Below are 144,179 nucleotides of genomic sequence, written 5' to 3' on the forward strand. Positions count from 1 at the left end.
ATTGTTTGCACTGTTGTTTTTGCACTGTTTTCGTGATCTTCTTAAATAATTGAGAAGGGAGTGATGTAGGAGGCATGTCCCAGGGATGCAGTGGGACGCACCGAGGGCTGGGTAGCCAAGGGGCATGCACAGAAACAAACAACCCTATTGGTCACAAGGTCACATGGTTTTAGGGGATAAAAGGGATTGCCGAATTTGAAATAAACTTCTTTGATTTTCACCTCATCAGAGAGGGGTCTGCATTTCTTTATCATATAAAGACTCCACGCAACACAGATCTGCGGGGAATTGTCCAAATTCTCCAAATAAATGCCGGCTTTTAGTATTCCTGCAGGATGAAATCTCCTCCAATCCTCCGATCTGAAGAAGTCCAGGTCCAGTCTTTTCCCCATTCGGGCCAAAAGCTTTTGCCTAAATGAGCTGAGGAAAAAAAACTCCAAAGCAATTTCATTGGGGATCAGATAAGAAAAGGATTTAACGAAAAAAGAAGACGCGCGTGTAGTCTCGTGCCTCCGTTGTTACAATTTATAATACTGCCTGTCCAATCTGAAGTTTCCCCACCCTGTGGCTTTTGCCCTGATCCACCCCTATCCCACCCCCTGGGAATTGAGGCTGGGGGTTTTTCAGGACCCCCTCTTCATCAATCTTCATCTTCTTCAGAGCACAAAGGGTATGCGGTCACCCAGTTCTTGACTGTACTCTTGCGGTTCAGGCCAGGATTAGATGTTCTCAAACAGAAGAGGCCTACTGACTCAGCCAGAGGAGACTGGAATGTTTGCTAAAGAGCATTTGATGGGCCATTAGCTAGGAATGCAGCTCGACTGGCTATTCCTTTTGTAAAGCTAATAACCACCCCTTCCCCCTCCCCATTCCAATTCTGTTTTTCTTACAGTGAAGCAGGGAAAGAAAAATTCACCTCTCAGATTTATAACCTATAACATTATCCACCCCTAATTTTTCTTTCCCATGCTTTCACACTTTATCAGATTAAGTTTTTGAACTTTATACATACATGCATTATTCTAACTATGTACACATCTACTAATAGGTAGATACAAATATAGATACAGAGTTTCAGCCAGTTCACCTGAAAATAAGGTCTCCTTGAGGTATTCTCGATCTTTCTGCATCACCCACCAGGTGCAACCGGGCCCTTGGGCAAAAACAATCCCACAAATGGGTTTGCTTTTGCTCAAGGAAGGGCTAATCCAAACCTTTTTACCTAACATACCCTCATGTGAATCACTGGGACCTTGTCTCCATCTACTGTGTGGAGGGACTCTAATCGGGCAGGGCCTGCTCGGTTGATGGAGCCTCTGGTGTTGACTAACAATGTAGCCTTTGCTAGATGCTGATCCCAGTGCTTGCATGTCCCTCCACCTAACGCCTGCAGGGTAGTTTTCAACAGTCCATTATGCCGTTCAACTTTCCCCTCAGCTGCTGCATGGTATAGGATATGGTACACTCACCTGATGCCATGCTCCTCCGCCCAGGTGGCAACTAAGCTGTTCCTGAAATGAGTCCCATTATCTGACTCGATGCACTCGGGGGTGCCATGTTGCCACAGGACTTGCTTTTCAAGTCCTAGGATGGTATTTCTGGCAGTGGCGTGGGGCACCGGATGTGTCTCCAGCCATCTGGTGGTGGCTTCCACTATGGTGAGCACATAGCACTTACCTTGGCAGGTTCGTGACAGTGTGATGTAATCAACCTGCCAGGCCTCCCCATATCTGTACTTACTCCAACGTCCACCATACCATAGGGGCTTCAGTCTCTTAGCCTGTTTAATGGCAGCACAGGTCTCACAGTCATGGATAATCTGGGAAATAATGTCTTTGGGTAAGTCCACCCCTCGGTCTTGTGCCCATCTATAGGTGGCATCTCTGCCCTGATGGCCTGAGGCATTGTGCTGGTTTAGAGTTAACCAGCAGGGGAAATGAACTCAACTCAAAGGAGAGATTATAAGTCAGAATAACAATTTACTAAAATAATACAGTAAGTACAATCATACAAACAAACAATTGGTTTTAACCCACAAAACCCAAACGTATAACCCAGTACCCTGGGGCACGAACAAAGTGGTGTTCCTTGGGCCCCGCTTGAGTCCAAAGTAAAGGGAGAGGGGAAGAACCTGCTGGTGGGAGAGCGGTTGCAGTCTGGTCAAAAGTGGTGATTGCAGTGAGATGCTGGGGAAAAAGCTGTTGCAGTCCAGTTGAGGGTGGTCTAAGTCTGGTTGAGAGCGATGAGCTGCAGTCTTTCTCTGGATCCCACAGAGTGGTTGAAAAATGTTCCAAAACTCCAAGATTATATATCCTCCAGTTCAGGCAGGAATGCTCAGTGCTTCCCTCAGGGCGGGGAGTTCCACAAAAGGTGTGAGGACAAGAGCATCCTCCTATCTCACAGGCCTCTTAACACCTAGTTTGTAGCCTGAGGAGTCAGGCTCTATGGGCAGAGGGTGCGAATAGTCTATTGACAACAATAGTCTAGTTTCTGGGAAATGGCATGGAAGGCTATAGAATACACAGTTTTGGGTTACACCCACCATGATGAACTGGTCTTCAGCTGTCCTAACTAGGACATTATCCACCCCTTATTCTATGCCATCCATGTCATGCCCAGATTAACCCCCTTTAAAAACTATATCCCTTTAAAACTATATACATATATATATATATATATATATATAATGAAACATTACAGACCATTCTCACTCAAAATTAGGTCCCCTTGTGGTACACAACGTGTCTCCCCATCTTTTTGCATTACCCACAAGGTGGAACCAGGTCCTTGCGCAAAAACAATCCCTCGGATGGGTTTGCCTTTGCTTGAGGTGGGACTAATCCAAACAGTCTTCCCTAACATTCCTCTCATATGTACCACGGGGACTTTATCTCCATCTACAGTACGCAAAAGTTCTGATTGGGCAGGGCCAGCTCGATTGATGGAGCCTCGGGTGTTGACCAACCAGGTGGCCTTTGCTAAATGCAGCTCCCAGTGTTTGAAAGTCTCCCCACACAGTGCCTTCAGGGTGGTTTTCAGCAGTCCGTTGCATCGCTCAACTTTTCCAGCAGCTGGTGCATGGTAGGGGATATGATACACCCACTCAATGCCGTGCTCTTTGGCCCAGGTGTCTACGAGGCCATTCTTGAAATGGGTCCCATTATCAGACTCAATTCTCTCCGGGGTGCCGTGTCGCCACAGGACTTGTTTTTCAAGGCCCAGGATGGTATTCCGGGCAGTGGCATGAGGCACGGGGTATGTCTCCAACCATCCAGTACTTCCTTCTACCATGGTCAGTACGTAGTGCTTGCCTTGGCGGGTTTTGGGGAGCGTGATGTAGTCAACTTGCCAGGCTTCCCCATACCTGTACTTTGACCACCGTCCACCATACCATAGAGGCTTCACCCGCTTGGCCTGCTTGATGGCAGCACATGTCTCACAGTCATGGATGACCTGTGAGACAATGTCCTTGGTTAAGTCCACCCCTCGGTCACGAGCCCATCTGTATGTTGCATCTCTTCCCTGGTGACCGGAGGCGTCATGGGCCCATCGAGCCAGAAATAATTCTCCTTTGTGCTGCCAATCCAGATCTACCTGAGACACTTTAATCCTGGCAGCTCGGTCTGCCTGCTCATTGTTACGATGCTCCTCATTAGCCCGTTTCTTGCCTACATGAGCGTCTACGTGACGGACCTTCATGCTCAGCTTCTCTACCCGGCCAGCGATGTCCTGCCACATCTCCACTGCCCAGATGGGTTTCCCTTGGCGTTGCCAGTTGGCCTTTTTCCATCGCTCCAGCCATCCCCACAGAGCATTGGCCACCATCCATGAGTCAGTGTAGAGATAGAGTCTTGGCCACTTCTCTCGTTCAGCTATATCCAAAGCCAACTGAACGGCTTTAAGCTCTGCAAACTGACTTGACCCACCTTGTCCTTCGGTCGCTTCTGCAACTCGCCGTGTGGGACTCCATACAGCTGCCTTCCATTTTCGGTTTGTCCCTACAATGCGGCAGGAGCCATCCGTGAAGAGCACATATCGCCTTTCCTCTGCTGGTAGCTTGTCATATGGTGGGGCCTCCTCAGCCCGTGTCACCTTCTCCTCCTCTTCTTCAGAGGATAGTCCGAAACTCTCACCTTCGGGCCAATTGGTGATAATTTCCAGAATCCCAGGGCGATTAGGATTTCCTATCCGGGTTCGCTGCGTGATCAGAGCTATCCACTTACTCCACGTAGCATCGGTAGCATGATGTGTGGAAGGAACTCTTCCCTTGAACATCCAGCCCAGCACTGGTAGTCGGGGTGCCAGGAGGAGCTGCGCTTCGGTGCCGATTACTTCTGAGGCAGCTCGAACTCCTTCATAGGCAGCCAGGATCTCTTTTTCAGTTGGTGTATAGCTGGCTTCAGATCCTTTGTATCCCCGACTCCAGAATCCCAGCGGTCGTCCTCGGGTCTCCCCAGGCACTTTCTGCCAGAGGCTCCAGGAAGGGCCATTCTCCCCGGCTGCGGTGTAGAGCACGTTCTTCACGTCCTGTCCTGTCCTTACTGGCCCAAGGGCTACCGCATGGGCAATCTCCTGTTTAATTTGTTCAAAGGCTTGTTGTTGTTCGGGCCCCCACTGGAAATCATTTTTCTTCCGTGTCACAAGGTAGAGAGGGCTTACAATCTGACTATACTCGGGGATATGCATCCTCCAAAAGCCCACAGCGCCTAGGAAAGCCTGTGTTTCCTTCTTGCTGGTTGGCGGGGACATGGCTGCTATTTTGTTAATCACCTCCATTGGAATTAGACGGCGTCCATCTTGCCACTTCACTCCTAGGAACTGAATTTCCTGAGCAGGTCCCTTGACCTTACTCCGTTTAATGGCAAAACCAGCTCTTAGGAGAATCTGGATTATCTTCTCTCCTTTCTCGAAGACTTCGCCCGCTGTGTTCCCCCATACAATGATGTCGTCAATGTACTGTAGGTGCTCTGGAGCCTCACCCTTTTCCAGTGCAGTCTGGATCAGTCCATGGCAAATGCTGGGACTGTGTTTCCACCCCTGAGGCAGTCGATTCCAGGTGTACTGCACACCTCTCCAAGTGAAAGCAAATTGTGGCCTGCACTCCGCTGCCAAAGGAATGGAGAAAAAGGCATTGGCAATGTCAATGGTGGCATACCACTTGGCTTCCTTGGACTCCAGCTCATACTGGAGCTCCAGCATGTCCGGCACAGCAGCACTCAGGGGTGGTGTGACTTCATTGAGTCCACGGTAATCCACCGTCAGCCTCCACTCTCCGCTGGACTTACGCACTGGCCATATAGGGCTATTAAAGGGTGAGCGAGTCTTGCTGACCACCCCCTGGGTCTCCAGTTCACGGATCATCTTATGTATAGGGGTCACAGAGTCTCGGTCGGTGCGGTATTGCCGACGGTGCACTGTTGCTGTGGCTATCGGTACCAATTGTTCTTCAACCTTCAGCAGTCCCACAGCAGAGGGGTCCTCTGAGAGACCAGGCAAGGTGTTCAACTGTCTAATTTCCTCCGTCTCCACAGCAGCTATGCCGAAAGCCCAACGAAGTCCTTTTGGGTCTTTGAAATACCCACTCCTCAGGTAATCTATGCCAAGGATGCATGGGGCCTCTGGACCAGTCACGATGGGGTGTCTGTGCCATTCCTTCCCAGTCAGGCTCACTTCAGCTTCCAGTACAGTCAGCTGTTGGGATCCCCCTGTCACCCCAGAAATGGAGATGGATTCTGCCCCTATGTATCTTGATGGCATTAAAGTACATTGTGCGCCGGTGTCCACTAAGGCCTTATATCTTTGTGGCTCTGATGTGCCAGGCCACCGAATCCACACAGTCCAATAGACTCGATTGTCCCTCTCCTCTACCTGGCTAGAGGCAGGGCACCCCTAGTCCTGGTCATGGTACTCATTGTGCTCTTCTTGTGGGTATGACCTGGAGGTCCCTTCAAGAGGATCAGACGTATCATCATTCCTGTATCGTCTGGAGTCTTGCCCACGAGAGACTGGAGCAACGTTTACCCTTGAAGAGTTCTTTATGGTATTTGTTCCTCTTTTCAGTTCACGTACCCGGGCTGCTAAGGAAGGGGTGGGTTTCCCATCCCACTTCCTCATATCTTCTCCGTGCTCACGGAGGTAAAACCATAGATCGCCACGTGGAGTGTACCTTCTCTCCTTAGCTGGGGGACGCTGGCTCCTAATAGCAGAGACTCTTGTTTGTCCTGGCGAGATATGGAAAATCCCTTCCTTAATTTCTTCTCTTAGCTTCTGGTGTCCCTCTTCAATTTTCTCTTCCAGGCTTCGGACGTGTTCAGCCAGTTTGGTTTCCACAGATGAGACGTGGGCTCGTAATGGGGCGGTGACAGTGTCTTCATAAATCCTGAGTTTACTGACCAATGCTCCCACCTTGTCCTCTCCCTCCCTCCATTGCAGCGTTGCTAAGTAGCGGGAATACATTTCTGGCCCGAGTCGTGCAAACTTTAACCACATCTGGGAGGTGCACTGTACACCATCGGGACTCTTAGGGAATCTTTCATCCTCTGAAAAGATTATCTCCAGTACAGCTAACTCCCTTAAGCACCGGATACCTTGTTCCATCGTGTTCCACTGTCCTTGCTGTACGTGGAGGTCCTCCTTGCAAAGGTATCTCTCCCTCACACTGGACAACAGTCGCCGCCAGAGGCTGAGAGTTTCCTGCCTCCTTCCAATCCCCTGATCAATGACTACATCTCGAGACAGGGATCCCAGCTGTCTGGCTTCACTCCCATCTAGAATTGTATCGTTAGCTGCGGCATCCCAGATTCGGAGCAGCCAGGTCAGAATGGACTCGTTTGCCTGTCGTGTGAACTCTCTCCGGAGCTCACGTAGCTCACCCAGGGATAGGGACCGAGTGATTATTTCTGGCTCTGTCTCCTCCGGTGGATGTGAAGGTCCTGCCTCTTCATCATCATTTGCTATACGGACTGATTTAGTCTTTGATTTCCTTTTCTGGACAGGGGCGACTGCTATTGGTTTTGGTTGTTCTTCTGGTTCCTCGATGGTTTGTGTGGACACGGTGACAGTTGATCCATTTCTTTCTCCCTCTGACTCAGCTGTGGTTTGGGTGGACGTGGTGCCTGTGGATTTGGTCCTTCTCTCCTCCCCCTGACAGTGCTGTACCATGTCAAGCAGTGCCCGGTAGGCAGTGGCCAGGGCCCAGCAGGTTGCTGTGAGCTGGCCATCTCTGGAGCTGCCAGAGCATTTTCCCTTCACCAGTCTTATCATGCTAACAGGATCCTGCAGTTGTTCAGGGGTGAATTTCCAGATCATTGGAGGAGAAAACTTCTCCAAATACTGGCTGATGTCCTCCCACTTCCCGTGCCACTCAGCATTATCTGCTCCCAGGGCAGGTGTCCAAACAACCTCCCTAGAAGGCCCTGTTCTGACCCTAAACATGGTGTACACAGTACAGAGCAGACAGAGCAACACTAACAATAACATTATGCTGTCCTTAACATCAAAAGGGAACTCAATATTTTCAAAAACTGTTGTAGCAGGTCTGAAGGGGAAGAAGGAGGTGAGAGGCTGGAAACAACCATCCCCCCCTGTTCCCCCAAAAGGCTGGGTACGATTTTTAATGAGGCCCCAGAGGTAGCAACCCAAACCAGGACAGGCAAACAGGACTGAATACACATTTACAATGAAACTCATTGCTTCTGATGTTAGAGTGACATAAACATAATATACTAATAGAGCAATTTGGATCCCTCTCCCTGGTCTTAAAGAGAGCATCAAAACAGGCAAATAATACCCCATCTGTGGAAATATGAACAGGCTCAAATACAACATCCATGTGAATGCATCAAACAACATGGTGATCAGGGAGTTTCTATATCCAAATAGACAAATGCTTAAAAATGAAATTGTGATTCTGACTTCTCTCTCTCTGCCCCACGTTGGGCGCCAATAATGTGCTGGTTTAGAGTTAACCAGCAGGGGAAATGAACTCAACTCAAAGGAGAGATTATAAGTCAGAATAACAATTTACTAAAATAATACAGTAAGTACAATCATACAAACAAACAATTGGTTTTAACCCACAAAACCCAAACGTATAACCCAGTACCCTGGGGCACGAACAAAGTGGTGTTCCTTGGGCCCCGCTTGAGTCCAAAGTAAAGGGAGAGGGGAAGAACCTGCTGGTGGGAGAGCGGTTGCAGTCTGGTCAAAAGTGGTGATTGCAGTGAGATGCTGGGGAAAAAGCTGTTGCAGTCCAGTTGAGGGTGGTCTAAGTCTGGTTGAGAGCGATGAGCTGCAGTCTTTCTCTGGATCCCACAGAGTGGTTGAAAAATGTTCCAAAACTCCAAGATTATATATCCTCCAGTTCAGGCAGGAATGCTCAGTGCTTCCCTCAGGGCGGGGAGTTCCACAAAAGGTGTGAGGACAAGAGCATCCTCCTATCTCACAGGCCTCTTAACACCTAGTTTGTAGCCTGAGGAGTCAGGCTCTATGGGCAGAGGGTGCGAATAGTCTATTGACAACAATAGTCTAGTTTCTGGGAAATGGCATGGAAGGCTATAGAATACACAGTTTTGGGTTACACCCACCATGATGAACTGGTCTTCAGCTGTCCTAACTAGGACAGGCATCATGGGCCCACTGTGCTAGGAACAACTCTCCTTTGTGCTGCCAGTCCAGATCCACCTGTGACACCTTGACTTGTGCAGCTCAGTCTGCCTGTTCATTTTTGCGATGCTCCTCATTGGCTCTGCCTTTGCTCACATGGGTGTCTACGTGGCGGACTCTCACAATCAACTTCTCTGTCTGGGTAGCAATGTCTTGCCACGTATCAGTGGCCCAGATGGATTTTCCCCTGCTTTTCCAATTGGCCTTCTTCCATCTGTCCAATCATCCCCACAGAGCGTTGGCTACCATCCACGAGTCAGTGTAGATGTAAAGCTTTGGCCACTTCTCCCGTTCAGCAATGTCCAATGCCAACTGGACAGCTTTGAGCTCTGCGAATTGGCTCGATTCACCTTCCCCTTCAGTAGCTTCTGAAACTTGCCGGGTGGGGCTCCATACAACTGCTTTCCATTTACGTTTCATTCCTACAGTGAGACAGGAACCGTCAGTGAAGAGGATGTAGCGTGTTTCTTCTTCTGGTAGTTTATCGTATTCTGGGGCTTCCTCAGCCCGTACCACCTGCTCTTCTTCTTCTTCATCTGCTAGACCAAAACTCTCACCTTCCGGCCAGTTTGTGATGACTTCTAGGATCCCAGGGCGATTCAGATTTCCAAAACGGGCACGCTGCATGAGCAGAGCGATCCACTTACTCCATGTAGCATCAGTGGCATGATGTGTAGAGGGCGCCTTTCCCTACCAGTTCAGCACTGGTAGCTGAGGTGCCAGGATGAGCTGTTCTTCTGTGCCAATCACCTCTGAGGCAGCTTGTACTCTTTCATAAGCTGCTAGGATCTCCTTTTCTGTTGGGGTGTAGTTGGTTTCAGATCCTCTGTAGCTTCGGCTCCAGAACCCAAGGGGGCGGCCTCGGGTCTCGTCAGGCCCCTTTTGCCAGAGGCTCCAGGAGAGACCTTTATTCCCAGCTGCAGAATAGAGTACATTTTTCACATCTGTTCCCATCCTGACTGGCCCAAGGGCTACAGCGTGTGCAATCTCCTGTTTAATCTGTTCGAATGCTTGTTGCTGTTCAGGGCCCCACTGGAAATCATTCTTTTTGAGGGTTACCAGATAGAGAGGACTTAAGATTTGACTGTACTCTGGGATATGCATCCTCCAGAAACCTATGACACGCAGAAAAGCTTGCATTTCCTTCTTGCTGGTTGGTGGGGCCATTGCTGTCATCTTATCGATGACTTCTGTTGGGATCTGATGACACCCATCTTGCCGTTTCACCCCCAGGAACTGGACCTCTCAGGCAGGTCCCTTGACCTTACTCTTCTTTATGGCGAAACCGGCTCCCAGGAGGATCTTGATGATTTTCTTTCCTTTCTCAGAAACCTCCTCTGCTGTGCCCCCCATATGATGATGTCATCAATGTACTGCAGGTGTTCTGGAGCCTCACCCTTCTCTAGTGCGGCCTGGATCAGTCTGTGGCAGATGGTGGGACTGTGTTTCCACCCCTGGGGCAGTCGGTTCCAAGTGTACTGCATGCCCCTGCAGGTGAAAGCGAACTGTGGCCTACACTCTGCTGCTAAGGGAATGGAGAAGAATGCGTCGTGATGTCAGTAGTGGCGTACCACCTCACTATCTTGGACTCCAGCTCATACTGGAGCTCTAACATGTCTGGAACAGCAGCACTCAGCGGTGGGGTGGCTTCATTCAGGTCACGATAGTCCACAGTCAATCTCCATTCTCCGTTAGACTTATGCACAGGCCAGATGGGACTGTTGAAGGGTGAATGGGTCTTGCTGATCACCCCTTGGCTCTCCAGCTCACGGATTATCTTATGGATGGGGATCACAGAGTCGTCCGGTACTGCCGGCGATGCACTATTGTGGTGGCGATTGGCACTTGCTGTTCCTCAACTTTCAACAACCCCACGGTAGAAGGGCTCTCCAAGAGACCAGGTAACGAGTTCAACTGTTTAGGCACCTCTGTGTCCACAGCAGCTATTCCAAAAACCAATCTATGTCTCTTGGGGTCCCTGGAGTACCCGTTCTTGAGATAGTCAATGCCCAAGATACACGGGGCATCTGGACCAGTCACAATGGGGTGTTTCTACCAGTCTTTCCTGATCAAGCTCACCTCAGCTTCCACCATGGTCAACTCTTGAGACCCTCCAGTCACTCCAGAAATGGTCCCACATGTCCTGAGGACATTAACGTACACTGAGCGCCAGTATCAACCAAAGCCTGGTATTTTTGTGGGTCTGACGTGCCAGGCCATCTGATCCACACAGTCCAATAGACATGGTTGTCCCGTGCCTCTACCTGGCTAGAGGCAGGGCCCCTCTAACATTGGTCTTTGTTCTGCCAGTCACTGTTTTCCTCTTGTGAATACCGATGGGAGGTACCCTCTAGCGGGTCAGATCCCTGCCCGCAGGATACTGGTACGGCACTCACTTTCACAGACTTCCCTTTTTCTCTCTCTTTCAGCTCTGGTACTCGGGCTGCTAGGGCACGGGTAGGTTTCCTGTCTCACCGTCTCATGTCTTCTCCATGGTCAGCTAAGAAGTATTACAACTCAGTTTGTGAGGTCTGTCCGCTCTCTCTATCTGGGGGGCGTCTGGTTCTCACTGGAGCGATATGGAAATTGTTTCCCTCAATCCTCTCTTTCAATCCTGTAGTTAATTCCTTGAGCTCCTTAATCATTGTCTCTACAGTGGAGACGCGGGCCTGTAGTGGTCCTTTGATCATACTGTCGTACAACCGAAGTTTATTTATTATAGACATCATTGGCTCCCGCTTCTCCCCAGCCTGCAGTGATGTCAGGTAACCTTTATGTTTGGACGGCCCCATACGTGTGAAGCTCCACCACATCTGTGGTGTACATTTAACCTTGTCAGGATGGTTGGTGGGTTGCCCATCCCCTCCAAACAATACTTCCAGCAGTGCCATTTCCCTCAGACATAGGATCCCCTCCTCTATGGTCTTCCAGCCCGTGGTATAATGATCTGCCTGCAAGGAATCTCTGTAGATGAACCTCTCCCTTACACCATCCAAAAGCCATGCCCAGAGAAACAGGGACTTCGATTCCCTCACAAAGGCCTTTTCAGTACCCACATCCTGGGCAATAGACCTCAAGAACCTCACTTCACCCCCATCAAGGTTTATGGCATCACCTCTAGAGTCCCAAACTGGGATCATCCAGGCCAGAACGGGCTCATTCGGACGACGAGCAACGTCTGTCCGTAAGCTCCAGAGGTTGTTATACAATAAAGACTCAGTGATGATTTCTGGCTCTGGAGCAGCCACCTGTGAGGGTCCTGCCTCCCCATCATCGTCAGCTGGGTGAACTGATTTGGTTTTATATTTCTTCTTTTGGATAGGGGCAACCTCCATTGGCTTGGTCTGCCCCTTTGATTTGGCCTTATCCTGAGTCACCTTGGTATTAGGCATTTTGTTTTCATCTTTTCCTTTTCCCTGGAAGTGCTGCACCATACCGAGCAACTTTTGATAGGCAATGTCCAAAGCCCCACATGCAGCTGCCAACTGCCTCTCCATGGATCTATCACGATCTCTCTCCCTCACGGCTTTCATTATTTTTGTAGGGTTCAAGAGTTTTTCAAGGGTGAGCTTCCATGCTGTGGGAGCTGAGAAACTTTCTAAGAAATTACCCATGTCCTCCCTTAACCCATGCCACTCGAGATTTTCCACCCCTGGGGCAGGCTCCTGGACGCCTTCTCAGTAATTCTTGGCCTTGGCTTCATATATTAGGTATACTATAATGACACAAACTAGGATAGAAAGCCCAACAGGTAAAACGTCTCTGACATCTAAAGAGGATTTAAACTTCCCAGAGGCCATTGTATTTTATCCAAAGGGAAACTGCATAAAGGGTTGGGCAAATACATTCCCCTGTGTTTCTCCATAGGAATGGGTGCTATTATCCTTAAAACCCCAGAGGAAACAGCTTAGGCTAGAACAGTAGTGCATGCTTGAGGACATATTCTGGATGAAAATCACAGGTGCTGAGTTTGCCATATCATAAACCCAACGCACAAACTCAAAGGTACTTATCGCGATGAGAGTACTAGTATCTGAACTGAAACACATTGACAGGTGGGACAGATATCTTGGCATGATTATATGCCCGAGGAAAGCAACCACCCCTAACATCATGGTGCTTACAGGTTCAAAACGTGTGTCAATCACACAAGGGGTTCAAAACACGTGTAACTCACACAAAGGGTAGTTATCCTTTTTCCATCTTTCCTCTTTCCAGGCCCCACATTGGGTGCCAAAAACGTCTCAGTCAGAAGAGACTGGAATGTTAGCTAAAGAGAATGAGTTATGAGATAGACCAAACTTCTCTCTCTCAGCAATTGTAAATTCAAAATTAAGGGGCTTTAATCGAGGAAGTGTGGAAAAACAGAAGAAATAACAACCCTTTATTAAAAGATATATGTATGTTGGCAAAAAGAGTAACAGAACACAAAAAAACTAGACAGTAGTCCTAGAAAACAAAAAACCCAAAAAAAGTCTGAATGAATATTTCTCTGTCCTTTAGCACAGTCCTAATCATGGTCTGCAGGGGGCGCTGTTGGATCACTGGAGGTGTAGGGCCTGCAGTTCTCTGTGGTGACCTGCAGGGGGCGCTGTTGGGCTCTGGCAGTAACAACGCGGGAAGGGGGTCTGAGGGGTGGTCTCGGATCACAGGAGAAGCCGAAAAGAAAATGGGGGACCCTTCCCCCAATGGAAGAAAAGGGGAAAGGAAGCAGTTCACTCCCACAGGACTCACTGTTGTCTCAGATGATGGTGTCTCAAAGCTCCTCCCTTCCCTCTCCATGGGCACACAATTCTCTGATGAAAACACAGCAGATCTGGGCTGGAGACAAGAGACAGCTCACAGGCAAGTTGAGGCCAGTAGTCCGAGCTGACCAGGACGAGAAACCAGAAAGGCAGGCCTCCAGGCCCCCTCTCCAAATGCACTCACGCATCTGTCTCCATCCCAGAGCGAGAACTCCGTGGTCTGACCTCTCCTCTGTCCGGGCGGCCAGCTCCCCCAGTCTCACAAACCTTCCCCCCCTCACTCCAGCATTCGATGGGCCATTAGTTAGGAATGCAGCTCGACTGGCTATACCTTTTGTAAAGCTAATAACCTCCCCTTCCCCCTCCCCATTCCAACTCCGTTTTTCTTACAGTGAAGCAAGGAAAGAAAAATTCACCTCTCAGATTTATAACCTATAACACCTACCTTGACAAGAGACTAAACATTTCTACTGGAATTCAGGGGATATTGATATGAGGAATCGGGGTAAGAGGGTTGAGGAATGTGTGTAGTTACTATGCTAAGGGTAAAGGAATAAATGCTGCTTCTATAACTACTTAGAAAAATTGGAAAAATCAAAAAACTAAAAGGATGTTAAGGCATCACCTCTCAGGTGGCAATTATGCACTGCCGAGGACACCTGAAAGTTAACACTGTCCCAGAAATAGGAAACAGTAAAGCTGATGCAGAAGCTAAGTTAGGTGCTGCAAGAACTACCAGTAGCAACCCTAGTGCCAGAAAAGCTAGACACAGATCAACAGGTAGAACATCAGGAGACAGATTATAAATGGATACATGAAAATGGAGGTAAGTTGTTAGATAATGGGTGGAGTCAACTGAAAACAGGTCAGTTAATATTACCAGAAAAATTGGTGTGGCAATTTGTAAAAGCAGAACATGATAAAACTCATTGGGGCTTGGACTCATTCTATCAACACTTAAGGACCAGAGTGGCAGGATCAAATTTATTTACCACAATAGAGCAAGTCACATCCCAATGTGAACTTTGTCTGAAAAATAACCCAATTACTGGAACAAAAGTCCACCAAGGGGCAATAAGCAAAGGGCATTTCCTGGGTGAAATTTGGCAAATTGATTTCTCTGAACTTCCAAAAAAGGGGGGTATCATTATCTCTTGGTTTTGACTGACACATTTTCTGGATGGCCTGAAGCTTTCCCATGTAGAACAAATAAAACAAGAGAAGTAGTTAAAGTCTTGGTTTGGAATGCCTAAGAGCACCTCTTCAGATAGAGGTTCACACTTCTGTGCACGAATTGTACAAGCAATAAGTAAAGCACTAAAAATCAATTGGCAACTGCATACGCCCTACAGACCCCAAGCAAGTGGGCAAGTAGAAAAGATGAACCATCTCATTAAACAGCAAATTGCTAAAATATGTCAAGAAACAAATTTTCATTGATATCAAGCTTTACCTATTGCTTTAATCAGACTAAGGGTCAAGCCAAGATCAAAAGAAAAGCTGAGTCCATTTGAAGAAGATGAAGATGATGAAGAAGTGGTCTCGAAAAGCTCCCAGCCCCAATTCCAAGGGAGTGGGATGGGGGTGGACCAGGGCAAAAACTACGGGGTGGAAACACTTGGGATTGGACAGACAATATTATAAATTGTAACACCTGTACACGGCCAGAGTGCGCATCTTGTTACTTAATTAAATCCTTTTCTTATCTCATCTCCAATTAAATTGCTTTGGAGTTTTTTTTTCCTCAGCTCCCGCAGGCAAGAGCCTCTTAAATGTTTGACTGTGGTACAGATTGAGTACCATAATCAAAAGGATGCAGATAATGTGGGCAGTGATGAATACCTACCAAAACCGTTTGAAACTTGATGAAAGAATTCGCAAGTCATAAGAAAAGAGGGGACTGAAATGAGAGTCAGACCTAAAAGAGTTAACTGAGATATGTGGGTCTGTTAAGAAAGCCCCCCCAGCACTTGTTCTGCTGCTAAGAGCTGTTCTGTTCTGTTCACTGGACCTAAACCTAGAAGAATACTAGAGACGGTATACAATCAACCTAAGGGTAATAAAGTAGGACAAGGTAGACATTTGAATAGGAGAAAAAGGCCTAGAGCCAAGGCTTTCTGCAAGCTTCAGTAGTTAGGACAAGAACAATGGAAAGGTAGAAAGGTCAGAATGAGGAAGATGAGAAGACGATCCCCGAATTGAGGAGGAAAGTCGGATCTAATCTCGAAATTCAGTGCCAGGAGAAGAATTTGGAAAGCACCGCCCTAAGCTCCGCCTAGACTCTGTCTATTATTAATATGAGTGGGTAGATGTTGAAATCATATGAATATGTATGGAATCACTGTATAAATACCTTAATTTTGTACTGATGCCTTTGAGCAAGTTTTGTGTGGTGAGAACCACCTTGTTCCCACTGTTGCAATAAATACCTTTGCTGCTTAAAGATGCAAAGTCTCTGAGCAGTTCTTCATACCGAGCTTTTTGGCAACAAGGGACCTGCTGACCTGTGGAGAGAGGAGCCCATGCTGGAGCAGGTTTCCTGATAGGACTTGTGGCCCTGTGGGGGACCCATGTTGGAGCAGCCTGTGCCTGAAGGACTGCACCCCATGAAAAGGGATCCACATTGCAGCAGTTTGTGAAGAACTGTTGCCTGTGGAATAGACTCACACTGGAGAAATTTGTGGAGGACTGTCTTCTGTGGGAGGGACCCCACGCTGGAGCAGGGGAAGGACTCCTCTCTCTGAGCAGCAGCAGAAACAATCTGCGATAAACTGACTGTAACCCCCATTCCCTGTCTCCCTGCGTTGCTGGGGGGGAGGAGGTAGAACTTGGGAAGGAGGGAGGGGTGGGGGGGAAGGTGTTTTAAGATTTATTTTGCTTCTCATTTTCCTGCTTTGATTCTGTTAGTAATAAATTTAATTAATATCCCCACTTTGAGTCTGTTTTGCCCATGAAGGTGATCAGTGAAAGATTAACTCATGAACCCTTTGCTATATTTTCTCTCCTCTGTCCAGTTGCAGAGGGGAGTGATAGAGTGGCTTTAGTGGGTACTTAGTGTCCAACCTGGGTGTGCTGGTTTAAAAGTTAACCAGCAGGGGAAATGAACTCAACTCAAAAGAGAGATTATAAGTCAGAATAACAATTTAATAAAATAATACAGTAAGTACGATTATACAGACAAACAATTGGTCTTAACCCACAAAACCCAAATGTATAACCCAGCACCCTGGGGCATGAACAAAGTGGTGTTCCTTGGGCCCCCCATGAGTCCAAAGTAAAGGGAGAGGAGAAAAAACCTGCTGGTGGGAGAGCTGTTGCAGCCTGGTCAAAAGTGGTGATTGCAGTCCAGTTGAGGGTGGTGGTCTCAGTCTGGTTGAGAGCGGTGAGCTGCAGTCTGGTTGAGAGTGGTGAGCTGCAGTCTTCCTCTGGATCATAGAATCATAGAATCGATTGAGTTGGAAAAGACCTCCGAGATCATCGAGTCCAACCCTTGGTCCAAATCCAGTCCATTTACTAGATCATGGCACTCAGTGCCACGTCCAATCTGCGTTTAAAAATCTCCAGGGATGGTGAATCCACCACTTCTCTGGGCAGCCCATTCCAGTGCCTGATCACCCTCTCTGTAAAGAATTTTCTCCTGATATCCAACTTAAATTTCCCCTGGCGGAGCTTAAGCCCGTGCCCCCTTGTCCTATTGCTGAGTGCCTGAGAGAAGAGACCAACCCCCACCTGGCTAGAACTTCCCTTCAGGTAGTTATAGACGGTGATGAGGTCACCTCTGAGCCTCCTCCAGGCTAAACAACCCCAGCTCCCTCAGCCTCTCCCCATAGGACTTATGCTCCAGTCCCTTCACCAGCCTTGTTGCTCTTCTCTGGACCCGCTCCAGCACCTCAATATCCTTTCTGAACTGAGGGGCCCAGAACTGAACACAATACTCAAGGTGTGGCCTCACCAACGCAGAGTACAGGGGAAGGATCACTTCCCTGCTCCTGCTGGCCACACTATTTTTGATACAGGACAAGATCCCATTGGCCTTCTTGGCCACCTGGGCACACTGTTGGCTCATGTTGAGCTTCCTGTCAATTAGTACCCCCAGGTCCCTTTCTGCCTGGCTGCTCTCCAGCCACTCTTTGCCCAGCCTGTAGTGCTGCATGGGGTTGTTGTGGCCAAAGTGCAGGACCCAGCACTTGGCTTTATTGAACTTCATCCCATTGGAATCAGCCCATCTCTCAAGTCTATCCAGATCCCTCTGCAGAGCCCTCCTGCCTTCCAGCAGGTCGACACTCCCTCCCAATTTGGAGTGGTAAAAAGGTCCCAAAACTCCAAGTTTATATATTCTCCAGTTCAGGCAGGAATGCTCAGTCCTTCCCTCAGAGCGGGGAATTCCATAAAAGGGTGTGAGGAAAGGAACATCTTCCTATCTCGCAGGCCTCTTAACAGCTAGTTTATAGCCTGAGGAGTCAGGCTGCTCTGGGCAGAGGGTGTAAATGCTCTATTGATAACAGTTTCTGGGAAATAGCATGGAAGGTTATAGAATACACAGTTTTGTGTTACACCCATCCAGTGATGAATTGGTCCCAGCTCTTCTAACTAGGACACTGGGTCAACCCACTACACCTGTTGAAGAGGGGGAGTGAGTGAGCAGCTGGGTGAGCATCTTGCTGCAGTCCAAGGTCAACCCACCACATATACTCAGGCTGGGTACTTCTATGAATGTGCATTTACTACCATGGGGGATTAATTGCATATCCATTTTTTCCTTCAGAAACTAAGTAACACCTTAACACCATAATAACGTTCCTCATGTAAAGGGAGGAAACAGGTCTTGGGATATTGTGATGGGTTGACTTTAGCTGGATGCCAGATGCCCACCAAGCTGTTCTATCATTCTCCCTTCTTAGTTGAACAGGGGGGGAGAAAAAATTACAATGAAAGGGTCAAGATAAGGCCAAGGAGATCACTCACCGATTACCATCATGGGCAAAACAGACTCGACTTGGGGAAATTAATTTAATTTATTACCAATCCGATCAGAGTAGGGTAATAAGAAATAACCTCCCAAATCTTAAAACACCTTTCCCCCAGCTCTCCCTTCTTCCCAGTCTCAACTTCATTCCCGATTTCTCTAACTCCTCCCTGTGAGTGGAGCAGAGGGACAAGGAATGGGGATTGTGGTCAGTTCATCGCACACTGCCACTCCTTCCTCCTCACACTCTTGCCCCTGCTCCAGCATGAGATCCCTCCCATGGGAGACAGCTTTCCACGAACTTTCTCCAGTGTTAGTCCTTTGCATGTGTCCTCTCCATGGGATGCAGTCCTTCAGGAATAGATTGCTCCAGTGTGGGTCCCCCACAGGGTTACAAGTCCTGCCACAAAACCTGCTCCTCTCTTCACAGGTCCACAGGTCCTGCCAGGACAGACTCTCCACAGGATCACAGCCTCCTTCAGGCACATCCACCTACTCTGTCATGGGGTCCTTCCTGGGCTGCAGGTGGATATCTGTTCCACTGTTAACCTCCACGGGCTACAAGGGAAGAGCCTCCCTCACCACGGTCTTCACCACAGGCTAAAGGGGAATCTCACCTCCAGCACCTGGAGCACCTCTTCCCCTTCCTTCATCACTGATCTTGGTGTCTGCAGAGTTGTTTCTCTCACATATTTTCACTCCTCTCTTCCAGCTGCTGTTGCACAGCATTTTTTTCCCCTTCTTAAATATGTTATCACAGAGGTACTGCCACCATTGCTGATTTGACTCAGCTGTGGCCAGTGGCAAAACAGAGACTACTATCACTGTTATTTAGATTAATTAAATAGCACCACTGTTAGTCTATAATTTTGAAATGGGGGACAGACTGCAGGATTCTGCTTACCTGACCCCCAACAGCTTTTACAAAACTGATAGCCAAGAAGAAAAGTCTGATCAAAACACAGGGCTCTCTTACTTTGCAGGATAGTACAGGCCCAGTCTAAAACATTTGCAGCATTCATATTACTTAAATTAATACTGAGGCACTATAAAGACTCGTGAATGCTGACAGCTTCAAGATGGAACTCAATGTAATCACCAGGATCAAACAGCTGGCATGAATAATCAGAAATATGCTCTATACCCTGAACAAATGTTTCATAAGCTTTGTGTAGTGATACCTGATCTAAATTAACAAATCTGTATTCTTCTACATATTCCCTATCCCCAAAACTCTGGATTTGCCATTCCCAATGCCAAACATGCTCTATAGAAGCCATGGGGTATTCTGTTGCACCCCTGCTGAATTTCAGGGTCGGGGTAAATCTGGGTTTTCAAATGTCCACTCCGGACTTGGGAGTAAAAGTGGTGGCCCTCCCTGGAAAATATCCTCACTGTGTTAAACAGCCTCTCTCTCTGCAGGGGTTCTCTTACTGTCATGGGTTTAACCTGTAGCTGGGTTTTAGTAGCGGGGGGGGGCTATAAGGTGGCTTCTGTTAGAAGCTACTAGAAGCTTTCACTGTCCTATGAGAAGCCAATGGTAGTCAATTCCAGGAGGGATTTCCTGCTGCTGGCCAAGGCTGAGTCAATGACATGCACTTCTGTGATAACATATTTAAGAACCGGGGAAGAGAAGGTTGTGGCGCAGAAGAAATTCCAGTCCGGGAGAACAAGCAGTCACCAAGGTCAGTGCAGCTGGGGGGGGGGGGAGGAGGAAGGGGGGGTCCTTTTCCCCCTCTCCCTAAGAAGCAGGGCAAAGACGTAGAGCTGAAGCCCCTGCAGCCCATAAAGAACCATTGGAGTGCAGAAACCCTCCTGCAGCCTATGGAGTCGTCCATGCTGGAGCAGGAAAATACATGAAGGAGGCTGTGACCCCTGTGGGAGGCCCAAAATGGAGCAAAGTCCTGCTGGAGATCTGTGGCCCGTGGAGAGGGAAGCCCATGCCGAAGCAGTTTTTTCCGGGCAGGACTTGTGGCCCCCATGGGAGACCCACGTCTGTACAGCTCAACCCATGAAGGACTGCACCTTGTGGGGTGAAGTCGCAGCCCCACAATTGAAGCTTGAGGGGTTTGGAACATTACAAAGTGTTGGGCCGTTTTCCATGAGAGCAGTGGAGCTAATTAGATAGTTCCCATGGACACAGCCTTGAGTTATAAAGTGTACAAGGTTAAAGCTGTTTGGCTGAGTGCAGGTGCTGCATTCCTGGGTATTTTTGTAAGAATATGTTTATATTATATGTGTGGGAAAATAGAAGTTAGGGAACTCAATAAAGCTGCCTCCTACACTGAGCAGGCAGACATCTCTCTGTCTCATCATCCTAGTGTGTGTTGTGTGTCTTTCTTCCCCCACGGACCAAGGCCTACCGACAGATACCCAACGACAGCACCCCCTTGGGGAAATCGTCCACAGGGCAACAGATTGAAAAGAACTGTTGCCTGAGGGGTGGATGGACTCATGCTGGAGAGGTTCATCAAGGACTGTCTCCTGTGGGAAGGGACCCCACGGGACAGGGGAAGGACTCAGAGCTTTAGCCCCCCCATAGTCTGTGGTGAAGACCATGGTGGAACAGGCTGCTCCCTGCAGCCCATGGAAGGGTGACACACAGGTGCAGCAGACCTGGAAGACCTGTTGCCCTTGTTTCCCTGTGGATAGACTTCTCTTCCTGCACTGATGCAGGGGGAGGAGGGAGAACATGGAAGGAAGGAGGAGTGGTTGGAAAGTGTGTTTAAGACTGTTTTATTTTTTCACTCTTTAGCTCTTATTCTGTTAGTAATAAATTTAAGTTTTATCCTCACTCTGAGTTTTTTTTGCCTGCTAATACTGCCTTCTCTCAATCCGTATCTCTACTTATAAAATTCCTTTGCTGTTTTTTTTTCTTCCTCTCTCCTCTGCCCAGCTGGAGAAGGGAGGAAGGAGGGTAGTGGAGTAGTTTTAATAGGCCCCTGGCATCTGGCCAAGGTCAAACCAAGATACTTACCCAGAGGCTCTCAACTGTGCCATTGCCAACTGTGAGCTCCATACATTCTAACCCTTCTATTACATACAGTGCTACCCCTCTGGTGGGTGAGAGAGGAGAAGAGATAATGGATGAGACTGAGAGGAGAAAGTAGGGGAGAAACAGTGGATTGTTAGGTGGATTAGGAATTGGTTGGATGGTCTCATCCAGAGGGTAGTGGTCAGCGGCTCAGAGTCCCAGTGGGCATCAGTGACAAGTGGTGTCCCGCAAGGGTCCGTATTGGGACCACTGTTATTTAATATCTTCATTACTGACACAGACAGAGGGATCAAGTGCACCCACAGCAAGTTTGCTTATAACAAGTTGAGTGATGTGGTTGACACACCTGAAGGACGGGATGCCACCCAGAGGGATCTGGACAGGCTCAAGAAGTGGGCCCATGGGAATCTCATGAGGTTTAACAAGACCAAGTGCAAGGTCCTTGCACCTGGGTTGGGGCAACCCCCGGTATCAATACAGGCTGGGGAATGAACAGATGTAGAGCAGCCCTGTCGAGAAGGACTTGGGGGTGCTGGTGGATAAGAGGCTGGACATGAGCCGGCAATGTGTGCTTGCAGCCCAGAAAGCCAACCGTGTCCTGGGCTGCATCAAAAGCAGCATGGCCAGCAAGTCAAGGGAGGGGATTCTGCCCCTCTGCTCTCATGAGACCCCACCTGGAGTGTTGCATCCTGCTCTGGGGTCCCCAGCACAGGAAGGACATCGATCTGTTGGAGCGAGTCCAGAGGAGGCCACCAAGATGACTAGAAGGATGGACCACCTCTCCTATGAGGAAAGGCTGAGAGAATTGGGATTGTTCAGTCTGGAAAAGAGAAGGCTTTGGGGTGACCTAATTGCTGCCTTCTAGTACCTGAAGGGAACTTACAGGAAAGACAAGGTTACTATTTACAAGGGTATGTAGTGACAAGGGAAAATGGATTCAAATTAAAAGAGAGTAGGTTTAGATTAGATATTAGGAAGAAATTCTTTACTGTGAGGGTGGTGAGGCACTGGAACAGTTTACCCAGAGAAGTTGTGGATGCCCCATCCCTGGAGGGGTTCAAGGCCAGGTTGGATGGAGCTCTGAGCAACCTGGTCTAGTTGAAGGAGTCCTTGCCCATGGCAGGGAGGTTGGAACTAGATGATCTTCAGGGTCCCCTTTCAACCCAAAGCATTCTCATCTTCATCATGGATAGGCTTCGCGAACGAAGATTTGGGAAGGGCTCTACCCACGTTTGTTGCAAGCACATTGGTGGCTAAAAAGGCCAATATGAGATAGGCATGACTGGTTGCAAAAGGCACAGCAGAAAGACTCCTTAGATGGTGTATTCTGCAAGGCACGATTCTTTCTGCGTTGTCTTTTCTCCTCAAGGGTGATCCTGTGTGCTTTCTCAAAAGCATCCGCAGCGTTATAAATGGTGTGTCTCCAGGCCTCCCGATTGGAGGCCAGAGTAGACCAGTTATGATGATCAATATGGCCAAGGCCGAGATGTTGTTTCAGGGAGTCCTTCTATCTTCTCTTTGGGGCCCCTCTCATGTGGCAGCCAGTGGCAAGTTCACCATAAAGCAAGATCTTAGGGAGATGGTGGTCCTTCATCCTTGAGACGTGCCCTGCCCAATGCAGCTGTGTTCTCAGTAACATGGCCTCAATACTTGTGACTGCTGCTTGTTCTAGAACAGATGTATTGGTCACATAATCTGACCAGTGGATGTTTAGGATTGAACGGAGACAGTGTTGATGGAAGCGTTCTAGGAGACGCAGGTGGTGGCGGTAGATGACCCATGATTCAGATCCGTATAACAGAGTAGACAGCACTATGGCTCTGTAAACACTGATCTTTGTACTTTTCTTCAGGTGTTTATTTTGCCAAACTCTTTTATGAAGCTTTTCGAAAGCACTATATGCCTTTGCTAACCTGTTGTCTATCTCTCCGTCAATCTTACCATCCGAGGAGATGAGGCTACCTAGGTAATTAAACTGCTGGACTGATTTGAGCTCTGATTCACCAATGGTGATATGGGGATGATGGAAGACTTCCTGAGGTGCAGATTGATAGAGAACTTCTGTCTTCTTTAAGCTGACTTCCAGCCCAAAGAGCTTGGCAGCGTCTGCACAGCAGGATGTTAAACGCTGCAGAGCTGCTTCTGTGTGGGCAACAAGGGCGGTGTCATCAGCATAGAGCAGCTCCCGGACAAGATGTGGCCTTCAGTCGCCTTAGGTTGAATAGGCTTCCATCAGTACAGCATCGGATGTAGATACCGTCCTGATCATCGAGGTCTGCTGTGGCCCTTTGGAGCATCATGCTGAAAAAGATTGTGAATAGGGTTGGTGCTAGCACTCAGCCTTGTTTCACACCATTAGTTATTAGAAAGGGCTCAGAAAGTGCATTGCTATATCTGACATGGCCGTGCTGATCCTCATGGAGGAAGATGGTCATTTTAAGGAACTTGGGGGGACAATCTAAACGTTCCAAAATCTGCCATAGACCTTTTCTGCTCACAGTATCGAAAGCCTTGGTGAGGTCGACAAAGGTTACATAGAGACCTTTGTTCTGTTCCCTACACTTCTCTTGCAGTTGTCTGAGAACAAATACCATGTCTATGATTCTATGATTTTTAAGATTCTATGAAATAGAGGGGAGCAGGAATGTAGATGATGAGACAGAGGTCGAGAGAGCACGGGGCGGTGGGGGGGGGGAGCAAAACACAGTTGTGCAAGAGCAAGACTGAGAAACAGAGAGATTGAGGCAGGGGAGGACAGAGAGGGGGTGAGGACAAAAGAGAGACTGAGAGAGGCAGAGACTGAGATCGAGAGAAAGAGAAGTCCAAAGGCAAGGAGACAGAGACCGGAAAGATGCTGAGAGATATTGAGGCATGCTGAGAGATAGAGCAAGAGGGGCAGGGAAGAGCTGAGAGACAGAGGGTAAAACTGAGTGAGGGACCACAAGAGTCAGAGATTGAAAGAGGGCAAGAGAGACCAAGAGCAAGTGAGAGATTGAAACCTGCTGAGAGAAAGAGAGGAGGTTCAGGAGGCACAGGGGGAGATGATGGAGGGGGCATGGGGGGAGCAGAGAGAGAGAGGTGAAAACAAAGAGAGGCCATGGCCAAGAATGACAGCAAAAGAAAGAGAGGTAGAGCCTCTCTCTTTGCAGGGGGCTGCAGTAACTGGGAAGTCCCTTACAGAGACAACATGTCTTCTACCCTAGTGGGAAACATGTTCAGTGGCCCATCAAGTTCAGAAAAGCAGTTTGCATATGGGGCCCTTCTGGTCCCCATGAACCCTTGCAAACAAGATACTCGCAGCAATGCAAATAATTAGCAGTTCTGTTGTGATTTTTTTTCTGGTTTCCTAGAAACAGGAAAACAGTCCCACCAGCTCTTTTAACAGCCCCATCGGCTCTTTTATCACCCCCATCCTACCTGCTACTCCTTTGTGCCCAGAAATAAATATGGTCTTTCAGCTCTGCAACACCCCCACTGCTCTTACTGATCCACTTCTTTCTGCAGTAGCTGTGATCTTGAAGAGCACAGGGATGCAGTCTCTGTCCCAAAGCCTGGGTCTTGCTGCTTTCACAGTAATCATGAACAGGACACTCTCAGTTGCATATTCAGTCTTCTACTTCTTTGCAGCAGTCCCCTAAGGCAATCAGTGACGTTGGTAGTGCCTCTGCGATAACATGTTTAAGAAAGGGTAAAAAAAGAACAGCAGCTGTGAGAGTGGAGTGAGAGAAAGAAACCTGCAGACACCAAGGTCAGTGAAGGAGGGGGAGGAGGTGCTACAGGCAGTAGAACAGAGATTCCCCTGCAGCCTGTGGAGAAGACCGTGGTGACACAGGTCGTCCCCCTGCAACCCACAGAGCACCACACCAGATCAAATATCCACACTGCAGCCCTTGGAGGACCATGCACAGCAGCAGGTGGATGTGCCTTGAAGGAAGCTGCAGCCCATGGAGAGGAGCCCACACTGGAGCATGTTTGCTGTCAGGACTTGTTACCCCATGGAAAGGACCCATGCTGGAGCAGATCATGAAGGACTGTATCCCATGGGAGGGACTCCACACTGGAGCAGGGGAAGAGTGTGAGGAGGAAGGAGTAGCAGAGACGAACAGTTATGAATGGATCGCAATCCCCATTCACGGTCTCCCTGTGCTGCTCAGGGAGGGAAAAGGAGGTAGAAGAGTTCATATAATCATTGAATCATAGAATATCCTGAGTTGAAAGGGACTCACAGTGATGATCGAGTCAAACTCCTGGCTCTGCACAGGACAACTCCAAAAATCACATGTTGAGCATTGTCCAAACATTTCTTGAACTCAGAGAGGCTTGGTGCCATGACCACCTTTCCTGGGGAGCCTGTTCCAGTCTCTGCTCACCCTCTGGGAGAAGAACCTTTTCCTAATATCCAACCTAAATCTCTCCTGAGAGAGATTCATGCCATTCCCTCAGGTCCTATCACCGATCACCTGTCCAGGGTCCTGGGGGCACCACCAGGGATTTGTGGGGATACCTTTTTATAGATAGCTTTTCCCTGCCCTGGAGATAAGTTTCCTACTTTCTATGAAAATTAGTTATCATGTGCAGTTTGTTCTTTCAGACCTTTCTGGAAATGGGTCAGAGGGCTTCGGGGGTCTTGGGTCATCTTGATCTCCCCCTACATTCCATGCCCACTTCTCAGTCTCATTCCTGTGCTTGCGCTGTACTGTGTTGTGCTTATCTCCAGGAACTAGAACAAGGAGGTTTGTCCTGGAAAAGTGCTGCCCTACCTCCGTATGGCCCCTTCTCCAGCCACATCCTGTTCTTTCTCACGGCATGTTATTACACACAATCCTTGGTTGGCTCCACAGCCATCCAGCTACTGGTGTTTGAGATATACACATTAGCCCCTTATCTTCTGGGCTTCTACAGTTGGGATGGCTATTAGCTACCGGTCTTAGAGCTCTCAACTGTGAGGTTATAGCATTGCAGAGCAAAGTGAGAGAGTTGGAAAAGGAAGTTGGGACTTTACAAGATGCAAAGGCAATCGTGCAAGAAGTAATTACTACTCAATCAGAGCGGCACTATGAGCAGCAATGCACTGTAGAATGGCTGGTGACATGTATTGCTAACAAACAAAGGCACAGAGGTGGGAAAAGTAAGGTTTCAATTTCCCAAGTTCGTGCTTTCACTATGAAATCTTGATGGGATCTCAAGGAGTGGGATGGAAATATCTGGAGTGAGTCCTCGGACTCCGAGATTGAGTTTGAGCCAGATTTAGCAGATAGGGAGGTGGTAGAAGCATGAACCCTCATACAAGTGGAGGGGCAAAGGGATCTGCCAGACAGAGGAGTACAGATCACATGCACTTATAGTCCGAAAGACTTAAGGGAATTTTTAGGTCTACCAGGAGAAGAGTGGGGAAAGCATACTGGCATGGATTTTGCGCGCTTTGCATAGTGGCGCTGCATCTCTCCACTTATTAATGTGTGAAAAAGATCGATTAAGTCCTACAACCAGTGAGGATCAGATACAACAGGGATATGTTCGATTACAAAATATCAGGGGCCCCGATGGGCAGGATGCTGCTGCACCAACGTTATATAAATGGCTGTGTGCAGCATCTTTAACAGCATATGCAGACGCTGCTGAATTAGTGCAGAAGACTGTTGAGGAGGACTGTAAATCACTCAAGTGACCTTGCATCTGGGAATAACCCTTTATAAACCAGTGTCAACAGCAAGCCAGTGATCCTCTAGCATGGACTGAGTGTAATGATGCTTGCGTCTCTGCTTGTGTGCCTCTGCCTGGACGTTTCTTCGGAGATCCCTCAGTTAGCGAGTTAACAGGAAAAAATTACTCTTTGTGTTTTAGTCATGTATTTGTGGTTGTCCCAGCTCCCTTCCTGTGCTGACTCACACATAGGTGCTTCATTCTGAGAGACATGTGGACATGCTGGAGAGATTTCAACCAAGGGCCATGAAAATGATTAAGGGACTAGAGCACCTCTCCTATGAGGAAAGGTTGAGAGAGATGGGACTGTTTATTCTAGAGAAGAGGAGGTTCAGGGGGGATCTCATTAATGTATATAAATACCTGAAGGGAGAGTGAAAACAAGATGGAGACAGGTTCTTTTCAGTGGTGCTCAGTGACAGGAAAAGAGGCAATGGGCACAAGCTGAAACACAGGAGGTTCTGTCTGAGAATCAGGAAACACTTTTTCACTGTGTGGGTGACTGAGCTCTGGAACAAGTTGCTTAGTGGGGTTGTAGAGATGTTCAAAAGCCACCTGGACATGATCCTGGGTAACCAGCACTTGCCATCTTGCAAGACAGTCTAAGGGCACATGGGCACCCTACCTTCGCCTGTAAAATTCAACACAACTTCCATACTCCATAACGCAACATACAAATACTTGGCTGATTAAACAGAGGAAGCAGAAGCAAGCCACGTCTGAGCCCTGAGGTGCAAATTCATAGGAGAGCACACCAAATTCCAGATGTGCTCTTTTCATAGATGTAGTCTCTCTGCAAAGATTGTCACAGGCTTTTCCACATTTTTGGGAAAACAAACTTCTCTCATACAAATGCACAATATTCTACAGTCTTCATGTGAATGTCAGGTAAGCTGAATGCTAGGGACCTCTTTTCTGAGGCGGTGGTCTTAAGGCAAGAAAATATGTAATATCCCCTCTAGGCCTCCCTTGAAAAATGTTCAAAGGCTATTTTCACTATAGCCCACAGCATTATGAAAATAATCATCAGTAATTTAAAACTAACAAAAATATAATTCTGGGAAACATTCTTTTAATGAAGAACACTTCCCTGTAAATACTCATCAGCAGAGTGCTAGAACAACACTGTCCCAGTCACTGTTTGGCATTATTTCTAAGCTAACAAAATCTAACACACACGTGATTCTTAGAGAAGTTAATGCAGTAACTAAATTTAATTTTAAATGCAAGCCAGCAGATACTCAGATTCTGATAATAAACATGGACAATAAGAGTTGGTTGGTTTTCCAAGTAAAAGCACAATGTAGTTTGCAAACCCTGCAATGTAAATGTCCTCAGTAAACCAGCTATATAAAGATTTCAAATAAAAAATTAATATTTATTAAGATACTATTTTTAACTGCATCTTTTCTAGAAATTCAATGCATCAATGCTATGTGCACTGCACAGAATATGCACTTTTAAAAAAGTGTTGTGAAGGACAGTTTAATTCCAGAATTTCTTCTACAGATATCTGGATAATACACCATCACCAAAGAATCAACTGAATAACAGCCCTTAAAATGCTTTATTGAATGGAGTCTTTCTGTAATGTGCAGAAGATATGTCCTAAAAGACTGAAGTCTGTGTTTTTGGTTTTTTTTAATATCCTCAACAATCCATTAAAAATTAATCTTTATTGAGGGTAACTCCTGAGATAAACAGAAGACTAGTGTAAAAATTTCCCCTAAAACATTTTCTGTTGCAGATACTAAAAGAAAAACAATGCTAATATGCTACTAAATGGAAACAATTGGAAGTTGAGAATTGAGAAAATGAGAATGGAACTTAAATATCAACCTATCGGGTAGCTTCTTTTGTTGCTGTTAGATTAACATACATATCACAGTTCTCTTAGGAACATCATCAGGTTTTCAAGCCTAATTTTCAGAAGTTGCATGCTTTTTTATCTTTATAAGCTAACTTTACATTCCAAATAACTAGTCTTGCTGTCCCTTGCTTTGGGACTATTATAGTAATCCATAAAAAACCCCTTATCGGATTAACACTATAGGCAAATAGAATGACTCAATTAAAGAGGCTTTATTTTTTATGTCAGAAATATAACCCAAAACTCCAATAAATAAAGGTTGATAGGAAGCTAGCATTAAGAATCCAAATTGTAACATATGGAGATATCTGGGAGGTCAAATCCTCAAGCTCTCCTAATACTAAGGAGTGTCTGTAAACTATGAATACATAAATAACTCAAAATTATAAGGACTATGAAGTCTTAAAACTAAAACAACACAATCCAGGTTAACACCTCCCCACCATCACTGGATGATTTACATCTAAATAAGGTATATTTAACACAAAAAATAAAGCTTTAAAGAAAGTTGAACAAAATTTGGTGTTAGGGCACACAGAAGCCCTTTGTGATAGATTCCAGTAGTGGCCCTTTTTTTTTGTCTCCTACAGATGACTACAAAGTTCAATTCCCTCTGGATATGATGTCTAACAGGGCAACACAGCGGTCACAATACAGCAAAATGTCGCACTCTGTAAGCAAAAATATATCCCACTGCAGAGTTTTCATTAATACGCAGGGAGAGCACATAAAAAGGTCATTGGTCATGTGTTACTCAAAGGCTACTTCACAGCCGCAAACTGCTAGTGAGCATTAATCTTTTTTTTTGGTCACATTACCTTTGAATAATAGGAAAGCTTTGGTGTTTTATAGTTTTACTCCTTGTACTTACATTTTTTTAAATGACAAGGTCACTAAAAACTCATGCACACTGAAAAAAAATCATGCAGTAGTTAAGGTAAACCATCCAAGCAAGTTTTATTCATTAATATTCATAAATACACACAGCAGCTTCATTAGAGATTTTTTCATTTTTTCCTCTTCAGTTTGAATGTGGAGTATTAGGAGAGCTTTTTTGCACGTCAAGCTACAGGACATAGAGCTTTTTTTCTCTGCACTTCAACCTATATTTACCTGCTAAAAGTAAAAATTGGTTAAGTGGAAATGATTATCGTATATATCTTTTCCCTCTTCCTTTGAATGTACACAATGTAACAAGAGTGACAGACCTGAAATTACAATCACCAAAACAAACCCAAGATAGTTGTTGTCCACTTTCATTGGCAAATACAGCACAGAGGACATTGTCTGCAAAGTGGGATGCCATCAAAGAGGAGGTTCATTTCCTTTATTATTATCTTTTAAATTTAGGTTTTCTAAAGCAACATCTAGAGGCATAATATCTACACAGCCCATAGCACCAAAATCAGCAATCTCTCCCCGTTCATCCTCATCTGAGGAGGAACTTTCTTCCTGCATTAAAGTGGACAGTAGAAGCTCTTGAACAAACAAGCTGCGATCTGCCTGTTCACTTTCTTTTGATTGACGTTCTGCTTCTGACATCTTAGGATCATTCAACCTGCATAGCATCACAGAAAGAGAGAAGACAGGCTTAGAAGTATCATCAATAAAATGGGCTTTCACTAATTGCCTAAACAGCTGGACTGATGCATGCTGAATAACATCTGAAAGCCATTCCTTTGAGAAACAACCTAGGTACTGCTGCACTTCTTTTGACATGTACAGATCTGACAATATCTGACACTCCTGATGCAAGAATACAAACATTTAACAAACTTGTTCCTAGATGCTTAAAAAAACCCCACTTCATAAAAATACATTCTAAGGCTGAAGGGGAAAAATAGCTATTTCTCAAATTTGTTTCCCCTCAGAGGCATTATGTTTTAAGGAGCGTTAAAATTCTCTACTCATCTCTTAAGTGCTCATTTTGTGCCCAGGACAACTTCTAAATGCAAGCATGACACAAAATACATTACAAAACACATAATGCCCAGAGATTCCCAAAGCGCAGTAGACCATTCCCTTCACTTATCAGTGCATGCACCACCACCATAGAAGCAAGAGAATTGCTTGTTTCAGTTCTATCCTAGCTCACAAGATCAGTGGCTGACATTTGCAGATACTTTCCTTAAAGTTATGATTTTCAAAAAGCTTTGGATTGAGATATCACAAGTTTTGATAGAAATCAGCATAACAGCAATAACTTGTCCCAAACCCAGTTTCTAGACACAGAAACTGTTTTAAATGTTTCTGTTCTTTCTCAACATGCAGCTGAAAAACATCCTCCCCCTTGAATCCAGAAAATCAATATTCTAAACCTCTGAAAAGAGCTGGAATGAGAGTGGGCAACCCTTCTATAGTAGAATGGACTAGATGATCATTGTAGGTCCCTTCCAACTGAACTATTCTATTCTATAGATCTTTAGGATGTAACTATACTTTCTGAAACAGATATGCATACTGCTTATTAAGAGCACAATCCTTCTTTGCTTTTTTCATACAAAATACTTTATATATAAACCTCTATTCAACCTTCAGCCTTCATTAAAGATTCATTTCCTATTAAATAAAACTACCTTTTAAGTTCTCTCCCTTCACATTATCAGCATAAAAGTTTGAAACATATTATTGTAAAGGCTCTTATCAGAAGTAGTAGGGTAAACAAGCACAGTTTAACAAGGCAATATCCCTTATGTTTCTCTTCAAATTGAAAAACAGCAAGTAATATTTATTCATTGCCTAGGAACAAACACTCACCAGGGTTGAAAAGGAGATGTTACCAATGCAAACAAAAGCATAGTATCTCAACTACGAACTTAATTTAGTGATCTGGCAGTAGTTTCACTGAACTCTATGATCACAACAGGACCAAGGAAAACAGAAATGGCAGAGGAGTTAAAACCACAAACCAAATTACCTCATAAGAAGAAACTGGGAATTCTGTATAGTCTGATGATTGTTTTCTGTGTTAGATGAATTGGTTGCTGCTATAGATTGTGTAAGAGTGGTGGGGATGCTGCTTGTGTTAGTGCGTCTAGTTGCATTGCGTGCAGTTTCCAGTTGTTGTCTTGCTGCCTGTGCATGCTGTCTCTCCAACTGCAGTTGCATCTGCAGTTGCTGTAACTGAGAAGCAGAAGGGCCAGAAGAATTGAGCTGGCCTGCAGAACGTCTCACGCCTGATAACTGAGATAAAAGCTCTGCCAGAAAAGAGAGAAGTTTCTACAGTGAAATCTGCTTAAATACATATTACACAACAGCATAATTATGTTCTCAATACCAGTATATAAATTCCTTTGCTTTCTAATACCTTTAATCAATGAAATTCATGAACAAATTGTATTGATTTGAAAAGCTTCATGGGCTATCCATTACAAGCACCCCATGTCTCAAAGCCCATGGGAAGATTAGAAATCATCTAAAGAACTATGCATAAAAAAGAGAGTCAAAGCTTAAAGTTTTTTAAACTAATAAGAGTCAACCTATGGGGAATACCATATAAGCAATATCCTGTGCAAGAATTCTCTAAAATTTTATCTTCAACTTAAAATAGCTTTGACCACTTCAATTCTGACTGCAGTTGGTGGCTTTATGCATCTTAAATGCATATTCCAGAGGGAAACTGTGCTGCAGAAAAGACAAATAATTACAGTATAATTTCAGACATTTTTAAAAAATTCAGAAAGGCTTTTAAAATGCTGTATTATATGAAAAATATTTGACCATAGGAGGGGTTTTTTTGTGAGACTTTTGACCTTTGCTGGAAAAAGAAAAATTCTAATGATAAAAAAAGTTAAATAAATCTAGCCAGGATTCCTTTCCTCCAAAGTTCAAGACTGTGACAAATTCTGTCCATGCTAAGCATTTCCCAAAATAAACATTAATAATAAGTTATTGCCTGGTGATTTACTACAGGTTATATTCCACACAAAGTTGTGAGTACTACTTTGTTGTGTATTATGCAAGGAGGGCAGAAGTAGTAGATTAGCTTTTTCCCCTATCCATCCAATCCTCGTTAAAGCTGCAAGTCATTATTATAGGTCATGAAAATTTTCCTTCCATCTTACTTTCATGATATAATTATTTGAAACTAGGTTTTTCTTAGGGGAATAAAGCACAATGTGGTAGCTCTTTGCATCAGGAACACTTGGAATACCAACAGTAAATGCTCAAGTCATTTTTAATCAGCACAGCTAATCATTAGCTACCAAAAATATTTTATTTCACTAATTACTGATAACCACCACAAGGAGAAAAATAAATAAATAATGCTTACATGTCCGTTACAAGCACAAGTTCTAACTTCTGGTAGCATATACTAATTATTACCCCAATACAAAGGAAGACTTATAACACTGCCAGGTAAGACAGATGTATTTTTCCTTCCTATTTGTAAGATCACTTTGAGTACAGTTTAACAGAACCCTGGTAGCAGATGTGAATTCGTAAATTTGAGACACAGGATTGGCATGACACAGACACCCAGCTAGGTTGCACTGCATTCTCTGAATGCAAAAAACATTGACACAAAAAAAAAAACCCAAACCCCCCCAAAAACCCCCAAGACTCAAAGGAATACCATTTTATTACACATGCTTCTAAATGGGAAGGCCTTGTGAGGCTGAAACAAACCAAGGAAGCCACTTCATGTTTAACTCAGCTAAAATAACACCCAGCGCATTGGTAAGAGGAAGTGTTGCATTCCAGGACACACAAACATCCTCCCTTCTTGCAACAACTCTAGTGCTTTCAAGATTCATGACCTAACTTAAGTCATTAAGATGACAGAAAATTTTTCATCCTCTTTTGCTGGGATATTTTTAGTAGCAGGAGTGCATCCAGCAGGTCCCAGGAAGTGATTTTTCCCCCCCTCTATTTGACACTGGCAAAACCACATCCAGAGTTCTGTGTCCAGTTTTAGGCTCCCCAGGACAAGAGACACATGGACATAATGGAGCAAGTCCAGCAGAGGGCCACCAAGATGATCAGGAGGTTGGAACACAGTCCAGGAGGAAAGAGTGGGAGAACTGGTTTTGTTCAGACCGGAAAAGAATACTTTGGAAGATATCTTATTGCTATCTGAATCTACCCACTTGGAAGATACAGGGAAGACTAAGCTAGACGCTTCTCAGAGGCATACAGCAATAGGACAAGAGTCAGGCAAAGAAACATGGGAAATTTCAATTCCATCCAAAAGGTTTTATTTTTTTGTATCCCACTCACTTCCCTCCCCCCCTCCATCCCCTTTTAAAGCATAAAGTTTTTTGAATACTAGAACAGGTTGTCCAGAGATGTTGTAGGATCTCTGTCCTTGGAGGCATTCACAACTCAACTGAATAAGGCCTTGAGCAATCAGATCTAAATAGATCTCCTTTGAGAAAGGGGTTGGTCAATTTCAAACTAATTTTTTCTATCCTTTTTCTGCCATTTCAATGAGTTAAATCAGCTCACAGAGGGCCTGAAAGGCAGACAACACAACAGAGGCAAAGGAACTTTGCCTGTGGGTGGGTGGAGCTGCAGCTTCCTCTTTCAAAAGCAAGACACTTAAGTTGGTTCACTGCCAAAGAATAATATCCGAACAATAAGAAGCTCCAGTTGAAACATTCCCTTCCAGGATCTGAAGCAAATAATAGCAGGAACTTAGATAAGTGTAGGAAGTTCTGAAGTTTCCCTGACACTTATCATTTTTCACTATAAAAGTGTAAAATTGATATCTCTAAGATTTTACATTAGACCATCTAGTCCAACCCCCCTGCCATGGGCAGGGACATCTTTCACTAGATCAGGTTGTTCAAAGCCCCATCCAAGCTGACTTTGAACACTTCCAATGATGGGGCATCCCCAACTTCCCTAGGCAACCTGTCCCAGTTGAGTTACCTCCATCATAAAAAAAATTCTTCATTATATCCAATCTAAACCTATCCTCTTTAGGTTCAAAACTTTTGCCCCTTGTCCAGTCACTATGGACCCTGATAAAACAAACAAACAAACACTTTGTCTTTCTTATAAGCCCCCTTTATATCTTGAAAGGCTGCAATAAGGTGCCCCCAGTCTTCTCTTCTCCAGGATAAACAACCCCAACTCTCTCAGCCTTTCTTCATAGGAGAGGTGTTCCAGCACTCTTATCATTTATGTGACCCTTATCTGGACCCACTCTAACAGGTCTGTGTCTTTTTTGTACTGCTGACCCCAGAGCTGGATGCACACTGGATTCAGGACCTTACACTTGGCCTTGTTGAACTTCATGAGGTTCCCATGGTCTCACCCCTCAAATCTCTCAAGGTCCCTCTGGGTGGCATCCCTTCCCTCTAGGGAATCAACTGCTCTACTCAGCTTGGTGTTGTCTGCAAACTTGCTGAGGATGTACTCAATTCCACTGTCTGCATCATTGATAAAGATATTAAATAGTACTTGTCCCAGTACAGACCCTTGAGGGACACCATTCGTTAATGATTCCCACTTGGACATTTAGCCATTTACTGAAAATTCTTTGGATGCAGCCATCCAGCCAGTTCCTTACCCATCTAACAGTACTTTTGTCAAACCCATCTCTCTCCAATTTAGTGGCAATAATGTGGGGGACTATATCAAAGTCCTTACAGAAGTCCAGATAGATGACATCCGTAGCTCTTCCCCTGTCCCTGATGCATTCCCTCCAAGATAGAAGGCCAGTACATTAGTCAGGCATGATTTGCCCTTGCCTAGGGCATGTTGTCTGTCTCTAATCCCTGCCTTCCATATGCCTTGACATAGAATCATAGAATCAGACAGGTTGGAAAAGACCTCTGAGATCATCAAGTCCAACCCTTAATCCATTACCACCGTGGTTACTAGACCATGGCACTAAGTGCCACATCCAGTCTCATCTTAAAAACCTCCAGGGACAGAGAATCCACCACTTCCCTGGGCAGCCCAGTCCAATGCCTGATTACCCTCTCTGTAAAGAATTTCTTCCTAATATCTAACCTAAACCTCCCCTGGCAGAGTTTAAGACCATGCCTTTTTGTCTTACTGATAAGTTGCCTGGGAGAAGAGACCAACCCCCACCTGGCTACAACCTCCTTTCAGGTAGTTGTAGAGACTGATGAGGTCTCCCCTGAGCCTCCTCTTCTCCAGGTTGAACAACCCCAGCTCCCTCAGCCTCTCCTCATAGGACTTGTGCTCAAGTCCCTTCACCAGCCTTGTTGCTCTTCTCTGGACCTGCTCCAGCACCTCAATATCCTTCCTGAACTGAGGGGCCCAGAACTGGACACAGTACTCCAGGTGTGGCCTCACTAGCACTGAGTACAGGGGAAGAATCACTTCCCTGGACCTGTTGGCCACACTGTTCCTGATACAGGCCTTCTTGGCCACTTGGACAGACTGCTGGCTCATGTTCAGCTTCTTGTCAATCCAAACTCCCAGGTCCCTTTTCTGCCTTTCCAGGAGTATCTGTTCCATGACCTTACCAGGCACAGAGATGAGGCTGACTGGTCAGGAGTTCCCAGGGTCCTCGTTTTTTTTTTAAATTTAATTGGTTGCATATATTAACATACACTATAAGATTTTTCCTAAAGAAGCATTACATAATACATGGGTACTGTAAAAAGATCTGATTAGTTAAAAGTAACAAGCATTAACAGAGATACATATAAAACTCAACCTAGTTGGACTGAGTGCTGAACTTGCAATGAACTATGGGTAATGAGCCTTCACAGGGAAAAACATGAGACAATTAAAATGTATGTAACTTGTTACACAGATTACCTGCAAATAGTTTCTCTCCTTTGGACACCTGGAATTAGATGCAGTTCCAACCATATATGAGTTTCCATTCTAAACTAAGAGAAAGGTCTGTTGCCATGAAGTGTGATGTGGATAGTGTGGGGACGTGAGCTCTGAAGTGCAGACCTCAGATGCTCATGGGAGATGGGTGGATTTTGACAGCTGGAGATGGAATTTTTTTTTTTAATTTCGTTTTAAACACAGAAGAGGGCCTGTGTGTTTGAAGGCCTAAGTGTGATATTTGTGAAGGACTGTGCTCAACCCCTCCCTTTCCCCTCATCAGCTGCAACTCTCCACAGAAGCCTTCATTCAGTCAGTCTTGTCTAGTTTGATGGATTCAGGGAATTCATCGTAAAGCTACACTTTGTTTTCCTGTTTAAGTGCATGCAATTGTCTGTAAAGGGTGTTCCATATTAATGGCCTCCTTGGCACTGTTTTCAAAGTAGGGGATGCTGTTTTTACTGTAGCACTAGGCTTGCACCTGTTTTGTGGTGACTTGTCTGTTTTCTAGATCAATCTTGTTTCCCAGCACAGAAAAAGGAAAGTTCTCAGGATCCCTTCGATTGACCTGAATGAGGAATTCATCCCTTGTGCTGTCTAGGGTTTTGAATGTGTTGGGGGCCGTGACATCAAACACCAGGATGCAGCAGTCTGCTCCCTTGTAGAAGGCAACTCCCAGAGACTGAAATTGTCCATGGCCTGCTGTATCCTATATCTGTATTGTCACTAACCTGTCATCTACCATGATCTCTTTTGTCAGGAAGTCTGCACCTATCATAGTGATGCCTTAAGCCCCTAATGGTTTTTTATTTTTCTAATATTTGTAAGACTTGTAAGTTTTATAAGTAGGTTTTAAAAGCAGCAACCCCTCCCTCCTTTCTCCCTTGTCCCTTTCCCTTTCTCTAGCACCCTTGTTTATACATTCCTTAACCCTCTTACCCCATTCTATGCTCCCTATATCAATCCTACTCCTGAATACAGCAGAGATGTTTAGTCTTTTGTCAAGGCAAGGTCTAGATTGTTGGCAGAACAGCATATCAGGGCCTAAACCACAGAATACGGTCAAGAATTAGGTAACTATGTACCCTTTGTGCTCTGATGAAGAGGAAGGTGGGATGAACATGGGATCCCAAAACCCCCAGACCCATTTCTCAGGGGGTGGACCCTGGGGCTGACCAGAGTAAAGGCCACAGGGTGGACACATCTGGGATTGGATGGATGGTATTATAAAATGTAACATCTCAGGCACGGCCGGCGCGCATCTTGTAACATCTTAGCCTTGGCAAAATAAACCCTTTCTTATCTCACCCCTAATTAACTGCTCTGGAGATTTTTTCAGCACCAAAATTTCACGGCAACAATAGCCTTGTACTGGTTACTGAATTTCTTGTTCACATACTGTTTCATGAGTGATGTCCTTCCCATCCTAGAGTCTCCAAGGATGATGACTTTCAGTAACACTTTCTTCCTAGAAGTCATCTTTTACACCGGTGTGTGTGCTGCAGCATCCAGCCCGAGACTTGCTTTTACCCTTCTAAAAAATGGGTGTGATGTTTCCCTTTTTCCAATCACTGGGGACTTCACCTGACTGCCATGACTTTCCAAATATGATGGAGAGTGCCTTGGCAATTACATCAGCCAATTCCCTCAGAACTCTGCGATGCATCTCATTGGGTCCCATAGACTTATGTACATTCAGGTTCCTCAGGTGGTTATGAACCTGATCTTTACTTACAGTGGGAGGGACTTTTCTCTCCAAGTCCCCATCGTGCTGTCCATCCACTCAAAAATTCAAAAATACATGCATACATATCATATGAGGAGAGGCTAAGAGACCTGTGACTCTTCAGCCTGGAAAAGAAAAGGCTCAAGGGGGAGGAATTTTAACAGTGTATATAAATACCTGATGGGAAAAAAAAAAAAAGGAAAGGGAGCCAGACTGTACTGCCCACTGACAGGGCAAGAGGCAGAAATTAAAACAAATGAAATCCATCTGAATATAAGAAAACACTTTTTACTGTGAGGATGATCAAACACTGTAACAGGTTGCTCAGAGAGGTTGTGGAGTCCATCTGTAGGAATACTCAAAACCTGACTGGACATGGTCCTGAGCAACCTGCTCTAAGTGGCCTTGCTTGGGGGCATGGGGGGGAGGGAAGTTGAATGGGGTTGTACTAGATGATCTTGAAAGGTCCTTTCAAACATCAACCATTCTTTGATACCACCTGTGAACAGGTCAGTCGTGGGAACGAGCCTAGAAGTCTCTAAATTTAAAAGCACAAGCTAAAGGGGCAGTGTTTTTCATTTCAGAAGTTCCAGGTTCGATCCCTGTAGACAATCCAATTAAGGATACTTTTCATCAGTAAATACCCATCAATTAAAACATTAGAAAGCATTTTTTTATTTTTAAAGACAGAAAAACAAGACAACTATTATCATCTTGGATTTTGTTTCAAAGTCTATTTAAGGACTCTGAGCTAAAATCAGTGGTTACAGCTCTTACCAGCTATAGGATCCATGGTTTCTCTATTGCTTGGAGAATATGAACTCTGAGAAGATGAAAGGCCACCACTGGAACTGCTAGTAAAGTGCATGTTTGATCTACGTGCACGGGGGCCTCCCAAACCCCGGCCTGGGTGAAACATTCTACGTACGTGCCGGACACCACTAGATTCATCATAACCAAGCAGTTAAGAAAAGTCTTTTGCTATCAAGTATTAAACAGCAAGAACATTTACTAGATTGAATAATTGGGCAACACACTATTCCTCATTCATAAAACAATGATTCAACTTTATAAGCGCCATGCAATCATAGCTATGGTGCCAGTCAGACCTATAGATGTGAACCCAAGGCTCCTTGCGCTAAATTCATCTTTCCCAGGCTTTTTATCATGTCTAAAAAATGTCAGGATGGATTTTCTGCCTTATGGATTAAAGTTTCTACTAGGTAATGCTACAAATGATGATGCATATTCAACAGAACACATTACTCGATAGACATAAGGATTTTAGCATAAAAATTGGGAAAGAAGGGCATTTAAATACTGAAAATAATCTACAAAGTTTTATTGCTATTCTTACCACACAAACATGTGAGTTTTACTCACTGAGGTCTTGCTGGGAAAACCAGGCCTAGAAAAAACCCAATGTGAGAGAAAATTCTTTCCCATGAATAGTGCTATCTATTTCTCTGCCTGTCTGTTTGAGAAGTTAACTTCCCTTTTGCAAGAAGAGATTAAGTTCTCACAGACATGCCTGAGGCCTCTGCTGGGAGAGAGTGAGACCATAAAGCACAGGGGAGAACACAGCCTTGAAGTTATGCGCACGCGAAAGATGTTATAAAAGCACCAGAATGGGTTTCCTGGGCTGCTCTTTCGCCTGTTGCATGATTTAGCAGTGTATTTAGGGTTTCTGATATTGGAATAAACTTTTCATTAATACCCTAGTCGTGGTTTGGTCATCTGCATATCAATTCTTACGGGGGGGGGGGGGGGGTAATCTCCTTTGAGACAGAATATAGTTGTCTAGCAGAGATTGGTTTGTTTCTCCTTTGTATCTGTTGATACTGGATACTGGAAGTGATAGAACATTTCATTAATATTTTACTGATTGACTACTGCTCTCATGCAGTTTGGGAAGCTTTCTATAGCTACATCTGACAGAAAAATGCCCCCATTCTGAGCCTTTTTTAAAGTAAACTTGGAAAATAAGATAACTAGAACATCCTTAATACAAATCCTTTGAAAAATTCCAGCCTTGGTCTCATTTAGAAAAGTGTCATAGTAGCTTGGTAGCTGCACCTTTCAAAGTGTTTTTAAGAAAAGCAACATTATTTAAATATACTAGTTAAGAGTATATTGATGTCTCACCCAACTATGATGGGGTTAAAAAAGCATTTGGAACTCTTAGCTCATTGTAAACATATACTGAAAACAACCAAGCTAGAACCATTTACAAGGTCAAGGCTAAAGCCATATTTTAAACAGTAAAACAGTTGAAAATTGTTTAAGAAAGAAACAGGAATTCAAAGAGCTGTCCAGAGTCTCCAGGGATAAAGGTGGTATCTTGCAGTGTCTGCACAGGATTCTTCACAAGAAATATGTGCAGCCATTTAAAACAGCTTAAAACACCCTTCTAACTGTTACACACAAGACCATATCCTTTCCTAAACTGATAGCAACTGAGCAGGGGGAAATTCTCTCCCCCATTTCTTCCTTTCAGTCTTAGCTGTCAGAAGACATGAAATAGTACTCAACATGGAAAAACTAGTCCAGAAACTCTATCAAGTTTTGTGGACTTGGCAACACTGATTGCTAAAGTAATGTTGTACAGAGACTTTCACATGCATTTCCTATAACTATTTATAAAGACTCTCCCCATCAGTTTTGTGATGACTGACACTGTGGCCTTACTCAGAAACTGAAAAGATTATTCTGATTTCTCTAGTTCTTATGTAGCTAGTAATAAACAGACATTTTACAATTAAAAGTTATCTGACATCACCGATGTGGGAGGGGAAGGAAAAACTTCAGAAGCATGAATTCTAATCCAACACCTCATCCACTTCAATAGGAAGTCAATTTCACTGTGTAATTCAGACTGACAATTTAAATGCTAACAAATTTAAATACAGACCACAACCAAGGTGAAACCATTTCCTCTCATGTTGCTAGCAGTAGATATAATGAGTTTGAGTTGTTAGGCCTGGTTTTTTTTTTAAGAAGTCCTGAACAAAAAAAGGCACTATTATGTCATAAGTGTATTTTTTTAAACGAGATACAGAAAGATAAATCATTTCAAGATCACTTAATGAGTTTTTCATGATAGCCTGTACTTCCATGAAGAGTATCTTCTGAAATTATGTTGCAAGTATTTGTACAGCAAAAAAAGTGCTACATTACTATTCCTAAGACCAAGTAACAGAAAGAAAATTGTACTTAAAAGTGCAAAGAAACTGACAGTTTGAGCTCTTCAGTCATTGAGAGTAGTTATATCCCTACAATTTGCAGATAACAAAGATAGTCCTAATCCCTAGGAAGTCTCCTGATAGGTCTTCTAGTTATATCTTTAAAAAAGTCAATAAATGACAAGCTGAAACTACCCTATTGAAAAACAGTAATAAAACTAATCAAAGACTTAAGATCCCTCAGTTTCAAAGTTCAAAGCATTCTCTAACAAACATATATGCTTTTGGTGAAATCTGCTTTCAGTCTTGTGATTATCTATAAAACACTATCGTATCTGGATTGCTGCTTTCCCATACACAAAATGGCATCAGAACTAATGACTAAGAAGGGTAAAAACTGCAGAAAGAAGTAGTTGGGTGTCAGAAACATCTTTACAAGGTTTCGCTATCAGGAATAAAACAAAAACACACACCCACATTGTCAAGCAACACCCAAAGCCCATTCACAGTTTGATATATATAAATATATATACATACAAGCAATTCAGACTTATAGTTCCCCTATAACTAAACACCAATTCTAAAAAATAAGCAAAACTGATGTAGCCATTTGACTACAGAAGTCAGAACAAGCAGTTACAGCTATCATAAGGAACAGTCTATCCCTTTTCCCTCAACTTAAGAAAGGATATTAAATCTCTAGGAGCTCTGTGTTCCAGTGTAAGATGAGCTGCAAAGTCATCTGTGACATGATTAGGATCCCCTCCAGGCAATGCTGCACATATTGGACAGATCTGAAACAACAAAGTGAGAAGAAAAAAAACCCACAACCAACTTTACACAAATCACAAAACACAATTCAGAGTTGATCACTTGACATGGATTCTTATACTTACTTATAATTACTTTTCCTTGTAATTATGCTTTTAATAATACCATGGAAACCAAAAAGTAAAATTCCAAATCCTATTTGCAATGTTTCAGTTTTCAAATTTGTCTATGTCAATTCCAACACAGAGAGTAGGTTTAGTTACACAGGATTACTGCTTGAATGTACCTACATATAACATTATCAAGTTCATTGTCATAAGTTTGAAAAGAGATGTTGGAATTTTTTCCCAATGTCTGCCCCCCCATCTGTTTCTTCCGGGATGGGGGGGGGGAACAGAGCAAAGCCGCACGTGCTGAGCAGCGCAGGAGTGGGGGGTGGGGAGGGTGAGCTCTCTCGGGAAAAGGAGGTTGCCAAGGGGAGGGCTGGGAGTCTGTTAGGGGGCTTTTGGGTTTTGTCCGCAGACCAGACAGAGCGGGGAGCCCGGTTTTCGGCCGCCTCCTTTTCTTTTCCTGAGAGGAAGTTTTTTTTTCCCCATGGGACACCTCGCGGAGGACGACTGAGAGAGACCGACCCATCACAGAGCGAGGTATTCTGCTTTCAAGACTGTCTGTGGGAAAAAGGACTTCCTTTTCATTGCTGGCTGCGAGCAACCCCCCCGGGTTGCCACGGGTTTCTCCCCCCCCACACCTGGGGAATTGAAACTTTGTTTTGTTTCTCCTGAAAGTTTTTTATTTGTTGTTTATTCAGATTTTGTTAGTAAAAAGCTGGGTTTTTTTCCTTTTCCACACTTCCACCTGAAGTTTCTTAATTTCTAAATTGTAATCTTGTTAAACTAAGACATTCATTTACTGTTCTTTGAATCCCCAAGTGACTTCTTATTCATCTCACCAGTGAAGTGTAGGGAAGGAGAATGAAACTAGATGTGAATATTCATTCAAGTATCACAACTGAGACCACCCACTGTGGTAACACACAAGTAGAGATTTGGCAAAGAGAAACTCCTTATTCCTAGGAGATGGCATTATGGTTTTCTTTTTTTCTTAAGCCTAAACACATATTTTAAAAAAGTCTAAGGACACTTACTGCCTTAGCAACCTTCATTTATTATTTTGATTTTTCCGGCCAATGACTTTGCAACCACCTGAGAGAAGTGTGCCTTAAAAGTCCTTTGCAACAGTTTTGCAGGCCAGCCTTAAAGCTTGACAGATCACATGTTAAGAAGCCAGAAAGGAGAAACTTCAACACAGTATATGTTGGGTCTTAACTATTCTTCCAGGAATATCAACCTGGACTTTACAACTGATAAGACTGTAAATTAGGGGGGACACCCCAGACTGGGAGGGGTGAGGGAATCAATAGAACCATACAGACCTATGAAGAAAAATGCAAGGGGAAGGGAGAGCAGGGAGGAACAATGGGGAGGGTAGACAGAAATGGGTATAAAGTGGACTGGTCACACTTAAGACAGAGCTGGTCAGTATGTTTGTCTGACTGAGCCTGATCACCACAGTCTGTCCTGTCTTCCTATATCTTCTTATTAAATCTTAACAATCTCTGCATAATCTCACTGTCTATCCCATGTGTATGTATGCTGCAAGGACTAAGTGCCAGCTACTGGTGAGACCTGTGTATGTATGAACAAAATTTGATGCCAGATACTGGAGTCAGACTGGGGCTGTAGGTGTCCCTGTGGCTTGTGGTGTCAGCTACTGGTACAAGTGAGGTTCCTAGCATCAGTAGTTGGAGGGGCCATAGCTCTCTAGACCTAGGGTGGGTACTACAAAGTTTGTGCCTGGAGTGCCCGCTACTGGGGGAACTGTCATATGTGGATTTGGTGCCAGCTATTCCAGTCAGGCCAGGGGTGCAGGCACCCCTGGCCTGTGGTGTTGGCTACTGGACTGAGTGGGGTCTTAACATCAGCTACCAGAGTGAGTCGTGGTCTCTGCCTTCAGCCACTGCAGCAGGAACAGTATGTATCCCCAAACACAGCTAATTGGAGGGAAATCAGCATGAGTGAGGGGTCCAGCACTGGTAGCTGAAGCAGGACCACCAGTCACAGCCCATGTGGTGCCTGGTGCCAGCTGCTGGGGGAAAGGGGGAGTGGTTGTCTGCAACTTCCCCAAACCTGGTGTGCATGCATATTGGCTAGTAAACTTCAATCTGGACTAGCAAATGAGTACAGAGGAGCCTCGAGTCTAGGCAGAAGTATGAAGCAGGCAAGGGTCTGTGCTGGTATGCCCAGGGGAACATGCAAATGTGGAGTGCTTGTGAGATGAGTGCATGAGTGTTTGCTAGTGAGCATCAAGTTGGACTAGCTGGCAAACAGGAGACCAATGAAGCAAGTAAGAGTGCCTGGGATCCAGGCAGGGGTACTGGACAAAGAGGGTCATGCCAGTACTCGAGGAATCACAGTGAACATGCGTGTGCTTGTGAATCTAGAGAGTATCATGTGTACCTTCACTATAGCAGCAACCTTCTCTACCAGGTGAAGAGGAAGGAGGGAACTTGTCTGCCCTATATTTATGTTTTATGCAAGTCCTACATGTAGGTGCTGTTGAAGGCAGCACTATGTCGGTGGTTATCTGTGATGGGCCATGTGTCAGTGTCCTCCGTGTGTGTACAGGTCTCCGAAATATGTGCTCGGCTTCACTACTGGTTGAACCTGCAAACAGGAAAGTGGCAGCTGCATCCCTAGGCAGAGGCCCTGGGTCCCCAGGCTGGGCTTCAGTAGCTGAGCAGAAGGGACTCCTGGTCTGGATAAAGCAACCATGCTCTTAACATCCCTTAAAATTAAAAAAATCACCATATTACTTGGAATGAAATCCAGGATATTACTAAAAAGCCTTAAGCCAGTTAAGCTCCAAACATCACAGTTGACTTAGTTTCTAGATTTGTTCCCTTATTACCATCACCTCCCCATGTATACAAGTATACTGATTTTGGCTGGGATAGAGTTAAATTTCTTCATAGTAGCCCATATAGTGCTATGTTTTGGCTTTGTGACCAAAAGTGTGTTGATAACACACCAATGTTTTAGCTATTGCTGAACAGCTCTCACACATCAAGACCTTTCTGTCTCTCACACTGCCCCAACAGCAGGTAGACTGCGGATGTACAAGTAGTTGTGAGGGGAAGCAGCTGAGACAGCTGATCCCAACTTACCAAAGGGATATTCCATACCATATTCCATCACACTCAGCAATAAAAAACACAGGGAAGAAAGGAGGATGGTTCAGAGTTATGGTGTTTGTCTTCCCAAGAAATCATAACATGTGATGGAGCCCTGCTTTCTTGGAGATGGCTAAACATCTGCCTGACAATGGAAAGGAAGGAATGAATTCCTTATTTTGTTTTGCTTGCATAGGCAGATTTTGCTTTCCCTATTATCTCAACCTGCAAGTTTTTGCACTTTTACCTTTCTTATTCTCCCCTCCATCCTATCCCATCCCATTCCACTAGGGCCAGGGGGCAAGTGAGCAAGCAGCTGTGTGGTGCTTAGTTGCCATGAGCACTGGACCATGACCAGTATTTTTGGCATGCAACCTAGAACTCAAAGGGTTTGAGATAATGACAGATTTGACCAGAGGGAACATATAATTATTACATTTGCTTAACCATTGCTGACCACGATATTAACTTATCTGTTCTCAATATTAGTTTATCCGATCTGTGCCATGCTCCTTCTTTTCTGTACGTTAAAGACTTTTTGGCTTGAAAAGACAACAGAAGCTGTCCCTATAGCCAAGAGAGCCTGTTCCAATCAACTCCAAGACAGACTTGCCCCTGGCTAAAGCTGAGCCAATCAGTAATGGTGGTAGCACCTCTGTGATAATATATTTAAGAAAGTAAAAAAGCTGCACAGCAGCAGCTGTGAGAGGAGTGAGGAAATGCAGAAAAATAACCCTGCAGACACCAAGGTCAATGAAGAAGGAGGGGGAGGAGGTACTCTAGGCAGTAGAGCAGATTCCCCTGCAGCCCGTGGAGAAGACCATGGTGACACAGGTTGTCCCCCCTGCAGTCCTTGAAGGACCCCACACCAGAGCAGGTGGATGTGCTCTGAAGAAAGCTGCAGCCTATGTTGAGGAGCCCAAGCAGAAGAAGATTTTCTGTCAGAACTATGACCCTGTGGGGGACCCATACAAGAGTAGTCTATTCCTGAATAACTGCAGTCTGTGGGAAGGACCCATGCTGGAGTGGATCATTAAGGACTGTATCCCATGGGAGGGACCCCATATTGGAGCAGGGTAAGAGTGTGAGGAGGAAGGAGTGGCAGAGATGAAGCATTGTAAACTGACTGCAAGCCCCATTCCCTATCCCCCTATGCTGCTCAGGGAGGGAAAAGGAGGTAGAAGAGTTGAGAGTGAAGTTGAGCCAGAGAAAAAAGGAGAGAAAGGTGTTTTAAAACTTGTTCTTATTTCTCATTGTCCTACTCTGTTGAATTGGCAATAAATTTAGTTTCCCCAAGTTGAATTACTTTTGTCCATGATAGTAACTGATGAGCAATGCCCCTCCTTATCCTGACCAATGAGCATTTTTCCATATTTTCTACCCATCCTGTTGCTGGGGAGGGAGGTGAGATAGAGCAGCTTGATGGGCACCTGGCAACCAGCAAAGGTTGACCCACCCCACCCGGTCCTTTCACTTCAGTCTAGTTGCTGCATTACTAAATACAAAATTAATTCACTAAGTGTGACTGAGTAGCAGAAAACTGATGTCTTCATTCTGAAACTTGATTCAAAGATGATATCTGATTGCATTTCTTACAATTTTCAGAGCTACAACCCTAAAAAAAACCCCAAACTTCTACCTGAATGCTGTTTTTGAAACCCAATAGCAACAGTAACAATCATCATAATGTCAGCCACATATATCTGTTGCCCAGTATTGCTGACCATTACCCTTGATCATTTGATGGAGAAATAATAATTACTGTGCTTTCAACTCTAAAAATGAAGAAATATACACCAATAGTTCATATGTTTTTAGGAAAAACCAGGACAATTTTGAGTCTTAGAACAGGTTGACCAGTTTTACCTCCTCTGCTACTCCTTGACATAAGGCCCTTAGCAGGCTCTAAGAAGAGAGATTGTCCTTCTCCCACATAATTTCTCAAAAAAATTTTCTTCAAGCATGCACATTTTTATAGGAATCTACAACAAAAATAACTAGACAATATTTCCCTGAATGTCCTTTTGTAATCATACATTCCTCAGGCATGCACAGTATTCACACACAAATATGAATATATTCCTCACTGCTGGAAAGATACCCAAACTTCTTAGTCAAGAATTTAACCTAGGATTGCTAACACACATAACTGTTGAATTAGTGAAGTGGACTTTAGAAAGAAATACAAAACATACCTGCACCATAAAGATAAATCTAAAAACAGGGCTACAGACTTTTCTAAAAAGAAAATTGTCTGAACACTAAGCAATGCAAGGATGTAGTTTCTCAACACTGTAATGAGGGTTGAGAACAAAATATTTCTAATAGTATCAAAATCCAAGTTATTTATTATTTTATTGTTTCCATAGCAAAGAATTCACTTGCATTTCAGAAAAATTTCAGACCTTCTGCCACAAGCAACAGTAACATCTAGATGTAAAGACTTGAGGAGAACACACTGACAAAAGCAGAAGCAAAACAATTGTTGCAGTAGGCTATTATATGGTATGTAATTGCTCTTCACCAATTGCCACTGTTGAAATCATCAGAAAAATCAAGTGGGAAACAGCAAGAGCCACTTTATTAAAAAAAAGGTCAATATATTTAAAAGTTATTTATTTTTACAAGGGTTTAACTCTCTCTGTAACACCAGGATTTAGTGGGCTGCACACCAAGGATCCAAGGACTCAGCTGTATAACCTTGACTCGGACTGATGGGAGAATGCTGTGAGAAACTCTGCAGAGAGGTAAAGGTGATGATGTAGGCAGATGTAGAACTGTTGAATTAGGCACTGTTAGTAGCTCAAGGAGTCAACAGGGAAAACACCAGCATAGTGTCTATGTATGTATGGTACATACCTTCCTAGTCAGCATTTAAATTAACACATACTTCAAGGAAAAAAGATACTAATTTCCTGGACATTTTCATAAACTTTCATTGTAATTGAAAAACAATGCTGAAGCGGCTTACCACCTCTGTTGATGTTTCTGCGTGTTCAGAAGCGACATGTTCTTGAAGAGATGTTTCTGTATAACCCATCTTTCCACAATAAGGACAAGTAAAGGACTGTGGCTGCTCTACAGAGAAAGCTTCTCCACCATAATACAAATCTGGAAAAAGATGATGTTTTAGGAAGGGTTACTTTCAAGCAGCATAGCTCATTATTTTACTGTGGCTGCTCTACAGAGAAAGCTTCTCCACCATAATACAAATCTGGAAAAAGATGATGTTTTAGGAAGGGTTACTTTCAAGCAGCATAGCTCATTATTTTATTTATATGACCTCTTTATATATACCTATGTGCATGTAATCACTGTCAAATTAATTCATTAATTAATCAAAATAAACATTTTACTTCTGCACAGTATATATGCCAATACTATAAAGTTGTTCAACGACTCAACTTCCAAAGGAATAGACAGACTACCTAATTTTTACACTAGCAAACAACATTGCTCTTCCTGAATATTAGAAAGCTAAGTCTGATGGTGCTGCTGAACCCATCACTTTTCCCCCGTCATTGTTTTTACCTTAGGTGAGCTTGTATTACAGGTAAGATCACTGTAGATGTACTGTGGTCTCACAGCAAATCTATGTTAAATACTGTAATTTAAAATGTCTCAGTGACACCATCAGTCCATATGTTGATACTGATGCCATAGCTGAACCAGTGTTTAACAATAAGGGGAAATTTTAGCAAAGCAAAAGGAATGAGATGTTACGTACCATTTTCAATACTTCAGCACTTCTTGACTACCAAAGTAGCAACCTTCCTTGAACTACTAATGTAGCAATTAACATGAGCCAAACTGATCATGAAAATTTAAAAAACCATGCTAAATTCATACTAAATTGCATTACTCCAGGAAAAGCTTCCTTCACTGCTTATACAGGAAGAGCACTAAGATGATGTTTAGGCTCAGAACACTCTCTAAAGGGGACTCGATGGCATACTAAATTAGATTTCAAGCCTAAGGGTATTTGTAAACTGTAGTGTTTCCTTAGGAAATGGCTTTAGGACATCTGACAATCCCAGTGGGGAAGAAAAAGAACAATTTTGCTTCATCAACCACAGAGCTAGCACATTCTTCTCTCTGGTTGCAAACCTCCTGGCACTCATTCAGAAATTCACTAGCATTCCTCAGACAAAACCAGTATTTTGAGGAACCAATTAAGAACTCAATGTAACAATTTGTTCTTGTAGACTGAGGAGACATATTACTTTAAAAAGGTACACGGAAGGCAGGAATTTTAACAACACATCTTCATACAAGTGCAACTTCATTTCAATTTAATATATATAAACTAAAAATGTTGACCCCATACTGTCATTGTTGGGATGGACACCACACTGGGATTTTATGCAGAAAAGCCTCTATTTCATACAAACATTGTTAATTTATAGTCTCCCCTAGCCAGTGTGTTTCACCACCATTGGTGCCCTTACTACATAAACATGTCAAGATTGGTTGCTCTATAGCTTCTGCAACTCATGGTGACTCAGTAGTTTAGGATGTCCGGCTGCCTCTGTGGTTCAGTAGTTCCATCTTCTTTGTTTATCTTCTTCTCACTTCGATGTTCACATTCCTTTACAACCTGGCAGCTGCAACCGCTCAAACTCAAGGCCCAAGCTGTCCACAGCCCAGTCGCCTCCCACAATTCCTCCTCTTTTTGTTTTTAAACTGAAAAACAAAGGCCTGGGAGAAATTCTGACCAATCACTCGTTGAACACAGGACATCAAACAGGGAACACATAATAAAATGCACAAAACTCTGAATAATGTTACAATGACTATCTTTCCAAATCTAGCTCTAACATTAAAAACATTTAACCAATCAAAAAGGACTATCAAACATTTGTTAGATATCTAAATTAAACAACCATGGATTAATATAAAACATGTTTACTTAAACAACTTACTTAACTTATTCGCATTATTCTCTATCAGAAATTAGTCTTATTTAAGTTATCCTTTTAACACTTTATTAAAACTGACTTAAACGTAAATGGTTTTGAACTAAAACTTAATAACTTGATGACTTTAGGGTTTGTGCTCTTTAACTTTTGCCTAAGGGTGTTTCTAAAATAGGGTTTGTTCTTGAGAGCTTTTATCCAATCTAAAAACACTTCTGCAAATGGAACTTCATTCAATTTAGGGTTATGTGTTTTCTGTTATTTATTTAAGGGTGTTTGTGTATTTGTGAGCAAAACCAAAACATACACACACACAAACTCTCACAGTGGCCACTGTCAAACATACTTTCACACAGACATACTTCTGAGTTTCATGTCACTGTTTTTTACGAACTAAGAAATTATCATTCTTGTGTTTTGCCCTCAGATGAGTAAGATCTAATTATGCATTTCTTGTTTTTATGAAAGTATAACTTGGAAAACATGAACGTATTTCTGCTTCATGTTCAATTCAAAACCCAAATACATACAAACATTCTTATAGTTTAAAGATAAATATATACTCCTTTTAAAGCAAAACCACACACTTCCCCCTGCTTTTAGATTTCAAAGAAAGCCTGTCAGTAGTCACTACAAAAACTTTAAAAACTCTACTTCTCCATTACGTTTATGCATATATCTTAAAACAATTTTGGCTATTTAGGCAAGCAACTTCAAGAAACAGTTATTAAGACCATCTCATGAACCTGTCTTTCCTCACTCCCCCCTCCTTTTTTTTTTTTTTTTCCAGGAGTCTGTCTTAACATCATCTTCTTTTTCACTTTTTCTTTCAAATGTTTTTGGAGGGTTGTCAACTAATAGAAAAAAAACAATTAATCTCAATTTATACAAGATGGTTGTTTCAGGGATGAAGTTCTTGTTTATCAGTGTTTGCATCATCTAATTAAGCACAAATACATTCCCACCCCATGGTCTGTGGTTGGACCATGCCATTGTTGAACAACTTAAACAGCATATTGATGAAAAACAAGGAAAAGAACATAAAATATTCACAACAAATGAATAATAGCAAAAGTGTAGATGATAATATCTTTGTAATCATATCTAGTGAAGAGATCGGAATAGGTTCTAGCTGTTCTTGCTTCGTTGGGTCAGCTAGGGTCACCTGCATGCTATGCTGTGGTTGTGGGTAATCATAATCTTTTTGCAGTCAGTATACAGGGGGTCAGCATCCTACTTTTGAACATAGACTGAGTCTCCAAGTTGGAACAGATGAATAGGAGTGCTTAATCTCACAGGTCCGGACTACAGAATGAATCTGTGGAATTTCTGCAAAGTAGAGCTTAGACTATTAAACAATTTTCACAAAAGAACTTCAAACTTCAGAATTTTTGTAACTTGGCTATATGAGGCTTCATAGTATGAAATGGTTGGCTGCCAGTTACTAATAAAAGGCTACAGAGAATCATGTAGAACAAAGCAGGTAGTGTGATATAATCAGGCACAGGGCATTGTCACTGTTTGTGTTAAATGCTCAAAGCCCGTGTGCTGTGAAGAACCCAAGAGCATTAAGAGCATGAAGAAAAATATCCAGGGCATGATCAAAATTCACTCAATGAAGGCATTCAGTAAAGCAGTGCACAAGTTAGACAAAGCACTCAAACAAACCATCATGCTATGATGTTAGCAGTCTATCAAAAGATTGCAGGCATGATGTGAGCTAGGGCCTATGGGGGGAGGGGGGGAGGGGGACTGTCCGAAAAACATCAACCCTTCATTTACAGCCTTGCTAACTAGCCACTTTCTTGCTTTCTAGCACTGTTGGGCTCTTCTATGAGGCTCAGAACTTCATGCATTGTTATTTATAATCTTGTGTGGATTTGTAAACTAAAAGGTTTCTTTCATATGTTGTAGCAGTCAGAGAGGAGAGAGAGATATTCCAAACAATTCTTGCCACTCGCTATAAAACTATTGGGACAAAACATATACAAACAATACCAATTTTCATGAAAGACAATAGAAATATAATATCAATAACTATAGTATTGTCTGGTAATTTGACAGTATTTTTCAACCTATACTAGCAATCCACTCCTTTAAAGTTTTTCTAGTTTGGATATGATATAGAATTTTGAGTTTGTTTTCAAATTCCAGCCAAATTCATAACACAAATTCGATCATATTATGACCTTCTATATTGGAGCTAAACGCAAGTTTTAATTTTAACTCTGATTCTTGCTTACCAGCAATACAACACAGAAGAATAAGTTAAAATACATTGTTGGTGCACTAATCTAAGAAGCAAAGACCTTCTTAGCTCTGGTAATATTTGTTAGGGCAAGAGACCTGCTACACAAGAAAGAAAAAAACAATGCATTTTGTTCTTCAAGATACATGGCCTGCACTGAATGGCCAATGCATGGCTGTGGTTGCTGCCCTGATTAATACAAAATAACAAAAGCAATTAGAACAGTTTCCTCAATTTACTGTATCTTGCATCATCCTCCCAGCTTCTGGCCAAGCTCGCTGGAGCCACAGATTGGCTCCTCAATTCATGAGAATTACTAATGACAGATTGAGAATGAATACATTTGTGATTATTTTCATTAAGTGTAATATTATTTTTAACCTTTTTTTCTTTAAATCTCCACTGTGGCATGTGAGTGAGGTTTCAGTTTGCAGTGTTTCGCCTCTCCTCCCCCTGTCCTGTAGGCAGGGAGATTCAAAGCAAGACAGGAGAGGTTTTTGGATTTCTTGCCCTCTCCTCCCAGACTGCAAGGCAAGATAATTTCTTTCTCTAACCAGAAGGTTGCAAAGTTGCAGTTTCTATAAAGCAGGAGGGTTCCACCCCCTCCCCAGCTCCGAGAAACTGGTATTTTAAACTTTCTTGGGTTTGGCTGGGGGAGGTATAAGCCTCCCGCTTGGTTGCTAAGCAACAAACTATCTCTATTGTGTCAACACACCTTTATCTTTCCCCCTGCTAAGGCTGAATTTCGCAAGGGGGGTTTTTTACCTTTCTTTTTCTTTTCTCCCCTGGCAAAAACTTTGTCAGGGGTTTGCTTGTTGCCAAAATTCTGCTTTTTTCTGCTGAATATGATATTTCGGCAGAAGGTTTTTACAGGGGTAAGATACAACTAAGAATAAGGCATTTCACCAAAACTTTCACACAAAGATCCATTCCTCGGGAACCTCCTAAAACTTTCTGCATATCTGTTTTTAGTAAAACACAATTCTTTGGTTTTAAGTTACCCACAAGCGATTAAAAGGAGTAATGAGAGAGAGACTTTGTTTCTCTTTCCTGATCACTCACGTACAGAGTCTCTGCGGGCCCCCTCCCGAGCTTGTCCCCCATCCCCTTTCTCTAAAGTTATCAAAATCAAAGTTATAGATACTTAAATTATTAAATGGGTCTAATGGTTTCACTGCTGTGCATTTACTCTGCAGAAGATTCATGCATTTAAATTCTCTTCACTTCTCTCTCTTCCCCCGCATTCAAGTTCTCCCCCTCTGCCATGCCGTAGTTCTGTTGGCATGCATGAGGGCTTGGAGACCTTTTATCTTATGCTGCCGCAGCCAGCATCGGGTCCTCGCCGCCCTCCGTATCCTCCGCATGGCAGCTTGGCCCCGATCCGGCGGGGCGGCCCCCGGCCCCGGCGCGCGGCCCCGGCGCCGGCACGCCGGACTCAGGCAGCAGGTTGAGCAATCCCAAAGCGAATTCCTATGCTCCTGCGTCCATCTGAGGCACCTCTCCCGTGTGGCAGGAAAATGGACACCTTGTGAACAATCCATATTGCTAGCTCTGAGGAACAGTAGGCCTCACTTGACATAACTTTGGAGGTTATTAAAAGAATAGTTTATAGTTACAAACTGTGTGAAACTCTGTGTGTTTATACTTGCAAGTTGTGTGAAAACTGTATATTTATAGTTGTAAGTTATGGGAGAACTGTGTTTATAGTTGAAAGTTGTGGGAAACTGGAGATAAAGAGAAAATTGGAAAGTCCTGGGAAAGTCCCTAAAGGCGGATCAATAGGAGGGACTTTGGGCGGCACGAATGACATCAGGACGCGTGGACAGAACATCGGGACCAATGAGCTAAAGGCATGAGACGCGTGCACAGACTGAGCTATCCAATCGCTTTGTTGTAATCACGTACCCGGAAAAAGCTAACTGTATTAAAGCTAACTCATTTAAATAATAAATGGGACATCGTTCGATCACATTGATCGTCTGTGCGGTGTTTCGGAACTCCTGCCGTCCATACTCCCGGACCCTCATCCCTGGGTTTTAACAGTTACTAACAAACTCATGCGCGCTTTTCCACACACACACACAAACCCCAACACACACACTCACACACACTAGCACGGTACCGTTAGCAACACTGTGAGCTCACAACGACACATTGGACACACAACACAATTAACACAAGAGTTAACAAAAATATGGTAAGGCAGGTACGCTATCTAACCTGCTCCCCCTCTCAACGAGAAGTAGCATTTCTACGGGGCTGCTCCATTCCTGTTTCCCTCTGGGGCCGCTCCATTCCTGGTTTTTTTCTTGCACTGCTGCCGCCAGGCTGCTCTCTTGCCGGCTCTCAGGCGCTCTTGCCTTACTCGCGCGGCGCTGCCTCGCTCTGCTCTGCCACGCCGTTAGGGTCTTCCGGCCATAGTGGCTCTCTGGTGTTCGTCTGCATCACGACTCCGCACGGGGTGGCGGCGGCCACGGTTCGAAATCACACAGTTCGGTCGGTGCAGTGTGTGCCGGGCAGTGATGCACTCCCCCCTTCAGCAGGGCGACTGCTGGGCCGAAAAAGTCTCGTAGTAGCGGCGGGGGAGGGGGGGGGGCTTCTTCTTTCACTGCCTCCGGGGATGACTTACTAAGTTTTTCTTAATTTTCTGGCTTGGAGGGAGGTGACCTTTTAGAAGCGCGATCTTTTAAAGTTTTAAAGAGAGTTCGCCACAGTTTCAGAATGCTGGCAGCCTGCTTGAGAGGCTCAGTGGCTGCATCAAGCACTGTGACAACAGGTTTCTCCTTCATGGCTATCTGCACCCCCATTATTTATTGTTCCCAGCAGCTCACCTTCTTCCAGGTGTCGATAAGGTAAGTCCAGACCTCTGGGTCTCAGGTCCGTCGTCTTTATAGTTTTGCTGGGCTCCGTGGAGCTCCGCTGCTCCACGGACTCTTCTCAATGGCTCACCTATCCAGGTGTCTTGCGTCTGGCCAGCCTGGCAACTCCCCGTTGCTTTCAAGCTTCATAGAGCTCTGTCCCCACCGTACATCACCCCACAGTTCAAACTCTCTCTCTAGGAGATCACTTCAACGCAATATCACGTCGGCATCACCAAATGTCCTTGTCGGGACGGACACCACACTGGGATTTCATGCAGAAAAGCCTCTATTTCATACAAACATTGTTATAGTCTCCCCTAGCCAGCGTGTTTCACCACCATTGGTGCCCTTACTACATAAACATGTCAAGATTGGTTGCTTTATAGCTTCTGCAACTCACGGTGACTCAGCAGTTTAGGATGTCCAGCTGCCTCTGTGGTTCAGTAGTTCCATCTTCTTTGTTTATCTTCTTCTCACTTCGATGTTCACATTTCTTTACAACCTGGCAGCTGCAACCGCTCAAACTCAAGGCCCAAGCTGTCCACAGCCCAGTCGCCTCCCACACCATACAAGTAATATGCTGATTTCACAGTAATATTTGAACTAAAAAGTTGAAGAAACTGGATGCTGACAAGCTTCCCCCCAGGTGGTACTTCAACACTAATCAATAAACTTCATTAAATCAGAACCCTTAAAGCTTCCTTAAATTTATGTTTTGCTTCACATTTTCTAGCCAAAAAGCTTCCCGAGCCCTCCAGCTAGGTACCCTGCCAAAAGCATAAAGAAACAATACATTCCTGTTTAGATCTCCCCTTGCTTTGTAAACAATCAGATAAAGACATATAATAATGTACTACATCATTTATATAGACTAACATTTTTTCAAACACCATTTTTTTTGTCCCACTTTACTGAATGGAGTGATCTAATCCCAGCAGTTAGAATTTCTAGTTACCTTATTTGGAACTCTCTAACAGAAACCTCCCTTTTCAATAAAAATACAGCACAAGAGTCACGCTTTCTAGAGTAAAATGTAAGTTTGACAGAGTCTGGAAAAAGTTACCAATTGCTTCCATGTAGCACATCAATATGTCAACCTTTTTGAAATATCTCACAGTATAGCCATGTCCAGTAGCAAGAAACAGCACATTGTCTGTTTTTCTTCATACAAATTCATCAGTTTCTCAGTGTTCAGCTACAGAGCTAAGTAGTGCTTGCTGGGCTAACCACTCGAGAATCAGAAACACTCTTCTGGGTCTAACAGAGACACAGTGTCAGAGATTAAGTTAATTCATCCAGCACTAGCTGGATGATTTTTTTTGTTGATACCAAATACCAAAGCCATGAATACACACAAGTGATGATGCAGATTACAAAAGATTTGATTTGATGCCCAGTTGTCAACACCTAACACCGCCAACACAGCTGTCACTACTTGACATGCAAGACTAAATGAATCATCTTCTAATAGTAAAGCTTCAAGCTGAAATCTAGTCAATCTATCCAGACCTCAGTATCTCCTGAATTGCAACACTTGTGTTATAAATATGATGATAGAATCACAGAATCAACTAGGTTGGAAAAGACCTCTGAGATCATCGAGTCCAACCTATGATCGAACACTACCTTGTCAACTAGACCATGGCACTGAGTGCCACATCCATTCTTTTCTTAAACACCTCCAGGGATGGTGACTCCACCACCTCCCTGGGGAGCCCATTCCAATGCCCAATCACTCTTTCTGTGTAGAATTTTTTTCTAATGTAGGAATAGATATGTTTCCAGAAGAATTCGTAACAGGAAGTTAGAACTCGTTTCACTAGGAAGGCTTTCTGCCTAGGTGATGGCTGTTTCTCAAAGGCAGTTTCAAATGTTTCTCCCTCCTTCCCCCTCCTCCCCCCCCCCTCCCCTGTCACAGCAAGAAAAGTTCTCAGCCTTACTTTCCTTGCTCTGGTATGCAGAGAAATAAAATGTTTGCAGACATGTACATGTACAAGGACTCCTTGGGTCAGAGAGAGTGGGGGAGGAGAGAGAGAAGATACAAAAAGCCTTTTGCCCCTGGGGCCTGATGCGTGCACCATCAAAAAAGTGGTCCTTGCATCTGAAATAAATCTTTTTCTTAATCCTTCCACTGCCGTGGCATTCTTGGGAAGAATATTTGCATATGTTTACCTTACATTTTTGGTGTAGAATCAGCAGATCCCCAGAATAATCATGCAGTGGTTGTGGAGAAGATCAAGGACTGGGGGGGCTGTGTCAATGACCCCCATGTTGTCAGATGGCCGGACAACGACCCTTGGGGCCCTGTGGCTGCCTTTTTCGGGATGATGACTCCCCATGACACCTGGCTCAAAGTGAGGTCTGTGACAGAGGCTGGCCTACAAATGATTGAGGCAGTTCCACATTTACTGCCGTGGGGTCCAGCATGTAAATCTGCTTGGGTGCTGGCAGGCCAGGTGGGATGGTTTCTGCTGACCAGACTCAGAGCCCTTGACCAGGAGATTGTGGCCTTGAGGGGCCAAGTGGCATCCCTGGAAGTGCAGGTGGGTGATCTGAGGTGGGTGTGAAGCTTGGAGCGGGCAGTGTTGGCGGCTCATGAACAGCACAGTTGGGAGCTGCAATGGCTTTTGCACCGTGTCCCACATTGCTGATATATAGCCAATGGAACAGGCGAAGGGGCGGGCTCCGCAGAGCTCTCCAGTGCTGTGTTACCTTGGTGTTGAGGGGTCCTGGCTTTCCTGTATTGATGGGGTGTGCTGACCCCCTGGAAAGTTTTGTTTCAAATGTTCTGTTAGAAAGATGGTTATCTATGGGTTTCTCATTTCGGTCCGGGGGGGGGGGAGGCTAACACCAGCGCTTGGCTGACAGGTAGTGATGCCTTGGTCATTCCTGCAGATTTTATTAAGCCTGCTCAAAGTTCATATAGTGTTTGGGGGGCAGCTGTTGTGTATAACACTGGGGGCACAGTCCCCCATTTGCTCCTAGCTGCGATATCAGCTGTATTTACCTCACCACCTGCTGATGCAGGGTGGGTGCAAGGCCCTGCTAGCTTATACAGCTTCTTGGGGTACTGGAGAACCTTGGCTTCGCCCCTGGCAGCTTTACTGAGTGGCCTGCTAGGGTTGGCCGGAATGACAGCTGTTTGGCTGTGGGCCAAACACTGGCAAGGGGCTTTGTATCATTGTAGACTGGCATTCATGGCATCTGCACGATTGTATTTTCTTGTATTTGAAGGAATTATGTGACCCTTGGAGGATGTTATGGGGGGTCAGTAGGTTTGCTCCTTGGCAGATGCCTGCCTTGACAGCCCCCCCCCCCCTTCTGTCGGGAATACTTCTGATGCATTCTTTGATAACATTTGCTTCTCAAGTTTCCTGTGTTTCAGGTGTTTTCCACAAGCCCCGGGGCCTTCTCCAGGAGGGGAGGGGATCAACCTGTGTTTTGGGCTTTGGGCTTGCACTCCAATTGACTTCCCGCTGAGCACAACTGACACAGAGCACCTGTGATGTATGCACCTGAGTACTTTCCCAGTCCAGTTGCTGCCTTCTGCCTCACTGCTATGTGTGCTGTTCGAGCCTAATGGCTTGTACTGGTCCCACATAACTGCCAAACTGGCTGCGTTGAGACAGACTCTGACATCAGCAGGACTCCATATGACGGTTAAGGCACCTTGCTGCCTGAATGGTTTAATACCACAGCAGAAGGACTGAGACATTTGCCTCCATGTGCCTTTTTACACTGTTACGTTCTATGTTTTGGATCCTGGTGAGGCAGCCTTCCTAAGCGAAGGGGTGGAGTGCAGGAATAGATATATTTCCAAAAGAATTTGTATCTGCCTAGGTGATGGCTCTTTCTCAAAGGCTGTTTCAATGCTTTCCCCTCTCCCCCCCGCCCTTCCCCCCCGCCACAGCAAGAAAAGTTCTCAGCCTTGCTCTCTGGTATGCAGAGAGATAAAATGTTTTCAGACATGTACATGTACAAGGCCTCCTTGGGCCAGAGAGAGTGGGGGAGGAGAGAGAGAAGATACAAAAAGCCTTGGAGGAGGAGGGGCTTTGCCTTTTGCCCCTGGGGCCCAATGCGTGCAACATCATAAAAAGTGGTCCTTGCATCTGAAATAAACCTTTTTATTAATCCTTCCACTGCCTTGGTATTCTTGTTAAACATACCTGTGTATATTTACTTTACACTAATGTCCAACCTAAACCTCCCCTGGCGCAGCTTAAGACTGTGCCCTCTTGTCCTGTTGCTAGTTGCCTGGGAGAAGAGACCGACCCCTACCTTGCTACAACCTCCTTTCATGTGGTTGTAGAGAGTGATGAGGTCTCCTCTGAGCCTCTTCTTCTCCAGGCTAAACAACCCCAGCTCCCTTAGCCACTCCTCATAGGACTTGTGCTCCAGACCCTTCACCAGCCTCATTGCCCTTCTTAGGACATGCTCCAGTACCTCAACATCCTTCCTAAACTGAGGGAATGACTCGGGGAAAACAGCAATTAAGAGGACTACTTCCTAGCCCTTGCCACTAGTCTTCCACATTCAGTATAGCCTACCATCCCTGCTGCATTAACATCCCTTGATGTAACTACAAAACAACATTTTCCCCAAACGCTCACTGCTGTTTCTCTTCTTCACCATGGTACTTTCTGGTACAACATATTGGGAGAAGGAGGGGTGGGTGCATGTATTTTTGTGGCACTTTTAGAATTGGAAGTTAATTTACGAGCAAACTTTTTATCATATATCTATTTAATAGTCTGATAATTTGCACCCGGCTCGGCAAATCATTGGCGGATCAGTGCTCAATTCAGTCCAGCAGTTTAATTACCTAGGTAGCCTCATCTCCTCGGATGGTAAGATTGACGGAGAGGTTAGCAAAGGCATATAGTGCCTTTGGAAATCTTCATAAAAGATCAGTGTTTACAGAGCCATAGTGCTGTCTACTCTCTTATATGGATTTGAATCATGGGTCATCTATTGCCACCACCTGCGTCTCCTAGAACGCTTCCATCAACGCTGTCTCCGTTCAATCCTAAACATCCACTGGTCAGATTATGTGACTAACACATCTGTTCTAGAACAAGTAGCAGTCACAAGTATTGAGGCCATGTTGATGAGAACACAGCTGCGATGGGCAGGGCACGTCTCAAGGATGAAGGACCACCGCCTCCCTAAGATCTTGCTTTATGGTGAACTTGCCACTGGCTGCCGCATGAGAGGAGCCCCAAAGAGAAGATACAAGGACTCCCTGAAACAACATCTCAGCCTTGGCCATATTGATCAATATAACTGGTCTACTCTGGCCTCCAATCGGGAGGTCTGGAGACACACTATCTATAACGCTGCTGATGCCTTTGAGAAAGCACGCAGGATCACCCTTGAGGAGAAAAGGCAACGCAGAAAGAATCGTGCCTTGCAGAATTTACCTCCTAAGGAGTCTTTCTGCTGTGCCTTTTGCAATCGGACATGCCTGTCTCATATTGGCCTTTTTAGCCACCAGCACGCTTGTGACAAACGTGGGTAGAGACCTTTCCCAAATCTTCCTTCGCGAAGCCCAGCCATGATAATTTACTGTGTGCCAAAACACTTAACCTAAAAGAATAAAGCATATTTCATATGCTAGAACCAAAGACAGAACAAGCTTTTTATCAAGAGACGGGAACTTGTTATGATTTTCAGCATGCTATTTGGAGGGAAAAAAGTTCCCAAGTGGTGAAATAAAATACAAGTTTTTAACTACTGCAAACAGGTCTAATATAAATTAAATTATTACTTACCAAAATCTACTCTTGTTAGTATGCACTGCATTGGATGGTCAGTTGTATGCCTCGTTGTCGTTGCACCACTCTCATAACAAGTTGCACACAAATCGTAATCGTAGCAAATTAAACACTTGTATCTGCGACCTCGAAAATTTCCTTTTAAACATGCGTCACAGCTGACACCTGTGAACAAAGAAAATTGCTTGAAAACAATTATTTCACATTGGTTTAATGATACAGATTTGTTGCTATGGCCCGAAAGGAATTCAACCAAGAAGCTTTTATGGAGTTTATGCACAATAAGACTCAATTTTAAGCATATTTATATCTTCAAAAAGGCAATAATCATCCGAAGTGAAAGTCAAACTCAAAGTAAAATAAAAAACCAGTCAAGCACTCAAAATGATAATTTGTTAGGATATAAATTCTTTTTAATCACTTTTTTCCACTGTTTGAAAGCTTGGTTCAAAACACTCTTGAGGTTAAAATAGTAGTTTGTGAAAAAAACAAAACAAAGAAAAAGTCCACAGCAGACCATCCCACAAGTCACACAAAACCACACACCACCACCACCACCACCATATAACACCACCTCTCCCTGGATTTTGTGTTTATTTTTATACTTTTTCATAGTTAAATTCTGAAGAATGCCACAACCATTTTTCACAACATAAACATATCTGAGAGCAGAAATTTATGTCTTCTATTTTGAAGTACAGAACAACTTTGAATACATCTTAATTTTACATTGCATCATCTCTTCAGCTTCTTCCTTTTGTTCAATCAGTCACACTGCCTGGGTCAGGAAAAAGCTTCATTGTCTTCTAAAGGTTTTTGCAATTTTCTTTATTTCAGTTCTCTGCTGTTAATTTAGATAAGGGCAAAGGAAGCATCATCAAGGCCCACAAAAACTTCCTTTGCTTGCAATAGTAAATTAAAGGCCTTCATGACAATAACTAGTGTGTACAACATGCGATATTTTGATCAAAGTCCTCTTTTATGATCAATTTAAAAAAGCTTTTCTTAGTTCAGTGCAAATGCAGAAAATGTCCTAGAAACAATGTTATTGGAAGAAAGCACCAACATTGACTCCAAGAGGATTAGTAGAGAAAGATCATCAAGATCTCAAAACTGCAAATATCCCAATGGTCATTTCCTAATTATAAACATTATTATCAGATAAAAATCTAGTATTAACACAAGTCACCACTACTACCCATGATGTCAGGTCCAGAGAACAAAATTAAATTACATAGAATTCTCACAACATCTCTCCAAGCCAGTATTTCTTCATATCATTCTAAAATACCATGTTTTCATTTTGATAACCTAACAGCAGGTGGCATAACATACTACTTTCATACCCTTTAATGTAACAGGAGAGAAAAGCATCAAGAAAAAAAATCCTCATAAATTCAGCTCTGTTTTTTTAACCCATACATTTCGTTAATTAAAATTTTAGGAGTTTGCCTCTCTGCACCTTAAAAACAAAAAAATATAACCCCCCCCAAAACACTGAAAGATAACAGAATGACAAACTGAACGGAATGCATCCTTTGAGGAAAAACACACACTTGTGAGGGGTTCAATTATAGGCAGGGAACAAAGAGAACAAACGAATAAAAAAGTTGTGAAAAGAATTCAGCTTTGTCATGAAGTTCTGATTTACATGATGGGATGGTGACTTTTTAAAAGCTTTTAAAATTATTTCCTATTCAATGGAAACTGTTTTCCTGCACCTTCTTCAGAATGGCCTTATGGAAATTATCACAAAAGAGAAATAATCTGGCTTATTTTTAAATAAAGTTTTTGATGCATTTTACTTTGAAAATAGCAAGGAGACTTTTTAAGTTTTTCTACTGTCAATTACCAATACATAAATATACATGTAGACTGATTAACAGGCCCAAATAATGACATTTATACCACTGTACCCTCACCTCACTATCAGAATAACTGGGGCTATCAAGTTTAATTAAAAAACTTGTTGCTCATGGATAAAAATATGCTTGCTTTTTAATGCAACAATATTCCACTAAAGGGTAGTATTAAGCTAAAAGCCTAAAGATTTTTTACTCATTATACCTTTTAATCATAGAATCATAGAATCATAGAATCATAGAATCATAGAATCATAGAATCAGAGGGGTTGGAAAGGACCTCCAAGATCATCAAGTCCAACCCTTGATCCACTACCACCACAGTTGCTAGACCATGGCACTAAGTGCCACATCCAGCCTCATCTTAGAAACCTCCAGGGACGGAGAATCCACCACTTCCCTGGGCAGCCCATTCCAATGCCTGATTACCCTCTCTGTAAAGAATTTCTTTCTAATATCTAACCTAAACCTCCCCTGGCGCAGTTTAAGGCCATGCCCTCTTGTCCTACTGCTGATTGCCTGGGAGAAGAGGCCAACCCCCACCTGCCTACAACCTCCTCTCAGGTAGTTGCAGAGAGTGATGAGGTCTCCCCTGAGCCTTCTCTTCTGAAGGCTAAACAACCCCAGCTCCCTCAGCCTCTCCTCATAGGACTTGTGTTCAAGTCCCTTCACAAGCCTTGTTGCCCTCCTCTGCACCTGCTCCAGCACCTCAACATCTTTCCTGAACTGAGGGGCCCAGGACTGGACACAGTACTCCAAGTGAGGCCTCACCAGCGCTGAGTACAGGGGAAGAATCACTTCCCTGGTCTTGCTGGCCACACTGTTCCTGATACAGGCCAGGATGCCATTGGCCTTCTTGGCCACCTGGGCACACTGCTGGCTCATGTTCAGCTTCCTGTCAATCCAAACTCCCAGGTCCCTTTCTGCCTGGCTGCTCTCCAGCCACTCTGTCCCCAGCCTGTAGCAATGCAGTGGGTTGTTGTGGCCAAAGTGCAGGACCCGGCACTTGGCCTTGTTGAACCTCATCCCGTTGGAACCAGCCCAACTCTCCAGCCTATCCAGGTCCCTCTGCAGAGCCCTCCTGCCTTCCAGCAGGTCGACACTCCCTCCCAACTTGGTGTCATCTGCGAATTTGCTAATGATGGACTCAATCCCCTCATCTAAATCATCGATAAAGATATTAAACAGAACTGGGCCCAACACTGATCCTTGGGGGACACCACTGGTGATCAAACCTCATTCCTAAAGCCATTTTCAACAGTATTCCCTTCTCAGTAATATTAATCAGTTTCTACACATAAGCATTTTGAACTTACGGATGAATCAAGACATGCATAACAGTCCCATGAATTAAAGAGGAAAAAAAAAAGGTTGTTTTGCTTAAACACATTGGACTCACTATTCTGGTATATCAAGTTAAACACACTTTCTGCCTCTACCATGGCTAAAAAATTCAGAGAAGTTATCATGCAAGCATTTTATATGCAACATGCTTAATATTAACATATTAAATATATATAGTCCCATATTTATTCTCATCTTCCCAATCAAATATAATTTATTCTTATGCTATAACATTTGGTTAATCCCTAATAAAACTAAACAGAAATGAGGAGCTAAGTATTCATCAAACTAAGATGAACATCTGATCTAACGTCTAGAAACGGAGATCAGTGCTACATAATATTAGTGTTCAAATATCACCTCACACTGGGATTGATTTTTAAAATTACAAACAAAACTAAGGTGTGAAATCCAATAAGGTAACCTGAATACCTAAAATGAAAAACTGAGTAGCCTTAAATAAGCAGAGATAACAACTTGCTTTCTCTTTGAACAGTAAAGACTTTTCAATTTGACTCCCCAATAATATTAGGAGCAGGTAAAAATAACATTGGAAAGTTCACATTACGCTTACACAGGATATACAAGACTTCAGGCTTATGAAAAGACCTCAGGAATAGGATTTCAAGGACATCAGTCTGAGATAAAATTTTAAATCACTTGCTTCCTTTGACAGTCTTATCCAAGACTGGCTCTATCCTGTTTCAGTACTTCACAAGAAAAGCACAGAAATACTGACTTCCACTTAACTACTAGACAAAGTAGGAACAACACTTCGATGTAAATATAAAACAATTAAAGAGAACATATCCACTGTAAATAAAGAAGCACTCTTGAAGATGTTAAGTCACAATTACTTCCTACTGAGAACATATACCCAAGAAAGATAACAGATTTTAATTAGAATAAGTAACAGGTGCAAAGTAGAGAGTAATAACTCATCTCTTCACAATCAAATTAAAATACATGGTCTACAGTCGCCAAGACGAGCAGCTCCAGTGACAGCATGATCTGCAGTGGAGTGCTTGTGCCCTGTGCACAGGGGGGTTTCCTGAACCAGGGCTCATGCGACAGCAGCTGACGAGACCCAGGTTGGACCAGGAGCAACGGCAGCCAAGCCCACACACTTATAAAAAACTTCTAGGGAGTGCTAGTGATTAGGGCAGGCAAACAGGACATGGCGTGGCAGTTTGCATGGAATGGCGCTGTAACACTGCCAGCCTGACCAGGAAGCAATGGTTCTCTAAACACTGCACCTGCCACAACTGACATAGCTCCAATGGGAACACACTGATACCCAGGTGTCAGGCTGCAGGATGTGCCCTACTCTTATGCCAGACAGCAGTAGTGAGCATGCCAGTGGGAGATGCACCAAGGTAGAAAAACTCAGTTTAGTAGCAGAGTTCCAGCAGGAGGTGAGTAGGTTGAAAAGTATCAGGGAGTCTGAGATAGACCACAGGAATTGCACCCTATCTTCCCTGGGACAGGCCTATTAGGCAGACAGGACACATGATGCAGAGGATTCCCTATCCTCTCTCCACCTGGCAGAATGCAGTGATTTAAGGGATAGGTGAGAATGGCCACAAATTCCTGCCTGGCACAGCAGGCATGTCTCCTCCATGACTACATCACCAAGCAATAGGAGGACGAATGGTAGAATCAAACAATGACAAGGACAATAGATCATTGTGGTGGTTTGAAAAAAAAGCCTTTCCCCTGAGGCTTGTAATAGTTTGCCCCAGGGGTGGTGTTTTGATACTGGACCAATTAACAGCTTGTACCCTCTTGCGGAAGTTACATGCTCACAGAAACCGAAGAGAAGAGGTTAATTTTTGACTGTGTGGCTAGAAGCAGAAGCAGCCATGCTCTAAACAAGCCAGGTGTGGCGCAGGGCCAGGGCCCCTGCCCCCCCCCCCCCCCCCCCCCCGCCGGCTGGGCCAGGAGCAGCCAGCCATGCAGTGGAGCCCCCTGAAGCCGGTGACCGAGGAGGACCCCAAAAGATCGGGAAAGGCCCCCAGGTCACATTTTTTCCCCTCGCAGTGGCAGGGGAAGAAAACAGCAACGAAGTGTCCAGCCGTGGCGGACACACAGCGCTGGAACGGAGCCAGCGTGAGTGGAGGGGTGGCGAAAGAAGGCTAAGCTAAGGAGCCCTGACCTTTGGAAAAGCAGCTACAATATCCAGTCATGTAAGTGCTGAAGAGAGTCTTTCCCCCCCCAAGCTTGGGGGGGAGTCCTTGGGCCTCCACTGTCCTAGCCCAACTAAGACTACAGGAGTTAACTCCTCAGGAGTTTTCCAGTCAACTTCGCAGCCTTTCCCTACTGTGGAGAGGAGGAGTGGGAATCTTCGAAGAAGCCCCCCCAAAAGTTCGGGCTTGAGGGGGCCGGGATTTTCACGAAGTAAGAGCAGGGGATAAAGACTTTAACGAGAAGTGGGGGTCGACTCCCCCACACCCCTTAGAAAAGGAAGAGTTCTAGCTGCAATAAATTAAAACTGCTGCCTTAAAAAGAAACGAGACACTTAACAGTGCCACAGGAAATTAATTTGGAAGAACTGTAGCTTGAAAGTGAAAAAGGATTTTTTCTCCTTTCTTCCTAGACTCTTTTTTGAAAGAAAAGAGGGATTTAATCTAATGTAATATATTACTTTACTATAGAAGAGATAGTTAAGTTGTTATATGTATATATATGTGTATAATAAAATTTGTAAATATTTCCCCTCCCCTTATATCAAGTTGTGTGTGTATCTGAAAACTACTTCTCTCTCTCACATTAGAACAAATTGTAACAAATCTTTTAAATTAGCTTTTTAAAATTCCTTTTTTTTCAAACCACCACAATCATCTAGGTTAGAGGTATCACCAAGGTTAAGTCAGCCTATGAACCGTGTCAAAACCACTTCCATAAAGAAAAAACAGATGAGTTCCTGTCAGAAGAGACTCTCTTCTAAAGGGAACAGAAAGTCAAATTTTTAAGGAAAGTATGCTACCTTCCTGGGTCCCAGCTTAAAGACATGGTGAGGAAACTTCCTACCCTGGTACAGCCCTCAGATTATTATCCATTATTGCTTTTTTATGTAGGCAGAGATGAAGTTGCAATAAGTCCAAGGACAATCAAAAGAGACTTCAAGGCCTTGGGACAACTGGTTGAAGGATCAGGAGCACAAGTAGTGTTCTCCTCTATTTTTCCAGTTGCAGGGAAGGATGAAGGAAGAAACAGGAAGAGCCAGCAGATCAATACCCAACTCTGAGACTGGTTTCACCAACAGAACTCTGGGTTTTTTGATCATGGGTTGATCTACATGACACCAAGCTTGCTGGCAACAGACAGAGTACACCTTTGTCAAAGGAGGAAACAGATCTTTGTACAGGAGCTAGAAAGGGTCATCGAAATAGCTTTGTCCTGGTTCTGGCCAGAATGGTAAATTTTTGTAGCAGCCAGGAGAGGCACAGCCAGGACTCTTGAGTTATTCTATACCACCTCACATCACATGCAGGGGACGGATGGGGGTGGGTACCCTTCTGGTTTGGCTGGTGTGCAGACTGTGCGGTTGTGTGGCGTCGGGTTCCACTTGGTGAGCACTTGAGTGCGAATTGTTCACCTCTCTTGTAAACTCTGTCATTAGTATTGTTGTTGTTACTGTTCATTTTCTTATCTCATTGCAGTTCCTAGTAAATTGTTCTTATCTCAGCCTATGATCTTTACCTTTTGTGCCTCCAATTCTCCTCTCCAGCCCATCACAGGGAAGTAGGGGGGAAGCAAGTGAGCAGTGCGTGCTCTGGGGTGTTTCAGTGGGAGCACTAAATTGGTAAATACCATTCCTAAACCATCACAACCTTATTCGGCGCCCAATGTGCAGCCCAATGGTTGAGATAACAGATCTGATCAGAGTGGGATGGAAACAAATTTGATCTAAGCATTCGTTGTCATGGCTGGGCTTCGCGAACGAAGATTTGGGAAGGCTCTATCCACATTTGTTACAGGCACGCTGGTGACTTATGAGGCCAATACGAGACAGACATATCCGATTGCAAAAGACACAACAGAAAGACTCCTTAGATGGTATATTCTGCAAAACACGGTTCTTTCTGCGTTGCCTTTTCTCCTCGAGAGTGATCCTGCATGTGTTCTCAAAGAAGACAGCAGCGTTATAGATGGTGTGCCTCCAGGTCTCCCGATTGGAGGCCAGAGTAGACCAGTTATGGTGATCAATATGGCCAAGGCTGAGATGTTGTTTCAGGGAGTCCTTGTATCTTTTCTTTGGGGTTCCTCTCTTGCGGCAGCCAGTGGCAAGTTCACCATAAAGCAAGATCTTAGGGAGGTGGTGGTCCTTCATCCTGGAGACGTGCCCTGCCCATCGCAGCTGTGTTCTCATCAACATGGCCTCAATACTTGTGACTGCTACTTGTTCTAGAACAGATGTATTGGTCACATAATCTGACCAGTGGATGTTTAAGATTGTACGGAGGCAGCGCTGATGGAAGCGTTCTAGGAGACGCAGGTGGTGGCGGTAGATGACCCATGATTCGGAACCATACAAGAGAGTCGACAGCACTATGGCTCTGTAAACACTGATCTTGGTACTTTTCTTCAAGTGTTTATTACGCCATACTATTTTGTGGAGTTTTCCAAAAGCACTATATGCCTTTGCCAACCTGTTGTCTATCTCTCCGTCAATCTTACCATCCGAGGAGATGAGGCTGCCTAGGTAATTAAACTGCTGGACTGATTTGAGTTCTGATTGGCCAATGGTGATGTGGGGATGATGGAAGACTTCCTGAGGTGCAGGTTGATGGAGAACCTCTGTCTTCTTTAAGCTGACTTCCAGCCCGAAGAGCTCAGCAGCATCTGCAAAGCAGGATGTTAAATGCTGCAGAGCTGCTTCTGTGTGGGCCACAAGGGCGGCGTCATCAGCATAAAGCAGCTCCCGGACAAGATGGTTTAAGGTCTTGGTGTGGGCCTTCAGTCGCCTTAGATTGAATAGGCTTCCATCAGTATGATATCGAATGTAGATACCGTCCTGATCATTGAGATCTGCCATGGCCCTTTGGAGCATCATGCTAAAAAAGATTGTGAATAGGGTAGGAGCGAGAACGCAGCCTTGTTTCACACCATTCCTAATTAAAAAGGGCTCAGAAAGTGTGTTGCCATATCTGACTTGGCCGTGCTGATCCTCATGGAGTAAGATGATCATTTTAAGGAACTTGGGGGGACAACCTAAACGTTCCAAAATCTGCCACAGACCTTTTCTGCTCACAGTATCAAAAGCCTTGGTGAGGTCGACAAAGGTTACATAGAGACCTTTGTTCTGTTCCCTACACTTCTCTTGCAGTTGTCTGAGAACAAATACCATATCTGTGGTGCTTCTGTTGGCTCTGAAACAAATTTGATCTAAGCATTCGTATTAGGTACAGAACCACTGGTCACAATGTCGCTTGGTCTGTTCATGTGGTTGAGGTACCTAACCCTGTATATATTCCTGTATATGCACTATGTGCTCCTCGCAGTGCTCTTTTTCAGAGCAGGGAGAGGGATCAGGATTGTTTTATTGCTGTACTGTGTGATATCAGCTTATGACATGATAACATCAAGGGCAATGAGGGTCACTTGCGATGTGTATTCAGTGTTGCTCTCCTGCCCTTACCTCAGGTGCTACCTCTGGGAATTCATTAATAATCGTACACAGTCTGTGGGGGAAAAAGGGGAGGGTGATTTTCCCCAGCTTTTTATCTCCTTTTCCTCCTTCGGGCCTGTTACAACAGCTTTTGAGAATTTTGAATTCCCTTTGGATGTTAAGGAAAGCATGTTCTTGTTGCTAAACCTGCCAGGTCTCCTCAGTGTGGTCCACACCATGCTTAGAGTTGCAAAAGACATTTTTTGGAAGGTCATTCAGAGATCTGCCCCAAGGGTGGATAGTCATGTGTGACATGGGATGTAGGAGGATATGGGCCAGTTTTTTGAGGACTTCTCCAATGGTTTGGAAGTTCACCCCTGAACAACTACAGAACCCTGATAAAGTGTCAGAATATTTGAAAGGAAAATGCTGTGGCAGTTCCAGAGGTACCAAGTTATGCAATGTGCTGGGCCGTGGCTACTATTTATCGGATACTGATCATCACTAGACAGCACCCTCAGGGGGAGGAGGAGGAAAGCAGACCAACAGGCACCGTGGCCACTCAGACTGCAGCTGAACCAGAGGAACAACCCATGCTGGTAGCAGTCACCCCTGCACAGAGGAAGAAATCCAAGACAAAATCAGTTCACTTAGTGAGGGATGAAGAGGAAGTAGGGCTCTTAGAACAGGAGGAAGAGGCAGGGCCAGAGATAATCACCAGATCCCTATCCCTGGGTGAGCTGCAAGATACATGAAAAGATTTCACCCTCCTGTCGGGTGAGGCCCTGGTGACCTGGCTGCCCCAATGCTGGGATATCGTGGCCCATGACATGAAACTAAAGGGTAGTGAAGCCAAGCACCTGAGATCTCTGTCCCAGGATGCGGGTACTGACCAGGGGATTAGGATAAGGATAGAAACTCTCATCCTCTGGAGGTGATTTCTGTCAAGCGTGAGAGAAAGGTATCTTTTTGAGGATGACCTAGTAGTGCACCTAAGCAAGTGGAACACCATGGAACAAGGTATTCAGTACCCGAGAGGATGAGATGTGCTGGAGGAACTCTAAAAGGATTCAAATAACAAGCAGTCCCCTGTAGATCCAGATGAAGTCCAGTGTACACAATCCATGTGGCAGAAGTTTGTACGGAGTGTGACATTGTCGTATGCCAACTCATTGGCAGTGATGCCATGGAAAGAAAGAGAACAAATGGTGGATGATTTGATTGCCCAACTCCAGCAATTATGATGAAAGTCTCTCTTCCTCCCTACGGGCCTGCTCCTCCACTGTGGAAAGACTGTCCAAGGGCTTCCATCAATTTAAAGAGGAAATGTCCCATTGCCCTGCCAGTATGGACCAGAGTCTCTGCTATTGGGAGCGAGCGCCCCCCTGCTCAAGAGAGAGGGGACACCACGAGGTGTGTTTTTACCTGCATGACCACAGAGAGGACATGAGGTAGTGGGATGGAAAACTCACCTCTTCCTAGCAGCACGGGTATGTGAGTTGAGAGGAAGAAACTCTTCAAGGATAAATGCCACTCCAGTTTCCAGTGGGCAATTCCTCAGACAGAATAGGAGGGCTGATGTTACTTACAATCCTCTTGAAGGGACCTCCAGGGCATATTTACAAGAAGTGAGCAATGAGTACTATGACCAGGACTAGAGAGGCCCTGCCTCCAGCCAGGAGGAGGAAAGGGACAATCTGACATTTTGGACTGTGTGGATCTGATAGGCTGGCACATTAGACCCACAAGAGAATAAGGCTTTAGTTGACACTGGTACACAGTGTATCCTGATGCCACCAAAATATGTAGGGGCAGAATCCATCTCTATTTCTGGGGTGACAGGGGGATCCCAACAGCTGACTGTACTGGAAGCTCAAGTGAGCCTGACTGGGAATAAATGGCAACAACACCCCATTGTGACTGGCCCGGAGGCCATGTCTATCCTTGGCATAGATTACCTCAGGAGAGGGTATTTCAAGGACCCAAAAGGGCATTGTTGGGCTTTTGGGACAGCTGCTGTGGAGACAGAGGAAATTAGACAGCTGAATACCTTGCCTGGTCTCTCAGAGGACCCTTCTGCTGTGGACTGCTGAGGGTCAAAGAACAACAGGTACTGATTGCTACCACAGTAGTGCATTGTTGACAATACTGCATCAACTGGGACTCCGTGACCCCCATGAGATGATTCGTGAACTGGAGAGGCAAAGAGTGGTCAGCAAGACTCGCTCATCCTTTAATAGTCCTATATGGCCAGTGAGTAAGTCCAATGGAAAGTGGAGACTGACAGTAGACTATTGTGGTCTGAATGAAGCTTTAAACTAGATTTGAATAGGGAAAGGGATAAAATCAGGCTCGCTAGAGATAAGTCTAGGGGCGGCATGCTAACGATTGAGGGACAGTGTGCTAGCTTCCAATTCAAAAAGTGCCACAAAAATACATGCACCCACCCCTCCTTCTCCCAATATGTTGTACCAGAAAGTACCATGGTGAAGAAAAATAGCAGTGAGAGTTTGGGGAAAATGTTGTTTTGTAGTTACATCAAGGGATGTTAATGCAGCAGGGGCGGTAGGCTGTACTGAATGTGGAAGACTAGTGGCAAGGGCTAGGAAGTAGTCCTCTTAATTGCTGTTTTCTCTTCCCTGAGTAATTTCTATCACATCGTATTTATAACACGAGTGTTGTAATTCAGAAGATACTTCCATAGCAAATCTCTGCATTAAAACATTGGATGCTTATTTCTTCATATACCTGTTTTAAGCCTACAAGGCTCATGTTTTAATAAAAACTTTGTATCAATTCTTGATAGGCTGGAGAGCTGGGCAGAGAGAAACATAATGAGATTCAACAACAGCAAGTGTAGGGTCCTGCACCTGGGGAGGAATAACCCCGAGTACCAGGACAGGTTGAGGGCTGATCTACTAGAAAGCAGCTCTGCAGAGAAGGACCTAGGTGTCTTGGCAGATAAGTTGACCACAAGCTGTCAGTGTGCCCTTGCAGCCAGGAGGGCCAATGTTATCCTCGGGTGCATTGGTATGAGTGTGGCTAGTAGGTTGAGGGAGGTGATCCTGACCCTCTACTCAGCCCTAGTGAGGCCACATCTGGAGTGTTGTGTCCAGTTCTGGGCTCCTCAGTACAAGAAAGACAAGGAGCTATTGAAGAGGGTCCAGTGGAGGCCACAAAGATTGTGAGGGGTCTGGAGCATCTCTTTTATGAGGAGAGACTACAGGAGCTGGACCTGGTTAGTCTAGAGAAGAGAAGACTGAGAAGAGATCTCATCAATGCATATAAATATCTCAAAGGCGGGTGTCAAGAGAATGGTGCCAGACTCTTTTCAGTGGTGCCCAGCGACAGGACAAGGAGTAATGGCCATAAACTAAAAACCCAAGAAGTTCCACCTCAACATGAGGAAGAACTTCTTCACGTTGAAGATGGCAGAGCGCTGGAACAGGCTGCCCAGGGAGGTTGCAGAGTTTCCCTCTCTGAAGACATTTAAAACCCACCTGGACATGTTCCTGTGTAACCTTCTCTAGGTGACCCTGCCTTGGCAGGGGATTGGATTAGATGATCTCCAGAGGTCCTTTCCAACCCTAACAATTCTGTGATTGTAGTGTAGATATTATTTTTAAAGTTTTTCAGGTTTTAGTAATTTTTTTAGCTTTTTTATTAAAAAAAGTATTGAATATACAATTATGCTATTTCCTATATGCATTTAAAACTCAGAACAGTTGAATATACCAATATAAAGCTTCTTTATCAGAGTTCTCTGAGCAGAGAAGTATCTCATTCACATGTAATTCTCAAGTAGCTGCTTGCCCTAAGTCTGCCTTTGAAATCTGTGCTCTGAGAATCCAGAGTTTGAAAAGACAAATTTAAATATACAAATATAGTTTTGAAAATCACATCATTAAAGTTTCTAGATATTTCTTCTTAAACTTTACTTTCTCTAAAAATATTTGTGTAACAGTATATATTAATTCAATGTTCTGGCCACTATTTGAGATATATGGTTTAAACTTATTAGTGCCCTTATGATAGTTATTTGTAGGGGACGTGTCTAAGGTACGAGGGAATGTACTAGGGCAAGAGTGCCCGAGGGAGCATGCGCCGATATAGACAACCCTATTGGTCAAGGAAGTCACGTGGTTTTAAGGGATAAAAGCAGCACCAAATTTGAAATAAACCTCTTTGTTTTACCACCTCATGGAGAGCGTATATATTCTTTATTACATAAAGACACGTGCCACCCTACATGTGGCGCCCGTACTTGGGACTTGAACCTATATTAGGTCAGTTTAGCTTACCCTGAATCAGGAAATTTATCGGTAGATTCCGATTATCGCATCGATTAATCCGATGCGGGGATCTTTCACCGAAAAAAAACATAGACGTCTTTAAGCCATTGTCTCAGCCGTGTCTGAGAAACGCAATCTTAGTTTAGTGAGCTAGAAAATTATTACGAAAAATGCACAGGAAAAAGAAGAAAAGAAGAAAGAAGAAAAGAAGTCGATAGATCAGAACAGCAGGCAGCCAAAGACAGCGAACCGGGCTCCAGCATCCACCGAAGCAAAACTGCTGCAGCTCCGTGATGCCGCAGCCCCAGCCCACGCTCGCCTGCCGCTGCCTGCGCCCGCAGCCGCCGCCACCGCCAGCCGCTGCCGAAAGCCGCTTGCAGCCCGCGCCCGCCGCAGACACCCCGCGCCCGCCGCAGATGCCCCGTGCTGCAGATGCCCCGCGCCGCAGACGCCCTGCCGCCGCCGCCGAGAAACTGCGTCGCCACCACCAACGCCAAGACGCCGCAGCCTAACCATGCGGACCCAGCCGACCAAGAACCGGAAGAAGCCAGCAAATAGACAAAGAGTTTCCAGCAGCGCGCGTCTACAGCGCCGAGACTTAAAGGTAAAATGGGAAATTTTTTCTCCACTGAAATATCACAAGACACAGATGCACTGGCTATCCTGCTAAAACCATATCACATACAAGCCACGAGGGCCGAACTAACAGAGCTTGTACTCTTTATTAAGGCAGTTGTCCCTGAACTGCCATTAGTTGAAGCCCTTCACATAGATATATGGGACAAAATAGGAAACCTTATAAAACTGAAAGCCCAGGGGGGAGACCCCCAAGCTAACAATGCTTTTCCAGCCTGGCAAGTCATAATGTCTGCACTAAACAGAGCACACGAACGGACAACACATGCATCCAACACCAACACACACCCCCCTGCTCACACTGCTGGCAACAGCCCGACTTTTAGGCGTAGGAACTCAAACGCACAAAGTCCAGCGGGGGGAGGGAGAGGAGCTGTTCGTGACTTAAGTTTCGGGTCAGGAACCGGGAGCCAAGGGGATGCAGGTCGGCGGGAGGGGACAGGGCCTGTGATGCGAGATCCCAGCCCATGGGACTAGCACAGAGGGCTCCGTAATGGCGATGGGGGAGGTAACCCAGCATATTTGCCACCCCGCACCGCGGATGATCGCCGGCCACGTGCCCCGGCATGGGTGCCACCATCTTGCCTGCCACATGGACCGGAAACTGACCCATCCCTTCTGACCCCAGCCCCGCCCCGCCCCACCCATAGGCACAAAGGGGGAGGTAACCCCGCCCCCTTGCCGCCTCCACCACCCACCACTACCCCCCCACAGGGAACCGGGTTTACTGGGACCACAGCGGGGGAGGAATGGGGGGATGAGGAGGAGGAATCCGGGATGGTTCTGTCGGGAGGGAGCGAGGTAGCAAACGGGGAGGGATTGGTTGATAGGTGGGGTTTGTGTCAAGAGGAGGCATTACGAGTGGGAGACTTGCAAGTAATCAACGCATGCCCCGTCATTATTGGCCCACGTCAGAACCGTCGATTCCAACCTTTACCACACGAACTAACAAAAGAATTGAGACAACTAATAAGGGAAACTGGCGTGTCCTCACCTAACACCCTTGCATTTTTAGAGACACTGAGTTCCACCTACATTTTTATGCCACACGATTGGAGGACCCTACTAAAAATAAGTCTTACTAACATGCAGTACAACGTGTGGCTGACCGATTTTAGGGAGAATTGCTCTGCTTATGCCAATGACCCACAGGCAGGTGTAACAGCACATCAACTAACCGGGGAGGGTAATTACAGTTCAATAGACTCTCAAACTGGGTACAATAGGGAAGTATATGAAGTAATAGCTAAACATGCAATGCTATGAGGAAATTACCCACATCAGACCGAGACACCAATTTATCATTCACAAAAATAATGCAAGGCCCAACAGAATCATACACCCAATTCTTGGATCGGCTGCAATCTGCCTTAGATAGGCAGATTGAAAACTAGGAAGCCAGAGAAATACTTAGCAGGTAACTGGCTTTCGAGAACGCGAACCCTGACTGTAAAAGAGCTCTACAAGCCCTTCCTGAAAGGGAGAGCTGTAGCATTGCATAACTGGTTCGTACCTGTCAAGGGGCTGGCTCAATGGCACATCAGACTGACTTGTTAGCAGTAGCACTGAGTGCCCAATTAAGAACACAGGAGGGAGCCAGACCCAGAAGTGGTTGTTACATCTGTGGTGCCCGACCACTTTCAAAGAGATTGTCCTAGGAGACCCTTAGCAGTGGCACCCCGCAAGCACCCAAAAGCAAGGAGGGTGCCAAAAAACTGGTAGCGAGGGGCGTTGTCGCACGCCCCAATACAGCAAACAAATGCAACACAAGGGAACAGGCTGGCAATTTGTGCCCCCCCACCTCAGCCAGCACTTTGTACCCCTCCACCTCAGCCAGCGCTGAGCTGGACTTATCCAACCAGGACTCAGTCTTCATAACTTCCACACAGGTAGTACTAATCCCAACTGGGCGTTGAGGTCCCCTTAGCCCAGGGGTACATGCACTACTGATTGGAAGGTCCTCCACTACCAGAATGGGTCTATTTGTGCTGCCTGGAGTGATAGACTCAGATTCTCATAGTGAGATTCTAATAATGACCTGGACCCCTTCATTCCCCTGTTTCATTCCAAAGGGACAGAAAATCGCCCAACTAATCCCCTTCTACAGTGCGCCGCCTGCGGGGGAGGGGGAGAGGGAGTGGGGTTCAGGGGCCTTTGGTAGCACAGGACAGCTGCAAGTTTACTGGGCAGCAGCCATCACAGCCACACAGCCGCTCATGATGTGCTGCCTGTCATACCACACATCCATCTTGCTTTCTCTTTGTCTCATAAGCAAGGGTCACCCCCATGGCTTCATGATTTAAGGTTTCTAATTTTTTTCCTGTTGGCATACACAGGAAGTATCCAAAATATACCACAAAATGATCCCCTTCCAGTCTTGCATAATTTTTACATGCCTCAGTCAGTGAGGTGGCAGCGGCAGCAACTGAGGTAAGTCCAGTGGTGAGGGTTAGATTGAGCTGTACAGGGGGATTCCCATGGGAGATTTAAACGGCTCTAGGGAGGGCAAGCAACCTGGAGGGCAGCAAACAAGAGTGGGCAAACAGAAGTATGGCACAGCAGTGAGGGCATGGCAGTTTGTGCTGGCAGGGCGAGCAGGAAGGGCTCCTCTCCGACCATAAGGGGCAGCCAATAGAGGCAGCAAACAGACTCGGTATCTGGTGGAGAAGAGCACAATAAGATCCTTTCAGCCCCAGCCTTATTAACATACTAGTGTAAGCTTCTTCAGTTATGGTACTGACACACCGTAGAGCTCAATGCCCTGTAGCTGCAGGAGTCACTGAACCAGCTGTGTCAGAGACCTCCAGCCAGACAGATCTGCTGATGGTAGATGTAGCTCTCCAGGTCACAGGTTGCCAGGAGTGCCTGATGCCTCTCTGTGAGGCTGAGGCAGACAAAATTATTTTGCAGAAGTTGTGCCCTGGTTGAAGAGCTGTGTTGCCAGGTGAGGGAGCTACAGGAGGAAGTGAAAAAGGCTGTGTAGTATTCGAGCAAAAGAGCAAGAGATTGACCGGTTATTTACAGAGACGCTACGGTCTCAAGACTCTCAGGAATCTTGAACCTCCATTGCAGCGGAGAAGCGGGTGGACTCAGAACCCTGCAAGGTAATTAGTCAAGGGGCTGTTGAAGATGAAGGCTGGAAGCTGGTCACTGCACGTACCAGGAGAAAGGTTCCTCCTCCTGAAAAGTTAACAAGTAGGACTGGCACCTTCTACAACAGGTATGAGGACATGGAACTAGAAGGCCAGACAAGTGATGAGGTGGGCAAAGGTCCTTTTGGGATAGAGGAGTCTCCTAAAGCAACACCACCTGTACCCTGCATCACGACCTCCTCTGTCAAGAGGAAAAGAAGGGTAGTTGTAATAGGAGACTCCCTTCTAAAGGCAATGGAGGGACTGATATGCAGACCAGACCCAACTCATAGGGAAGTCTGTTGTCTCCCAGGGACTTGGGTAAGGGACATTACTGGAAAACTCTCCAGTCTAATAAGGCACTCTGATTGTTATCTGCTATTGGTTGCTCAAATTGGCAGTGACAAAATAACTGAGAAGTCTGAGGGCAATCAAGAGACTTCAGGACCCTGGAACAATTGGTAGAGGGATCAGGAGCACAGGTAGTGATTTCCTTGATCCTTCTAGTATCAAGTAAAAATATTGATAGGAATAGGCAGATCCATCAGGACAACATGCGGCTATGAGGTTGGTGTAATTGGAAATATTTTGGGCTTTTTAACCATAGGATGATCTACTCGACACCTGGTCTACTGACACCTCATGGGATACACCTATCTCAGAGGGGAAAAAGTTCTAGCACAGGAGCTAGCGGGGCTTGTTGACAGAGCTTTAAACTAGCTTGGAAGGGGGAAAGGGACAAAACCAGGCTTGCCAGTGATGAGCGATAGGATGGTGTGCCAAAACTTGAGGAAACAAGCACTAATGGGATCCCTCAATCTGCTTCATGAGGTATTGGCTACAATGTACCACACCTGAAATGTTTCTATACCAATGCATGCAGCATGAGGAACAAACAAGATGAGCTTGAAGCTTTGGCCCAGTGCCAGAGATTTGACATCATTGGCATAAGTGAAACCTGGTGGGATGAGACCTGTGACTGGAACGCCCTATTGGATGGTTACAGGCTCTTCAGGAGGGATAGGCAGGGCACAAGAGGTAGAGGGGGTGGCATTGTTTGTAATAGAAGGGTTAGAATGTATGGAGTTCACAGTTGGCAATGGCGCAGTTGAGAGCCTCTGGGTAAGAATTGAGGGGCAAACAAATAATGCGAATGTCATCATGGGAGTCTACTATAGACCTCTCAGCCAGAACGATGATACCGATGAATTATTCTTTGAGGAACGAAGGGACACTTCCAAGTCAACTGCCCTTGTCCTCATGGGGGACTTCAACTTGCCAGAAATTAACTGGGAGCATCACACAGCTGGTACAACCTGGGACAGAAGATTCCTAAAAAACCTGGATGACAAGTTTATGGAACAGGTCCTAAGGGAGATGACTCGGAAAGATGCTCTCCTTGATCTGCTGCTTGTCAACAGAGCAGATCTCGGGAGCGAAGTGGAGATGGTGGCCGTCTTGGCCTCAGTGACCATGAAGTGATAGAGTTTAAAATCTCTGTTGACAGGAGGAAAAGTGCCAGCAAAACCTCAACTCTGGACGTGAGGAGAGCAGACCAGGCTGCTCAGGGAATTAGTCAGGTCCCCTGGGAAAATGTTTTTCCAGGTCCTGGGGTCCATCACTGCTGGTCACTTTTTAAACACCACCTCCTAAGGGCACAGGAGAAGGCAATTCCCAAATGTCGGAAGTCAAGCAGGCAAGGCAGAAGGCCGACTTGGCTGAGCAGGGATCTTCTCTTGGCAATAAGACAAAAAAGGAAGGCGTATGCCCAGTGGAAGCAAGGTCAGGTGACATGGGAAGAATTCAGAAATGCTGCTTGCCGCTGTAGGGAGAAAATGAATGCAACCAAAGCTCAACTGGAGTTGAACCTGGGCAGAAATGTGGGGGACAATACAAAGAGTTTTTTCAAATATATTAATGGCAATAGGTAGTCTAAAAATATCATCAGCCTGTTCCAGGATGAGGATGGTCACCTCACAAACAGGGACAGAGACAAGGCAAAGGAGTTTAACACTTTCTTTGCCTCTGTCTTCGACATAGACAACAGACCAAGGGAGGTCTCAATGCCCTGAGCTAGAGGACCATGACTACAAGAATGATCAACTCCCAGTGGACCCTGAAATTGTGCAGAATCTGCTGCTCGAGCTGGATCCCTACAAATGTATGAGACCTGATGGGATTCATCCAAGAATCCTCAAAGAGTCAGCTTATGTCATCGGAAAACCTCTTTCGATGATTTCTGAGAGGTCTTGGGAATCCAGAGAGGTCCCACCTGACTGGAAGCTGGCAAATATTGTCCTGATTTTCAAGAAGGGCAAGAAGGAGGACCCTGGAAACTACAGGCACGTCAGTCTCACTTCAGTGCCTGGTAAAGTTACAGAGAAGATTATTTTAGGAAGTATTGAAAAACACCTGAAAGACAATGCAGTTATTGGTCACAGCCAGCACAGCAGTCTTGCTTATCGAATCTGATTTCCTTTTATGACAAGGTAACCCACCTAGATGAACAAGGGAAGCCAGTTGATATAATCTTTTTGGATTTCAGTAAAGCTTTCAATACTGTCTCTCACAGGATCCTTCTGGACAAAATGTCCAGCACACAGCTGAATAAACACATCACGCGGTGGGTGAGCAATTGCCTCATAGGTCAAGCACAAAGGGTTATAGTGAATGGGAAAACATCAGACTGGTGACCTGTCACTAGTGGGGCTCCATCTTAGGCCCTGTGTTCTTCAACATCTTCATAAATGACTTGGATGCAGGACTGGAAGGGATACTAAGCAAGGTTCCAGATGATACAAAACTCGGAGGAGCTGCTGACTCCCTCGAAGGCAGGGAGGCCCTGCAGAGACACTTTGACAAATTAGAGGACTGGGCAATCACCAATCATATGAAGTTCAACAAGGGAAAGTGCCAGATTCTGCACCTAGGATGGAGCAACCCTGGATGTATGGACAGACTGGGGAATGAGATGCTTGAAAGCAGTGCTGCAGAAAGAGACCTGGGGGTCCTGGTTGACGGAAAGTTGAATGAGTCAGCAGTGCCCTGGTAGTCAGGAGGGCCAACCATGTCTTGGTGTGCATCAGGCACAGCATTGCCAGGCAGTCAAAGTAAGTTATTGTCCCACTCTGCTCTGAACTGGTGCTGCCTCACCTTGAATATTGTGTGCAGTTTTGGGCACCACGATATAAGAAAGATATTAAGTTATTAGAGAGCATCCAAAGGAGGGCAACAAAGATGGTGAAGAGCCTTGAGGAAAAGCCATATGAGGAGCAGCTGAGGTCACTTGGTCTGTTCAGCCTGGAGGAGACTGAGGGGAGACCTCATTGCAGTCTACAACTTCCTCGTGAGGGGAAGAAGAGGGACAGGCACTGTTCTCTTGTCTGTGGTGACCAGTGACAGGACTCAAGGGAATGGGATGACGTTGTGTCAGGGGAGGTTTAGGTTGGATATTAGGAAAAGGTTCTTCACCCAGAGAGTGGTTGGGCACTGGAACAAGCTCCCTAGGGAAGTATTCACAGCATCAAGCCTGCCAGAGTTCAAGAAGTGTTTGAATGATACTCTCAGGTACATGGTGCGACTCTTGGGGATGGTCCTGTGCAGGGCTAAGAGTTGGACTCAATGATCCTTGTGGGTCCCTTCCAACTCAGGATATTCTGTGATCACACTCCCACAAACCCGCCAAGGCAAGTGCTACGTGCTGACAATGCTGGAAACACGCAACTGACCAGAATGCCATCTTGGGCCTTGAAAAGCAAGTGCTGTGGCAACATGGCACCCCAGAAAGAATTGAGTCGGACAACGGGACTCATTTCAAAAATAGCCTCATAGACACCTGGTCCAGGGACCACAGTATTGAGTGGGTATATTATATTTCCTATCACACACCAGCCTCTGGGAAAATGGAACGGTACAATATACTGTTAAAACCCCCACATACTGTAGAAGGGGATAAAGTCACTGTGGTGCATATGAGGAATGTGTTAGGGAAGACAGTCTGGATTAGTCCTGCCTTAAGCAAAGGCAAATCCATACATGGGATTGTTTTTGCTCAAGGACCTGGGTGCACTTGGTGGGTAATGCAGAGGGATGGGGAAACACACTGTACCTCAAGGGGATTTGATTTTTGGGTGACAAAAGTTGATAATGTTGAATTGTATAATATTGGTTGCTGAATGATACTGCCACTGTATGTCATAACTACCATGGACAATGAAGATGGACTGTTCCAGATACATCAGTCATGAGCTCCTGATGCAGCCTGCAACCAGTCGACAGCACACCAGCCCTCCTGCCCTGGAAGACAGCTAAGACAGATAGAACTCACATTCATGGACTGAATGAACTCAACAGACATCTTAGAGGGACAGCCATTGACTGAAGAAACTATACATATATATAACTATACATAAGCACACGTGTATATAGTTGGAAGGTGTAGTATCTGGGCATGACATAGATGGTATAAAATGAGGGGTGAATAATGTCCTGGTTCTGGCCAGGACAGGGTTATTATATACCACCTCACATCATTGCTGGGGCGGGGGAAAGGGACTGTCTCTTGCTTCTGAGGAGAAGGGGTTCCTTCCGGTCAAAAAAAACTTGTGTGTGGGGGAAGCCATCCAGCATTGTTTATTGTCATGAGCTCTGCAGTGAGCATTTATTTTTTTTGGCATGTGAATCACTCTCTCTTTTGTACACTCTCATTAGTATTGTTGCTGTTACTGTTTGTTTTCTTGTCTCATTGCAGTTTCCAGTAAATTGTTCTTATCTCAACCCGTGATCTTCACATTTTGTGCCTCCAATTCTCCTCTCCAGCCACTCACAGGGGAGAGTGAGCAGTAGCATCGTTTTAGTGGGAGTACTAAATTGGGGAGTACCATTCCTAAACTACAAGGACCATTCCAAAAGACTCATTTTTGCTCAGTAGATTTATGAGCAATCTAAAATCATCACATACCTGTGAGAAAATGCTCACCCTCCGAGAAATGCACCTGCAGTTGTTATCACCTTCTTTAAAAACATGAGATGCTGTCCTATGTTTTCTCATGGTGGGGGCAGGGCCTAGAGCCATGTGGGCGTGGCTAAGTTGCTATTCTATGCCACCCACATCATCACTGGGGGGTGTGGCTTAGAGAGGGGGGTGGGGGGAGGAACAGAGGCCAAAATTGTGCTATTTTGTTCCCTTTCTTCCTTGGGGAAGTTGCCAGGACCAGAGCCGCAGACTCTGTCCCTCTCCTGCCACCACCCATCTCTTCCCATCCCTCAGGAAGAATGCAAGTCCAAGTGGCAAACACAGCTGAGCCCAGCAGAGCACGTGCACCTCAGCGCTTGTGGAGGAAGCAGCCACGGGGAACAGAGCTGCAAAGGCAAGCCTGCACTGAGTGGTTCGGTCCAGGAATGGAGCAGCGGTGAGCCAAGCCAAGCAGAGAGGAGCTGAGCCGATCTGAATACTGCCGACCACAGCTGAGCCCAGCAGTCCGCAAGTCAGCAGTACAACATGGACAATCTGGCTTTTGGGGGGTTTGTCCATCTTTGTTTTTCATTGGCTCGGGGATGAGGAACGCTGGCTATGGAGAGCCTCCACCATCTGGTCTTTGTCTCAGGAGGCCATGTGGTGCTGGCTGTGGAATGTCCACCATTTGTCTTTGTCTCAGCGGCCATGAAGAACAGAGTCGAGGTGGTGAACACCTTTGGTGTGTAAATCACTTCCTTTTGTATACTTTTGTTATTAATATTGCTGCTGTTACTGTGCATTTCTTATTCCATTGCTGTTTGTTTTCAGTAAATTGTTATCTCAACCCATAGTCTCTGCCTTTGTCCCTCTCTCACTGGAGGGGGCAGGGGGGAGGGGAGCGGTTTGTTTGGAGTTTAATTCCCAGCTGGTTTTAAAACACCACAGATGCACATAAAGTGTGGCTCAATGTCCAAGTGGAAACCAGTAACAAGTTGTGTCTCTCAAGGATCTTTATTGGGACCAATATTATTTAATATTTTCATCAATAATAGAGATACTGGGACTGAGTGCACCCTCAGCAAGTTTGCAGATGACAGCAAGCTGAGTGGTGCAGTTGATTCCCTAGAGGGAAAGGATGCCATCCAGAGGGACCTTGACAGGCTTGAGGAGTGGGCCCATGCAAACCTCATGAAGTTCAGTAAGGCCAAGTGAAAGGTCTTGCACCTGGGTCAGGGCAATCCCCAGGATCAATACAGGCTGGAGAATTAATGGATTGAGAGCAGTGCTGCAGAGGAGTTGGGGGTACTGGTGGATAAAAAATTGGACATGACCTAGTGGTGTGTGCTTGCAGCTCAGAAAGCCAACCATATCCTGGGCTGCATCAAAAGAAGCATGGCCAGTGGGTTAAGGGAGGTGAGTTTCCCTCTCTGCTCTTGTGAGACCCCACCTGGAGTACTGCGTACAGTTCTGGGGTCCCCAGTAAAAGACAGACAGGGACCTTTTAGAACAGGTGCAAGAGGGCCACAAAAGTGGTCAGAGGGCTGAAACACCTCTCCTATGAAGAAAGGCTGAGAGAGTTGGGATAGACCTTATTGCAGTCTTTTAATACTTAAAGGGGACTTAGAGAGACTTTTTACCAAGGCCTGTAGTGACAGAACAAGGGGCAACAGTTTAGAACTGAAAGAGGGTAGTGAGACACTGGAACAGGTTGCCCAGAGAAGTTGGAAGGTTGCCCCATCCTCAGAAGCATTCAGGGTCCAACTGGATGAAGCTTTGAGCAGCCTGATCTAGTGAAAGATGTCCCTGACCATGGCAGGGGGGTTGGACTACAAGATCTTTAAATTTAAAGGTCCTTTCCAACCCAAACCATTATTTGATTTGATGCTGCACATAAGATAGTCTCACCCACGTGCTGTATTCTCAAGTTTCCTTTTAAGAATGCACATCACAGAAACATACAACTCTATCACCCTACTGTTTTACAACATCAAGACAGCACAGTTCTCTAGACTAGGACATTATGTACACACATACACAAGCTTGATATTTCATCAATTCATTTCAGAGCAATTTTTAAGAAGATGGCATTTGGGAAGGGGCCTAGAGAGTAAGTCTACCTGTAACACAGAACTTCCATGTTCCTAGTACTTCTTTAAACAAACTTTTTAACATCTTGTATGAGCTCTCTATATAGTGAGTTAGCCCACCCTGGCTCCTGCAGGAGACCCTAAGGATGAATTGTTCTCATCCTATGTTCTGCCACACTTGCCATAGCAGTCACCACCTTACAGCACTGGCAATGTTGCTTTGCAGAACAGTAATTCAGAAATAGCTCAGCACCTCCTACCAGCCTCCTGACAATACCAACAGATGTCAAAAACTTTTTTAATCCTGCATTAGCCTGTCAAAGACAGGTATGGTACAGCAAAGGCCCTAGTGCAGCAGCTGTAATATTGACCACAGAATGTATTTTACAAAAATAGTTCAAGCTTTTTCAAGTTAGAGCCTACAAACAGGTCTGCTTTTCTTCTGCACCCTTTGCAGAGGCCTTAGAACAACTACAGTTAGAAAACAAAAGTATTCCCAACCCTACTGTTTATATGCAACTTCTCTAACCTCCTGAACTTCTAATTTATTTTTTCTTGAACTATATAAATCTAACAATTCAAAGGTATTGCCTCATTTGAACCAAAAGAAACTAAAGCAGCATAGACTACTATAACTGCATGATATAGCTGAGACTAAAGTCCTTAGTGTCACAAAAAAGAATGCAGATAACTTCTTGCAGTCTATAGAGGTTTAACACATTATTCTATACAATTAAAAAAAATTCCACTGTCTTCAAAAGAGTTATTTAACAAAGAACCTTTGAAGAAAGAGAAAAATGTGTTGCATCACAAACAGAAGCCATTAGCTGCTGATCTGATACAGTTGCTCAGAAGACATCCATCATGGCATTCCCCAATGAATTATTTGGTTCTGTACCCCCAACCAATTTTTATTTAAAACTGTTGTGTTTTTTTTAATTCCTGAATAGACTGTCGGAATTTTACATATGATTCTCAACAATCCTATCAGATGAGCTCCTTATTCGGCTTTCTGGTCACACTGCTTAAATCATTTCTGCTTCCAGGATACAAGAAAAAGAGTAACTCTCACCATTACATAGTATAAACCCCACCCAATATATGTGAAAACACCATTTAAATACCATTTCTTTAATATGATGCCATGCACTAAGCCTAATAATTTGTGCTCTGCAGATCCCCTGTTCCTTCAGGCAGCTATCTGAAATGTCTATAGCAACACCTACCACTATTACTTTGACCCGTGAGGGTCACAGAAGTACTCTAAGAATAACCTTTACTTATAAAGCACTTATAAAGTCAAATCAATTTGCAGAAGTGAAAGCCATCCAAGTGGCCCTAAAGATTGCTGAATGAGAACAGTGTATCTCTACACTGTACTGTATCTCTACACTGACACCGGGATGGTGGCTAATGCCCTGTGGCAGTGGCTTCAGCAATGGAAGAAGACCAATTGGCAATGCAGGGGTAAACCCATCTGGGCTGCTGCATTGTGGCAGGACATCGCTGCACAGGTAGAAAACATGACTCTGAAGGTGCGTCACGTCAATGCTCACATGCCCAAAAGTCGCACCACTGAAGAACATCAGAACAATAAGCAGGTGGATAAGGCTGCCAAGATTGGAATAGCTCAGGTAGACTTAGACTGGGAGCAGAAGGGTGAGCTATTTATGGCCTGATGGGCCCATGAAACATCAAGACATCTAGAAAGAGATGCGACGTACAGATGGGCTCGTGATGGAGGAGTGGACCTGACCATGGAGGCCATCACACAGGTTATTCATGAATGTGAAACATGTTGCAATCAAGCAGGCCCACACAAGTAAAATCTCCCCAGAACAGCGGACGGTGGCTGGGTTTCCAATATGGTGAGGCCTGGCAAATTGACTACATTGGACCACTGCCATGAACACACCAAGGCAAGAGCTACATACTCACCATGGTGGAGGCAACTACCGGTTGGTTGGAAACATATCCTGTAAACCAGGCCACTGCTCGAAACACCATCTTAGGCCTCGAGAGGCACATTCTGTGGCGATATGGGACCCCAGAGAGAATTGAATCAGACAGTGGGGCTCACTTTCGAAATAACCTCATCAACTCTTGGGCAAAGAAACATGGCATTGAGTGGATATATCACATCCCTGATCACCCACAAGCCTCTGGAAAGATTGAGAGGTATAATGGACTGCTGAAGACTATGTTAAGAGCATTAGGTAATGGGGCATGGAAGCATCGAGATACAAATTTAGCTGCAGCCACTTGGCTGGTCAACACTAGGGGATCTGCCAACCACCGTGGTCCTGCCCAAACAAAACCCCTACATACTGTGGGAAGAGAGAAGGTCCCTATACTACACATAGGGAAGTGGCAAAGAAACATGGCACTGAGTGGGTGTATCACATCCCCTATCACCCACAAGCCTTCACTTTTGCTTTAGTAAACTGCCTTTATCTCTTATCTATGAGGGATTTCCCATCTTATTTTCTTCTCCCATCCTGTTGGGGAAGGGAATGATAGAGCAGTCTGGTAGGTACCTGACATCCAGCCAAGATCAACCCATCACACAGAAAAAACAGCTTTATTTTAAACAATAAACCTAGTCACTTGTCAAAGTACCTTGAGGGTTTTATTCATCTTCAAAAAGGACTCCAACCTTGAACCAAAGACTGTAAAAGGTATGAGTCAAGCAACTGCTCGTACTCACTTCTGAACTCTATGAACGAAGAGCACGTGATAAGAAAAGTTGAATGCACTTCTATGAAGAAAAACCAAAATATTTTACATTTGCAGAGATCTCACTTAGAGGTTCTAGGCAATTGTCAAGCTTATGCAAAAGTAAAGCTTCACAAAATAGCTCAAAACCAAAAAATTAATTTACACATACTGGAAACTAGTGAAACTATTGAGCATGTCACTATACTCTGCACTGAAAGAAATTCAAAATTACCTTATTTCATTGTTACTTTATCACAGTGTTATCATAATTAACTTTGAAACAAACATGCTATGGTGGGTTAACCCTTGCACCAAATCATGGTGGACTTGGCAGTGCTAGGTTAATGGTTGGACACAATGATCTTAAAGGTCTTTTCCGACCTAAATGATTCTATGAACCTCATCTGGCTATCAGATAGCCACACAGACACTTTCACTCTCCTTTCTAAAGAGGATGGGGGTGGGAGGGTGTAATAGGATGGAAAAGCTTGTGGGTAGAGATAAAGATAGGAAGATCACTTACCAATTACTGTCACAGGCAAAACAGACCCAACTTGGGGAAAAATGATTTAATTTATTGCCAATTAAAAATAAAGTAGGATGGCAAGAAATAAACCCCAAAAAACTAAAACACTTTCCTCTCCCTTCACACCCTACCCTTCTTCCCAGTCTCCACTTCTTCATTCCCAACTCTTGTACTTCCTTGCCCCAAACAGGAGGGATGTGAAATTGGTGGTTGCAGTCAGTGCAAAAGTTTGTCTCTGCCACTCCTCCTCACACTTTCCCCCCTGTTCCAGCACAGGTCCTCTCCACAGACAACAGTCCTTCAGGAAAAGACTGCTCCAGCATGGGGTCTTCTCCATGGGCTGCAGTTCACTCCTGGAGCCTGCTACATTGTGGTCCTTTCCACAGGCCACAGATCCCATCACTGGTCCGCTCCCACTCCTCTCCATAGGCTGCAGGGAAATATACCTGTTATAGCAACACGAGCACATCCTACTCCTCCTGTTTTTTCCTGACCTTGCTGTCTGTGAACTTGTTTCTTACACTTCCACTCCCTTTCCCCTTTTCTTACACATACTGCTGCAGAGCATAATTACCCTTTCTTAAATTTATTTTCAGAGGTGCCATCAACTTCAGTGGCTCAGCTTTGGCCAGCAGTAGTTCTTTGCAGATCCAACTAGAACCAGCGCTGTCCAGCTGTCCACCACATCTCTCCTCACTGAGGCTACCTCTGGAACTCCCCACCACCAAAACCTTGCCATGTAAAGCCAGTATATGTGAATGACATTAAGGATCATATTTACATAAGAACATAGTAATTAGCATGAATTCAGATCAGAGGTTCAGATGACTATTCATGGAAAGCTGTAGGAACATCATAGAATATAGGACATTAGATTCTCTACAGCAACCTTTTAGTCTCAAATAGTTGAGACACGAAATACAAAATTTGAGATATAATCCAAAAGCGTTAATCCTTTAAACTGGAAACCAAGTGGTATAATTTTTTTCTGTGAGAAAGTATTGCAGTCTAGTTACATACTGTGTGAAAAAGCACTTCTGTTAATCAGTGAATCAGCCTCTTTAATTGTATAACCTCCTGTTCTTGTATTATGAAAAAAAAAGTTATAGGCACTCTTCATCTATATTAAAGCTATTCATTCTTTTTAGGTTCTTTGTCAGCCTTGAAGATAAAGATTTTTTTCAGTGTCTATTCTGCCTGAATTTAACTGTTTGTCTTCTTATGACTCATTTTCACAGCCTTTAACTACCACATTTGTCCAACTAGTTAAAGTTCCCTAGGCCAAGAATGGATTTTGTTTGAAAGTCACTAATTTGCAGGTATTAGTCACAGTTGTGAATGCCCAAAATTTTCAGTTGGCCTTCATGAAACAAGGAACACAGATAGCAGCCACCTGTAAACTCTCGTCTAAGTGATTTGCCTGACATTTCCCAAGAACTCCATAGAAGAGGCAGGAATGAATCCAGCTTTCCACAACAAAATTCAACTCACAAAAATACTTCCTTTCTATAATGCCTCATCTGGTCCTCCCCTACATACAACAGCCTCCTTCCCTATACACCCTTGACAAGGCAGAGTACAACAAAGATAATATGTGGCTATGTAATTTCACAGTGCTCAAAGAGGGCTGAATTAGGTTTCTCTGTGCTATGTAGTTCTGGAGCATCCCAACTCCTGAGTACTCAACCCGACAACCTGTTCTGAACAGCTTCCTGAATGCAGTAACATTTTTCACATCTCACCACCAACAAACACAGTAGCAGCAAAACCAAGCATGATTATCTATAGTGATACCCCACAACCTTTCCCAAGTTGATAACACTGAACTAGACAATAAGGTACACAAAAAGTTAAGTTTCTCCATATTGCTTTTCCTCTTAACACAAGTTAATTTCACTCATCTGGTGTCACTCATTATTGAGAATTAGCTCTTTCTAAAGTTTCTTGGAAGACCTTTTAGTCACCCCAGCTCAAATAACTGTCTTATTTGCAAACATTTCTATCCCAATATTCCCTTCCCTCACATCCTCCACTCTGGATAATTTCTCAAGTTCTATACCTTTTCCACTTCTGAAGGTATTCAGCAGTCAATGGCAAAAGGTCAATGGTTGAATTTACTCTCTCTTTTCCTGTCTTCCAACCAACTTCTGATCGCAATGTGACTTTATTTCTCACCACAAAGCAAAGAAAATCACCAATAGACCCTCAAGAAAAGTAAGATTATACCTCCATCAGATACTTATTTAAGAGCCCTGAGACATTGGAATTCCAAGTTCTCCAGCATTTATCTTCCCAAATACATCCTTCCCCATTGCAAAACTGATTCCAGCAAAACCAAGCCATTTTGACAAAAAACACAGAGCAGTGATACAATTTATTAACATGTTTGAAGCTCACTTTTCTCCTATACCTTATCCTTGCAAGAACAATTTCCATCATCTTACAGATTGAGAATTCTCAGCCAGCCACAGACCCTATACCAAGGCAACCTTATAACTAATATAAAATTAACATGTTAAATGGGGAAAAAAGAAAACCATCAAGAAAACTCAAGACAAACCAGGTTCCTATAAAACCTATTGCAAAAGTACAACTGTTGCTGCAGCTTTATCTTTTCAATTTTGATGATGTTTTTCCTTCTTTATATAGAAAGATATTTATGTCAACAACGTAACATTACCATCAACAGTTTATTAGAAGATAAATATTTTAATTTTTAAAAATATGCAACTTCAAAGAACACCGATGTACCCATTTCCAATTTTTAACAAAACCATGCTTAACATTATTTCCATACTTATTTCTGCTGATAAGACTGAGAAAAACGTTATTCCCCATACTACAAACAAAACCTAATATACACTAGAAAAACCTCAAAACATAATCTCTATCAATCGGGAACATATTTTTAAAAACTGTTTTGATAATTCTCTTTAAATAAAACATCACAATACATTGTACCACTTTCATGGCTTTAACCAGTGCAATCTAACAAGTCCACATCCTACTACCCTGCTTTAAATCACCTTTAAATCTCCCTGCACACCACCAAAAACAAACAACAAACACACACACAACACATCTTAATCAGAAAAGAACCAAGAGAATTTGGTACCTTTACTAGAAAAAAGGGTTAGTAGATTCAGGCAAGTCTGGTCTTAGATAGGCAAGCACACACACTAACAAAATGCTCTAGCTATAACACTGAATAGTTATCATACCAACCCTCCATCTAGAAGTCAGTATTACTCCCGAAATTTGAAGTCTTCTAGCACATTGCTTTCAAAACATCAAGATTAAAGAAAGATATCTCAATTCCTTTTAAAAAGATTATTCTCACAGCTCTAGGAGAATCAAAATTATGTATGGAGACAGGTGCTAAATTTAGTTCCTAACAGAGCAAAAAATTATCCTTTCAAGACACAAGGCAGAACTTCTACATAATATTTTATATTAGTGCAATTACCTGTAAAAAGGAGTAGAAGACCAAGTAAATTTATTTACAAATATCACACATAACTTCTCTCTACATAAATTCCCTTTCATTTTTCTGTCCATTCTTCTCACTTTTTTTATTAATCCTTAACTATCCACTTTATATACCCATAGCAAAGAAAAACCCACCAAAAAATGAACAAGGACAAACACGTAAAATAATTCGATGATGATTTCTCTACCAAAGCTGCTACTACATCGGCATGTTTCCTCTTTTTAAATACAAAATTTAAAAAGAATATATTACTTCTCAACCTGCCAGAGCTACCAAAATACAAACTACACCTGAACACGGCCACAAAGGCTGCATAAACTCCTTCTCCCAGTCCCAACACCACAGCCAATTACCTGCATAAGTTCCTTCTACACCTGCTGTGCAACTCCCCCCTTCATTATACCCAAGTAGACCACAACCCAATCTACTTTTCCTGGATGCCAGGCCACCCTCCTTGCATCATCTCCCCTCAAGTGCTGCTGTCCCGGAGCCTCATGCCCCACAGTCCCTTTTCCTCCTCCTCCTCCCTCCATACCCTAAGAAACCTGAAGATACTTCCCCTCACAGAGAGCATATCATGCCAAGCCTGCCTCCTCTTCTTCTGCACTCCTCCCTTCACATCATGCCATTCATAACTCCCAGGGCACATCAGCAAGCCACCCTGACACCCCCACACACATACACACACCCCTTACACCTTCCTCCTTCCCCCAAAACAGATTCCTTCAGGCCCACCTCTCAGGTTCATCTTTCAAACAGTGAAACAAAAGTAAGAGAAGTGAAAATAAACAGCTCTCCTGTCTCCTACCCTCTATTATCTACCTCGGACACACGCCTTGACTAGGACGAGGCAAGGCCCGAGTTGCAAGCTAGTGAGGAGTGGCAGAGACCAGGCCCACTTCAAACTGCAGCAGGCCCTTCAACCTCAGCAAGCACAGGCCTGGCGTGCGTGCTTAGTGGCGACAGAAAAGGGACTCACAGCCTACCCCATAAAGTACACGGCCACCGCCTCCCCTCCCGCGACACTGCAAAGCAAGGCTTGGCCGCCGCCTTCCTCCTCCCACCATGGCCACTTTCCGCGACCGACTCCACAGGCCCCGCTCTCAGCGACGGTGCCGCCATGTTGACCCACCTCACACAGCGGCAAGAGAGACCGTACAGGGCTCAAGGACATCTCCCCCCCCGCCCCTACTTCTTCTCTCCCCCTCCCCCCTCACCTCTCCCCCTCTCCCCCCGCTCCCTCTCCCCGCGCTCTTGGGTCTCTCACCTTCATGTCGGGACATCCTAATCTTGAGGCTGCTGCCCAGGCCTGTCCCTAGGCTCCCGCTGGGCTGCTCGGGCGTCGCTTCAGCCTCGGTCCCTCCAGCCTTACGCGCTGACCCCCAAGCACGAAGTGAATAAGCAAGAAAAAGCGGAAAGAAATGGGGGGGGGGGGTGTTGTGAAGCAAAGAGGTATTTGTTTCAAGGGCCCCAGCCAGCCGGCCAGCCGGCCGGCCAGCAGGCCTGCCTGCCTGTCTCTCTGTCTCTCTGTGTCTGTCTGTCTCGCTCTGTCTGTCTGTCTCGCTCTGTCTGTCTGTCTTGCTCTGTCTCTGTCTGTGTCTGTGTCTCTGTCTGTCTCTCTCTCTCTCCCCCTCCCTCCCTCAGGGGGGCGGATCCACCAGCAGTGACTTCCCAGGCGCCACGAATAGTGAATCTTAGGCCTCTCTTCCTCTTCCGCCGCCTTAATCTACATCCCGCTTCCCGAGTTCCCACCTCTATTCCCTCTTCTATTGTTACTATAAAAACACTGACTCCTTGTACACCTTAGCTCTTTCTTGTCCTAAGATCAAGGTCTCCCAGTTTCTTTCCTTCTCCACCTGTTTGAGTTTTTTAATTCTTTCTCTATTTTTTTTCTTCATTCCTTCTCTGTCCAATAGCCACTGCTACTGCAAACAGGAAGGAAGACGAAATACACAGCCAATGGAAAGGAGGATCGGCACCGCCCAGCACAGGGAAAGCCACGGAGTTGAGCATAGTTTACATGTAACTGGATGGGTCTCTCCCTTTCTTCCTCCAAACTAGGAGAGACTGCTGTCTCCAGGCATTCACTAGAGACACAGCCTTCTTCATCATTTTGGCTTCTGACAATTGCCCGTGTGCCGCGGGAGGGAGAAGAGTCCCCCCGCTCACCCTTGTTGTAGAACACACCGCTGTATTGGTGGGGCTGCGCCTCTGCAGGTGCACGGAGATCTCCCTCGTCCCCTAGTAAGGACACCAGAGAGCGAGGAATGGCAGCAACCCGACAGCAGCCCTGAGGAAGGGGACAAGCTCAGCGAGGTGGTTCATGGTACTTCCCATTCCCTCTCCTTTCCAGTGTGGCTTGCAGAACCCTCTCTGTAATTTGGGGAGGTGTAGCGAGCAGTGACACATGCCCTGATGTTGGCTGCCTGACTCCTGAAATGCTGAGGGTGCTCAGGTAACTTCTCAATCAGCTGAGAAAGGTAAATGCCAACCTGCCTGCAACAGGTGCCGTATTGCACGTGTGTGGGTTTTACCTAGTCTTGATAATCTTCAGTGTTTCTGCTTAGGCTGGAAGTGCTGAAAGGTGGAGAGGGTGACCTGGTGGCCACAGTAACATACTGATTTGTCATAGGCGAACTAAGCCATTTTAGTGGGATATTCTCATACTTTTCTGTACATTTTTTTCCATTCTGCCTCTTACTAGTGGTAGGCTACAAAGGATAGGGATGTGTGTTTCAGAATGAGGAGAGGAAGCTCCAAACCTTGCACAGCTCCTGACTGCTGCAGGAGCTTTCCCATAAGAGGTTTAAGATAACAGCATGCGTGATTACTGTGACAGTGAAGTGAGAGCCTCAGAGTTGGGAAGGGGGGAGGCAGAACCTCATAAAGAATGATGAAAAAGCAAAAAGTTTGTGACTTGCAGAATTTTATTTGCTTTTCCTCCAACTTTTTGTCTTTTGCGAAAAGACATTAGTCTAGAGAAGAAATTGTAAAGGTAAAATGGGATGAGTGGCTGGAAAGCTGCACTGTGGAAAAGGACCTGGGATTGTCAGTTGACAGCCAGCTGAACATGAGCCAGCAGTGTGCCCAGGTGGCCAAGAAGGCCAATGGCATCCTGGCCTGTATCAGAAATAGTGTGGCCAGCAGGACCAGGGAAGTGATTGTCCCTCTGTAATTGGCACTGGTGAGGCCACACCTCGAGTGCTGTGTCCAGTTCTGGGCCTCCCACTACAAGAAAGACACAGGTACTGGAGCGGGTCCAGAGAAGGGCAACGAAGCTGGTGAAGGGTCTGGAGCACAAGTCTTATGAGGAGCAGCTGAGGGAGCTGGGGTTGTTTAGTCTGGAGAAAAGGAGGCTCAGGGGAGACCTTATTGCCCTCTGTAACTACTTGAAAGGAGGCTGTAGCGAGCTGGGGGTTGATCTCTTTTCCCAGGTAACAAATGATAGGATGAGAGGAAAAGGTCTCAAGTTGCACTGGGTGTTGCCGGACACAGAGATTTCTGTGAACATTTTTTCCTGCACTCTGTAGGCCTTGCTTGCCATGGAAGTGGCAAGCGTGTATTGTTTATACTTATAGACTGTGTGAAAATATGCGATGCTTATACTTGTTAGCTGTGTGTCTAATTATAAGGTTTGAGAACATAATATGTTTATAGAAAGAAAACCTTGAGAAACTGAAGATAATGAAACACCTGCAAATTTAGTAAAACTCTAAAAGCAGATTAATTAGAAAGAGGTTTCTATGCCAAAGATGATTTCAGATCGCGTGGACAGAACATCAGGTCCAATTAACTGGGGACATGAGACGCGTGCACAGACTGAGCTATCCAATCATCTTATTATAAGCATGTGCCCTAAACAAACTAAACTGTATAAAAGTTAACTGATTTAAATAATAAATTGACATATTGCCGACCATAATGGCCTGTGAGCATTATGTTCATGCCTCCCCATCGATAAATGGTGCCCGTAATACAGGGACTTCCTCTTCGTCGAGTTCTGAGGGACGTAAGGCGAATAGAAGGACGTGGGAGAAGCAGCCGTTTACAGGTGGCGTGACCCCCGGCGCTACGAACAAAGCCATGCGCATGGTGAAAAAGAAATCTTGCCCTGATCAGGTGAGTCGGCTGAAGAAAGGAGAATCGGGGTCTGCAGAAAGAGGCAGTGCAAACGCTCCTTTATTTTATTCTCTCTGAGAGAGATTCTAATTATGATGAAAAAGCTCTTAAGGAGTTACTAATCCCCAGAGTTAAAGCTGCCTTTGAGGTATCCATTTGGGATGCTATTAAGGAACTGTTAGGGGAAAAAAATCACAAAAAGACTTGACGAAGCAGCTCGTTATTTTACATTGTGGCAGCTGCTGACTGGAACAGAGCAATTTCTAAGGACTGAGAGGCAAGATACAGCTTTAGCCTATGCTGCGTTAGCAAGCAGCGAAACTGAAAGCAAAGAAAGCGAGTCATTCTATCAACTTTTATTCATTATGTTAACGACCGTGCTGCCGGCGAGTTTCAAAGTGCAGGCTTCTGCCCGACCGTCAGCCAGCGGCCCCAACAGCAGTTCATCCTTAGCCCCGGAGAATTCCAAAGTGCAGGACATTAGGGAGGCTACTGCCAGCTGCGCCTTCCCTCACGGCGAGCTCTCCACCACCCCGCCCGCCGCCCCTTTTCCCGCCGCTGCTGCTAAAGTTGCTGCCGCTCCACCGCCTAAAGCCGTGCCCGGCGCCGTCCTGCTGCTGCGTGGAGCCGCTCCCCCCCTGCTCCCCCGCCCGCGCCAAGCCCCGGCCGAGAGTCCCGAACTGATGGAGCCCCTCCGGCGCCGCCTTGGCCAGGACCCGCTGCCGCCGCTGCCGCCGCTGCCGGCACTGCCACTGCGAACCCCGCGCCCGACGCCGCTCGCCCGTCTACGAACACGCTCGCCGCCGCCGCGACCACCGTCGCAACCTGATCGACATCATCACCGCGTGATGCCGGCCCCGAGCCGCCGAGAACCGCCATCGCCCCCCCCCCCCGCCGACCCGGCAAGAGACAGTCTCGGTGAGAAGGAACGGGGAGGGGGGAAGGAACCACGAACCAGCCCGCTCCCGTGCAGCCCTGTCTGTCGCTGCTGCCGTCAGCCCCCCCCTCCGTTCCCGATTCGACATCGAACTACGAGAACAGACAGAGAGACTCAAAGACCAGAGTGCAGCTGCAAGAAAAGTTTTGCAAACATCTGTGGCAGAACAGAAGTTAAAGCGAGAAAAGCCCTCTTGCCAGCTCCCTGTACCCCCATGCAGGCAGGTTCCCCCAAGCCCTTTTCTGTCGCTTCCACCACCTCCTCAAGCTCTATTTTAGGGAGGGGGGAGGAGGGTGGGACCGTGTTGGTAAGATCTGTAAGTCTGCTGTTTGAAAGATCAGGGGCTGGTGAAAGTGAAAAGTCTGGAGTAGAGATGAAAAGAGATTCTGTGAAATGCTATAATAAAAAGTTTAGTTGTTACTTCCTAACACATTCCCAGTTATGACAGATGCAAGAGACAATAGAAGTTATTAAGCATTAAATTAGAAGATGCTAAAAGGAGCTAAATCTATAATTATTCAGTATGGGTTAAGATGAAGTTATACTACATTTGTGTTACAGCATTTTAAGAATAAGTATTATCTTCAATAATAATGACCTCTCTTTTTTTTCTCTTAACTCTTCAAACTTTATCTGAGATTCTAGTAGCAAGAATGCTTATATAAACTAGAAACACTGAAGTCTGTAAGAGTCTGTACTGTTCCTTGCACTGCAGTATTTTAGATTTTTTTAGTTTGTAATGATCTTTAACTATTTGAGAAAACTTTGAAGTTCTTAGACCCTTAGAAGAAATATTAGAGCTTAGTTTTTATGCTCCTTGTCAATTGGCTAGTTTCCATCTTTTACTACAGTACGACAGGAGCTAACAAAACCATTTGGGAAATTTATCGGTTGCATCATGTAATTAATACCCATCCTGACCCAGATGAGAATATGAAAGTAGAATTTTTGAACATGTTAACCTATAATTTTATCAGAATTGTTAGAAGATGTAGATAGTATTTGCATACTCTGTTATGAAATAGAACTGTTATAGATTTTTGTTATTAGCACAAAGATATTAAGTAATTCTTAACACACTTTTGCAAAGCGAAAAGGGGGAAAGAAGGATATCAGTTCTCCTCTACTGACCTGCAAAAGTGTTTTATGTGTTGAAGTTTTTGCACACAGGTGTTCTCTGGTTATCTGCATGATGGATGAAGCCTTGGTAAGAAGCTGGTTCTTTAGAACAAGGTTGATGTTGTTCCTGCAGGTGACTGTGACACCAGAAGTTGTTGTAGCTAACAGTCTCTTCAATATTATTGAAGTACAATTTTTCAATACTTTTAAGGCACATAATTTTAGAAGTTAAGAGGTATATAAGAAGTTAAGAGGTATATAAATTATAGAGAGTAAGAAATTAAGTATAATGTATTGTATGACCTTTGGATTACTCACTAGGTATTGGTAAAAGAAAGTTTATCTATCTGGTTAATTTTATCTGTTTGGTTGAGAAACTTTGACATTATAAGGTACTAGAGAATAATTATGGTTTCTTAGTTCATAAAACACAGTGACATGAAATTCAAAAGTATGTTTGTGTGAAATATGTTTGGATGATGGTGGCCACCATGTGAAAGTGAATGAATGAAAGCGTATGCAAGTATGTGTGTGAATATATGAACAAAGACACAAACAGCTTTGACACAAACACCTTAAATAAAAACAGAAGACACATAACCCTAAGTTGAGTGGAGTTCCATTTGCAGAAGTATTTTTAGATTGAATAACAGCTTTCAAGAATAAGTCCTATATTTAGAAACATCTTTAAGCACAGAGTTAAGAGCACAAACTTTAAGATCAACAGGTTGTTAAGTTTGTTAATGGTAGTGGTATTATTATATGTAATTGTGTTTGGTAATATGTTATAGGTATGATGAAAAATGTTGCAGGAATGCAGTAAAAAACTGTTCAAAGCAGAACTGGGGAATTGTTGCCGGACACAGAGATTTCTGTGAACATTTTTTCCTGCACTCTGTAGGCCTTGCTTGCCATGGAAGTGGCAAGCGTGTATTGTTTATACTTATAGACTGTGTGAAAATATGCGATGCTTATACTTGTTAGCTGTGTGTCTAATTATAAGGTTTGAGAACATAATATGTTTATAGAAAGAAAACCTTGAGAAACTGAAGATAATGAAACACCTGCAAATTTAGTAAAACTCTAAAAGCAGATTAATTAGAAAGAGGTTTCTATGCCAAAGATGATTTCAGATCGCGTGGACAGAACATCAGGTCCAATGAACTGGGGACATGAGACGCGTGCACAGACTGAGCTATCCAATCATCTTATTATAAGCATGTGCCCTAAACAAACTAAACTGTATAAAAGTTAACTGATTTAAATAATAAATTGACATATTGCCGACCATAATGGCCTGTGAGCATTATGTTCATGCCTCCCCATCGATAACTGGGGAGGTTTAGATTAGATATTAGGGAAAAAAATTTCACAGAAAGGGTTGTAAAGCATTGGAACAGATTGCTCAGGGAAGCGGTTGAGTCACAAACCCTGGAAATTTTCAAAAGACATGTGGATATGTCAACTTGAGGACATGTTTTAGTGGTGAACATGGTGGTGGTGCTAGGTTGACGGTTGGACTTGATGTTCTTAGGTCTTTTCCAACCTTAATGATTCTATGATTCTAAAACACCTATCATGGGAGGGGAGAGGGAGATGAGGGGAGGGGGAAGAATGGATCAGATGGGGGAGGGGTGGTTAGAGAAGGAAAAGAGGGTGGGGAGAAGGCTAAGAGGAAGAGGGAGATGGGGAAAATGTGGAGGAGGAGTTGAAAGGTGGGCAGGAAGTGAGAGAGGTATGGGGGGAAGAAGGGAGAGAAGGTAAGGGGGGGGAGAGGGGAGGAGGCACAGGGGTGGGGGGTTGAAGGGAAGGGGAAGAGGGGAAAGTAGAGAGAGGGGGTTGTGGTGAAGAGGGGAGGGGTAAAGGGGAGGAAGCATGGGGAGGTGGAAAGAGGGAAGGGTGGGGGAGAGGGCAGAAGGGGATTGGGGGGGATAGGAATTTAGGAATAGAGAGGGAAAAGGGTGTTTTGCACCAGGAGATGCTGGTTCATGATGATGCTGGTAAGAAAGGCACTTAGACTCTGTAATGTATCACTTAAAATGCTATTTATTGGAGCTAAAACTATAAAGAGGAAGAGGATAGCATAGATAACGTTATGTCCCTTCAGATGCTGGGAACCCTGAGTTGTGCAGCATTGAATGGGCCTCTGATCAGGGTGCAGCACACTGTGCAAACGCTGCCTGTAGAAAGGGTTACCCCATTTTGCTCATTTAAGCTCTTTATAGAGTTTTCTTATGAGAAAACAAGTCTGTTCGTTTCTACTGTCAAAGGGAAAGGATATTTGCATGAGAACTCACTGCTTTACTTTTAGGTCATGGCAAGAAAATGCAGGGAATGTAATCACTGGTACCAGGTGGTAGCTACCTGCAGGCTCCCCTGTTACAATAAGCTGACTGTGGCTAAGGGATGTGTGCAGCACAATGCAGGCCTGGGCTTACTTAGGTTAATTGTTGTGTGGATCACTAACCATAGATGTACAATTATCTTCTAGTTAGGATCACTACATCACCATGCATGCATTCTTTGAAAGTTGGCATTTTGTTCTTGGTTTTCCATTTTAGTGGACAGTGTTGCATGTCTTGCAGCACAGCACAAAGCCCAAAGGCTGCCCTGGTAATACTGCATGGTTGTTGTGGTTTAACCCCAGCCAGCGACTAAGCAGCACACAGCTGATCGCTCACTCCCCCACAGAAGGGTCAGGGGAGAGAATAAGAAGGGTAAAAGTGAGAAAACTTGTGGGTTGAGATAAAAACAGTTTAATAATTGAAAAAAAAGGTAATTAAAATGAAAATAACAAAGAGAGAGAGAAATAAAACCCAAGAAAGACAAGTGATACAAATGAAAACAATTACCATCAACTGATTGATGTCCAGCCAGTCCCTGATCAGTGGTCCCCGCCCCCCCCCCCCAACCTTCCCCCTAGTTTTAGTGCTGAGCATGATGTCATATGGTCGGGAATATCCCTTTGGTCAGTTGGGATCAGCTGTCCCAACTGTGTTCCCTCCCAACTTCTTATGCTCCTAACAGTGTACTTGAGGGTGGGGCACTGTGAGAAGCAGAAAAGGCCTTGACATTGTGTAAGTCCTGCTTAGCAATTACTAAAAAATCCCCATGTTATCAACACGGTTTCCAGCACAAATCCAAAACATAGCCCCACAATAGCTACTATGAAGAAAATTAACTCTATCCCAACTGTGTGAGTCATCACAGGAAGGGAGCTGGGACAACCACAAATACATGACTAAAACACAAAAACACAAAGAGTAAATTTTTTCCCGTTACCTCGCTGAGGGATCCCTGAAGCAATGTCCAGGCAGAGGCACACAAGTAGAGATGCAGGCACCATTACACTCAGTCCATGCTAGAGGATCACTGGCTTGCTGTTCACACTGGTTTATCAAGGGTTATTCCCACCTGCAAGGTCACTTGAGCAATTTACAGTCCTCCTTACCAGTCTTCCGCTTTAAACCCATTCCTCCCAACATTCCACCCCCTCACTCAAGAGACCACTGCTGCTGAGGCTGGAAATGTGGGATAGGGAATTTACGGAGGCACTTAATAAAGCATATGGAAAAAAGAATAAGCATCTAATGCTCTAAGTGTCCCAACCTTCTTGTCAGGGAATTAAACCACTCAGTTAGCCAGGTACCATCAGTAGGTTGTGTGATTTGATGTGTTAAGTCCTGAAGATGCTGAATATCGTCCTCCATGCCAACTGATTCAGCAGTCACGGCGAAGCAGCCTTCAAACTCAGAAAAGCATTTATGATGTTGAAGAGGGAGATAGTTCATCAGTAATCTATGTTGTAAGGTTCCTTTGTGTACAGCAGTTGCTCCCAAAGTTAAGGCAACAATTGCCTTGGATATCCAAGTTAAACCTTGCACAAGGGCACATGCCAGGTGCTCTACAGTCACTACTCAGAAGAACAAGTTACAGTAGAAAACAACCCCACACAGGTTGATCTTGCAGAAACATATCCAAGGTATGTGCTCATAGTAAGTACAAACCTACAAAGCACAACAAGCCAACCTGTGATAAGGGAGGAAAATAGGAATGTCATCTCCTTCCAGTAATACATCCGCTGCTCCTTCAGCTAATATTATTCTAGACTTGGGAACTTGAGATGGGGTAATTGCCCACACAGATTGAAGGGCTGTGGCTTGTGCTTTTTCAGATCAAACTTCAATTAGATGTTGGGTCTGTGTCGAAGATACCCGAAGTACAAGAACTCGAGAATATGATATTGGCAGAGGATGTAGAATAAGGGGAAAAGACGGAATACATAACCACACTGCATTGTCAAGGGTTATCATATGAATGTTCACATCTAGATTAATAGGTTGTGGTCCCACCCCAGAATCCATTGGGGTAAACAATTCCATTTCCCCAGTGGCTAATATTTTGGGAGAGACACCATCCTGAAGCATTTCATCCTCACCATGCTTTGTACTGGAGGTGTATGGTCACGCGATTTTGGCCTGTTATTCTTTCAGTTTCTTGCAATGCCCAAACTACAGCTTGAATTCATTTTTCCATCAGGGTATAACGTACAGCAGTCTTGTAATCCCTTGGACCAAAATGCTACAGATTTTTTTCAACTTTTTGGCCCAGTCATCTACCATAATCCCCATGAGACTATACCATCTGGAATTGTTGCTTCTAATTCAAAAGAATATCCTTGCCTAGGAGTGTTTAACCGAGCATGCTCAATCAAAGCATTTTTGCAGGCCTCTTGTTGCTTGTTCCATTGCCAAACAACTTTCTTCCTAGTCCATTTCTGCTGTTTTGGCATTTGCCAGGCAGTGCCTAGATGCAAGGTGGCAGATGGGGTAGAGGGGGAAGAATTTTTTTGCGTAGGCATTAACTTTTGTAAACGACAAAATATTTTTGATGTTGCAATCCCATTTATTTCTGATGGTGGGACACTGTCTTGCACAAGAGCATGCCACATTTGTTTACTTGTCACCCGTGAGGTAACTCTTTGGTTTTGCCGGCTTATTTTCATTCACTACCTGCACAGCTGGTTCCAAAATTAGAGCCCGAATGTCCCTCAAGGTGCTTGCTAGGGCACCTATATTACCAGTAGCACTCATGACTGCTGGTATAATCAAGGGTTTCAGTGAAACAGGTCCCCCTCTCAAAAGATGCATTTTGATGCTTTTCATTACTACTGCCCCATACAGACTAGATCCTGGAATTAGCGCATGAGCCATCCTCATCTGCCACAGGAAACTAATACCTCTGATGCCTAAAATAGAAGAAAAAATTCTCCACACAATATTAATATAGATAAGGTAGAGAGCAGTTCTTTAATGAAAGCTTTCAGGTGCACAGAGTACATAGGTGCACACCCTCACACAGAATTCTCACACTTTTATAACTTTAACTAGTTACCATATCTAGTGGGTACATCCAACCCGAAAACCATTTTTGCCCCTAGTACCACCCTCAGAACTGCCCCAATGGAGCCCCTCCAAGGGTTCCGGGCCCTCTATCTTGTTTTGACTACAATATACCTTATTATTCCAGTCGAGGTGCACATCCCAAACAGGATGTACTTGCTAAAATCTCTTTCCTTGAAGAGATTGTTAAACAGAAATTCAGGAATGTTGCACAAACTGAGAAAAGACTTTAGTAACTGTCTAAAGTGTCTAAAGTTGAAGACTTATACAGCTATATTGAAACCTATAAAATGCCTAAAAATCTTTAGGCATCACTCCTTCCACTGTACACCAATTTCCAGGGGACGGTGTCGCGACGAGGGAAGAGAGTGACGCTCAATATGAGAATCAGCAAGCTTCGTTTATTGATCACTACTAACAGCTTAATATATGCTTTATAATTAGCTCATACATATTGCAAAAGCTAAGCTCATTATTGGTTCTTGCTTAAATGTTGATTCAGCCTTTACTCCCTTCTTTTGTTGACACAGGTGGCTCTTAGTTGCTTTTGTTTTGCTAATCACAACGTCCTGTTTACCAGCCAATTAGCAGGCACAAAGACACTGTAGCCTTGCCATGGCCTTGCTGTCTCAGATTTTCTCATAGGCCTAGACAAGCTGTGTTCTATACTCTAACAGCTCGTCCATAGTTTTAGCTATATCCATATGCCCTTGTCCTGCTAGCCAATCCTCTACAATACCCCCGTTTTTATGTGAAGCAATTGCTTCAGGGCACCATACTTTCTCTATCATAGCACTTACACGTTTAACAATACAAGAAAAAGCAATACGAACTATTACTAAAATTACAACAATTGTCAACAACCATCGTAGGCCTTCTTTAACAAACTTAAAACCCATTCAGACATAGAACCAAAACTAGATTGAAGCCACGAGTCTATAGGACTAGTTGCTACTGTTACTTTCTTTGTGTGTTCTGTTAACCACTGTAGTTGTTTGTGTATGGAGTTACTATGGTCTGAAAGATTAAAACAACACATACCATCAAAGTCTTTACAGCCGTGGCCTTGTGCTAACAACAGAAAATCAATAGCAGCTCGATTTTGTAATACAGCATGACGTAAACTATTAACGTCTTGTGCAAGCTCTGCTATTATTCGGGTGGTTATATTTGATTGTTTCACAGCTCAGCATGCAAGTTTGCGAACAGATGTTAGCGCTTGTGCCGTGCCTATCCCTGGGATAATGGATCCAAAACCAGCAGCTGTTTTACCCCATAGTTCGACCTTGTCATCACAATCTGAGGAAAGTTGGTCTAGGCTCCTCTTTTGCCTGTGTGATGAAGTCAGATTAACGAGTTGTAAAAGAAATGGGGACAACAGTGTAAGTGACCCTATATAACAGGGCCCCCCGAAGGCACGTACAGGTATGCCAGGCCAGGCTCTGTCACCACAAATGAGAAACACACCTGGTGGAAAAGCGCGTGCAGTGTTGTTAACCCAAATGCCCGGAGAGGAAGGCCTTACTTCAGCTCCATATGCCCCAAGGCCTTGGTTGTCACTATTATTAGTACCACAATAGTCTCCCTTATTTTTGTAGTTAAACCCTGGGGTATGTGAAGTGACATTAGTCCGGCTGGACAAGTCGTGGCTTTGATAAACACTTAACCCAGATTGAAATAATCCCAACATAAAACAGGTTTGAGTCCCATTATCACTTGTGTTACATACAGACAGTGATCCCATTAAATCTAACTCTTGGGGATCTTTTTGCCAGAGTAAGACCACCCACTCCTGCAACTGTTGCTCCTGAAAATTGTCAGAATGTTTGAGCAGGTCAAATAGAGGTGCCAGCTGGGTGTTTGGCAATTGCAAGTACGATGCAATCTAATTTAAAGACTTTAATAGCTACTGTATGTCAGTAAGAGTTTTAACATTAATACCCAATTAAACTGGTTGAGGAATGACTGCTTTTTGTGTACGTGAACCCTAAATATTTCCAGGGTACTTTTCACTGCACCGTGTCAGGAGCAATTACTAGGCCAAAGAATTGTAGACTCTTTCTGGTTTCAGCATCCAACACACCCAGTTGATCCTCAGTGGCTACAGCCAGCAGAAATATCATCTATATAATGACAACAAAAGACAGTCAGAAAATTGCATTAGTACAGGGAATAATGTTGGAAACATAAACCACTGACAAATTATAGAAAAGCCTTTCATTCTATGGGAGAGGGTTTTCTATGGATAACACTCATAAGGTTCTGCACGAATAATAGATGGAACTGAAAATGCAAATTTTTTCTCTATCACTGGGATCTAACTGGATTGTGAGAAGATAACCTGTCAAATCAATAATAACAATGGGTTATTCAGCAGAAAGCACAGAAGGGGTCAGTAAGCCAATGCTTACTAACCATGACTGCACCAACCCGTCTGAGATCATGCAATGGTTTTCATTTCACAGATTTTTTTTCTTTATCACAAACACAGGGGTAATTAAAGGATTCTGAGATGGTTCAATGTAAGCAGCATCAAGCTGCTTTTTGACAAGCTGTTGCAGGGCCAACAGCTGTTCTGTAGATAGGAGCCATTGCTTAAGTCACACAGGATCTGTATGTTCTAAAAGAAAACTCCGAGCAGTACCTCCTAGTATCACAACCCTAACCTTTGGAATGACTACAGAAGTTTGTTTGTTTGTTTGGACAATTAACAGCAAGCTTTGAGCATCACAGAGTACAGGTTGCCTTCCTACAACTCTAAACATTCACTAGTCAAATTATGCAAGCAATACGTCTGGTATGAAATAAGTAGTAGTCACAAGTAGTGAGGCTATTTTGCTGAGAACACAGCACACTGATCAACATAACTGGTCTGCTCTGGCCTCCAGCCAGGAGGCCTGAAGACACACTATCCACAACACTGAAGATGTTTTTGAGAAGGCACGCAGGATGGCCTTGACAGCCTGCAAGGGCCCCCCTGCAACGAGCTGAACAAGCAAGGCAGCAACATCGACAACTACTGATTTAAATCCTGGAAAACACAGAAAAGCTCAAAACGACCCTCACTTCTGCCATAGCAGATGCAAATGCAATTATTTGATGGTCTAAGGACCCCACCCCGGCACAAGCCTGCATTATCTCTAGCTAGTTATATAACTAGCAGCTTCTGTAACTGTCACAAAACTTGTTTCTCTACAGCGTCTTGCAGCTTTTTCACGAATTGTAAGAATGGTTCCCGGGCACCTGGATGCATAGTGGTGCACCTTGCTCCGGGCTCTGCTAACCTTGCAGTCTGCACTAATGTTTGCTGGCTTATGGTTTTTACTCGCTCTAAAACTAGTGGTCTCCTGCGCAGCTCACACAGCTAAGGAACAACAGCAGTGGAAAAACTCCACCTGAGGCTTAACTTTCATAAATTTCTGAAACAAGGCAGAAATAGAACACCAAATTTGTGTAAGAACCTCTTATTTAACTTCAGTTCAGATCAAATAGCTAGCCGGACAGGGCTAGTCTAGAAATAACTAAAACCTCACCACTCATGGTGGGAATTTGAAGAATTCATATACCATCCAGAATAAGGATTCACTATGGTTCAACAGAATCGTGTTACACATCTCTGTAAAATCTTGACACTGGCAGAAAGTATTTCTAAGTTTACACAGTTACACATTCATGTAGCTTTTCTCTTTCACACAATCTCCTTCCACACACTCCCAGGTGGCCACCTCAGACATCCATCATTCACACACACATTTTCAAGTAGTCATTGGCTGTGCACTTCTTATCAGTTTCATAATTCAAAGGAAATTTATGGCATAGCCGCCAACAGCAATCTGCAAATCCTGCATAACTCTCCATGTAAAAGACAAATGCAGCAAGAAAGAACAGGATATTATCTTGGAAATTTTCAACCCTTCTTATAGAGCAATGATATTCTGTCATAAAGGCAATAAAACTACTTCTGCAGGGGGCAGAACTATATCCCCTTTTGTCTCATCGTTCCGTCTGCAAACCTTCTACCCGCACCCTGCCCCTGGGGGAAACAGCCAAATTTCATGTAAGAGAAGCAAAATGGCAAACTATAGGAAATTCTTAACAACTTTCTGCAATATATAAAAAGCTAAGCGTTATTTCTAATCTTACTTCAAGGGATTTTTCGTCAGTCTCCCTTTCTGTTTTTGGAGAAAACGTTTGAGAATGCCATGAGCACGCTGCATGCGTAACACCTATTGCTGTAAAAACAGTGCAATCTTATTTGATTTATAAGTTGGGGTATTGTTAATTTTAAGTTGTTTTTTCCCTTTTCCCTTTTTTCCGTGTTTTACCGTCTTTGCCCCCCCCACGCCCCTCATTGCCGAAGGACGAAGGAGGGGGAGGAGGGGCCAGGCTCACCCAGAGAAAATCAGCAGAAGGAACTTAACTTAATCACAGGGTCTGCTTAAGAAAAGACAAAAACATAGGAGAGGGAGAAAACAGCTGCAAACAGGCACGTTTCAGAGAGGGGGTGATTGGTGTAACGAGGAAAAAGAGAAACAGGTTCTCCCCCTCCCCCGACTGCACCTCCCAAAGCCTTTGCTACCGTCATTAACTCGCCACTCTAGGAAGAGGAGCGGCACCAGGGAAAAAACATTCGCTCTAAAGAAGGGGAGGGGAACCTACACCTCTTGGGACCATGGCTGTCAGCAGTGCGGGGGAAACAGAGCCCCCCTCGCCGCCTGCTGCGCCTGGGGCCGCCGGCGTGCACGCACGCAGGCGCACCGCTCCGAGCCGGGGCCGCGCGCCGCTCCGAGCGATTTCACCGGCCCCCGGCTCTGCGTCATTCGGGAGCACTCTGAGCCGGGGCCACGCAGGCGCCGCGACCACCGCCACTGCCCCGCTGCCCGGCTGCCCCGTAGGCACCCGGCGCCGGCACGGGTTCACTCAGCACGGCGGCGCAAGTACACAGCGCCGTGAACACAGCCACAAATGCGCAGCGCAGTCCCGCAGCATAGTTCAGATGAAAAGCTGGAAATGTGTTAAGGTGGAACTCAGTCATAGTGTTCGTAAAGTTCATCCCTGGTCCATCAGCAGTACTTTCACGCCGCAGCCGTCGTCCCCGATCGTCCTTGTGATAAATTGAGAAAATAATTCGAGTTGATTAAGAGGAAACAGTGAAGGGTCAATATGACCTGGAGAGAAAAGAAAAACAAGTCGTAAAACTTAATTGGGCCCCTATAAAGAGATAAAACAAGTTACCTCCCTTTTACCTTGTGTAGGATTTATAGTGAGACAATTTTGTTTAGTTAGATAGATAATAGGACCTTTCTTGAAATTTATAACTTTGTAGCAAGCAAACATCTGCAGAGTGTCTGATTTGACAATATATTATGGATGCTAGATAATAGGACCTTTCTTGAAATTTATAACTTTGTAGCAAGAAAACATCTGTTGAATGTCTGACTCAACAATGTGTAATGTTTATGCTTATGTATAATGAATATTCATGAAGTAGCTGGAAATAAATGTAGGACAACTATCTTCTTTGGGTGTGACAGGCGTTGGGAGTTGTTGGACCCCTTCCCTGATCACCCAGCGCTGAAATTGCTTTTATCATATAATAAAATTCTGATTGGAAATTGCCCGATTGGGTTTCTATTTCTCACAAACTTGGTGACTTTGCCCGACGTGATACCCTTTGTGTTCTGGGAGATACTTAGCGCCTGAAATAGGAGCGCGCCCGCTGCTTTTCAGCGGCCTATTCACAGGCCTAATATTTCAACAAGGACCAAGGGTAACACATGTATATGATAAAAGCAAGGAATTAAAAAGCTCCTGGAGTGCTGCAGCAAAAAGCCCATAATTCTTGTGCACGAAGACCCGAGTGAGAACAACGGACTGTGAGTATCACTTCGGGGGGCGGGTAAAGAGGTCGGAGTGAATGGTGAATGAGACGCAGCGTAGCTGCGACACGATTGTGGAGTCCTTCTAACCTCGTTTCCGTTTTTCCGCGAGGAATGCGGCAGGTGAAGGGACGAAGCGGTTGAATTGATGAGTGGACCTCTGGGGTCGGTGGGAGTTTTTTTTTTTTTTCAGAAAGGACCACTGAGTCGGTGAAAAATCCTAGAGGGGATCCCAGAGGATCGGTGGAAAGGTAGGAAAACTTTAGAAGGGACCTCAGGAATATGGGGCAGGGAATTAGTAAATTAAGTTGCCCCAGGAAGGAAAGGAGCAGGCAGGCATTGCCGGATATACCCTTAGACAGTCCTCTAGGGTAAGGATTTTAAACTGGGAAAAGAGGGAGAGTACTAAAAATAAAGAAAAACCAAAAATGATTCAGTACTGCATGATTGAGTGGACTAAAGAAAAATAAGGAAACGGTACCTATCTGGTTAGTTAGCAGCTGCGGGAAAGTTTTGTGTCCCGGGATAGGGGGCACGGATTCCTGAAAATTTTGACTTGGGCCCTCGGAACAGTCTAGAGAGTCAATTTTCAGGGGAGGCGAACGGGGGTTCGCCAGTTACCCAGGTCAGAGCGGGTCAGCCTAGGGCTGTGTGGTTTGGAGGGGACGCCCTCCGGTGCTCTGATGCTGTGGGAGAGCCAGTGGGGCTCTGGAGTCGGTGTGACTCGGTAAATAGCTGAGAGGTTGCGAAACAGCCTTGTAACCTAAAGGTAGCAAGTTTGAAACCCAGTGTGTGACTGTGGTTTGCTTTTGCTTTGCAAGCATGGGTGGTGTGGATTCAAAATTTAAGATCCCTAAAGAATCCCCCCTGAGTCTGGTTTTAAAACATTGGAACACGTTAGCTGGTTCTGAGACATCTTTAAAGAAGGAAGAGCTGTGTAGGCTGTCTCTAAATGCTTGGCCGTTGTTTGGACAAATGAGAGAAGTAGCACGGCCGGAATTTGGTCCGTCTGAACTGAACACAGTGTTCCAATTAATCTCGCTTTTACATGTAGAACAGAGGTGGTGGGAAATTCGATACGCAGAGTTGTTTTTGTTCCTATTAACACGCCCTGGATTGGGGGTGGAAGGTAAGAGAAATGGAAGCTCAGAAAGGGCAGAAAAATCGGAAATAGAGTTAGAAAAAGAGGGAAAAAGAAAGATCGAGTCAAAGCTGCTCCTATCCCACAAATCCTATTTAAGAACACCAGAGAGGATGATTTAGATATGTTGATATCACCTGACAGGAGAGAGAGTAGCCCGGGAGTTCCACAAATCGGACTCCCTGCTGCAGCAGCGGTGGGGGGGGCTGGAGCTGCCGGGGTGGTGGTTGCTCCTCCTGGACCGGCTCTGGCTGAGCAGGAAGGAGCCATTGAAGGACTCCCTGGTGCGGATCTGGCTGCACCGGGAGGGATTAGGCAAATTAAAGCCTCTGGAGAAGTTAGCTCGGGTCCAGCGGGAGTGGGTCCTGTCGATTTAGTTGGAGTACGCACAGAGGTGCAGGTGAAATCAACTTTTGTTGAAGCCGCTTTCAGCGCGGCAGAGCAGAAGGAGGCTTACGCGGACGCTGCGGGGCTGGCTAGCCCAGAAATAACATCTAGTTTGATTGCAACGGGAGTAACAGCAAGAGAAACTCCCGGCCCCACAGGGGCAATGGCTGCGGGGTCTGCCCTGTCTGTTCCACCGAGCAGGGAAGCAGTCTGTAGCTCTGCAGCAGCTGGCAGCTTTGCCGGGGTAGATAAAGTTGCCATAACAACGGCAGAAGTGAGCTCAAAAGTAGAGAAACTAGTAACAGCTAAGGTTGATAGTTGTATCAGTAGCAGTGAAGAGAAGGCGTCGGCCCCAGGGGGGGCGACGGCCCCAAATGTAGAGGTGTTTCTGAGAACGAGTAGCCCAGCACCACTGATGGGTGCTCAGGCAGTTGATTCTGTTGGTGACGCTACTGATATGAGAGCTGTAAGAGAGTGTAAGAGAGTGCAAGAGAGACCCCAAAGTTTGCTGCGGGCTGTACTGTTGTAGAGGAAACGACAAGAGAAATAAGTTGGGTCAAAATGTATGAAACCAGGCAAAAGCAAAAGCCCACAGACTTTTTGAGCAGATTGAAAGATGCTGTTAGAAAATATATTGATATTGATTTAGAATCAGACTTGGGAAAGAAACAGCTGGTATACCTGTTTGTGGGGCAGTCCACAAACGATATAAAGAAGAAATTATTAGAGATAGCTTGGGCAGTATATCAGAACAGAAAGCAGAAAGTTAGTACGGTGGGCGGTGAGGCGATTATAAGAACAGCCGTTACTGCGGCAACAGAACTCCCGGCTCAGAGAGCAGGGGAGGCTTCCGGAATGGTCGTTACCATGGCGACAGAACTGGCTGGCGCCGTGAAGAAAAAAGTGTTACCTGTGTGTGATACAGTGGGAATGTGTGTGACAGGAAAAGATCTGGGGACAGAGAGAGCGAAATTAGAGAAGAAAGCAATCCCGAAGTTTAAAACTGTGGCAAGCACAATAAAGCGAAGACAGGAAAAGCTAGTCCTAGTTGTTGCTCTGACTAGTGAAGAAGTTTTAGTTCCTGCTATTGTGGTCCAGGCAGAGACAGCAGATGCGAGTGCCGGGACAGCATTAACCACGCGCACAGAAAGGATAAATCCAACTGTGGGACAGGCAAAATCTAAGTTTAGTACAGGAGCTGCTGCCACCTTCGCAGACAGAGCGGGGGCCGTAGCAGGGGCAAAGGCAAATTATTTCCTGGCTGTGGCCAACACGAGCGGAGCAACTCATAACACCTTAGCGGCTGCGAGCAAGAGATCGGCTGGGGTGCAGAGGCTGCAAGAGAACAAAAGAGCGGTGTCAGTAGCTAGAGTCCCAGTCCAGTCTAACTCGGGACCCTCCGCTCCCCCATCAGACCGAAAGGGGAGGGAAGACAAAAGCAGTGTAAATTCCCGGCGAACACAAAAACTAAAACCCACCGGTGCAATATATATCATAAGGTAATAAGGTGATGCTTTGAAAACTGTGAGAACTATCTAAGAGAAAAGAAACTATTTACTAACCTTTGCATCCCCTGTCTTTTAAAACTGCCGCAGGCTCATAACTTGTGAAAGAATATTTCCTACCCTAACTCGGAAAGGGGTTTTGTCTTAAATGTAAACTAACAATGTGTCAGGAGTTAAATGTTCACAGGCAGTTTGTTCCAGCAAACAACCCTGGAAGCTGTACCACTAAAATTCAAACTGAGAAGCCAAAAGAACAACTTTTATGCAGGAGTAGACACGTGTCTCAACTGCAAATGCAAACACGCGACCAGAGTGAAGGGACTTGTTGCTCCATCACCTCTGAAAGAGTGGACTGTGTCGTCAGCGCCTGGGGACCTACGACTTAAACTCCAAAAAGGACCTTTATGAATCCATCACCTGAATGGAGAAAACATATCGAAGGCTGGAATGAGTTATCCCCAAAACAAAGAGACTTAAAGACCCGAGAAGTATTTCCTGAAAGTTTCTGTATAAAACCTAGCCTGAGATCTTGGTTTCAATTAGTCCCAGGACAAATTCTTAGGAGACAGCGTTTTGTTTCCTGGAAAGAAGGAGCCATCCCCTGGCAGAGTGGAGGGGCAGGTGCATATTTTACTAATCGTTTAGTTAACCTAATCCTGGTGTTAGCTTGTGACCTTGAAAAAGAAGATCCCTTAACTCCTGGACCACCACCACCAGATCGCATACGCTGTATAAAACATCCGTGGGCTCAGCATGATGGTTGGGTAGAGTGTCAGTGTAGGCACTGTCACCGTAAATGGTCCTGTGTGGCCTTTAACCGACATATACATTGCCCTGTGTGTCGTGACACACAAGGAGGTCAACCCCAATTGGAGTCAGTACAGATAAATAAGCTGTTCTGTGGGTGGGAACTGTTATTACCAGTAAATTGGGAAATATTTGAAACTGACTGGTATGCAGCATTAAGATACAGTGCGAAGAAATTCTCTGAAGAAACAGCCCAAATTGACTGCCCGCTGGATGACTTTAACTTTATAGATCCCATGTAAAGAATGTCACAATGGCTAGCAATTTATATATTGACTAATTAGTGGGAATAATTTTGTTGACAGAATCCGTTGTTGTGAGATAAAGCGCACCTTTACCTGGAAACGGAAAAACTGGGCCTTAATTAACTTAGAAAATCTAAAAGGGGCAAGACCAGGTTAACCTCTGAACCTGCCACTGACAGCCAGCCACGGGATGCAACCCCGTTTGGACATGGGCCGTGGAGGCTTAAGTTATGCTGGACCCTTTTGGATACTCTGCTGCTTTTAAGCTCACGTCCTGTCTGACGAGTGTACAAAATGCTACCAAATTACACGATATAAAGGCCGTATGATTCAAAGCTTAAGCTACCACTCATTTGTCAACAAAGTCTGCTATGGCTCTAGACAACTGAACACTTGCAACACGGGTTCTCGGCAACCATGGGTAGCAAAAATTAATAAAAGGGGGAACCAGGCTGGGACTTAGTTGTCCTAAGGGAGAGGAATAGATTTGTTCCACTCAAGAAGGCCATTGGGACATTTCTGACGGTGGTGGAAGGCAGGACATGAAAAGGGAGGAAATAATAAAACAGAGGGTGCAAACTTCATTAAAAGAAACGGCACAAGGGAAGCCTTTCAACACAAGTGACTTATACCAGAAATTGAAAGACAAGCTAGGAGAAGATTGGCAACTCCCGAGTTATGGAACTAACCTATATATTGATCTAATGGAACATATTATTCAAACCTTAAATTTACCTAAGTGCTGGATTTGTAATGGACCTTTGATGACAGCCCTTGTTTCATTAGATTGATAGTTTCTGTGGTACAAGGAATGCAAATATCAGCAATGCTGATAGATCCAAAGACGGCTCAAAGTGCCAAAGTACTGTTAGTCACCAGAACTCCACCTTCTCGGGACGAAGAAAATGTCAAATTAATATTGTCCAGATTAGAGCAAAAAACTCGAATTAATGATTTTATAGAAAGAGGGGAGGGATTGTGATAAATTGAGAAAATAATTCGAGTTGATTAAGAGGAAACAGTGAAGGGTCAATATGACCTGGAGAGAAAAGAAAAACAAGTCGTAAAACTTAATTGGGCCCCTATAAAGAGATAAAACAAGTTACCTCCCTTTTACCTTGTGTAGGATTTATAGTGAGACAATTTTGTTTAGTTAGATAGATAATAGGACCTTTCTTGAAATTTATAACTTTGTAGCAAGCAAACATCTGCAGAGTGTCTGATTTGACAATATATTATGGATGCTAGATAATAGGACCTTTCTTGAAATTTATAACTTTGTAGCAAGAAAACATCTGTTGAATGTCTGACTCAACAATGTGTAATGTTTATGCTTATGTATAATGAATATTCATGAAGTAGTTGGAAATAAATGTAGGACAACTATCTTCTTTGGGTGTGACAGGCGTTGGGAGTTGTTGGACCCCTTCCCTGATCACCCAGCGCTGAAATTGCTTTTATCATATAATAAAATTCTGATTGGAAATTGCCCGATTGGGTTTCTATTTCTCACAGTCCTGGATATGCACTGCCGAGACGCTAGCACCGCGTTCATGTTGGCGGGGCCGCTCGGTTATCCCTGGTCCCGCTCCGTGATCTCTGGTCCCGCTCCGGCTCCCTTCAACTTCGCTCGACTCCCTTTTTGCACGATTTCTCCGTATGATGGTATCTAGTAGCATTCTAATGTCCTCAGACTGTGCTTTAATGCCTTTTACTGTTCCAGATAACAATCGCCAAGTTGTAGGGAGGGAAGCAGCAACTTTTTCTCCCTTAGAGGCAGCAGTAAAGAGCTTATCACTAAGTTCTTTCCAAGTAGAGATAGTAAAGGCAGTTACAGTGTTCGCTTCATATCCCTGGCCCTTACATGAAAGCAGCATCTGTCGCAAAGCCAGTTCGTCTAATTTTTCTCTCTTTTTTAAGCAGGATAGACTTCCATATAGATGCAACGTTAGATCCCTCTTGTTCTCAGTGGCTCACCTGTCCAGGCGTCTTGTCTGGCCGACCTGGCAGCTTCTCCACTTCTCTCATGCTACACCGAGCTCCGTCTCCGCGGCAACCTCCCATAACTTAACCCCATAACGTCTCCATTCCCCTTCATCAAAAACTGTATTAGGGTCCACAAAACAACTTTTAGCAACACCCGTCGCAAGCAACCCTGGTAATTCTTTTTTCAAATCTATACCCTTAACTCCCCGCTTTTCTAAAAAGCACTGGAGTAATGAAAGCGCCGCTTGTCTTTCCATACCTATAAATCTTCAGCGCGCTGTTGCAGCCCTTTACAAGACGTCGGCGGTGTTGTCGGCCAGGACCCTCCTGTGAGGTCGCCTGGGGCACGGAGTCCAGCTCTTTTGCCTCTTGTGCTGCTGCAAGACCGACCGGCTACTGCGTCGGACCGTGGCTTCGGGGACTGCAGATTTAACTTAGCCCCTGTTCAGGCTTCGGGGACCGCAGATTCAACTTAGTCCCTGGGACTGCAGATTTAACTTAGCCCCTCTTCAGGCTTCGGGGACCGCGGGTAACCGTGCAAAACCCAGCAGGATACTCATTTATCGTCCCTTGTTCGGCGCCATTATGTCGCGACGAGGTAAGAGAGTGACGCTCAATATGAGAATCAGCAAGCTTCGTTTATTGATCACTACTAACAGCTTAATATATGCTTTATAATTAGCTCATACATATTGCAAAAGCTAAGCTCATTATTGGTTCTTGCTTAAATGTTGATTCAGCCTTTACTCCCTTCTTTTGTTGACACAGGTGGCTCTTAGTTGCTTTTGTTTTGCTAATCACAATGCCCTGTTTACCAGCCAACTAGCAGGCACAAAGACACTGTAGCCTTGCCATGGCCTTGCTGTCTCAGATTTTCTCATAGGCCTAGACAAGCTGTGTTCTATACTCTAACAGCTCGTCCATAGTTTTAGCTATATCCATATGCCCTTGTCCTGCTAGCCAATCCTCTACAGGACGGCACTAATTCAGCAGCATCTGCATATGTTGTTAAATCTGCTGCACACAGCCATTTATATAACGTTGGTGCAGCAGCATCCTGCCCATCGGGGCCCCTGATATTTTGTAATCGAACATATCCCTGTTGTATCTGATCCTCACTGGTTGTAGGACTTAATCGATCTTTTTCACACATTAATAAGTGGAGAGATGCAGCGCCACTATGCAAAGCGCGCAAAATCCATGCCAGTATGCTTTCCCCACTCTTCTCCTGGTAGACCTCTAAAAATTCCCTTAAGTCTTTCGGACTATAAGTGCATGTGATCTGTACTCCTCTGTCTGGCAGATCCCTTTGCCCCTCCACTTGTATGAGGGTTCATGCTTCTACCACCTCCCTATCTGCTAAATCTGGCTCAAACTCAATCTCGGAGTCCGAGGACTCACTCCAGATATTTCCATCCCACTCCTTGAGATCCCATCAAGATTTCATAGTGAAAGCACGAACTTGGGAAATTGAAACCTTACTTTTCCCACCTCTGTGCCTTTGTTTGTTAGCAATACATGTCACCAGCCATTCTACAGTGCATTGCTGCTCATAGTGCCGCTCTGATTGAGTAGTAATTACTTCTTGCACGATTGCCTTTGCATCTTGTAAAGTCCCAACTTCCTTTTCCAACTCTCTCACTTTGCTCTGCAATGCTATAACCTCACAGTCGAGAGCTCTAAGACCGGTAGCTAATAGCCATCCCAACTGTAGAAGCCCAGAAGATAAGGGGCTAATGTGTATATCTCAAACACCAGTAGCTGGATGGCTGTGGAGCCAACCAAGGATTGTGTGTAATAACATGCCGTGAGAAAGAACAGGATGTGGCTGGAGAAGGGGCCATACGGAGGTAGGGCAGCACTTTTCCAGGACAAACCTCCTTGTTCTAGTTCCTGGAGATAAGCACAACACAGTACAGCGCAAGCACAGGAATGAGACTGAGAAGTGGGCATGGAATGTAGGGGGAGATCAAGATGACCCAAGACCCCCGAAGCCCTCTGACCCATTTCCAGAAAGGTCTGAAAGAACAAACTGCACATGATAACTAATTTTCATAGAAAGTAGGAAATTTATCTCCAGGGCAGGGAAAAGCTATCTATAAAAAGGTATCCCCACAAATCCCTGGTGGTGCCCCCAGGACCCTGGACAGGTGATCGGTGATAGGACCTGAGGGAATGGCATGAATCTCTCTCAGGAGAGATTTAGGTTGGATATTAGGAAAAGGTTCTTCTCCCAGAGGGTGAGCAGAGACTGGAACAGGCTCCCCAGGAAAGGTGGTCATGGCACCAAGCCTCTCTGAGTTCAAGAAATGTTTGGACAATGCTCAACATGTGATTTTTGGAGTTGTCCTGTGCAGAGCCAGGAGTTTGACTCGATCATCACTGTGAGTCCCTTTCAACTCAGGATATTCTATGATTCAATGATTATATGAACTCTTCTACCTCCTTTTCCCTCCCTGAGCAGCACAGGGAGACCGTGAATGGGGATTGCGATCCATTCATAACTGTTCGTCTCTGCTACTCCTTCCTCCTCACACTCTTCCCCTGCTCCAGTGTGGAGTCCCTCCCATGGGATACAGTCCTTCATGATCTGCTCCAGCATGGGTCCTTTCCATGGGGTAACAAGTCCTGACAGCAAACATGCTCCAGTGTGGGCTCCTCTCCATGGGCTGCAGCTTCCTTCAAGGCACATCCACCTGCTGCTGTGCATGGTCCTCCAAGGGCTGCAGTGTGGATATTTGATCTGGTGTGGTGCTCTGTGGGTTGCAGGGGGACGACCTGTGTCACCACGGTCTTCTCCACAGGCTGCAGGGGAATCTCTGTTCTACTGCCTGTAGCACCTCCTCCCCCTCCTTCACTGACCTTGGTGTCTGCAGGTTTCTTTCTCTCACTCCACTCTCACAGCTGCTGTTCTTTTTTTACCCTTTCTTAAACATGTTATCGCAGAGGCACTACCAACGTCACTGATTGCCTTAGGGGACTGCTGCAAAGAAGTAGAAGACTGAATATGCAACTGAGAGTGTCCTGTTCATGATTACTGTGAAAGCAGCAAGACCCAGGCTTTGGGACAGAGACTGCATCCCTGTGCTCTTCAAGATCACAGCTACTGCAGAAAGAAGTGGATCAGTAAGAGCAGTGGGGGTGTTGCAGAGCTGAAAGACCATATTTATTTCTGGGCACAAAGGAGTAGCAGGTAGGATGGGGGTGATAAAAGAGCCGATGGGGCTGTTAAAAGAGCTGGTGGGACTGTTTTCCTGTTTCTAGGAAACCAGAAAAAAAATCACAACAGAACTGCTAATTATTTGCATTGCTGCGAGCATCTTGTTTGCAAGGGTTCATGGGGACCAGAAGGGCCCCATATGCAAACTGCTTTTCTGAACTTGATGGGCCACTGAACATGTTTCCCACTAGGGTAGAAGACATGTTGTCTCTGTAAGGGACTTCCCAGTTACTGCAGCCCCCTGCAAAGAGAGAGGCTCTACCTCTCTTTCTTTTGCTGTCATTCTTGGCCATGGCCTCTCTTTGTTTTCACCTCTCTCTCTCTGCTCCCCCCATGCCCCCTCCATCATCTCCCCCTGTGCCTCCTGAACCTCCTCTCTTTCTCTCAGCAGGTTTCAATCTCTCACTTGCTCTTGGTCTCTCTTGCCCTCTTTCAATCTCTGACTCTTGTGGTCCCTCACTCAGTTTTACCCTCTGTCTCTCAGCTCTTCCCTGCCCCTCTTGCTCTATCTCTCAGCATGCCTCAATATCTCTCAGCATCTTTCCGGTCTCTGTCTCCTTGCCTTTGGACTTCTCTTTCTCTCGATCTCAGTCTCTGCCTCTCTCAATCTCTCTTTTGCCCTCACCCCCTCTCTGTCCTCCCCTGCCTCAATCTCTCTGTTTCTCAGTCTTGCTCTTGCACAACTGTGTTTTGCTCCCCCCCCCCACCGCCCCGTGCTCTCTCGACCTCTGTCTCATCATCTACATTCCTGCTCCCCTCTATTTCATAGAATCTTAAAAATCATAGAATCATAGACATGGTATTTGTTCTCAGACAACTGCAAGAGAAGTGTAGGGAACAGAACAAAGGTCTCTATGTAACCTTTGTCGACCTCACCAAGACTTTCGATACTGTGAGCAGAAAAGGTCTATGGCAGATTTTGGAACGTTTAGATTGTCCCCCCAAGTTCCTTAAAATGACCATCTTCCTCCATGAGGATCAGCACGGCCAAGTCAGATATAGCAATGCACTTTCTGAACCCTTTCTAATAACTAATGGTGTGAAACAAGGCTGTGTGCTAGCACCAACCCTATTCACAATCTTTTTCAGCATGATGCTCCAAAGGGCCACTGCAGACCTCGATGATCAGGACGGTATCTACATCCGATACTGTACTGATGGAAGCCTATTCAACCTAAGGCGACTGAAGGCCCACACTAAGACCTTAAATCATCTTGTCCGGGAGCTGCTCTATGCTGATGACGCCGCCCCTGTTGCCCACACAGAAGCAGCTCTGCAGCATTTAACATCCTGCTTTGCAGAGGCTGCCGAGCTCTTTGGGCTGGAAGTCAGCTTAAAGAAGACAGAAGTTCTCTCAACCGGCACCTCAGGAAGTCTTCCATCATCCCCATATCACCATTGGCGAATCAGAGCTCAAATCAGTCCAGCAGTTTAATTACCTAGGTAACCTCATCTCCTCGGTTGGTAAGATTGACGGAGAGATAGACAACAGGTTAGCAAAGGCATATAGTGCTTTCGAAAAGCTTCATAAAAGAGTTTGGCAAAATAAACACCTGAAGAAAAGTACAAAGATCAGTGTTTACAGAGCCATAGTGCTATCTACTCTCTTATACGGATCTGAATCATGGGTCATCTATTGCCACCACCTGCGACTCCTAGAACGCTTCCATCAACGCTGTCTCCGTACAATCCTAAACATCCACTGGTCAGATTATGTGACCAATACATCTGTTCTAGAACAAGCAACAGTCACAAGTATTGAGGCCATGTTACTGAGAACACAGCTGCGTTGGGCAGGGCACGTCTCAAGGATGAAGGACCACCGCCTCCCTAAGATCTTGCTTTATAGTGAACTTACCACTGGCTACCACAAGAGAGGAGCCCCAAAGAGAAGATAGAAGGACTCCCTGAAACAACATCTCAGCCTTGGCCATATTGATCATCATAACTCATCTACTCTGGCCTCCAATCGGGAGACCTGGAGACGCACCACCTATAACGCTTTTGAGAAAGCACGCAGGATCACCCTTGAGGAGAAAAGACAACGCAGAAAGAATCGTGCCTTGCAGAATACACCATCTAAGGAGTCTTTCTGCTGTGCCTTTTGCAACCAGTCATGCCTATCTCGTATTGGCCTTTTTAGCCACCAATGCTCTTTCAACAAACGTGGGTAGAGTCCTTCCCAAATCTTCATTCGCGAAGCCTAGCCATGATGAAGATGAGAATGCTTTGGGTTGAAAGGGGACCTTGAAGATCATCTAGTTCCAACCTCCCTGCCATAGGCAAGGACTCCTTCAATTAGACCAGGTTGCTCAGAGCTCCATCCAACCTGGCCTTGAACCCCTCCAGGGATGGGGCATCCACAACTTCTCTGGGCAAACTGTTCCAGTGCCTCATCACTCTCACAGTAAAGAATTTCTTCCTAATATCTAATCTAAACCTACTCTCTTTTAATTTGAATCCATTTTCCCTTGTCCTGTCACCCTTGTAAATAATAACCTTGTCTTTCCTGTAAGTTCCCTTCAGGTACTAGAAGGCAGCAATTAGGTCACCCCAAAGCCTTCTCTTTTCCAGACTGAACAATCCCAATTCTCTCAGCCTTTCCTCATAGGAGAGGTGGTCCATCCTTCTAGTCATCTTGGTGGCCTCCTCTGGACTCGCTCCAACAGGTCGATGTCCTTCCTGTGCTGGGGACCCCAGAGCAGGATGCAACACTCCAGGTGGGGTCTCATGGGAGCTGAGGGGCAGAATCCCCTCCCTTGACTTGCTGGCCATGCTGCTTTTGATGCAGCCCAGGACACGGTTGGCTTTCTGGGCTGCAAGCACACATTGCCGGCTCATGTCCAGCCTCTTATCCACCAGCACCCCCAAGTCCTTCTCGACAGGGCTGCTCTACATCTGTTCATTCCCCAGCCTGTATTGATACCGGGGGTTGCCCCAACCCAGGTGCAAGGACCTTGCACTTGGTCTTGGTAAACCTCATGAGATTCCCATGGGCCCACTTCTTGAGCCTGTCCAGATCCCTCTGGGTGGCATCCAGGTGTGTCAACCATATCACTCAACTTGTTATAAGCAAACTTGCTGTGGGTGCACTTGATCCCTCTGTCTGTGTCAGTAATGAAGATATTAAATAACAGTGGTCCCAATACGGACCCTTGCGGGACACCACTTGTCACTGATGCCCACTGGGACTCTGAGCCACAGACCACTACCCTCTGGATGAGACCATCCAACCAATTCCTAATCCACCTAACAATCCACTGTTTCTCCCCTACTCTCTCCTCTCAGTCTCATCCATTATCTCTTCTCCTCTCTCACCCACCAGAGGGGTAGCACTGTATGTAATAGAAGGGTTAGAATGTATGGAGCTCACAGTTGGCAATGGCACAGTTGAGAGCCTCTGGGTAAGAATTGAGGGGCAAACAAATAATGCGGATGTTATCGTGGGAGTCTACTATAGACCTCCTAACAAGGACAATGGCACTGATGAATTATACTTTGAGGAACTAAGAGACACTTCCAAATCAACTGCCCTTGTCCTCATGGGGGACTTCAACTTGCCAGAAATTAACTGGGAGCATCACACAGCTGGTACAACCTGGGACAGAAGATTCCTAAAAAACCTGGATGACAAGTTTATGGAACTGGTCCTAAGGGAGATGACTCGGAAAGATGCTCTCCTTGATCTGCTGCTTGTCGACAGAGCGGATCTTGTGAGGAAAGGGGAGTTTGGTGGCCATCTTGGCCACAGTGACCACAAAGTGATAGAGTTTAAAATCTCTGTTGACAGGAGGAAAAGCGCCAGCAAAACTCAGCTCTGGACATGAGGAGAGCAGACTTCAGGCCGCTCAGGGAATTAGTCAGGTCCCCTGGGAAAATGTTTTTCCAGGTCCTGGGGTCCATCAGTACTGATCACTTTTTAAACATCGCCTCCTAAGGGCACAGGAGAAGGCAATTCCCAAATGTCGGAAGTCAAGCAGGCAAGGCAGAAGGCCGACTTGGCTGAGCAGGGATCTTCTCTTGGCAATAAGACAAAAAAGGAAGGCGTATGCCCAGTGGAAGCAAGGTCAGGTGACATGGGAAGAATTCAGAAATGCTGCTTGCTGCTGTAGGGAGAAAATGCATGCGACCAAAGCTCAACTGGAGTTGAAGCTGGACAGAAATGTGGGGGACAATACAAAGAGTTTTTTCAAATATATTAATGGCAATAGGTAGTCTAAAAATATCATCAGCCTGTTCCAGGATGAGGATGGTCACCTCACAAACAGGGACAGAGACAAGGCAGAATGTTCTTTGCTTCTGTCTTCAACACGAATGACAGACCAAGGGGGTCTCAATGCCCTGAGCCAGAGGACCATGACTACAAGAATGATCAACTCCCAGTCGACCCTGAAATTGTGTGGGATCTGCTCCTATTGTGAGTTGACCCTGGCCAGATGCCAGGTACCCACTAAAGCAACTCTCTCACTCTCCCTCTGCAACTGGACAGAGGAGAGAGAAAAAAACCAGCTAAGGATTCATGAGTTGAGATAACAGCCTGGAGAGGTCAGTTACTGATTACCTTCACAAGCAAAACAGACTCAAAGTGGGGATAGTACTTAAATTTATTACCAACAGGATAAAAGCCAAAGAGTGAGAAATAAAGCAATCCTAAAAACACCTTCCTCCCACCCCTTTTACCTTCCATGTTCTCCCTCCTCCTCCCCAGCAGTGCAGGGGGATGGTGAATGGGGGTTACAGTCTGTTGTTGTTTCTGCCACTGCTCAGGGAGAGGAGTCCTTCCCCTGCTCCCGTGGGGTCCCTCCCACAGGAGACAGTCCTTGATGGACCTCTACGGCGTGAGTCCATCCCTTGGACAGCAGCTCTTCCCAAACTGCTGTCCCGTGGGTCACTCCTCCATGGGATGCAGTCCTTCACGAATGAGCTGTACTGATGTGGGTCCCCCACAGGAACCACAAGTCCTACCTGGGAAAAATCTGCTCCAGCATGGGCTTCCCTCTCCACGGGCTGCAGGTCTCCAGCAGGACCCTGCTCCATCTTGGTCCTCCCACGGGGTCACAGCCTCCTTCATGCATCCACCTGCTCCAGCATGGGCTCCTCCATGGGCTGCAGGTGGGTCTCTTCACCCCGATGGTCCTCCATGGGCTGCAGGGGGACAGCCTGCTTCACCATGGTCTTCACCACGGGCTGCAGGGGCCTCAGCTCCAGCACCTGGAGCACCTCCTCCCTCTCCTTCTGCACTGACCTTGGTGTCTACCTTGTTGTTCCCATGTTCTCACTCTGCTCTTCCCTGGCTGGAATTCTTTCTCTGCAATACCTTCTGTTCTTAAATATGTTATCACAGAGGTGTTACTGTCACTCCTGATTGGCTTGGCCTTGGCCAGCAGCAGGAAGCCTGTCCTGGAGCTGGCTGGCATTGGCTCCACCGGACAGGGGAAGCTTCTAGCAGCTTCTAACAGAAGCCACCCCTGTAGCCCCCCCTGCTACCAAAACCCAGCCACAAAAACCCACTACAGCTCCTCTAGCTGGATCCCTACAAATGTATGGGGATTCATCCAAGAATCCTCAAAGAGCTGGCTAATGTCATCACAAAACCTCGTTTTATGATTTCTGAGCAGTCTTGGGAATCCAGAGAGGTCCCAGCTGACTGGAAGCTGGCAAATGTTGTCCCGATTTTCAAGAATGGAAAGAAGGAGGACCCTGGAAACTACAGGCCTGTCATTCTCTCTTCAGTGTCTGGTAAAGTTATGTAGATGGTTATTCTGGGAGGTATTGAAAAACACCTGAAGGACAATGGTGTCATCAGTCACAGCCAGCACAGCTTCATGAGGGAAAACTCCTGCTCATCAAACCCGATTTCCTTCTATGACAAGGTGTCTTGGTGTATGTCATAGGTTTGAAAAGAGATGTTGGAATTTTTTCCCAATCTCGCCCCCCCCATCTGTTTCTTCCAGGATGGGGGTGGGGGCAGAGTGAAGCCTCACATGCTGGGCAGCACTGGAGTGGGGGGGGAGGGCAGGCTCTCGGGGAAACACGGTGGCCGCGGGGAGGGCTGGGAGTCAGGTTCCGGGGGCTTTGTCTGCAGACTGGACAGAGCGGAAGTCCGGTTTCGGTGTCTCTTTTTTCTTTTCCTGAGAGGAAGTTTTTTTCCCCATGGGACACCTCACAGAGAACAATGGAGAGAGAGAGACTGACCCATCTCAGAGCGAGGTATTATGCTTTCAAGACTGTCTGTGGGAAAAAAGCAACTCCTTCATTTCTGGCTGCGGGCACGTGGCTTTTGAACTGCCGGGACAGTCCTGCCTTTCCCCCACCCCCTCCCTGGGTTGCCACGGGTTTTCCCCCCCCCCAATCTGGGGATTTGAGACTTTGTTTTGTTTCTTCTGAAAGTTTTTGATTGCACCATTTGTTGTTTATTCAGATTTTGTTAATAAAAAGCTGTTGCTTTTCCTTTTCCACACTTCCACCTGAAATCTCTTAATTTCTAAGTTGTAATCTTGTTAAACTAAAACAGTTTAATGGCAATATTATCAATTCCCCCCTCCCAACATAAAAAAAAGAGAGAGCAAAAAATTATGAGAAGTCTGAATGAAGAAAAAATAAGAATTTTACTAAAAAGGAAAAAAAACATCAAAGGGCAATGAAGATGGTGAAGGGCCTTGAGGGGAAGCTGTATGAGAAGCATCTGAGGTCACTTGGTCTGTTCAGTCTTGGCAATTCTATCTTGCTTATCCCCACCTGTAGGAGGCGTGTCCAGGGGTGCAGGGGAAGCACTCAGGGGCAGGGAAACCCAGGGGACATGCGCCGAAATAGATAACCTCATTGGTCACAAGGTCACATGGTTTTAAGGGATAAAAAGAGCGCCGAGTTTGAATAAAGTCTTTTTGATTACCATCGCATTGGAGAGCTGACTCCATTTCTTTATTATATAAAGACCCTACGCGACACGTGGTGACCCGAACTGGGGCTTAGAACCTACATTACGTAGATTAGAATACCCTGAATCAGGGGAATATCAGTAAATTCTGGCTATCATATTAATTTTTATAATATGGGAGTTTTTCACCGAAAAAAACCTAGAGGTCTTTAAGTCGTTATCTCAGCCAAATCTGAGAAACGCAGTTAGTATAGAGAGCTCAAAAATATTAGGGAAAAGTGCACAGGAACAGAGAAGAAAAAGAGAGAAGAAAAACAGCCGATCCAGAAACCGAAAATAAAACTCGACAGCCACAAAACAAAAGACCCTCCGCACACGTGAGCCTACAGCAGCAAGAGTAAGGTAAAAAACATGGGAAATTTTTTCTCCACCAAGATTCCACAAGACACTGAAACATTAACTCTACTGCTAAGACCTTACCACATACAAGCCACAAGGGCTGAACTAACAGAGCTTGTGCATTTCATTAAAGCAGCAGTCTCCGAGCTGCCGTTGGTGGAAGCTCTGCACATAGAAATATGGGACAGGATAGGAGACCTCATGAAACTGAAAACTCAAGGGGGAGACCCCCAAGCTAACAATGCCATTTCAGTCTGGCAAATCATAATGTCTGCACTACACAGAGCCCACGAGCAGACGGTACAAGCATCCAAAACCAACACACCACCCCCCACCCACACTGCTAGCCACAGTCCAACTCCTATGCGTAAAAACACAAACGCAAGCGGTTTACCAGGAGGGGAGGAATCTGCTCGTGAGTTAAGTTACGGATCGGGTACCGATGGCCACGGGAACACGGGTCGCCGGGAGGGAATGGAACCTGTAATGCGGGATCCCGACCCATGGGATCAGCACAGGTGGCTCCGTTGCAGCGATCGGAGGGGGACCCAGCCAATTTGCCACCCTGTAGATGATCAGCGGCCACGTGTACTGCCATCTTGCCCACCAAACAGACCAGAAGTCGATCCGTCTCTTCCGGCCCTGGCACCGCCCCGCTCCAGCCACCGGCACAAGGGGGGGAGGGCCCCTCCCTCACGCCATGTCCATCACCCACCACCAACCCTCCACCGGGCATTGGGTTTACTGGGGCCACGGGGGGGAGGCATGGGGGGATGAGGAGGAGGGACCACGGATGGTTCCACCAGGAGGGAGCGAGGAGGCAAATGGGGGAAAGTCAGTTGTGATGCCCGTGCAGCTTATGCTAAGGAAAAAAACCTCAGGAGCAGTTAATTGAGGGTGAGATGAGAATCATAGAATCATAGAATCATAGAATCATAGAATCGATTGGGTTGGAAAAGACCTCCGAGATCATCGAGTCCAACCCTTGGTCCAAATCCAGTCCATTTACTAGATCATGGCACTCAGTGCCACGTCCAATCTGCGTTTAAAAATCTCCAGGGATGGTGAATCCACCACCTCTCTGGGCAGCCCATTCCAATGCCTGATTACTCTCTCTGTAAAGAATTTTCTCCTGATATCCAACTTAAATTTCCCCTGGCAGAGCTTAAGCCCGTGCCCCCTTGTCCTATTGCTGAGTGCCTGAGAGAAGAGACCAACCCCCACCTGGCTAGAACTTCCCTTCAGGTAGTTATAGACGGTGATGAGGTCACCTCTGAGCCTCCTCTTCACCAGGCTAAACAACCCCAGCTCCCTCAGCCTCTCCCCATAGGACTTATGCTCCAGTCCCTTCACCAGCCTTGTTGCTCTTCTCTGGACCCGCTCCAGCACCTCAATATCCTTTCTGAACTGAGGGGCCCAGAACTGAACACAATACTCAAGGTGTGGCCTCACCAACGCAGAGTACAGGGGAAGGATCACTTCCCTGCTCCTGCTGGCCATGCTATTTTTGATACAGGACAAGATCCCATTGGCCTTCTTGGCCACCTGGGCACACTGTTGGCTCATGTTGAGCTTCCTGTCAATTGGTACCCCCAGGTCCCTTTCTGCCTGGCTGCTTTCCAGCCACTCTGTGCCCAGCCTGTAGCGCTGCATGGGGTTGTTGTGGCCAAAGTGCAGGACCCGGCACTTGGCTTTATTGAACTTCATCCCATTGGAATCAGCCCATCTCTAAAGTCTATCCAGATCCCTCTGCAGAGCCCTCCTGCCTTCCAGCAGGTCGACACTCCCTCCCAATTTGGTGTCATCAGCAAATTTGCTGATGATGGACTCAATCCCCTCATCTAAATCATCAATAAAGATGTTAAACAGGACTGGACCCAACACAGACCCCTGGGGAACACCACTGGTGACCGACCGCCAGCTGGATGCAGCTCCATTCACCAGCACTCTCTGGGCCCGGCCATCCAACCAGCTCCTAATCCAGGAGAGGATACACTTGTCCAAGCCATGGGCTACCAGCTTTTCCAGGAGTATATTATGGGAGACAGTGTCAAAGGCCTTGCTGAAGTCTAGATAGACCACATCCACAACCTTCCCCTCATCCACCAGGTGGGTCACCTGATCGTAAAAAGAGATGAGGTTGGTCAGACAGGACCTGCCCCTCCTAAACCCATGCTGGCTGGGTCTAATCCCTTGTCCATCCTGAAGGTGCTGTGTGATTGCACTCAGGATGATCTGCTCCATAACCCTGCCAGGCACCGAGGTCAGGCTGACAGGCCTGTAGTTGCCAGGGTCCTGCTTGCAACCTTTTTTGTGGATTGGGGTGACATTCGCCAACCTCCAATCATCTGGGACCTTCCCAGTGAGCCAGGATTGTTGGAAGATGATGGAGAGCGGTTTGGCAAGCTCTTCTGCCAGCTCCCTCATCACCCTGGGATGGATCCTGTCTGGTCCCATAGACTTGTTAGGATCCAGCTGGCTCAGTAAGTCGCTAAGGGTTTAATTTGTGCCAAGGCATAGATGTTACAAGACGCGTGCACGCTGTGCCTGAGATGTTACATTTTGTAATACTGCTTGACCAACTCAAGTTTTGTCCATCCCGTTGCTTTTGCTCTCGTCCACCCCCTGGTCCACCCCCTGGGAATTGGCTCTGTGGGCTTTTGGGACCACCTCTTCATCACCATCACCATCTTCAGAGCACAAAGGGTACACGGTCACCCAATTCTTGACTCTGTTCTGTTGTTCAGGCCAAGATATGAGTGTTCTCTAAACAGCATAGGCCTTGCCTTGATAAAAGACTAAACATTTCTACTGAATTCAGGGGTAGATTTGATATGGGGAGCATAGAATGGGGTAAGAGGGTTAAGGAATGTGTCAACTACTTGTGCTACAGGGTAGGGAACAAGGGCTGCTGCTTCTACTTCTTATAAAACTTATAAAGCTTACAAAATTAGAAAAATTAGAAACTAATAGGGGCTTAAGGCATCAGCTGATAGGTGGGGACTATGTCGGGAGGAGGCAATTCGAGTGGGAGATTTGCAAGTTATACAAGTATGCCCAGTCGTTTTTCGCCAACGTCAGCCCCCTCAATTCCAGCCTCTGCCACATGAGCTGACAAAGGAATTGAGGTAATTGATAAGGGAAACTGGCGTGTCCTCAGCTAATACCCTTGCGTATTTAGAGACACTAAGTTCCACCTATGTCTTTATACCACACGATTGGAAAACCTTACTGAAAATAACTCTTACGAATACTCAGTACAATGTGTGGTTAACTGATTTTCGGGAGAATTGCTCTGTGTATGCTAACGACCCACAAGCAGGTATAACAGCACACCAACTAACCAGGGAGGGGAACTACAGCTCAATAGATGCTCAGTCTGGGTACCGTAGAGAAATATATGAAATAATAGCCAAACAAGCCCTGAAAGCCATAAGAAAGTTTCCCACTACACATCAAGATAGCAACCTGTCATCCACAAAAATGTTACAAGGTTCTACTGAACCATATTCACAATCCTTAGATCGGCTGAAATCTGCTTTAAACAAGCAAGTTGAGTACAATGAAGCCAGAGAGATGCTTTATAGGCAACTGGCTTTTGAGAAGGTGAACTCAGACTGTAAAAGAGCTTTGCAGGCCCTTCCTAAAAGGGAGAACTGTAGCATTGCTGAGCTGGTTCGACCCTGCCAAGGAGTTGACTCTGTGGAGCACCAGTCTGCCTCTTTAGCCACAGCCTTAAGCTCCCAGCTAGGAGTGCAGGAAGGGGTCAGACCTAGAGCGAGTTGCTTTAGATGTGATGCCCCTGACCACTTTCAAAGGGATTGCCCTTGGAGACCGTTAGCAGCAACATCCCACAAGTACCTAAGAAACGGGGAACGGGCCGGGTTGTACCAAGGGTGCCGTGGGCAGGGCAGGGGCCAGGCCATGAGCACTGCACTGCTTGCCGCCGTGCTGCTCGCCGTCGTCCTCTTCTTTGCCACCCGCTTTCGTGAGCAAGAGATGAAGCAGTTTGAGGCAAGTCACAATGTGCCAACAACCAGTCCCGGGAATACCCCTGTATTCTGCGTCCCCAAAAAAAGTGGGAAGTGGAGGATGCTGCAGGACTTAAAGGCAGTAAACGCAGTCATAGAACCCATGGGAGCATTGCAGTCTGGACTCCCCTCACCTGCTATGCTTCCAGCAAATTGACCACTAATGGTAATTGACTTAAAGGACTGCTTTTTTACCATCTTCCTACACCCTGAGGATGCGCCAAGGTTTGCTTTCTCCATCCCCGCCTTGAACAACGCACAGCCCATGCAAAGGTATCACTGGGTTGTCCTTCCTCAGGGGATGAAAAATAGTCCAACAATATGTCAAATGGTAGTGGCAAACGCTATTCATCCCATCAGAAGGCGCTTTCCCTCAGCCATCATATATCATTATATAGATGACATATTAATTACCACGGCCACAGAACATGAACTGCAAATTGTTGTTACTGCCCTAATTGCTGTCCAAGATGCAGGGTTACAGGTTGCTCCAGAGAAAATCCAGTGATCACAACCCTGGACATACCTTGGATGGAAAATCACGCAGCAGGAAATTTCTCCACAGCCACTGCAGCTCGAGGTAAAAGACAATTTAACTTTACACGAGTTGCAAAAACTTCTGGGAGCCATCAATTGGTTAAGGCCTATTTTAGGCATAACCACAGAGGAGCTACACCCTCTATTTGAGCTGCTTAAGGGGGACTCAAACCTAAAGTCTAGCAGGTCTCTGACAGCAGAGGCAAAGCAGGCATTAGACATTTGTGCCAAGGCAATAAAAGGCAGGCAAGGCAGAAGGAGAAATCCTGAACTGCAAATCTGCCTTGCCCTCGTACCCAGCAGGTACCAGCCATTTGCAGTTTTGTTTCAGTGGGATCAGACTGAAAAAGACCCACTGCAAATTCTAGAGTGGCTGTTTCTGCCCCACACACCACCTAAAACTGTGTGGACTACTAATGAAATGTTTGCCAAGCTTGTCATTAAAGGCAGAGGACGGCTGCAGGAACTGGATGGGAGAGATCCTGCAACCATCTACATCCCAGCTACAAAGGACAACCTCGACTGGATGCTAGCTGAGGATGCAGGATTCCAGGCTGCCTTGGCAGGCTTTGACGGTGACATTTCAATTCATCTCCCTAAACACAGATTGTGGGCAGAAGTCAGTAGTTTACCTTTAAAAGACACAAACAGATGCAAACACGAACCAGTGAAAGGCCTTACGGTCTTCACAGATGCATCTGGGCGGACATGAAAAGCTGCAATGGCATGGGTAAACCCTGACACAGGACAATGGGAACGAGAGGTACCGACCATGAACCAGAGTTCTGTGCAGGTTCTGGAACTGACTGCCATACGTATTGCCTTCGGAAAATTTTCTGAACAGCCTATTAATATTGTTATGCTGCAGGGTTAGTGTCCCGTCTCGAAAGTTCGTTTCTTCGAGATGTTGCTAACCCCCCCGTTGTTTGAAATGCGTTCTGTATGGTTTCTTGTCAATCACAGAAAGTTTGATTTTTACATAATGCACACAAGGTCACACACTGAAATGCCAGGACCAATAGCTGGCAGGAACCGAGAGGCTGACAAAGCAGCAATGTTTAACACCGTACCTAGAGTCTTAGAGCAAGCAAAATTGTCTCATTCATTCTTCCACCAGAACACACGTTCACTGAAGAGAATTTCAAATAACAGTCAAGCTCGAGACATAATCATGTCATGCCCAGACTGCCAGAAAATCACACCCATGCCATCTCAGGAAGGCATTAACCCCAGAGGGTTAATAGCAAATGAGATTTGGCAAACAGATATCACACACATCGCCGAATTTGGCACATTAAAATATGTGCACGTAACAGTAGATACCCATTCACAATACATAACTGCCACAGCACACACTGGGGAAAAGGTCAAGGATGTAATAAGACACTGGCTCAGTTGTTTTGCTACCCTTGGTACCCCAAAACAGATCAAGACCGACAATGGGCCAGCTTTCATCTCAGAAAAGGTAAGAGATTTCCTGTCAGATTGGGGAATTTCTCACACCACAGGTATTCCACACTCACCTACTGGACAAGCAATTGTTGAAAGGGCACATCGCACACTGAAAGACATGTTAACTAAACAAAAAAAGGGGGAATCAGTCTGTAGCTTGCAAGAGCGCCTGTGGAAAGCCACGTATGTCATAAATTTTTAAAATTGTGACAGTGCTGAAAAAAGCAGGCATGAAAGGCAGCACGGGCCTCAAGCTTTTGCCTCTCCCAAACCACTGGTTATGGTGAGAGATCTGATTTCAGGGCAGTGGACGGGACCGATGGACCTCGCGTCTTGGGGGCGAGGCTATGCCTGTGTGGCTACAGGAAAAGAGCTGAAATGGATTCCTTCCAGGTGTGTTAGACCCTACCTAGGTACACAACCACAGCAGCAAGAACCAGAGTAACGCAGAAGTTATAAAAAAGTTATGTTTACGTTTCAGGTTTACATTTAAGGATGACCAGTGTGGCAAATGCAGAGTCTATACAAAATCCATGAGTGAGTGTATGATGAATGAAATGACAGCCATCAGTGAATGTGTGAGTGAATGAATAAGAGAATTGTTTGACTGGACAAGTGTCTTAAACACCAAACACCTCACAAAAATAACACTACCTCCTCCACATGGTCACTTTAAGAGAATTTAGTTTGCTAAGCTTAGCCTGTTTTTGAAATAAAGTTGAACTCCCCAGTTATTTAAACCCTCAGATTAATAAAGGTTATAAGTCTATGCACGGTTGGGCTAAGGCCCCTAGGTTAATACAGTTTATTTTTCCAAGTTGCACTACCCTTTAGAAATGTAAGAAGGTTTTAAAAGGTTTACAATAGATGTATAAGAAGCCAAAGCAAGCGATGTGCTGGGTCATTGCAAGCTTTGGTAGTTTGTAATGTACTGTTCTGTTGTTTGCACTGTTGTTTTTGCACTGTTTTTGTGACAGTCTTAAATAATTGAGAAGGGCGTGATGTAGGAGGCGTGTCCAGGGGTGCAGGGAAAGCACCCAGGGGCAGGGAAGCCCAGGGGACATGCGCCGAAATAGATAACCTCATTGGTCACAAGGTCACATGTTTTTAAGGGATAAAAAGAGCACCGAGTTTGAATAAAGTCTTTTTGATTACCATCGCATCGGAGAGCTAACTCCATTTCTTTATTATATAAAGACCCCACGTGACACCTACCCCTCTCTGTTCTTCTGCCTGTCCCTCTGCCCCTTGTGGTCTTTGTATCTTATGAGAAATAAAAATACGGTTTTATTACAAACAAATTATTTTAGAAAACTTTTAGGCATATCCCGAAGTTGTAAGGTACCCAATCCCGCTTGGGTCTGGTGCCAGGGCTCCTTGCAGCCAGGATAGGGAATTTCAGGCAAATATAAAGCTCCTAAAAATGAAAACCTTTTTTTGCCATTTGGCGAATTTTGAGCACAGGGGCTTCTCCCCATGTGCTGAGAACAAAGGAGGGTCCATCGTTATGACAGGGGATGCCTTGCAGCCAATCAGGAGGAGGGGAACGCCCCCCCCTTTCAGAGAAACAACCTTTTTAGGCAAAAATCAATATATTAAACTGATCTGAAAGGGTGGGATTTTGTAAAACTATAAAATGCACAAAATTTAAACACAAAGGGTCTTTCCTCCCTGGGAGATTGGTGGAGGTGGACCCAGCACACACTGCAAATAAAACTTTCCTTGTCGTTACAGTTCCCTTGTTTCACAGGTAATTGAGTCTTTCTAAATTAAATAACGAGACATTTCTCACAATTCTGGTGACCCGTATGGGGAACCAGTGCCCATCGCTCTGGCGGGGGGAGCCCTGCCCCTGGGAGGTGCGTGTTATGATCTACCTAAATACTGCAGAAAGAATTTTTAGATTCGAATATTCCCTTGAGCAAAATTGAAACTCCTACAAGTTATCTGTTGATACCAAAACTGTTTTTATTAATTGCTAAGAGATGCAAAGAGAAAGAGGAAAAAATAAGAAAAGGTTGGAAAATGCTAAGATTACTTTTAGAAGCGAAGAAAAGATACCACCAAAACCTACCTTTGTATCCGAGCTGGTCTGTAGGGTGGGGGGGGAGAGAGAGAAGCAGTTTTTTGCCTTTTTTTTTTTCCTCTGGTCTCTGCTGCCTTTGATGTGATGTTATCTCTTTAGCTGCAGGGGGTCTTAGTTCTCCGGAATGCAGCCAGAATGTGGCTTCACCGCTCACACTCTGTGAGCCCGTGAGCCCGCTCACACCGGGCAGCCCCAGGCCGTGCGGAGGTCTAGGTCTGCACCTCTCGGCCCTCAGAAATATGGTCAGGGTGGAAAAACTCACGCAAGTGACACGGTGGGTCTCAGTCCACTTCAAGACGGCAGAGGTCCAGTCTCGGGCAGGCAGCTTACAGCGGCAGAAGAAAAGGTGAGGGCGAGGCGGAGAAGAGATTTTTAGCTGCTATAGCCAACTCTCTTTCTCACTCCTCTTTCCCTGCTTTCCCCAAACTTTTCTTCAGTTTTTATAGTGTTCAAAGGAGGTTGTGTATGGTTTCTTGGCACGTAGCACTATTCAGATGTTGGCAGAGATATGATAACCATGAACAATACCAGGATCCTTTGGCAGGAAAACTCCAGTGGGAAAATCCTGGTGAGAACTTCTGGTGGAAAACTGACACAGAATTTTTGGTAGGAAGTTTTTGACAGGCAGAAACAATGGCGAAACATAATTTTTGGCATTTGTATGTTATCTGTCTGTTACAGTGCGCCCTGCTGATTTCAGCAGTTCAGGGACTCGGATCCCCCCCCGAACGTCCACAGCAAGAGACCCCAGAACAGAGGACTGTGAAACAAAGGAAAGCGGAAGGAAAGCAGGCCGGAATCTATGGAAAACCATTAAACTTTGTGCACAAAACCCCGTAAGGAATGGAAGGATTTATTTTAAAGTGGAAAGGAGTGCGCATGAGTGTGTTTGAGACATACCAGGGGTATGGAGTGAGAGTGGAGTTCTGAAATACCGTGTTTCCATCCTCCCATGAGGGAATTGACCGGAGAAAGAACGAAGCGATTGTTGTGTCGTTTGAATGAGATGCTCCTTGGGTAAAGAAGTCGGCTGAAGTAAAAGAATTCTCCATGTGTCTCGGCGGTGGGACAAGGGTTGTGGGTAACCCCAACTGAATAGGGGAACCCCTGCACCATTCCATGGCTGAAGGGGGGCTAGTTAGAGGCTTCCTGGGGAAAACAAAGGTGGTGCCCCACATGGCCCCATCTGGGGAAGCTACCGCGCTGCTCCGCGGCTGAACGGGGAAGGGGGGGGAGAGGGCTAGGCAGAACCCCCAGTAGGACAAAGGCGGGGGGAGACACTTGACCTGTATGGGAAGTCGTTGCATTGCTCCGCTGCCGAGCAAAAGGGGGGTATTTGGGGACTCAGCGATACAGCAAGGGGAGTGCTGTGGGGCTCTGTATGGAATTTCCCTCCCCTTGAAATTGACAGTGGCAGAGCCCGGGATTTAGAAAGTCCCGGTGAGAGGTGTGCTCAAAAAAAACAAAAGGGGGACGTACCATCATGTTTGTGTGAGGGTAGAGAGTAGTCAAACATTCTTGTGAAAGATGGCAAAGCAAGCAAAGAGGCTGCGGGAAAGAAAGGAGAGAAGATGTCGGGAAAGACCTACAATATTCCTTATGATAGTCCCTTGGGGGAGGATGTTAGATTCCTGGGGGGAGACAAGGCAGACACGGGGAAAGGATAAGGCCACCATGATCCAGTATTGCATGTACGAATGGACGAAAGGGCCAATAAGGCAAGACCACCTCTATTGGCCTCAACTTGGCTCGTTCGAGAGTTGGATTTGTCGAGCATTGAATCGCTATGTAAATGGAAAGGAGTCTTTTAATCCAAAGGAAAGTGATTATGCTGCATGCTGGGTGGAGTCTATAGGACTATTTCCAGTCTCTGTAACAAACGGACTTAATAAAAGCCAGAAGAAAAAGAAAGGCCCAAAATGGGACCCCTTAGAGAATCTCCCAGAAAATCCTCCTCCCTATAATCCTGAGGAGAATGAAGGCAATGGGGCACAAAACCCAGACACAATCCCTCCTCCAAGCCCTTCCTGGACACGAGAAAGAACCAGGAGAGAATGGGAGTTAGAAGCACCTGAAAGGCTCTATCCCCTTAGAGAGGTTCCAATGCAGGGAGTACAAGGGGGTGTGGGATATGTAAATGCCCCACTAACCAGCTCTGAAGTACAAGAATTTCGGAGAGAAATGAAAAAATTTTTAGAGGACCCATTGGGTTTAACTGAACAATTTGATCAATTTTTAGACCCAAATATGTACACATGAGATGAGATGCAATCTATAATGGGAACATTGCTTTCAGTAGAGGAAAGGAACATGATTAGAACCGCGGGAATCCATGTTTGGGACCAGGAGCACCCTCAGGGAATAAATGGACAGGACGGAGAACAAAAAATGCCTATGGCAAGCCCAGATTGGAACCAGAATTCTGACGGGGGAAGACAGAATATGACTGATTATCATAATTGCATTATTAAAAGAATTAAGGAGGCAGCCCCTTGAGGACAAAATACGGCTAAGGCTTTTGATGAAAAGCAAACCAAAGATGAGTCGCTGTCTGAATGGTTAGAAAGATTAAAGAAAAACATACAACAGTATTTGGGGGTCCAGTTGGACAGTACAGCAGGGCAGCAATTGCTGAAAGATTTTTTTGTGACTCATTTGTGGCTGGATATTAGACGAAAATTAGAAAAGTTGGAGGACTGGAATGAGAAGGATATGAATGAGCTATTGAAGGAAGCTCAGAAAGTATACGTTCGGAGAGACGAAGAGTGGGAAAAGCAGAAGATTCAGTTAATGATAGCTACTGTTGAGGAAGTGAATAAGCAAGGGAGGGAATGAGTCCCAGGGCAGAGAAGGGCATGGGTACCACAAGGGAAATATGGAAACGGTGCCAGTAAATATAAAGGACAGAGGACTCAATACCCTAGAGGACCTCTCCGAGCACTAACAAAACTGGGGATGCAAAGAGCCCCCCTGAATGTACAAAGTAAGGGAAGAGCTTGTTTTTCCTGTGGACAAGAAGGACATTTTAAAAGGGATTGCCCTAGGCACCAAAAAGACATCCAAGTCTTCCAGTTACAGGAGAGCTCAGAATAGGGGTGTCAAGGTCTCTGCCTCCTGGGGTCAGAAACAGGAAAAGAGCCCTTGATAAATTTAAAACTGGGATCCCAGGAGGACGATACCATCTTTCTAGTAGACTCAGGGGCTCAGAGGACCTGTGTAACCCAACCTCCATCAGGAATATGAGTATGAAACCAAACAGTCAGAGTACAGGGAGCAAAAGGAGAACATTTTGAGGTACCTGTGGCCCCATCAGTATTAATAAAAGGAAATGGGAAGGCGATTGAGGCAGATCTACTGATGACATACCAGGCAGGGGTTAATCTGTTAGGTAGAGATCTAATGGGAATCCTGGGAGTAGGGATGGTACCTCAAGGGGAGGGGGTGGAAGTTAAACTCGTCATCTTAAATGAAGATTTGGGCATAGATCCTGAAGTGTGGGCCCAAGATGGGAACAGGGGAGGATTGAAAATAGAACCCTTTACAGTGGAATTGTATACAGAAATTCCTATTGGCGTTCGCCAATACTCCATTCCCCTGGAAGGGAAAAGAGGCCTTTCACCAGTGATAGGGAAATTAATATGTGATGGATTATTAGAACCTTGTATGTCACCATACAAGACCCCCATCTTGCCAGTAAGGAAAGGCAATGGGACATATCGATTGGTCCAAGACCTACGGGAAATCAATAAAATAGTTCATGTTCGACATCCTGTAGTACCAAACCCATACACCATAATGGGCAAAATACCTCCAGAGTGCGAATGGTTTTCAGTGATTGACCTGAAAGATGCATTTTGGACTTGTCCACTGGACAAAAATTCCCAACATATTTTTGCATTTGAATGGGAAGACATAGAGATGGGCAGGAAACAACAACTCAGATGGACAGTCCTCCCGCAGGGGTTCTTGGAAGCACCTAATTTGTTTGGACAGGTTCTTGAAAGAATAATGAATGAATTTGAACCAAGAGAAGGAATTACTATTCTACAATATATAGACGATTTGTTGGTAGCCGGGAAAACCCAAATGGAAGTGGAAAAGGGAACAGTGAGGCTGCTAAACTTTTTAGGAAAACAGGGATTAAGAGTGTCAAAGAGCAAACTTCAGTTTGTAGAAAAGGAAGTAAGGTATCTGGGGTACATCATAAGCAATGGTGGATGGAAAGTGAGTCCAGAAAGGATAAAGGGAATCCTAGACCTTCCCCTACCAATGACCAAAAAGGAAATGAGACAATTCTTGGGGTTGGTGGGTTTTTGTAGGCTGTGGATTGCAGATTATAGTAGCAAAACAAAGTTCCTATATGAGAAACTAATGGATACAGCCTCAGGAAAGTTTTACCGGGCAGAGTATTCTTCAGAAGAAATTGAAAAATTTTAGAAAAAGAAGCTTTGACCCAAGCTCCAGTGTTATCATTACCAGACCTAAAGAAACCTTTTGATCTTTATGTAAATGCCTCAGAAGGGACTGCGAAGGGAGTTGTCACCCAAGACTGGGGGGGGGAACAGGAAACCAATCGCCTTTCTGTCAAAGATGCTGGATCCAGTAATTAGGGGATGGCCAGTGTGCATGCAGGCAGTAGCTGCTGTGGCCATCCTTGTGGAAGAAGTGAGAAAACTAACATTTGGAGCAAAAATTAGAGGTCATACCCCACATGCAGTAAGAACGATATTGAGCCAAAAATCTGGGTGGTGGATGACAGATTCCTAGATTTTAAAGTATGAGACCACATTAATAGAAAAGGATGATTTAAGTATAACTACGAATTCATGTGTAGATCTATCACAGTTTTTGTATGGGCAGAACGCCATAGAAAATGTGGAAGTTGAACACAATTTTTTAGACATTATTGATTACCAGACAAAGACCCCGGAAGATTTGATGGATATCCCTATAGAAGGAGGGGTGCACCTGTTTACGGATGTGTATCAGGGTTTAATTACACTGATACTTTTGGTCTGTGTTTATCCCAGCCAGCTGTATAAGTTTTGTTCTTTCCCTGCCAAGTTATGAGAAAACAAGCACTGATAAAATGGGAAATTTGTCCTTGAAGAGAGTTCTCGTATAAACTATATTTAATTGGTATTCTGTGATTGGTTAATCGTTCTCCAAGGTCGCTTGAAGGAGAGAATGAGGAGGAGGAGGATGAAGTAAACCCACCGACTCAATTAAGAAAGATCCCCCCAGGTGCAGTATGCGGGCGCAGGGAAAGACACACGTGTGCAGAAGAGATATTACTTGCATAACCGGGAGGTGGGACTGAGGGCCTCTGGTTGGGCCAGAGAGATACTGAGAGAAAAAGAAAGGGGAAGACAACCAGAAATTCCATGAGGGACTTAGAGAGAGGCACACTGAGAGTGAGAGGGTAGCCACTTGATTGAGAGGGGGGCTGAGAAGGGGAGGATGAGGCCGAGAGACAACACCTTAGAGTGAGAGGGCAAGGGGAGAGACCAAATGGGTCAGAGAGAGATGAAAATTTAGATAGAGAGACTGAGAACAAGAGAGGCCGAGGCCGAGGGTCATCAGGAGAGAGCTTGCTACATGCAGAGAGAGAGAAGGTGAGACATGTGAGAAATGTCTCATCATTTAATTTAGAAAGACACAATTACCTGTGAAACAAGGGAACTGTAAAGGCAAGGCATCCCCTGTCAGAATGATGGATCCTCCTTTGTTCTCAGCACATGGGGAGAGGGCCCTGTGCTCAAAAATGGTCAAACGGCAAAAAAAGGTTTTCATTTTTAGGAGCTTTATATTTGACTAAAATTGCTTATCCTAGCCTCAAGGAGCCCTGGTGCGAGGCCCAAGTGGGACTGGGTACCTTACAACTTCGAGATACGCTTAAAAGTTTTCTAAAATAATTTGTTTGTAATAAAACCGTATTTTTATTTCTCATAATCCTCCTTTTTGTTTGGTTTATTTTTTATGATAACATCAAAGGGATTATATATCAAACCACCCTCTTATCTTCCGGACTCTTTCCCATTTGACTAATATGTCCATCACTTCATCCATATTTTCTGTTTTCTTGGAGCGTTCTCATTCAAGCAACAGTTTCTGCGAATTCTTCCTGTCTTTAGTTTGCTTGGGGATGGGGTACAGGACCATAATCTTCTGGGTTCCTGGGCCTCCTGTTGCAGCAACTTTTGGATCCATAGGCATGTCAATCATTTGCATCCCTTGAACAACACTAGCAATCAATCTTATGAAACATGGACAACAACTGGGTGACTGGGGAGGTTGTGCTGGGGGCTTATTTCTCTCCTCCTTCCTCTCTTTTGAGTTTGTTCGTTTTGTTGGCCACCTCTTGGTAACAAATATCAGTTTTGTTGAGCTTCCAATGGTGTCATGGTTTCAGATTCAGTATGTTCCGAACCCCTCCCTAATACACCCAATGTGGGGCACGAGAGTAAAATTAGAAAAAGAATAACAGTTTTGAGTAATTCATTTGTGTATTGGCTATAGAACCCCTCAGGCATCAGGTTGTTTGACTTATTCCTGTTTTTCTGGCATGTATTCCTCCATACGTATTTTCCATTTATAGGGGGTTATCTCAAAATGGGTTGTATCGGGACGAAGTTGGGATGTTACTTTTTGGTCTGTGTTTGGCCCTAGCCACCTGCAGTTAGTTTATGCTTTCTCCTGCCAAGTCTTCTGATAAAGCAGTGAACTTGGCCTTGGAGGGAGAGCTTCTGTGTAAACTGTTTTAATTGGTCTGTTGTGATTGGTCAATTGCTCGTCAGGGGCAGTTGGAGGACAAAGTGATGATGATGGTGCTGAAGGCCATCCCCCAGACTCAATTGGGAAGACCCCCCCCAAATCACTGTGCCTGCGTGGGGGACTTTCCAAGGTGCTCACGCACGCGCAGGAGGGGTGCACTTACATAACAGAAGGGATGGGATTCAGAGCCCTGACGGGGCGGTGCTGGCCACACCTCTCCGGGGCAGGTGCTCTCAAAAAACTTTATAAAAAGCAGAGACGCTTCTTGGCGGGGGTCGGCTCTTCACGATGGACCAAGTTGCTTTCAGCGGGGACGCCTGCTTGAAGTGGGAGCCTGCCACCCCCCATGAACCCGCAGCTGCTGCAGAGAGATTTCATTATTGGTTAGGATGGGTAAGACTTGTTTACAGGTGATACCTTGGTGAGTATGGGGGGAAGCCTTCTTCCTAGGATCTTTTATGCACTTTTTCCTCCGCCCCAATCCTTTTCCCTCAGGCGCCTGTTTTGTTTTCTCCCTTTTTCCTTGTTTGCCACCTTTTCCTAATAAATAGCTATTATTTTTGCCAACTAGCAACGGTGTTTGGTTTATTCACGTTCCAGAATCTCTCGAACCTGTGTTTTTCCCCTTGGCTTAGTCCCTTCCCTGTTACATATTTGGCGACGAGGATGGGATTCTGGTCGTGAAAACTCACCGTTGGTAGGGGGTGGGGGTCCTGTAGGGACCCCAGATCTGGGAACGCACCGCGGAGCATGCTGCCCCGAAAGCGAGGGTGGGGCTCCAACAGCGGCCTCGGGAAACGCGCCGCTTGTCATTAGCGGGGGCCCGGGGCGGTGGGTTTTTTTTTGTTGTGTACTTTGTGACGCCGCGGAGCACGCTGCCCCGAAAGCGAGGGTGGGGCTCTAACAGCGGCCTCGGGAAACGCGCCGCTTGTCATTAGCGGGGTCCCAGGGCGGTGGGGTTTTTTTTTGTCTACTTTGTGACGCCGCAGAGCACGCTGCCCCGAAAGTGAGGGTGGGGCTCTAACGGCGGCCTCAGGAAACGCGCCGCTTGTCATTAGCAGGGTCCCGGGGCGGTGGGTGGGGGGGCGTTTGGTAATTTCTGTTACGCCCCGCGCCGCGTTCGGCTCCGCCTCTCCCCTCTGAGCCGCTCGGCTTCCCCCCTCCGAGCCGCCCGCGGCCCCGCGCCGCGTCTGGCTCCGCCCCCCCCCCGAGCCGCGCTCGGCTCCTTCCCCCCCCTTCCCTCCGCCACTTGCGGTTCCCGCGCCGCGCCCGGCGCTTCCCCTCCGAGCCGCTCGCGGCTCCTCCCCTGCCGAGCTGGGCCTCTGTGGAGCCCAGTTCCCGGCCGAACCCTGGCCTCTGCCACGTTCGGCCCCTCCCCTGCCGAGCTGGGACTCTGCGGAGCCCAGTTCTCGACCGAGTCCGGCCTCCGCCGCGCTCGACCGCCCCCCCCCTTGGCTTAGCCCCCTTCCCCTTTGCGTTTTGTGTGCATTTTTGTTTGTTTCGCTACTGCTTGTCCTGCTTCGCCCAGGAGCCCCGGCTCCCAGCAAGCGGAGCCCAGGCCCCTGCTGGCTCTCGCTAGTCGGGAGGGGGTGAGGTTTTTTCGGCACAGCTAGTAACCTTCCGGGATCCCCGTAGGGACAAACTCCGCCCAGAGGCTGTCACAATTGACGTGGTTGGGGAGGGAATCGGAAGGTTTGCTGCTAATCCCAGGTCTTGCCTTCCCATCCCTATGGGATTGCCCCGGCCATGCTGCCATGCCTTCCTTGTTCCGTATTGCGCGTGAGCTGGGCTGGGAAGCGGGAGCAAGAAGCCTAAGTATGAACCGGATAGCAAAACTGTTAACCTCCCAGAAACGGGATGTTGGGGGGCTCCTTTCATGGAGCGTACTGGGGGGGGGGCCCAGGAGTCCTGGAGTGTTCCTGGAGGCCACCTAGAAACCTGTACTGGGGCTGCTCATGTACTGTGGAGGTACAATAGCCCGACAAAAGTAATGAAATGGTGGGGGCAGTGAGACAGTAACTGCTAGCCTCCAAGTCATTATGAGTTTAGGTTCCTGAAAGTTTTAAAAATCATGTTAATCTTGGGTTCACGCGGTGGTTATTTCGTTCACGCGGTGGGCACGTGTGAACCGGGATCACAAACAGATACTACAGGTAGGTATTAAATTATCAGCATGGGAAGTATGGGGGGTGTGGGGTTTTTTTGTGTGTGTGTGTTTTCTCTCCCACAGAACCCCACTGGCTTCCGACATGTGTGATAAAGCTTATCATGAGCGGCAAGAATTAGAAATGGAGTTAAGGGGATGCTGAGCAGGATAAGACCAGCCTGAATATCATATAGAAGAAAGTATATCCTAAATATGGTTCTTTTGCGTTCACTATCTTCTACTAATGGGTGTGATGATTCAGTCATCGTGTGTCTGTCTCTCAGGTGTCTTGTCCATACCCAATGTTGTGATCTGTGTAATGAACAATGATGAAATTAGAATCTTAGGTAGAGTTTTCCACTGATACTGTTCCTTAACTGTGTGAGCTGCGCAGGAGATCGCCAGTTTTGGAGCGAGTAGAGACCATAAACCAGCAAGTATTAATCTAGGCTGCAGGGTTAGCAGAGCCTAGAGCAAGGTGCACCACTATGCATCCAGGTACTCAGGAACCAGTTGCTGTACGGAAGCAGGTTTTGTGATACCCGGTTACAGAAGCTGCTAGTTACGTAACTAGCTAGAGGTTATGCTAATACAGGCTGTCAAAGGTACTATCCTTGGTGCAGTAATGCAGGCTTGTGCCGGGATGGGGTCCTTAGACCATCAAACAACTGCATTTGTATCTGCTATGACAGTAGTGGGGGTTGTTTGAGCTTTTCTGTGTTTTCCAGGATTTAAATCAGGAGTTGTCTATGTTGCTACCTTGCTGGTTCAACTGTCATGGGGGGTATTGCTGACCTCAAGGCCCTCTTGTGCGCCTTTCCAATGACATCTGTAGCATTGTGGATAGGGTGTCTTCAAGCCTCCTGGGTGGAGGCCAAAGCAGACTAGTTATGTTGATCAGTGTACTGTGTACGCAGAAAGATAGACTGCTTGTTTCCTACCAGACTTATCACTTGCATAATTTGTAAGCGGTGTTGTTTTGTCCATTTCCAAGTTTTTCTCAGCAGCATTTGTACTCCCAGGAGCTCCTTTTTACGGAGGATTGTTCACCCCTTTGGAGTTTTG

General features: G+C 45.3%; 1 protein-coding gene and 1 pseudogene across 1 annotated transcript; both read right to left on the reverse strand.

Moving 5' to 3' along the window:
• Positions 1-29,875: 29,875 nt before the first annotated feature.
• Positions 29,876-93,711, reverse strand: LOC135405097 (E3 ubiquitin-protein ligase KCMF1-like). The gene is made up of 7 exons (XM_064639809.1): positions 93,333-93,711; positions 61,409-61,576; positions 48,584-48,723; positions 42,305-42,406; positions 39,208-39,382; positions 31,861-32,140; positions 29,876-30,501 (listed from the first exon to the last, which is right to left on the reverse strand). The coding sequence occupies exons 1-7, from the start codon at positions 93,346-93,348 to the stop codon at positions 30,249-30,251; spliced, it is 1,134 nt and encodes a 377-aa protein (XP_064495879.1). The 5' UTR covers positions 93,349-93,711; the 3' UTR covers positions 29,876-30,248.
• On the reverse strand, positions 34,922-38,441 carry LOC135405098 (ras-related protein Rab-7a-like; annotated as a pseudogene).
• Positions 93,712-144,179: the final 50,468 nt, after the last annotated feature.

The sequence above is a fragment of the Pseudopipra pipra genome, chromosome W (assembly GCF_036250125.1).
Source record: "Pseudopipra pipra isolate bDixPip1 chromosome W, bDixPip1.hap1, whole genome shotgun sequence".
Lineage (NCBI taxonomy): Eukaryota > Metazoa > Chordata > Aves > Passeriformes > Pipridae > Pseudopipra > Pseudopipra pipra.

Excerpts from the sequence above, each read along its gene's own strand:
- LOC135405097 (XM_064639809.1), bottom strand. Across the intron at positions 48,724-61,408 it reads ACTAACAAGAGTAGATTTTG|ATTTGTATTATGGTGGAGAA; the intron begins GTAAGTAATAAT and ends ATCTTTTTCCAG. Across the intron at positions 42,407-48,583 it reads CAGAAACATCAACAGAGGTG|ATCTGTCCAATATGTGCAGC; the intron begins GTAAGCCGCTTC and ends TTGTTGTTTCAG.